The sequence below is a fragment of the Dendropsophus ebraccatus genome, chromosome 15 (genome assembly GCF_027789765.1).
Source record: "Dendropsophus ebraccatus isolate aDenEbr1 chromosome 15, aDenEbr1.pat, whole genome shotgun sequence".
Classification (NCBI taxonomy): domain Eukaryota; kingdom Metazoa; phylum Chordata; class Amphibia; order Anura; family Hylidae; genus Dendropsophus; species Dendropsophus ebraccatus.
In genome coordinates this window covers 21,311,323-21,455,501 of record NC_091468.1, presented here as the reverse complement: position 1 = coordinate 21,455,501, position 144,179 = coordinate 21,311,323, and the positions used below count along the sequence as shown (strand labels likewise).

General features: G+C 42.7%; 2 protein-coding genes, 1 long non-coding RNA gene and 1 other non-coding gene across 5 annotated transcripts; all 4 read right to left on the bottom strand.

Annotated features, from left to right (window-relative positions):
* Nucleotides 1–41,069: 41,069 nt before the first annotated feature.
* On the bottom strand, nucleotides 41,070–84,044 carry LOC138774456 (calpain-8-like). 2 transcript variants are annotated; one of them, XM_069955344.1, is made up of 21 exons: nucleotides 83,709–84,044; nucleotides 75,695–75,764; nucleotides 71,206–71,324; nucleotides 69,250–69,383; nucleotides 68,075–68,243; nucleotides 67,422–67,505; nucleotides 62,272–62,357; nucleotides 60,466–60,540; nucleotides 60,190–60,350; nucleotides 58,277–58,452; nucleotides 58,096–58,107; nucleotides 55,529–55,734; nucleotides 54,360–54,396; nucleotides 53,599–53,664; nucleotides 53,105–53,162; nucleotides 52,954–53,018; nucleotides 51,157–51,225; nucleotides 50,371–50,449; nucleotides 49,780–49,896; nucleotides 42,131–42,189; nucleotides 41,070–41,971 (listed from the first exon to the last, which is right to left on the bottom strand). In XM_069955344.1, the coding sequence occupies exons 1-21, from the start codon at nucleotides 83,943–83,945 to the stop codon at nucleotides 41,948–41,950; spliced, it is 2,103 nt and encodes a 700-aa protein (XP_069811445.1). In that variant the 5' UTR covers nucleotides 83,946–84,044; the 3' UTR covers nucleotides 41,070–41,947. The 2 variants fall into 2 exon arrangements, with proteins under 2 accessions (XP_069811445.1, XP_069811446.1); XM_069955345.1 differs by lacking the exon at nucleotides 58,096–58,107.
* A 1,223-nt stretch (nucleotides 84,045–85,267) lies between these two features.
* LOC138774458 (uncharacterized) lies at nucleotides 85,268–86,432 on the bottom strand. Its single transcript, XR_011360320.1, has 2 exons — nucleotides 86,242–86,432; nucleotides 85,268–85,641 (listed from the first exon to the last, which is right to left on the bottom strand). It is a non-coding gene; the product is annotated as an uncharacterized lncRNA (long non-coding RNA).
* A 2,750-nt stretch (nucleotides 86,433–89,182) lies between these two features.
* Nucleotides 89,183–123,953, bottom strand: LOC138774443 (calpain-8-like). Its single transcript, XM_069955317.1, has 21 exons — nucleotides 123,717–123,953; nucleotides 110,141–110,210; nucleotides 108,430–108,548; nucleotides 107,250–107,383; nucleotides 106,840–107,008; nucleotides 105,440–105,523; nucleotides 104,795–104,880; nucleotides 101,720–101,794; nucleotides 101,099–101,259; nucleotides 100,635–100,810; nucleotides 100,089–100,100; nucleotides 98,370–98,581; nucleotides 96,840–96,876; nucleotides 95,586–95,651; nucleotides 94,715–94,772; nucleotides 94,534–94,598; nucleotides 93,591–93,659; nucleotides 92,761–92,839; nucleotides 92,298–92,414; nucleotides 89,779–89,837; nucleotides 89,183–89,402 (listed from the first exon to the last, which is right to left on the bottom strand). Exons 1-21 carry the CDS (start codon nucleotides 123,951–123,953, stop codon nucleotides 89,379–89,381), a joined length of 2,109 nt encoding a protein of 702 aa, XP_069811418.1. The 3' UTR covers nucleotides 89,183–89,378.
* A 17,786-nt stretch (nucleotides 123,954–141,739) lies between these two features.
* Nucleotides 141,740–141,821, bottom strand: TRNAS-GCU (transfer RNA serine (anticodon GCU)). The gene has a single exon. It is a non-coding gene; the product is annotated as a tRNA-Ser (tRNA).
* Between the last annotated feature and the right edge of the window lie 2,358 nt (nucleotides 141,822–144,179).

Here is a 144,179-nt window from a genome sequence, read left to right as displayed (position 1 = left end):
AGTGCGAAGTGCATAAGGTGCAAAGTGTAATGGTGAACATGCAAAAAAATATATGTATTTATGATAAAATAAAATGAAATAAATAAAAAGGTGATAGTGCTAAAACTAGGAAAGTTGAAGACACACCATGCCCCATAGAGATCAATATATATATATATATATATATACAAATATAATATATAAAAAAGAAACACGTGCTCGCATAAAATGTTGGTCTAGCAGCGTCAAAAGAAGTTACTAGTATCCCCGCCACGCAGCCACAGATAAAAAATTGAATTGAATTACCCTAGATATATGGCCCTCTTTTTCTATCTCGGATTGGACGATGCAATTGTCCCATGAAAGCCGTATACAGTACAACATCCGTCTATATCATGAGCTTGTTCCTCCGTGAATAAATCTACATCAAGCGTAGAAGAGCCCTAACCAGTGTTCTTTTCTTCATATCGAGATAAACTTTGCTGTGAAACTATAAAATTTGCCCCCCCACGTACTCCTGTGGAGATAGGTTTTGTTTTTTTGATAGCATGTGAAGGTTTTCGACCATTTTTGTATATATATTTCTTGTATATTTTTTGTAATCTGAAAGAAATAATGTCCATCTGTTCAGGTCCATTGTGAAATCCCTGGGGGTTTGTCCTAATTTTCTTCATTCCAATTTGCGTTTCTTGCAGGAATATTTTTTATCTGTGGCTGCGTGGCGGGGATACTAGTAACTTCTTTTGACGCTGCTAGACCAACATTTTATGCGAGCACGTGTTTCTTTTTTATATATTATATTTGTATATATATATATATATATATATTGATCTCTATGGGGCATGGTGTGTCTTCAACTTTCCTAGTTTTAGCACTATCACCTTTTTATTTATTTCATTTTATTTTATCATAAATACATATATTTTTTTGCATGTTCACCATTACACTTTGCACCTTATGCACTTCGCACTTTCTCACTTGTGCACCTTATTAGTTTATATTCATTTATATTGTGTTATATATATTTTGTACAAATATTTATTTATATATTTTTATTATGCTAATACATGGTTTGGGTTCCCTATATATATATTACATCATATTATATATGCTTACTGTTCTTAATGTGTATGGTCTAGTTTATTTTTGTGGGGTATTGCAATATGTGTTTATTTTAGTCTTATCTTGTGTATGGCCAGCGTAATTATCTCCAGTTTTATTATTTTTGTGACTGCCACGAGGTGGCGTGTTTTGTTTAGGTATTTTTTCCCTGACTGTGGTTTATAATGTTTGTTCCTGCTGCGCTCTTACTTAATTGGGAGGCGGGTTATGTATATAGTCCCAATACCGCCCCTCTACACCTTACTACGTTTTTTGCGGCATGTCACATGACACCACATGAGATTACGCGAGACTTGGTTACGTCACCATGGCTTGTCACATGACATTACATGCTGGTCGACACCACGTGACTCATTTCCAGAGCACGGCGTGGTTGTTGACTGGCTGTCGCTCTACCCGCCTTTTTGCGCAGCCGCAGTCTGCACTTCCGCACGCCGATTCCCGGACGGTCTGACAATCATGTCATGGGATACTCATTAGATCAGGTATATATGCCGGCTTATTCACACTAGTCACCCACTCCTGACGAAGCCGCCCGGAGCGGCGATACGCGTGGGGTTACCATCTTTCCTGCCACATAGGGACTTTCACACTCTCAGTTGGTATTATTTATTTTTCAAATTGTTTGTCATCTCTTTTTTGCTTATGCATCTATATATTTTTTTGTAGTCCTTTCATGGCTTATTGAGCTTATCTATGTAGCAGGTAGCAACCTCCCACATCATAGGAGGATGCCGTCTTTTGGTTTTTAATGTTTTTAATCTCTTTTTGTGTAGCCGGTACTAATAAAGCTTATTTATATTTTGTTATTGCAAGTGTGCGCCTTACTTTTTTACCCTATGCTTTCCCTCTCCCTTTTTCTTTGCATGTATCATTATTACATAGGGTAGTAGGCTGCACTCCACTTTATCAGACCATTATTGTGGTGCCCACCCCCCCCCTACTAGTCTCATGTGCCTATCTCTGTCAAGTGTCTGTCTGTGTGTGTACATAGCTCTGTCATGTGTCTGTGTGTGTACATAGCTCTGTCATGTGTCTGTGTGTGTACATAGCTCTGTCATGTGTCTGTGTGTGTACATAGCTCTGTCATGTGTCTGTGTGTGTACATAGCTCTGTCATGTGTCTGTGTGTGTACATAGCTGTGTCATGTGTCTGTGTGTGTACATAGCTCTGTCATGTGTCTGTGTGTGTACATAGCTCTGTCATGTGTCTGTGTGTGTACATAGCTCTGTCATGTGTCTGTGTGTGTACATAGCTCTGTCATGTGTCTGTGTGAGGGTTAGTACTATACATATATAAATGTAATCTGCATGTGTTTGTATCTGTGTAATTTGTGTATCTGCATATTTGTGTACTTGTGTTCTGTGCCCATCTATTTGTTGTGTATCTATGTTATGTGTCTAGTTGTGTGGTAGTACTATAGAGGCAAATATATATATGCATGTATTTGTATATGTATGAAGTGTATTTGTGCATCTATGTCATAAGTCGCATCCCCCCACACAGCTACCCACACATACACACACAGCACAGGTAGACACACACAGCACACATAGACACATAAATACGCACAGCATATGCAGACACACACATACATATACATAAGCCTCCACACCAAGGCTCTTCATACAAGGGCAGATACACTAAGGATTTTCTACAGCAGGCCTTGGTGAGGAGGCTTATGTGTGTGTCTGCATGTGCTGCGCGTATGTATGTGTGCTGTGTGGGGGGCTGGGGGTGGTAGTTTGGAGGGCTGGGGATGGTAGTTGTGTGGGGTGCTGGGGGTGGTAGTTGTTTGTGGGGCTGGGGGTGGTAGTTGTGCTTTATACTGGAGAAAAACGAGTTTTATTCCCCGGGCACGTAACAGGCAGAGGCGGGGAGGTAGTCATCTGGGCGGAGGCCAGTAACGGACCTCTCTGCCTGTCAATCCCTCGGAGCACGCTGACAGGCAGAGACTGGTGACTAGACACAGGCCGGAAGCCACCCAGCCTTTGGGGTGTGCGACCTGTGCGGTTGCACAGGGCGTATCACTCCTGGCCAGCTTGGGGGCGCTCTGGCAGACAGTCAACTGCACACTTAACTGATCTGGCAGACAGAGGTTCTGTCTGTCTGCCAGAGTGCCCCCCTAGCTGGCCGCCTGCCCTCCTTGCAAAGTGGTTGGTTTGGGGCACTCCAGAAGACAGACGGGCTAGGGACCTGGCAAAATTAATGCTCCGGGTAGGTCCCGGTAAGCTCCGCCCCCGCCGAAAAGCCCCGCCTCGGCGCCCACCGCAGGTGGTATGCTGACTCTTTCCTTCCCACAATGCAGCCTGCTCAACTGCGTGCCCGACAGGTCCCATCAGTGTGGTGGCCTGTGACCTCTGCCCAGCTGTGTGCGTCCTCCCTCCTCCTCAGCAATTCGTGCAGCCTTTTGGATCCTGTGCTCCTGCTGTAAGCCTGATGATTCTTCTCTCTCCTCTCCTCTGTCTAGCTCTTTATCCTCCCTTCCATCTACCTCTTTCCCTCCTATCTATCTATCTATCTATCTATAATAAATCAAGCATCATATCCTCATTTCTTTTTGCTGTGCTGCACCAATGTTTTTTCTACGTTTGATGAAATAAATGACTGAAGAATTTTTCACTGCATGAAGTGCTGCTGGAAATTGATTTATTATAGCTAAATTGTATCTTTGGTCAGATACTATCCGGCTGGCACTCGGACTCTACATCTATCTATCTATCTATCTATCTATCTATCTATCTATCTATCTATCTATCTTTTTATTTCTCTCTCTCTCTGTGCAGAGTCTGTATATACTGTGGCAATCTACTTCATGTACACTGCTGTGACCCTGGTGCTGTGTATACCTGCACTGCTACAGTATATACAGACACTGGCACCTCTCCTCTCCTTGCCTTCTAGGAGTTTTTTGTAAAATAAAAAATGTAAAAAGAGAATTGTCCATAATGTTATTTAAAAAACAGTGCACAACTACTACCCCTCATCATACCCGACAGCTGAAACAGTGCATAACTACCGCCAGCATCCATCATAGCTGAAACAGTGCATAACTACTGCCCCAGCATACCCCAACAGCTAAACAATGCATAACTACTACCCCCAGCATACCCCAACAGCTAAACTGTGCATAACTACTACCCCCAGAATACCCCAACAGCTAAACAGTGCATAACTACTGCCCCAGCATACCCATACAGCTAAACAGTGCATAACTAGCTGTTGGGGTATGCTGGGGGCAGTAGTTATGCACTGTTTAGCTGTACGGGTATGCTGGGGCAGTAGTTATGCACTGTTTAGCTGTACGGGTATGCTGGGGGTAGTAGTTATGCACTGTTTAGCTGTTGGGGTATGCTGGGGGCAGTAGTTATGCACTGTTTAGCTGTTGGGGTATGCTGGGGGCAGTAGTTATGCACTGTTTAGCTGTACGGGTATGCTGGGGCAGTAGTTATGCACTGTTTAGCTGTACGGGTATGCTGGGGGTAGTAGTTATGCACTGTTTAGCTGTTGACGTATGCTGGGGCAGTAGTTATGCACTGTTGAGCTGTTTGGGTATGCTGGGGGCAGTAAACAGTGCATAACTACTGCCCCAGCATACGTCAACAGCTAAACAGTGCATAACTACTGCCCCCAGCATATATCAACAGCTAAACAGTGCATAACTACTGTTCCCAGCATACGTTAAAAGCTAAACAGTGCATAACTACTAACCTCAGTATATGTCAACAGTTAAACAGTGCATAACTACTGCCTCCAGCCTACCCCAACACTTAAACAGTGCATAACTACTACCCCAGCATACTCCAACAACTAAACAGTGCATAACTACTACCCCCAGCATACCCCAACAGCTAAACAGTGCATAACTACTGCCCCCAGCATACCCCAACAGCTAAACAGTGCATAACTACTACCCCCAGCATAACCCAACAGATAAACAGTGCATAGCTACTGCCCCCTGCACGCTCAACAGTGTAATCGCCAAATAGGCCAAGTCCAAATTTGCTGTTTTTTTTAGTGAAGTCACATCCCAGAAGAAAGTGATGAAAAGGTTACATATATAACAGTTGGGGGGGTAGATTATAGATAGATAGATGTTACTTCTATCGGGGGTCGGGTGGTTTGGGGGGCTGGGGTTTAGGGGTGGAGCTCGTTGAAGTAGGATTTAGTATATCGTATCTAAATACTACAGCCTCTCATCTCGTTTGTGGTTTTATTGTGGGGGTTGTCTGGTGGGATGGGAGGCTGTAAGTTTTAGTCTATGTCACCATTAGGGGGTATCAACAGACGCGGGGGGGCGCCAAAAGAAAGTTTTGCACAGGGCGCCATTTACCCTAAGGCCGGCCCTGGCCACCCAGATGACTACCTCCCTGTCTCTACCTGTCACGCACCAAGGAAATAAAACTCGTTTTTCTCTGGTATAGATCTTCTGCAGCAGCCATGGCCGGTACGTGCCACAGCTGCTGCAGGAGATTTATTCAGCGCTCCTGGGAACCATATCATCCCAATTGGGCGGATTGGTTCCCTTTAAGTGTCCTTTCCACTTTGCTGATAGACTGCAGATTTTCTGCATTCTGACCTGCTGCAGAAAATCCTTAGTGTATCTGCCCTTCTATGAATAGACCCTTGGTGTGGAGGTTTATGTGTGTGTATGTTTGTGTCTGCATGTGCTGTGCGTGTTCTGTGTGTGTATGTGTGGGTAGTTTGACCTCCTGCTTGCAATTGCGGCTGCCGCCCCCTGACTTGCAGAGATGGGGCTTCTAGTGATTACGGACAAGAAGTGGCGTGGGGGTGGGTCACAGTTATTTCTTATAGGTAGTCGGGGGTGGCGTTCCAAGTGCTGCCACATAGAAGTTGTACCTGGATTTAAACACAAACCCGACTCACCTTATGATCATGTGGTGCCTTACACCTGTCGCAAAAGCTTCTTCTCTAGGTTAAGTGGTGATGAAGGTGTTTATTAGTTTCACCACTAGATGTCAGTGTTATATATGCTCTTAAGTATTGCACAGCTGTAGCTAACAAAGGGTTACAGTTTTTTTTATGTATATTGCACTTCTACAGTCCAATGGAAATACTCTTTCTTTCGGACCTATCCTTTTTCTTCTTTTTCTTGGCACACATTCCTTTTCACCACTCACAGGGTCTTTTACACATCCCTGTAGGAAGTAGTCACTGGGTGGGCGGAAGTGTAGCGTCAGTCTTATTCAGATCCTCTGGGGAGGAGGACATACAGAGCAGACGTCCCTGCTGTAGCCAAGCCAGGGCAGGGCCTGGCTCTGCCAGGACCCCTGTCTGGGACAAGTTCAGTGTGTGCAGTTGAGTGTGTTTGTGAGGTGGTGAAACACATGTGTATGAGGCAACCAGAGCCAGTTCATTTAGTCTATCTCTTATATCCACTATGCAGTGCTAGACACTACAAGAGGGAGAAAAGTCTGGGATAAACCGAGCCCACGCCGAGAACAACTCTACAAACTGCAGGGCAGTATACTGATACACAGAGGAACTAGCCTGCATAGAACAAAGATACCAGAAGGTCTACATATTCTATCTCGCAGTGCAAGTAACCTGAGAAGTCTAGGACACTTAGCTTAACCCAGGTAACCACGACTGGGGCTTGTATCACCCTAGTAGGACGAGTACCTCGACACTGTGGGGCAGAAGGTGGTCAGACATCAGTTTAAACATGGTACAAGTATCTTTCACTCTCAAGTATTTCTCTAAAGTTACGGCAGAGCACAGTACTACATTGAGTTGGGACTCCCTTGACAAACCCCTCTATGCTGCTACACTCTACTCTAAGCTCTCCAAGTACCGCTACAACTACCTCTACTATATCCTGCTTTTCCAAGTATCTCTGCAGCACAAACTAAGTAAACCACTCACATCTGTACAAAGATTATCTATTGCTGCCAAAGTGTTTTGTATTGATCAGAAACTGCACAGTAAAGCTGTTTTATTTTTATCACTGGGACTTAGTCATCTCTTACGCTGTACCAGCACCTACACACCTTCGCTACACACCTTGGGTAATTTTTCCCCTTTTTGTGGGTGGCGGTACCGATAGTCCCGATGGGTCAATTGCCACTCAGAACTACCTTGACAAGAGCCCAAGGGAGCCATCACAGCCCGGCAGGTCACTGACCATTTGGGGAATGGTACTGTCAGAAACTTACCTCACCGGGATCCAGCGGCATCTGCTTCTAGCTCGGCTCCGGCGGCCGGCGTACACTCAGCTGAGCGGCCCCTACTCAGGCTGAGTGACAGATCGCTCTGCCACTCAGCCTGCAGTGCCGCAGCTGTTCCGTGGCTGGATTCGGGAGGCCGGACCAATCAGCCTTTGGTCCAGGCTCCTGATCCAGTATAAGTAACAGTCAGAGCCAGCTACTAATTGCTGGCTATTAGGTTAATCCTTGGTTCCAGCTCCCCCATGTCTTTTCCTGCAAACCCCCGTCCTAATCCCTTCTGATTGCTTGACTCGTTATTCTGACCCCCTCCTGACCTGTGACTATCCGTTTGCCTACTGATTCTGTACTGCGTTGCCCTTGTGGTTTGACCTGGCGTTGTTCACTACTCTTATTGTGTTTCGTCTGTCCGTGTTGTTTCGTGTACCACATACTCAGTGTAGGGAACATCTTTGTGGTTGTCCACGGCTGCCTAGGGTCAACTGAGGCAGGTAGGCAGGGCCAGGGGGTGGGTTCAGTTAGGGCCCACTGTCTGGTTGTGTTGTTACCTCTCTGGATCCTGACAGTGGGGGAAAAAAGTATTTAGTCAGTCACCAATAGTGCAAGTTCTCCCACTTAAAAAGATGAGAGGCGTCTGTAATTTACATCATATGTAGACCTCAACTATGAGAGACAAAATGAGAAAACAAATCCCGAAAATCACATTGTCTGATTTTGTAAGAATTTATTTGCAAATTATGGTGGAAAATAAGTATTTGGTCACCTACAAACAATCAAGATTTCTGGCTCTCACAGACCTGTAACTTCTTCTTTAAGAGTCTCCTCTTTCCTCCACTCATTACCTGTAGTAATGGCACCTGTTTAAACTTGTTATCAGTATAAAAAGACACCTGTGCACACCCTCAAACAGTCAGACTCCAAACTCCACTATGGTGAAGACCAAAGAGCTGTCAAAGGACACCAGAAACAAAATTGTAGCCCTGCACCAGGCTGGGAAGACTAAATCTGCAATAGGCAACCAGCTTGGAGTGAAGAAATCAACTGTGGGAGCAATAATAAGAAAATGGAAGACATACAAGATCACTGATAACCTGCCTCGATCTGGGGCTCCACACAAAATCTCACCCTGTGGGGTCAAAATGATCACAAGAACGGTGAGCAAAAATCCCAGAACCACGCGGGGGGACCTAGTGAATGAACTGCAGAGAGCTGGGACCAATGTAACAAAGCCTACCATCAGTAACACACTACGCCGCCAGGGACTTAGATCTTGCAGTGCCAGACGTGTCCCACTTCTTAAGCCAGTACATGTGCGGGCCCATCTGAAGTTTGCTAGAGAGCATTTGGATGATCCAGAAGAGTATTGGGAGAATGTCCTATGGTCTGATGAAACCAAAGTGGAAATGTTTGGTAGAAACACAACTTGTCGTGTTTGGAGGAAAAAGAATACTGAGATGCATCCATCAAACACCATACCTACTGTAAAGCATGGGGGTGGAAACATCATGCTTTGGGGCTGTTTCTCTGCAAAGGGGCCAGAACGACTGATCCGGGTACATGAAAGAATGAATGGGGCCATGTATCGTGAGATTTTGAGTGCAAACCTCCTTCCATCAGCAAGGGCATTGAAGATGAAACGTGGCTGGGTCTTTCAATATGACAATGATCCAAAGCACACCGCCAGGGCAACGAAGGAGTGGCTTCGTAAGAAGCATTTCAAGGTCCTGGAGTGGCCTAGCCAGTCTCCAGATCTCAACCCTATAGAAAACCTTTGAAGGGAGTTGAAAGTCCGTGTTGCCAAGCGACAGCCCCAAAACATCACTGCTCTAGAGGAGATCTGCATGGAGGAATGGGCCAACATACCAACAACTGTGCCAACCTTGTGAAAACTTACAGAAAACGTTTGACCTCTGTCATTGCCAGCAAAGGATATACAGTATAACAAAGTATTGAGATTAAATTTTGTTACTGACCAAATACTTAGTTTCCACCATAATTTGCAAATAAATTCTTACAAAATCAGACAATGTGATTTTCTGGATTTGTTTTCTCATTTTATCTCCCATAGTTGAGGTCTACAAATGGTGACAATTACAGACGCCTCTCATCTTTTTAAGTGGTGGAACTTGCACTATTGGTGACTGACTAAATACTTTTTTCCCCACTGTACATACTGGCCTTACTAAAAACAGGTGCCAACATCACACCTGTGTGCTGGACTAGCACTAGCGTCACAACATTACCATCACTGGCCAAGTAGTACCATCAAATAACACCAACCGAACCACCACAATCACAGATGCTACAAATAGTATCAAGGTTTATTACACCACCAACACAGAAAAACTGCCACACTTTTGATCACAGTGGACAGTTCTTTGCAGCAGGCTAGAATGTTGTTGAGCTCTGCCAGTTCCTTGGGGTACCCCTCGAGTGCCTGTGCCTTCCTGAACACGAGTATGTTGACTAGCTGATGCTGTACCCCTCCACCTTTTGCCTCTGGAAAGGGTCATGTGGCATGCGGTATGATCCCATACTTTTGTTGTAGGCTAACCCTCTATTGCTCTCCTGACTGCTTTGTGGCTTAGAAACCAGTGGGAGGAGCGCTAGGCTTGACAGAAGCTCTCTTGCTGATGGTCCTTGAAAGCAGACTTGCGACCGAGACATGACAGGACAAAGGTCAGAGGAAACGTCCTGCCCTTGGCATGAATTGGTGATGGTCCTACTATGTGAGGGCCCTTCTGATGGGTGCTGGCTCCAGGATTGACTGCTGACTGTCGTGGAGCTGGATCTTTGAAGGACCTTTTCCATTAGTCTGTCTAGTATTCGCCTGACCACTGGGTCTTACTGGGACCTGGAACCTTCATCCAAGCCTGTTGGGATCACCACTACCATGACCCCTAAGTCGTTCCTGAAGGCTGTTAATGATAATGGCCAATCTGGCCAAAATGGCTGAACTGTTACTAGACTGCAGCTCACGCTGGGTCACTCTATATCTACATTAAAATAACAAAAATAAATAAATTAATTAAATTAAATTATATTGGTTCCCCTTAACCTAACGGGATACAAAGGGTGCCACACAAGGGGAGGTGAAACTTGAAGGGGGATTTATACTAAACTACAGATTCATACCATATGGTACTGGTATATCTCAGTAACATGATAGTGCTTATGTCTTCTCCCAACCTAGTGCTCTATGGGACACACGAGACATGAAATTTATTGCAATAATACATCACTACAATACAAAGGGCTGCCCAAGATTACAAAAACATGGCTGCTTTCTTCTAAGAATAATTTAATACCAGCCATAACCCATGTGGAAGAAATCTGCACAAAATATGTTTAGTATTTTAAAGCAATAGACATGGCGGAGGGAATTTTTTCAGGGTTTTGCATTTTTATAGTAAACTTAATTTTACTCCATGTTGGATTTACCCCATGGTCTGTAGCTTACCGGGCTCTTCACACCAGCGCAGCTACTACTTGTGGTCTATCCTATTTGGATTTCTTTTTTTTCTGATTCTTTTCTGATTAATTCCATGGGTTTTTTAAAATTATTTTTGCATTTTTCTAACTTACCTTGTGTTCTTCCACCCTATGCATATTTCTAACTTACCTTACATCTATTATTGTAGTGTTTTATCATTATGACCTATTTGCATAGCTGTGTTATACATTCCTGTTTCTGTTGCAATGCGTCTTGGTGTTTTCATCTCATTTTGAGTTCATTCTACAGTTTGAAAGATACCAAGATCATCTTCTCCTCTCTCTCCTGGTGAAATATACAAAAACGCATCTTTGAACACACATTACTACACAGCTACTGAGGAAAGAGCCAGGAGCCCTGAAACACATCTATTTGTTTTTATTATGTGCACAGCAACGATGCAAGTGACTGTTGCTATATATTCCCAAACCACCTGTGGTATAACATATTCCTTCATCCACTCACTGAAGCATGGTATACTTACCAGTGAGCGGAATTACCCATTTATCAGCATGAATGTGAGCTAAAGCTGGCCATGCTCTGCGAGTGGTGAGCTGAGCCATCCCTAACCCAGCGCCCTAAACACACTCTCGGCCAGCGCTTTCTAGCCCTGTATTTTCAGGACATATCTTGTCAACCCTGCTGAAGTATGCCACATCATCACATGCCTATCACATGCAGGACACCTCCCAATATGAGGCAATATGGTTTGATCAAATTATATACCAACATCCTGGCGTTGGTTTTTAAATGTAGCCGAGAGGCATTAGTGTCAGCCATAGGTGTGAGGTGCAGCAGCTCCTTTCTCTCCATGTCCGTATTTTACTTTTCATCCCTTTCTGAGTTGCTAGCACTCCTCCTGGTAAGACCCATGTGACCCCAAATAGCAGGAGGCACCTGTGCACACATGGTAAGTACCTCCTAGTTTTCCCATTCTACCTTAGGTGCAGTGTTCAGTAGTAAGACCTTGTTCACACTTGTGTTGCTTAGTGGCCGCTTTCTCCGCTGGTGGCGCCTGCTGGGTTTGGGGGGGGGGGGGCTCTTGGGGTTTAGTCCTGTGACAGTGGGGTTGCAGGGCCATTCTGTGGCCCCTCTTCCCTGCTTGCGCTCGCTTTGCGGGGTTAGCGGTCACTGACCAACACAGTGTTGATTTAGTGTATGGACTTATGTGAACCAGGTGACCTGCACGTGGTACATGAGGCAATATGGTTTGATCAAATTATATACCAACATCCTGACATTGGTTTTTAACGTTTCAAAAGATTTTATTTAGAAATTTTTCAAATAATTTTTACAGGCTGGCGTTGGTTTTTAAATGTAGCCGAGAGGCATTAGTGTTAGCCATAGGTGTGAGGTGCAACAGCTTCTTTCTCTCCATGTCTGTAAACACGTCCCAATATACCCGTCCAGTGATCTACATCATTCTATTGCAATCCATCACAACATACCGACGGGATCAGCGACCGGTGAGAGATGTATTACACCACTGGCTTATCTGTTTATATGCTGCAAGTTATATCTTTATACCACCATGGACATATCCCTAGCAGGAAACCTCTTATGGACACAGCTATGCATATATCAGATCCTTTTATTACACATACGTCTTTAACCCTGTATGTCATTTTATATATTACATTGTTTACATATTTTATCACATATTCCTTCCACAAGGGCCGTGTGGTATTACACTACTGTTGAGGATGTGTTTATTATTTGTTTATTAAATTGTAAATAAAACTTATTTTAAGTTTATTATATTATATGCCTTTGCGGATTGGTTTCATCTTTATTTTTCTGCTGCATTTAAAAAAAAAAAAAAAAAAAGTAAATTGCAAACATGCTTTATATCACATCCCCTGTTGATTTAGAGTTTGGTTATAATTGATTATAATTATAACGACAAGTACACTTTAACCTCGAGCCAAAGAGCCGTACTTTCCATTATAATCCCTTTAATCGTACAGGTGACACCAATGTCTATATAAGGGAATACACATAGGTCTCTTGGTGATAAAGAAATATTTATTATGACATTGGTTGTTACAACAAGTACCAAGATTGTGAGAATCAAAGGTAGGATTACACAGATTACATTGGATAAGAATGATACTGGAGGAACAGTGGATGAAGTGTATAGAACATTCTCTAATAGGTGAAGCATATAGGGCATAGGGTCCTCCAGAGATACCACCTGGTATAGTAGAAGGAGCCTGAGAGAGTGACATTGGGAGACCTGAAATTATAAAAGGATACATGTCACATAATGGAATGTCATGCAGAACTTTATTTAGAGTAGTTAAAGTCACATTTGTCAGGTTTATGGTTATTATAAAAAAAAAAAAAAGATGGAGATGTAAGAAGAGAAGTTCTCCTGGTAAAGCATATAGGTGTAATATGTACTATGCTACATTCTTCTCTGTATATTGGACTTTACTATATTGGACTGTACTGTAGGCTTTGTAATTCTCTCCTGAAATGTATGACTGTTGTACACTTTCTGAAATGCCACTTTATGTTATTGTCATCTACTGTGAAATCAATTGTCATTAATAATAATAATAATAATAATAATAATAAAAATACTAATAAAAAAATTAATTTAGCAAAATAACAATTTAGGGAAAGAATGGAATGAGGTTCTAATGTTCTGTCTAATTCATAACAAGGCTCAGAGGCACCCCAGGGATTTTGAAGTGTGTAGATGCCCACAGTTTTATTCTTCATAAGGCTCAGAGCACCCCATAGGGACAGAAAGAAGAGGAGATCAGTGCTTGGCTATCTATACTGGTTTTCCACTCAGAAAAAGTGAGAACAAAATCCAGGGAAAAATCCAGCAGCCAATTTACCTCCAAAGGAATCATTAGTAGGTCAGCCAAGGCTCTCCTAGAACACAGAAAACAGTGAGAATGATCAACCAGAGGAATATTCTAATACTTTTCTTCTTTAAATTAGACACCTGCCTGGACATGTGCCCTATTGGACATACAGTTGCATTTTCTCCATAACTAACCAATCGTATATATGTCACAGTTGTAGACAAACACAATGGCACAATTATCACAACTCAATTATCATTCAATGTATGCCAGATTGAAAGATATGGAGTTGAAAAGTGTCTTTTGCGCAAAGCATGGCCCAACAAATTTACTATAATTTTTAGTAAGGGGCAAACATTCTATTGATTTTTAGGGCTACTGCATAGATACACTAGATTCATTGAAAGGCCGACTCCTCTTGATAGATTTGATTTATAATTAATAAAAAAAAATCCCCAGGAATGTAAAGTACATTACGCACATTACTACATAAAACACCAACAACCAACAGCATTATAGGGAAAAATACAAACAATCTTTATTATTGCATGGAATAAGAATTGGTTAAAAATGGTGGCAGGGGCGGTGCTAGCGTGATGACGTAGCATGTGATCGCGTGGGGCAGTGTCTGATCGCGAACTGGGGTAGAGTCGGGGAGAGGAAGTGAATGGTGTGCTGGACTGGACCATATGGTAGCTGGGCATTGTGCTGCTAAGAGCCTCTGTGTGTGTGTTCCCCTGCTGGTGGTCCTCAGAGGTAGCGGAGCGAGAATGAAGGAAGTGAACCAGTGGCGGGTGTCAGAGGAGCTGAGGAAGCCAGACGAACATTAGGAGTGGAGTCAGTTGTGCTGGCATGGCGGAAGGACATGGACGTCCGATTGGACACTGTGGCCAGATGGTGCAGGAATGGAGGCGCATTCGGCTGGATAGTGTGGAGTGTGGATTGTGCAGAAGTGAACCAGACAAAGTTTGTGACTGCTTCTGGGACTACAATTGGCAGCTGGCGGGTGAGACCGATCTGATGCTGTGGTAATTTTTCAGTTAAGATTGCTTTATGAACTGTGGCTGTCATAAGGAATGGTATCTGGGACCAAGCTGATGCAGTGACTTTGGGCCGTGAGATAAAGATTAAACTGCTTATTTTGGTGGAACTGTCTAATGCTGCGTTTACACGAAGCGATAATTCGTACGATTAACGATTTCGAAGTAACAATTTTTTTTATTACGATCAGCGTTTAGACGGATTGATCGCTTAAGCCTATCTCGCACATAGGTTAAATCGGTGAACGACTGTTTACACGGAACGATCTGCGAATTTTTTGCGAATGACGATTGAAGAACATGTTGTAAGATCAAAATGAACGATTTCTCGCTCGTCATTTGATCGTTCGCTGCATTTACACGTACGATTATCGTTCGACTTCGATCGTTATCTTGCAAATTCGAACGATAATAGTTTTGTGTAAAAGCAGCATATGAAAGAACATTTATAATTTGCATACTGCTCTCAATATTGCTCTGTGGGATTTGATGAAGTAATTAATAGAAGGTGCTATCTGGGGTCATATTAGGGAGACAGCAAAGACCAAAACTAGGTGTAATCTAACGGATAGGGGAAGATCATTTATCCTTGTGTGAAACCTGTAACATCATAGGTAGGGCTGTATGACATTAACTGTGTATTAGCTGAGACATTGACTGTGTATTAGCGGTTACCTGGGTTTGTTGGAGCTGTTGCCATACTTGATAGGCAGTGTAGATTAGAATTGGTGTAACCTAATTGATAACAGAAGGTCATCTACCCTTCTGAGCAGTCTATCTCATCATAGGTGGGATTGTACGATATTAATGGTGTACTTGCTGGATACTGTGAATAGGAGATAGCAGTTTTGATAGAAGCTAGCCTCACAAAACGTTAAGTGTTTTTTTTTTGTGGGACTACTATCCCGCACAAAACTACTATTGTGTGTGATTACTATTTACCCATAATAAGACATAAAAAATAACCTCAATCAAGCAAAGGCATTGACTCTGCCACCAGTAGCAAGGAAGAAAGCAGATAAGACAGAAAAAATAGATAAGTATTTGAGCCCCGTGTGGCAAGATAAGTAGAGATGAGCGAACCGGCCGAGGTTCGGGTTCATATGAACCTGAACTCTCGGCTTCTGACTGCCGCTGTCTGCCCGCTCCGTGGAGAGGGTGGATACAGCCTGATGACCACCTGGAAAACTGGGATACAGCCTATGGCTATGGCTGTATCCCAGTTTTCCAGGTGGTCCTCAGGCTGTATCCAACCTCTCCACAGAGCGGGCAGACAGCGGGAATCGGTAGCAGAGAGTTCAGGTTCATAGAAACCCGAACCTTGGCCGGTTCGCTCATCTCTAAAAAGAAGGGAGCCGCAGTTAGGTTGAGCGAAGGTAGGAGTAGGAGAGTAAAAGATAGTTAGCCGGCTTTGGATACGTCAGTGAATCGAGATCTTCAGATTGGTCAGAATAATGAGCCAACGCTTTATGAGATATTGAAGGCAATTAATAGGTCTAACGATACACTACATGGCTTTACAGGTAGGGGAGATAAAATTGGATATATCTATCATACGCTGTGATCTGAAAAAGATAAGTGAAAAGTTTAAAGCTGCAGAGCAGAGGATAGAGACATTAGAAAATAAAATGGAGCAATTGACCTCTGAAGTCTCGGATATGAAGAATGTAAATTCTGTTTTTTTAGCCAAGGTGAATGACCTTGAGAATAGGAGTAGACTTGCTAATTTGAGAATTGTTTAGGTTCGGAAGGTCAAGACTGTACTAACTTTATTCAGAGCTGTGAAACCTGGAAAGTCCGGGGGAAAGTCCCAGACCTATACTAGCTAATATTCATTGTGCGAGAGACAAGGTCCTAATCCTTTGTAAAATGAGAGAACTCGAGAAATGACCGGCTCAAAAATATTTATTTACTCTGACTACTCAGCCGCCACGCAAAAAAAAAGAGAATTTTTTTTATTATAAATATAAAATTTGCAATGTATCCAGCTAAGATGAAGGTGATATACTAACAGCAAATGCAATTTTTTGAGCAACTGAAGATGTGGTGGCTTGGTTGGAAGCCAAAGGGATGTAAATAGAATAAGCGAATGTCGGCTGTTGGTTTCTTTTCTCCCCAGGGCGTGGTCGGCTTGCGGTCACACATTGTATAGTGGTATTTGAGGATGACTCAGCTGCCAGGTGGGGGTGGGGGAGGGGGGTTCTCTGCTGGTGGGGGATGGGGAGGAAGGGGTTGGTATGGTTTTGGATTTTTTTGTGTGTGCTCTAGTAGCTTCTTATATATAAATGGTGAGAATTGTGTTTTGGCATGCCAGAGGGATTAATGAGAAAATAAAAAGGTATGCAGTTTTGAGAGAACTCTTGAGGTACCTTCCGGCTATAATTTGTATTACCGAGACACATTTGGTTGCAGATAGGATACACATCTTGTATCGCCACTGGGTGACACATCAGTATCACGCCGTATATTCAACATACTGTATGCACGAGGTGGTAGCATTTTGGTCCATAATTCAATTAATTTACAACCCATACAGGTTGAAAGAGACTCGGAAGGTAGATACATCTTTTTGGCCTCTATGTTGGAAACAATATCGGTACTCCTTGCGTTTGTATATATCCCTCCCCCTTTTTTTCTATGGAAGTCTGTGTTAAAATTTACGGTTTCGCATTAAAATATAAGGATTTATGATGGGGGACTTCAACGCCGTACCTCATGAGGTGTTAGATCGAATGAGTGTAAAAGGAAAAGAAACTCGTAGGGGTACTGGTTCACCTTTATATAAATTAATGGAGAAGTTTGGATGGATTGATGCATGGCGGCTATTATACCCAGTAAAGGAGGAATTTACATGTTTTAATGCATCATGGAGTATTTTCTAGGTTCCAAAGATATTAGATTGGAACCACGTAGCCTCTCAGATCATGTTCCAATTAGAGTGGACATTTCGGAAATGAGGTAAGTGGGCAGAACCTTATGTACAGATGTAACCCCCACTGGTTATAATTGATTAATATTCCGATGATCAAGGAGGCAATGAGAGTATTTTTTAGATAAATGTGGATAGTTGGGTTATATAGGACACCTCTAAAGCATATCTGAGGGGGTTATTGATTAGCCAGGTGATTGAGGTGAGTAAAAAACTCAAGAAGAACTGTTGAAAAAGGAAGTAGTGACATCAGAAAAGAATTTTATAGAAACCGAGACACTAGAGGCTAAAAGTAAATGGAAGGGGGCGGTGTATAAATTAGATCAGTGATTGCTTGATAAAGCTTTTAACCAGCTTAAGTTTAGTAGAACGTACCAATATTCTCAAGGAGGGAAACCAGGGAAAGTATTAACCAACTTGATTAAAGGGAAGGACCTGAAAAAAGTAGTAATAGGTTAAGAATCGAGAGGGGTTAGTAGTTAGGGATTCTAAGAATATTATGGATGTGTTTGTAAAGTTCTTTAGAGAACTATTGGAGACTAAATGGCAAAATTCACCAGAATTGGATGAATACTTGTCAGCAATGAGACTGCCTAGGCTTTTGGAGGAGCAAAAACAGTGGCTGGATCTCTCTATAGAGATAGAGGAGCTATGTAGTACACTTAAGAGTATGGTGGTAGAGAAAACACCAGGACCTGACGGCCTTCCAATGGAAGTCTATAGAGTGAGTGATCAGTCTATTATGACTCCGTTTCAGGAGGTTTTGTGTTACGCATATGTGAATGGTTGCCTTCCTGACTCACTATATGAGGCTGATATTATATTGATTCCTAAAGCTGACAAGGACTTATTGAAACCAGAATCGTATAGGCCCATATCATTAATTAATGAAGATATAAAACTTTTATCTAAGCTTTTAGCAAATAGACTGGTAAAGGTGTTTTCCACTCCAATTGGGAAAGATCAATGTGGTTTTGTGCCTGGAAGAGCTACCCATGATAACATCAGAAGGGTATATACAAATATACAGTTGGGTAGGGAGGAATGGGACCACTCTGTGCTGTCTTTGGACGCAGCAAAAGTGGTTAATTTGTCTGCTTACTTTGAACTTGGTAGAGGAACACGCCAGGGTTGTCCGCTCCCCCCCCCCCCCCCCCCCCCCCCCACACCCTCCTTGCTCTTTGTTCTAGCTATAGAACCATTGGCTAGAAGTATTAACAATAAAAATTATTGAGGGGTTTGGAGCCGGGAGGAGAGAGGACAAAATAGCTGTGTATGCAGACAATATGCTACTTTTTTTAGGGAATATGAAGACAGCTTTAGAGGTAGTAGTGAAAGAAGTGGGGAGGTTTGGCTGGTTTTCGGGTGTAAATATAAATTGGGGAAAATTGGTGTTGATGTTGTTAGATTCTACCAACATGCCAAAAAGCCAGTCGGAACTTAGGGTATTGGGCCCAGAAGGTCCCTTAAATATCTGGATATGGATTACCACAGATCTAAGAAAATATGATAGCTTAAACCTGTCTCCAAGATTAAAAAGGATGAACCAGCAGATGGGAGTTTGAAATAAACTTATACTAAGTAGGGCAAAAATAAGAGTCAGTGGAGCATTGGTTTCGAGTCTCAAAACACGGGAACAGCAAGATATCCCTAGTCTGTTGCCACGGCGTGCCTCCATGATGGGGAGAGCACCACACCACTCTGATAGGTAGCCCCTTATCTCCCACTTGGTTGTGAGTATTGGAATATAAATAGGGAAACAACAGGGTGGCCCCTTTTGTGTCATAGACTAAATCAAGGTACGAGTATTGCGACATGACAAGGGCTTGCCAAGGCAGGCATCAATCCACAGACAGCTGTTTCGGGGTATTTGCCCCTCATCAGTGTGGAGCAGGATTCTGGCTAGTTGGGGCAATGACAAATCAAGCAACAAAACACAGTAATCACTGAACTCTTGTTGAGTAGACAAAGTTGGTCTGATTAAAATGATATGGTTGCCCCAATTAAATTATGTGTTGGCAGGATCCTCAGTATGGATTAGTAAAAAGATCTTTGGGAAAATAGATGGATTAATGAACAAACTAATTTGGAACAGGAAAAGAGTGCAGTTGAAATTGAGGACCCTTACACTCTCAGAGGAGGATGGTGGATTGTCTTTTCCAGATTTTTTTAGATATTTTTTGGAAGTGAATTTGGCATGGATGGGGAATTGGAGAGAGAAAAAATATATGATAAATTGGATAAAAGAGCAGAAAGGTGGTGCTTACGATATCTACGAGCTACTCGAAGCTAAGGTTAAAACAAAATATCCCAAGTATTCAACATATAGAATGTTGACTAGAGTTTGGGCAGCATCAAGAGATATGGACAACATAGCTGGGGTCTTTTCATTTACACAATTGTGGCGAAATAGTCAGTTTTTTCGGAGAAAGCTAAAATTCCTGGCCCACAATATTGGATTAGCAGAGGTTTTAAATATGTGCACCAATTATTTGCGGGCGGGGTGTTAAAAACCTATGTAGAATTGTGTAATAGTTTGAATACATCTGTACGTCACTTAAGTTTTTTTTTGTTGAAAAGTGCAATATCAAATATGGAGCGAAGGGTAGATTTGAACATAAAATGTTAAAAAGGTGTCAATCACATTGTGCAGTTGCCTACGAAGGTAAAAGGAAGAATTACTAAAATGTACAAAGTGTTGGGTGACATACGTGCAAGTAAAGTTAGGATTATTTCCAAACTATTGAAGTGGGGGAAAATAATAGGGGACAAAGATAACTATTTTTGGATGAAAGTCTATGGGAATGCAAATAAGTATATCACTGATAAAAAGCATAAAATTTCACAATTTCTTTGTACGCACAGATTGTATTATTCAGTGGCAGATATTAATAAATGGCGTAAGAGGAATCGCGGAGGGTGTAATAGATGTGGATTTGAAGATGCATCCCGAGATCATCACTGGTGGTCATGCGAAAGTGTGATGAAATTTTGGAGGGAAGTTTTTGTAATTATGACCTGTTTGTTTGAAATGGTAATAGAAGATGAATATGTATGTGCACTGTTAGAGGTAATGGAAGATCAACACTTGACGGTAATCACGAGAATGGTGATTTATGAATTGTTTTTGGCAGCCAGATTGACTATTTTACGGAATTGGATTTCGCCTAAAGCCCCGATGATTAGGGAGTGGAAGGAAGTGGGAAGTACTATGCTGGCTCATGAACTCTGGCATAATAAATATATGAAGAAAAATAAGGAGGGGAAGTTAAAAGAGATCATTGAGAAATGGGAAGGATATTGGAGTACAAATATTAGTTAAGGTTAGTGTTTTTTTTTTATTTTCTTCTTATCAGCAGAGAGGGGTTAGGGGGATGGACAGAAAATATTCTGCTCCCAGAAGAAGATGAGGTAGGAGAGATTAACATTAAAATAGATCTTATTTGGTGGATAAGCTTAGTTGACTAATATAAGATAACTAAAAAACATTTTCCTTATGTAACCCATGGAGTACTCTTGGGGCACCTGAAGTAGTGTTTTTGTTGGGGTTATTAGGGGATAGGGAGGCAGTGGTCTTGTTGGCTCTCTGTGGCCCCGCAGTTGGGATCAGGGTGGGGTGGCGCAGGAGCGGACAGATACGACTATCATAAAGTTGTAGTATAGTTGTGTGTTTTTTTTTCTCCTCCTTCTCCGGCAGATCTCTTGCGATCAGTAAGCTAAAATAATGGGTTGAATGATGACGATGTTTCTTGTGGGGGGGGTCCCATGGTTCATGATATATAGGCGATGGGGAACCTTGGAAGAGACAAAAGGGGTCCAGGAGCTCTAGCTGGCTGGAGCCCTGAAAACCTGGTATGTGTGAGGCTTTGTTACTGGGTATCTTGCGCACCCCGGAAAGGGTTGGGCATTGTGTGGGCAATGTTAATGTGAGGGTTCCTGATAAACTATGCCGATGATGGAAATCTAAATGTATTGTAATTTAAGAAAAGGATGCTTGTTTGTTTAGGCAGTCACCATACCACTCACCCGACTCACGTTTCGCGTTATTGCTTTATCCTTGATAAAGCAAGAACGTGAAACGTGCGTTGGGTGAGTGGTTTGGCGGTCGCTGTACTAAGGACAAGGTTTATGGGCTTTGTATAATTATGATATCTGATATATGCTATATACACTATTGTGCATAATAATTGTTTAATATATGCCCAATGCCCAGTGCTGCGTCGTTGTGAATTAGTAATAACATACACCCTTTTACATCTGCATTGTGGGATATTCTGTAACCTGATTTACAACCACCAATTCTTTGGGGGATCTGTATTATGTGTGAGCTCCTACATTATGTATTTTTAAAGTGTTTTTTGTAAAAGATTTTCTCAATATGTATCCTAATAAAAGAATAAATATATATTTCTTAATATTTGGTCCAGCATTTTTTGGTGGGTATTCCCCCTTTTCTTTTGGTTTGGTATAAAAGTTATTGTAGACTTCCGGTTCCGGCATGTCCTGAGATGGCGGCACCTTAAGTGAGCTCCGGCACCCTCCCCGCACTGATACCTGCACACAGCGACATCGCTGAATCTCGTCTCTGTCTCCTGTCACAACCAGGAAGGCAGGGAAGTCCATAAAAACAGCGGGGAAACATCATAAATCCCATCCTTTCATCCTCCCTCACATTCCAGTCACGGGAGTTAAATCAAAGATGGCGCGGACTCGTGGCTCAGCTGCAGAGCCTGTCACAGAGGAGACACACTCCTCACACATGTTAACCCCTGAAGCCTCAGGAGGGGATTCATTAATACCTGGCCTCAATATTTCTTGTAAAACCCTAGCCATTGAAGTTGCCAGGATTTTAGCTCCAGATATTAAAGCCTCCTTGGATGCTACTATAGCTTCTTCCCTGTCAGTCATACAAGGAGACATTGTCAAACATACCACACAAATTTCTGAACTTGAAGAGAGAGTTAACCTCTTGGAGGAAGAATTGCACCTCACAAAATCAAAACTCCAGCAAAATATACGTATTACATCTTCATTACAAACCAAAACTGATGACCTTGAGAATCGCTCAAGACGCAGCAATTTACGTATAATAGGTCTGCCTGAATCTATTCCAGCTGCACAATTACATGCTATTTGTTCACTAGAAATTCCACAAGCCCTGGGTATACAAGGTCCTGTTACTGTGGAAAGAGCTCACCGAATTGGTCCTCCGTCTACAAAACAAGATGCTAATTACAAAGAACCAAAACCCAGACAAGTGATTGTTAAATACCTGAACTATAATGATAAAAACAATATATTACAAAGCTTCAAAAAGTCTACCATTGACACAGCAATACGAGGACACAAAATCCTTATGTTTAACGACTACTCCGCAGCAGTGGTTCAAAAACGTAAAGCCTTTGCACATATTTATTCTGCCCTGGTGAAAAACCAAATACGTTTTGCACTCCTTTTCCCAGCCATACTTAAAATCTTTAAATCTGATGGCTCTACCTGCATATATCACTCTACTGACGAAGCTATGACCTCCCTTAAAGATGTCAAAGGCCTTACACCACTTCCACAACATAAAAACAAAAGACGTCGTCTTGACAGCCCCACTGAGACCAGCTCTGAACGGCGCTGATCCCGGCTGACATGTGCAGCCGGGCAGTGCCTCTGTTAGCCGGCGCGGATCCCGTTGCCGCGCCGGCTAATTAAGCACTTCAATGCAGCTGTCAAACCTGACAGCTGCGTTGAAGTGCTTTATGCACACTATCCCTGGTGTCTAGTGGGTCGGATCTCCCCCCTGCGATGCGATCGCGGGGGGGAGATCCGTTCTTCTGCCCGTGCCGGGCCTCAGCGTCGGAATGACGCTGATCCCGGCTCGGCAATAGATTGCTATGGCCTGCAGCAGGCCATAGTAATCTATGACCGATCTCATGGATCTTTGCTGTGTATATACACAGCATTGATCTCTATGAGAGATCAGTGCTGTCTATATACAAGCCCCCCATGTAAAAAAAAAAGTAAAAAAGTGTTTATTAATAAAAAATCCCCTCCCCTAATAAAAGTCCAAATCACCCCCCTTTTCCCATTTTATAAATATAAATTAATAAATAAACAAATAAATAAACATATTTAGTATCGCCGCACACGTAATCGCCCGAACTATTAATTAATCACATTCCTGATCTCGCACGGTAAACGGAGTCAGCGCAAAAAAATTCCAAAGTGCAAAATTGCGCATTTTTGGTCGCATCAAATCCAGAAAAAATGTAATAAAAAGTGATCAAAAAGTCATATATGCGCAATCAAGGTACCGATAGAAAGAACGCATCATGGCGCAAAAAATGACACCTCACACAGCCCCATAGACCAAAGGATAAAAGCGCTATAAGCCTGGGAATGGAGCGATTTTAAGGAATGTATATTTGTTAACAACGGTTTGAATTTTTTACAGGTCATCCGATACAATATAAGTTATACATGTTATATATCATAGTAATCGTAACGACTTGAGGAATATGCATAACAAGTCAGTTTTACCATGGGACGAACGGCGTAAATGCAAAACTCCCCGAAATCAAAACAAATTAGTTTTTTTTTCAATTTGACAGCGCAAATGATTTTTTTCCGGTTTCGCAGCATATGTTATGGAAAAACAATGCCTGTCATTGCAAAGTACAATTGGTTTCGCCAAAAATAAGCGCTCATATACGTCTCTAGGTGAAAAAATGCAAGCGCTGTTGACTTTTAAACTTAAAATGGAATAAGCAAAAGCGCAAAAACGAAAATTGGCTTTGACCTTAAGGGGTTAAAGATAGCACATGGTATTGCATGGCCGCCCAAAAAGGGACCCTGGGAGCACTCTGACTGTCTAAATCTTTACTTTTCTCTACTTTATAGATTTACTTTCCATATTCTGCTGATAGTACTTATAAATGCTGAAATTACAACATACTTGAGGTGACAATGTTTTGTTGTTGTTTTACTGTTGCTTTTTAGTAATACTTTCTTGTATAAGATTTATTCATACATTTTCCATATTCTGTAAAATGGTTATTTTTACATGTCAAATGCTGTAAACATACTGTCCTATGGAGCCTGCGTGCGACTCTTTCTGTCATCTTTATCAATAATGAATACTACCCTGTATGCTTCTTAACTTTAAATACCATCAATAAAACATCTTAAAAAAAAAAAAAAAAAAAAAAGAGTGGAGTGTGAGCACTGATTATGCACGGCGCACACTCAGGCCACTAATGAAAATTTTTATTTTTAACACAGTAAGAGTGGACTGCAAACACTGATTATGTAAGCGCACAATCAATTCACTGATCACAGTAAATTGGTATAACTCAATAGGAGTTTACATTGCCCAGTGAGTAAATAATATGGACTGTGTCTTCACTGGTCCCAGTGAATTCCTCTAGCCAACCAGTTACTTGGTAAACTAGACCCTTGGTTGACAGCTCCAACAAACAATCACTCACAATCAGCCCTCCTATCCTTTCCTCTCTGTCCCTATATCGCTCTGTTAGTCTCTCCCTGCTCTGCTCTAACTGCCTGCTGCCATCCTGCTCTCCCCTCCACACACAGCCGACTGACTGACATCACAGAGGGGCCTGCAGCTGATTGGAAAGGCGCTAGGGATTATGGGTAACCCTTTTCTCCCACCCAGTGATGCTCCAGACAGCATGTGCGAATTCTCTTAACAAATGGGTGAAAATTCGTTTTACATAAAGCGAATTGAAGGCCCCATTCGCAGCGAATATTGCTTCACTGGATTTGCCTCACTCATCTCTAATGGCAATCATACTAAGGGTCCATTACTACAATACAAAGGGTTGTACAAGATTAGAAAATAATGGCTGCATTCTTTCTATACGAGTTACAACCTATGGATTTGGAAGAAGGAATCATTTTTTTCTGCACATTATTACAAAAAATAAAAGAATCCTGTCAAATTACATGAATTCTGTGTGGATTACTAATAAATTGTGGTCTGACGCGCCCCAGAGAAGTGAGGAGAGCCATGCAGGGGCAGCCTCTGGCCACAGTACAGGACCGTACTCTAAGGCTCTGGTGGAAGACAGCTTGGGAGAGGACAAGTTTGTCCCAGATCCACAAATGACATCCTTGGTGTCATCATCGGAGGATGAAGCTGGTTCTCTGCCACCGACCCAGCGTTAGGTCCCATCCAAAAATTCAGGCTCAGGAGGGAAAGGGGTTAGGTGTAACCTAGGGTTAGGTGTAGAACATCAGCCAACACGCAACAATTACCACAAGGCAGCACCGTCAGTCAAAAAGAGGCTAACAGGCTGCCTACGCGGAGGAACCGTCCACTGATATTAGAGGTGCGCCAATTCTTCCATCTTTGAGGCCAAAAAGACCATTCCATCATCTGTAATAACTGTAACTACAAAGTGAGTCAGGGTTTTGATCCAAACCCAGGTACCACTTCTCTGTATCAGAGTGGACGAACCGGAACCCGCAGGGCACGTGGCAGTTTCCATTATAGTTAAGTCCCCAATAAATATTCCCCCACCTTAAGTAATCTTAGTTTTTTTTAACATACTGTAGTTACCCAGTATGGGCCCCTAAGTCTTTATTGCACCTGAGTAAGGTAACTCCCTTGGGTTTACACAAGTGGGATGAGGTATCCACTGCACTTAGTGTGTTTCCCACTAGGTGTCACTACTGTGTTTGTATGTATCTTATTCTATGCAAAGCTAAAGTCTTCCAAGGGTTAACTATTGTGTCACATGTTGTCTTTTGCCCACTCACGAGTGCAGGTGCTTTCCCTCCTTTCTCTAGCCTACCTTCTACTTTCTTTCACTCTGCACACATACAGCACACCAATCACAGGCAGGGTTAGACCCCTGTAGTTAGGACTTAGTTCCCGATGGGAGGAGTCAGTTCAGTTGAAGTGTGGATTCAGTGTGAGAGGAAGCACAACAGACATGTCTCTGCAGGAGCCAAGCCAGGGCCTGGCTTTGGCCAGGTGCTTTTACGGGGAGGCAACTAAGCAACCACCATTCTTTCTGATTAGCAAAAGAAGCACTATGCAGAGCTAGAACACTACAGGGATATAATCCATTCCAGGAACCTCTCTAAATGTGCAGGGGGAGTCAAAGGAACTGACCCCAGTGGAACAAAGTAACAGAAAGTCTACGTATTCCACTGCGCAGTGCAGGACAACTGGGAAGTCTCGTGAGTCAGCTTAGCCCAGATAACAAGACCTGGGGCTCGTACTACCCACCTAGGATGCGTAGCTCGCAACTAGCAGAAGGCGATAAGACTATAGGTCATCCGTGAGTACGAGTATTCTCTATATTTCTTCTATACACCTCTACTGTTCTGACAGAGTACACTTCTACATTGGACAAGGTCCCTCCAGCAACCCCTCTCCTCTATCCTCTCTACTGAAAAGCTCTCTTCTTCAAAGAACCCTGTCTCTATCTCAACCATGAGTTCCTGAGTCTCTTACAAGATTGTATCTTTTGTATTGCATTGGACTGTTTCACTACCGCAAGTACTTTCCTTGTATTGCACCACATTCACCAAGTAAACTGTTCTATTTTACTAAAGTATTCCTATTCCTATTCCTTCCACACCTACACACCTATAAACTTGGGTAAATCACCTTTTGATTGCTGTTGAGGCTCCAGACCGTCCGGGGTGGGTCATACACCACTCCAGGCTACCATGTCAAGTGCCCAATTAACCCTAGACCCACTTAGCTACCATACCACCATACCAGCTGAACTGACAGGGAGACCACCAAACCAAACAGTCCCCGAGCCTCACCTGTTGCATATCAATACATCTATCCATCTAGCTAGCTATCTATCTAAAGATAGCTACCAATTATTAACTATTCTAATTAAAAAAAACTATATTCATTAAATTCTCACAGCTTTAGCGGTATGCAAAAGCATAGACTGCCCAGCCTTGGTGACATCATCACGGAATACTTTTCTGTGTATGCTCCATTCACACATGGTAAATACAAAGCCTTATGTGCTTACGACACACAGGGTGGAATAAAATCGTCTGCTACGCACCCTGTGTTGGGGATGTATTTTTTAAAAACGCACTTGGGGTGCAGCTGTGCACCCCGTGATGGTTTATTTTTTGATAATGCACTTGGGTTGCAACTATGCACCCTCTGGCAGGGGGTCTATTTTTTGGAAACGCATTCGGGAGCGCACTTAACCTTGAAGCACTGGAATGTCAGGTCATGGCCTGAAAAGGACAAAGCAAGGTCTCCCTTTTTCCGTCCCCCTGTTCTAAAAATCCATCTATATCATAAAAATGAATGTCTGTCCGTCTGTCCTCTATAGACTTTCGCCTGAAACGTTTGACCCCAAATATGGCAGGCAGATACATTGGGTGTCTGGGAAGGTTAGAGCAAAGGTCCCGTACTTGCCAGATATACAGGAGGGGAGGGGAATGGGGAAAAGCGTTCCATAGAAATGAATGGGAGAATCTCCACACTGCACACACATGTAAGATAATTAGTGCTGTAGCTCCCGAGCAGTAATGACAGTTGGAAGTTAATAATTGGTGGCTATCTATCTATAGATAGCTAAATAGACACATAGATAGATAGACAGACAGTGACAGAGAGAGAAATAAATGCTTCTATGTTGAGATGAATGCATGTATGTTGCCCATGGTAAAGCCGTTGCCACTCAGGCATGTATGACATGTGTTGTCTGATTTGGCTTGTGTGGCGTCCCCTCTGGGGCTACTCAGCAAGGACCAAGGGTATATATATGAACCAGACACATGCAGGGTGCACAGCTGCACGACAAGTGCGCTTCCAAACACTACACCCCCCCACAGGGTGCACAGCTGCACCCCAAGCGCGTTTCCAAAAATGACCCCCCCCCCCCCCCAGGGTGCGTAGCAGACTTTTCATACCACCCTGCGTGTTGTAAGCACCTTGGCCGGTGAGTGCACATATAAGGCTTTACATTTACCATGTGTGAATGGAGCAAAAGTTGTTAACATCTAGCATACAGAGAAAAGTGTTCCATGATGATGTCATCAAGGCTGTGATGTCACATATAACTGTCACATATAAATGCAAATGGGTGCCGTTCAAACCATTTAATTTGGATTTTTAGGGGGGCAATCTATGCTCCTGCAGACCGCTGAAGCTGTGAGAATTTACTGTAGTCTTTTTTTTTTTTTTAAGTTTGTTAATAATTGGTGGCTATCTATCTATAGATAGCTAAATAGACACATAGATAGACAGACAGTGACAGAGAGAGAAATAAATGCATGTATGTCGTCCATGGTAAAGCCGCTCGCGCTGCCTTTCAGGGGGCCGCTCTCTTATCGCCTTTTGGCAAAGACCAACGGTATATATATGAAACAGACACACGCAGGGTGCACAGCTGCACCCCAAGTGCGTTTCCAAAATTTAGCAAGGAAAATGCAGGTAGATGCTGTAAAACAATTTAATTTGCATGTTTGGGGGGGGGGGGCAATCTTTGCTCCTGCATACCGCTAAAGCTGTGAGAATTTCCTATAGTTTTTTAGAATAGTTAATATTTGGTAGCTTTTTATAGATAGTTAGATAGACACATAGTGAGGTATAACTGGAGCTGCGCTCTGGATGTCAAGAATCTTGTTGTTGGGTGCCAGCAATGTGCACAGGGGAACCAGCCGTGCAAACAATATAGTCCAGGTAAATCACTGCGGCACTCCAAATGCAATCAAACAAGTTGGTTTATTTTTCCCACAGGTGCAACGTTTCACTCTACACTTACATATATGTGTTTACAGCAAGCTTATATACACGTGCATTATCAATTCATTGGTTAATTGTTGTCATGTGACACTCAGGTGCATGCAAATCACTACAAAGCAAAACATACAAAATTAAAGTGACAAGACCCAAATCGGGATTAGAAATTAGTATTAAAATATTACATAGTGATCCATATTGGTGTTAAAAACACAACATGATACATAAGTCCATGGGTCCTGTCACTTTAATTTTGTATGTTTTGCTTTGTAGTGATTTGCATGCACCTAAGTGTCACATGACAACAATTAACCAATAAATTGATAATGCACGTGTATATAAGCTTGCTGTGAACACATATATGTACCGTGCTTGAGAAAGCTCTAAGTGTAGAGTGAAACGTTGCACCTGTGGGAAAAATAATGATTGCATTCGGAGTGCCGCAGTGATTTACCTTGACTAGATAGACACATAGATAGATAGATAGACAGTGACAGAGAGAGAGATAAATGCTTCTATGTTGTCCATGGTAAAGCCGCCGCCAAAACTGAGACATGTATGCCATGTGTTGTCTGATTTGGCTTGTGTGGCGTCCCCTCAGAGGCCGCTTCCTTATCGCTTTTTGGCTACGATGAAGTGTATATACATGAAACAAGTTGATGTTTTCATCTGTACCATTCTGGGGGACATGTGACACCCTGATCTTTTTATAGTGCTTGAAAAGCACTATATTGTAATCCGTATTCTTATTCTTCTTCTTCCGTTTCTTCTTCCAGCCATTTTTCTGCGCGTAATACAGCCCGAACTGCTTTGCGAACACACTCCATTCAAACTGCGTTTCGAAGCCCTCGGCGGTGTGAGGTGTGCTATCTATTTTTCGTTTCGATCGAATTTGTCGCTTTTAAGAAATTTACGTTAAACGACCCCAAATTTCCCATAGAAAATAATGGCCCATTGCAAATAATGGCCACACTCTAACCGCTAACAGCCAATCACAGCACATATGCAAATAGCTGAAAAATAGCAGCCAATAGGAACTCTAAGGTCTCGTCATGCAATGTATCACACGATCCACAGTCACATGTTAACTATTGGCCAATAGAAGATGTAATATATGGAAGGTCCTTAATGATTTTGTCTCACTGACATGAGTAAGATTGTCATGGTAACCGAGCAATGATCTTTACCATTATAAGTACCCAGATCGCTCTTAAAGGGACCCAGGTCGCCCTTAAAGGAACGCAAGTCGCTCTTAAAGGGACCCAAGTCGCTCTTAAAGGGACGGGAGCCATGTCGTTCTTAAAGGGACCCAAGTCGCTCTTAAAAGGACGGGACCCAAGTCACTCTTAAAGGGTCCCATGTAGCTCTTAAAGGGAACCTGTCACCCCCCGTGCCGGGGTGACAGGCTCCCGACCCCCCGTTAGAGCCCCATATACTTACCTAATCCCGCCGGGTCCCGCTTCTGGAGGTGGTCGGGTGACGGAGATCTCAGCCGCTGCAGCCCGGCGTGCGCGCTGAGAGATGAGTCCAATACCCATAGAGAATGACAGGAGAGTCCAGCGCTCCGTCATTCTCTATGAGCGTTGGACTCATCTCTCAGCGCGCGCGCCAGACTGCAGCGGCTGAGATCTCCGTCACCCGACCACCTCCAGAAGCGGGACCCGGCGGGATTAGGTAAGTATATGGGGCTCTAACGGGGGGTCGGGAGCCTGTCACCCCGGCACGGGGGGTGACAGGTTCCCTTTAAAGGGATCCAAGTCGCTCTTAAACTGACGGGACCCAAGTTGCTCTTAAACGAACGGGACGCATGTTGCTCTTAAAGGGACCCAAGTCACTCCAAAAGGTATGGGACCCATGTCGCTCTTAAAGAGACACATGTCGCTAGAGCGACCTGGGTCCTTTTAATAGCGACCCGGGTCCCTTTAAGAGCGAACTGGGTCCCTTTAAGAGCAAAATATGTCCCTTTAAGAGCGAAATATGTCAATTTAAGAGCGACCTGGGTCCCTTTAAGAGCGAAATGGGTCCTTTTAAGAGCAAAATATATCCCTTTAAGCGTGAAATTGGTCCCTTTAAGAGCGACCTGGGTCCCTTTAAGAGCGACCTGGGTCCCTTTAAGAGCGAAATATCTCCCTTTAAGAGCTAAATGGGTCCCTTTAAGAGCGACCTGGGTCCCTTTAAGCGTGAAATTGGTCCCTTTAAGAGTGAAATTGGTCCCTTTAAGAGCGAAATATGTCCCTTTAAGAGCAAAATGGGTCCCTTTAAGAGCGACCTGGGTCCCTTTAAGAGCAAAATATGTCCCTTTAAGAGCGAAATATGTCCCTTTAAGAGCAAAATGGGTCCCTTTAAGAGCAAAATGGGTCCCTTTAAGAGCGACCTGGGTCCCTTTAAGAGCGAAATTGGTCCCTTTAAGAGCGACCTGTGTCCCTTTAAGAGCTAAATGGGTCCCTTTAAGCATGAAATTGGTCTCTTTAAGAGTGAAATTGGTCCCTTTAAGAGCGACCTGGGTTCCTTTAAGAGTGACCTTGGTCCCTTTAAGAGCGACCTGGGTCCCTTTAAGAGCGAAATATGTCCCTTTAAGAGCGACCTGGGTCCCTTTAAGAGCGACCTGGGTCCCTTTAAGAGCGACCTGGGTCCCTTTAAGAGCGACCTGGGTCCCTTTAAGAGCAAAATGGGTCCCTTTAAGAGCAAAATGGGTCCCTTTAAGAGCGACCTGGGTCCCTTTAAGAGCGACCTGGGTCCCTTTAAGAGCGACCTGGGTCCCTTTAAGAGCAAAATGGGTCCCTTTAAGAGCAAAATGGGTCCCTTTAGGAGCGACCTGGGTCCCTTTAGGAGCGACCTGGGTCCCTTTAAGAGCGACCTGGGTCCCTTTAAGAGCGACCTGGGTCCCTTTAAGAGCGACCTGGGTCCCTTTAAGAGCGACCTGGGTCCCTTTAAGAGCGAAGGGACCCAGGTCGCTCTTAAAGCGACCCCGGTCGCTCCTAAAGGGACCCATGTTACTCTTAAAGGGACGGGAGCCAAGTTGCTCTTAAAGGGATGCGACCCAAGTCTCTTAAAGAGACAGCACCCAGGATTAAAGTTTCTCTTAAAAGGAAGTCACTGGTAAAGGGGCGCTCTGAAAGTCACTTGTAAAGGGGCGCTCTGAAAGTCACTGGTAAAGGGGCGCTCTGAAAGTCACTGGTAAAGGGGCGCTCTGAAAGTCGCTGGTAAAGGGGCGCTCTGAAAGTCACTGGTAAAGGGGCGCTCTGAAAGTCACTGGTAAAGGGGCGCTCTGAAAGTCACTGGTAAAGGGGCGCTCTGAAAGTCACTGGTAAAGGGGCGCTCTGAAAGTCACTGGTAAAGGGGCGCTCTGGAAGTCACTGGTAAAGGGGCGCTCTGGAAGTCACTGGTAAAGGGGCGCTCTGGAAGTCACTGGTAAAGGGGAGCTCTGGAAGTCACTGGTAAAGGGGCGCTCTGGAAGTCACTGGTAAAGGGGCGCTCTGGAAGTCACTGGTAAAGGGGCGCTCTGGAAGTCACTGGTAAAGGGGCGCTCTTTTCAAGCACTATGTATTTCCCTGGAAATGCAAATCTAGTTATATTTAATTTTTTATGAGGTGGTATGTATAAAAAACACAATTTAGCAGCAATTTTTCAGTTTTTTTTGTACGCCATTTACTATACATTACATATGACATGTTATCTTTATTCGTCAGGTCGGTACGATTACAGTGATATCCATTTTATATAGCTTTTGTTATAGTTTATGACATTTATACTATAAGGGTACAAACACACACAGCAGATACGCAGCAGATACGCAGCAGATTTGATACTGTGTTCAGTTATTTAGATCTAATCTGCTGCGTATCTGCTGCATATCGCAGCAGTAAATACGCAGCGTATAAGCCGTGTGTGTTTGTACCCTAAAAACGTTTTGTGCCTTGCATATTGTAAGAGCAGTAATATTTTTATTTTTCGCCAATGGAGTGGTACACCTTTTGGGTACATGTGTAATTTTGATGGCTTTTTTCTATATTTTTCAGGGAGCAAAAAAATTACCAAAAATTTCATTTTGGTTAGTTTTTTTTATTTAGTTATTTCACAGTGTTAATCGACCAGGATAATTAATGAAATAGATAAATAGACGGGGTCATAACTGACACGGCGATACCAAATATATCTATCTTATTTATAGGACCTCATTTATAAAGGGGGGATGGGGAATGTGAATATTTATTTATTTATATTTATTTAATTTATTTATTTATTTAACTTATTATTTATGTATTTATGTGTGTGTTTTTAAACTTTTACTTTTTATGGTACAAATACAATACATTGCCTCAAACGGCTCTAGGCAGCTGCGGACAACCACGAAGGCGGTTATTGCTCTGGTATAGGTGTAACACAGAACGAGACAGTCTAACAAACACAAAGGGAGAGTCAACAAGCCAAAGTCAAAACCAAACAGGCAACACAGTACAAAATCAGGGAAAATCGTATAGTCAAAGGTCAGGCGGGAGGTCAGGTAACAGGTCGAGCAAGCAGAGGAATTAGGAACGGGGATCACAGGAATAGATAGGGAGAGCTCGGATCAGGGTATGAACCTTAATAGCCAGCGCTGAGAGACTGGCTCAGCTATTTTTTATGAGGATTAGGAGCCCGATCCGGATCCCCATTGGACTGGGGCTCTGATCCTCCAGGTTCCGGACAGGCAGAGGAACAAGTCAGTCAAAAGACTTCCTCAGCTGCAGTAATAAAGTCTTGCAGAGCTCTGAGTAACTCCTGCATTGCCGGATGCTGAGAAGCAATCAGGTGTGTCACACAATAGCAAAAACCAGGCCCAGTTCACACTAGGCTACTGCACATTCCTGACAGGCTGGCTATAAACAACATTGTGTTATATACAGCCTGGTTAAATGCAACATTGGCAGTGTTATATACAGTCTCGTTATATACAACATTGGCAGTGTTATATACACAGCCTGGTTATATACAACATTGGCAGTGTTATACAGAGCCTGGTTATATGCAACATTGGCAGTGTTATACTGAGCCTTGTTGTTTACAATATTGGCTGTGTTATTGCCAAGTGCAGAAAACATGCTGTATACCTGTAGTGTATTTTTCCGGGGCCCTGTATACCTTTAGTGTAGAGTTGGGGGTCCTGTATATCTGTACAGTATAGTTCGGGGTCCTGTATACCTGTAGTGTAGAGTTGATGAAGGTCCTGTATACCTGTACTGTATAGTTGGTGGAGGTACTGTATACCTGTACTGTATAATTGGTGGAGGTCCTGTATACCTGTAGTGTAGAGTTTGGGGTCCTGTATACCTGTAATGTATAGTTCGGGGTCTTGTATACCCATGATGTAGAATTGGTGGAGGTCCTATATACCTGCACTGTATAGTTTGGGGTCCTGTTTATTTGTAGTTCATAGTTTGGGGATCCTGTATGCCTGTACTGTATAGTTCGGGGGGTCCAGTATACACCTGTGGTGTATAGTTTGGGGGTTCTGTATACCTGCCGTTTATCGTTGGTGGAGGTCATGTATACCTGTACTGTATAGTTGGGGGTCCTGTATACCTGCAGTGTATAATTAGGGGTCCTGTATACCTGTAGTGTTTAGTTGGGGGGTCCTGTATACCTGTAGTGTACAGATTTGGGGTCCTGTATACCTGTAGTGTATAATTGGGGTGGGGGGGTGTCTACCAATTATTTCTATGTATCTGTTTTGAAGCAGCTGGCCCTCGCAACCAATCAGATTCCAGCTCCCTTCTTTAAAAAAAAAAAAAAAAACTACAAGAAATTCTCACAACTTCAGTGGTATGCAGGAGCATAGACTGCCCCCCTAAAAATCCCACCCACCTGTATTTCCCTTGCTGCCTACCTGCCTATCTACCTACCTACCGGGTTGGCTGCCTGGCTGTAACTACAGTCTCTGCCTGCCTGGAAATTATATGTGACATCACAGCCTTGATGACATCATCACAGAATATTTCTCTGTGTCTGCTAGATGTAAACAACTTTTGCTCCATTCACACATGGTAAATGTAAAGCCTTATATGTGCACTCACCGGCCAAGGTGCTTACAACACGCAGGGTGGTATGAAACGTCTGCTACGCACCCTGTGGGGGTGTATTTTTTGGAAACGCACTTGGGGTGCAGCTGTGCACCCTGTGTGTGTCTGTTTCATATATATACCCTTGGTCTTGGTCGAAAGGCGATAAGTGAGCGGCCCCGGAGGGGACGCCACTCAAGCCAAATCAGACAACACATGGCATACATGCCTGAGTGGCGGTGGTGGCGGCTTTACCACGGACAACATATATGCATTTATTTCTGGTTCAATACTTTTTAATAGATTTTCTCCAACATTTTTTATACAAGATTAAATTCGTATCAAATTAGTTTAAAAAACAAAGCACAATAGTGCCAAGATAACAAAATATCTTAAATAAAATAAATATCCATGAATACAAATATTCATAATAACACAAGAAAAGACAAGAACTTTAGGTGTATATGTTCTCTAAAGGGTATATGAATGTCAGCCATTCAGGGAAATGCATAACATTCGGGTAGGATTATATAGTGACGTGTGGCCAAGGGGCTCAAAGCTCCAGCAATTATCCCAATAGTCAAAGGAGACCTGGGAATCTGACACTCTATATATTTGTCAAAATTGACTGTTAGAAGGAAACACATAAAGGAGACTTATACCAGGGTTCTCAAATATTTTTGAAGCGGGCAAAGGAATTGGATCCTAGGGCTATTACTTTCTCATATATGAAAGTATTATTAATAGCTGCAATTACTTCCTGTTTTGTTGGAAGATTATCAGATTTCCAGTACCTTGTTAGAATGATTTTTTTTTCCCCAAAATCTTTTTATTGGATACAAATACAATACAACACAAGGCATGTTAGCAGTTCACATCATCAGTTCAAGTGGAGACACAGGTATGATACAAGGCAAACCCTTGTGAGGATAGTACACAGCATCTGAGAAAACAAGTCTCACCCCCCAGATGAGGCACTTATAGCTAGCTCCACGTATTTATATCAGAAACCTTCTCAGTGAATGGGTAGGAGGTAAAAAATAAGTGTTGTATAGAAAAGGCTTTTGTGTCACCCCATATCTAAACCCCCACCCTAACTACTACTCACTCAGCTCCCCCATGTAAAAGGTTCGCCCTATCCTCATTGCAGGAAGGACATGCTCTTAGGTAGTGGGCTGGAGCATCTGCATATGACAAATCAAAGGCATAAGTCGCCCTGTGGATAATCCTAAAATACATCTCCCGCCATTGTTCATTCACCATCGTTTTACGCACTCCTTCCCATCCTTTTATAATGCCCATGGGGAGATCCTCATCATCTAATTCCCTGGCCCATTTTTTGAACACCTCATCTTTTTCCTTTCTTAGCATCTGCTTTCTCAGTGTAGGGTACAGAGAGGAAATGGAGGCTGCCGTATGCTTGGTACTCATAATATCATTCAATATCTGTTCTGGCAGTAGTTCTTTATTTGAGCAAACAGCAGGAAATGTTGCGTTTGTAACTCAAAATGGGCACAAAAAGGTTTCCTAGTATTTGAAGTGGCCATTGCCGGTTTGTACTAGATCCCCACCACTGTGATATCTTTCGCCCTCTACCGAGAAAGCAGAGGTAAGACTTGGTTATTGCACAGGGGCATATATTTTGATAAGCAATATGGAAGTCCATATAGTTTCCGCACTGTTTTCCAGGCTTGTATTGTGTCTTGAAGGAGTACAGGAGTACAGAGTAGTTTTAACATGGGTGGGCAATTCAGAAAAACTATGGTGAAGGAGGCCCCCCAGATTATTGTCTCTGGCTAGTGCCTGCTCCAGGGGTAAGTTAGAGTAAAATCCAGTCTCATACAACCAGTCTCTGGCATGTCTTAATAAAGCAACAAGATTGTACCCACGCAGTAATGGCAATTGTTAGGACGATTTTGAAAAGAATAAATAGTTTGCATGCTAGTATTTTTTATACCAATGAACAAAAGCACTAATTGGGGGTTACATTAATTTAATGAAGGGAATATCGTAAAGTATAGGTTTTTGCATTCTTGCCAGTATGGGTGAGTTTGGGGACATTTCCACAATATGTGAAACAAAGAACGAGTGTTCCCGCAATTCCTGCAACACAGATTGGGTACATTACAGAGAGGCTAGGCGATCAGGGGTGTAATACCACCTTAGTATAGACTTGAGTGGCGATTCTATATGTGCACTGCATGAGAAAGCTTTATGTATTGCTTTAAAAGAATTTGACCAATCTGAGAGAGAAAACTGCTCCCTTTCCCATATCTTAATGGGGTTTGTCTTAGTACATTGATAATATTAATCCATAGCTTCATAAAACGGTTTTAGTCCCTTCTTTTTACCTGTTAATAATCTAAGGGCATTAAGGTTAATATTCAGATCTAAAGGTGATAGATCATTGATAATGTGTCTTATCTGGAGGTATACATGGAATTCACTAGAAGGGAGTGAAAATTCATCTTTCAGAGCTTGAAATGTCATTAAAATACCATTTTCTCGGATCTGTTCTATTTTATGTATCCCCTTTGACAACCAATTAAATATGTCTAAGTCAGGTGCCAAACATTTTATGAAAGATAAAGATAGAATATCTAATGAGGGATGTGACGTAAATTCACTTGATTTGTGAAAACTTATCCATGCTTGGGTAGGCGCTGTTATTATGGGATTGTGTGTTGGGATGGAATTAGAGATGAGCGAACCAAGTTCGGGTTCGAGTCGATCCGAACCCGAAGGTTCGGCATTTGATTAGCGGGGGCTTGGATAAACTTGGATAAAGCTCTAAGGTTGTCTGGAAAACATGGATACAGCCAATGACTATATCCATGATTTCCACATAGCCTTACGGCTTTATCCAACTTCAGCAGCCACCGCTAATCAAATGCCCAAAGTTCGGGTTCGGATCGACTCGAGCATGCTCCAGGTTCGCTCATCTCTAGATGGAATATATTTTCCAAAATGGGGCTATTAGGGTGTCCTTTAAGGACCAGGGTGAGCAATGATGGGTTTCTATTTGCGCCCAGGGTAAGTCTAATGTTGAGTCCCACCATCCTTTCCAGAAGGAGATCAATGTAGTAACATAATAATTTTTCAGATTGGGAATACACATACCTCCATAACGTACCTATGCTTTGACAAAATATTGAAGGCAACACGGGGCTTCTTGTATTGCCAGATGAACCGAGACATCACAGATTGGAGTTTTGTTAAAGAACTTATTGGGAAGTTGTATTGGTAGTGTGCGAAATAGATTTAATATTTTTGGTAGGTAGAACATCTTAAAAGTTGCTACCCTACCCATCCATGATAACTCAAATTTAGATGTGTTTCTACATTCCTTATCAAGGGTTGCAAGGAATGGAACATAGTTCTGGGTGTAGATAGATTTGATGGGATAGGATGTGATAGATAGAAGTTAATTCCTAGGTAGTTGACAGAAAATTTCTGCCAATCAAATGGAAATGATTCACAGAGGTTGTCTATAACATAATCAGGGAGGTTCATAGGCAACATTTGGGACTTTTTAAAATTTTTTATTAAAGTTGTATTGCCCCCCCAAAAGTTATACAAATCACCAATATACACTTATTATGGGAAATGCTTATAAAGTGTTTTTTTTTCCTGCACTTACTACTGCATCAAGGCTTCACTTCCTGGATAACATGGTGATGTCACTTCCTGGATAACATGGTGATGTCACTTCCTGGATAAAATGGTGATGTCACGACCCGACTCCCAGAGCTGTGAGGGCTGTGGCTGCTGGAGAGGATGATGGCTGAGGGACACAGGACACTGGAGGGACACTGAGCATCCCTCTGCCATCATCCTCTCCAGCAGCCACAGCTCGCACAGCTCTGGGAGTCGGGTCGTGACATCACCATCTTATCCAGGAAGTGACATCACCATTTTTATCCAGGAAGTGAAGCCTTGATGCAGAAGTAAGTGCAGGGGAAAAAAAGGGAAAGATTCAGATTGGGATCCGTTTGAAAAGACTATCGCGGAGGGGGAGGAGTAAAGAGCAGCTATGGCCGATAATAATTTTCCTTCAAATGGTAGGTAATGTTCTAATGAACTATAATGTATCCTCAAATGAGCCTATCCATGTATATGTATATAGCTGTATGTATATAGCTGCATTATCCAGCCCAACTGAGTGAGAATAAAGGCCCTATTTCACAAGCCGACCGTGAGGAGCAAATGAGCATTGTTAGCGCTCGTTTGCTCCTCGTTTCCCGCTTTCTGCCACCGTTATTACATGCAGAGGCAGTGAGCGGGTGAGTGCGAGAGGGGCCGCAAGGGAGCTGCCCTGGTGATCACTAGATCGTCCGGGAAGCCCACAGAGGATAGTGTTGGTCTGCTGCTGCCGCTCCCGTTCCACGGAGCGACGGCAGCAGATCGCTGGTATATCAGCTGTTTGTTTTTCAACATGAATGATGTCAGCTGATTGTTGCCTTCTATATGGCCGATAATCGTTCCATGGAAAAGGGCCTTAAGGCTGTTGGTGCTGAATGTGAGAATAAGGCTGTGTTCACACACTCACGCAGTTTGGTTGCATATAACCAGAGACAGAATCAGCCTCAGCCATCAGCTGCACATCTGCCGGGGAAGCTGGTAACCACTGGGGAAATAAGTCATTACACAGAGTCACTTGACATCAATAGGCTCTCCATGTAATGCATATAAGAGTTGGGTCCTGCAGAGTAAAAGACGCTCTTTGTCGTCTGATTAATAGGTGATGGCCATGAATGTTGACCGCTTAGCATATTTCCAGAACAAAACCACTTTGAGCATATTAAAAAGTTCTATGAAGTGTAAATAGATAAAATATAGTCATACACATTTTCTATAGCTTTTTTTTTCTATTCCTTTTCCTATGTTATAGCTGCATAAGGAGATTTCCTATCCTAGTGTCCCATAAGGATTAATGTCCATACACAGGTATACAGAGCTTAGAGGGAGGTTTCCTGCTCAGAACCCACCTGTATTGTCCAGAGAGATAATCCGCTCCTACTCTGGAGAACTCAAATGGGTGATATGTAATACCATGTTAGGCTGGGTTATTACATTCACAGTTATGTTTCATTGATTTGTTTAAATAATTAGAGCCTAATTGATTATTTGGGCTGCAATTTAACCTAAATTGACTGTCTGAGGAATGTGATCAGCATTACCAGGCTTCATCATGTGATCAGCATTTCAATTCTTCATCATGTGATCAGCATTACCAGGCTTCACCATGTGATCAGCATTACCAGGCATCATCATATGATAAGCAATACCAGGCTTCACCATGTGATCAACATTATCAGGCTTTATAATCCAATCAGCATTACCAGGCTTTATCATGTGATCAGCATTACCAGGCTTCATCATGTGATCAGCATTACCAGGCTTCATCATTTGATCAGTATTACCAGGCTTCATCATGTGATCAATATTACCAGGCTTTATCATATGATCAGCATTGTCGGGCTTCATTATGGGATCAGCATTTCCAGGCTTCATCATGTGATCGTCATGAAATCTGCATTCTTGGGCTTTATCATGTGATCAGCAAGACAGGGCTTTTTTATGTGATCAACATTACCAGGATTCATCAGATTGTTTATAACAAGAAAAACCCCTATGATGAACCCTGGTAATGCAAAAACTGTAAGAGAATATAAAAAAGTAACGACCCCCATAATTACACACAGGACACAATAAAGGTGAAGTAAAACTATGTTTAATTTACCTACTGATTAAAAGTCACATGCATTTTATAACTGTCTTGACAAGTTCATTTGTTATATTGCATTGTATAGAGATTGGATATGGCTCCAGTGGATGTGAGAGTGTGAATAGCCTCATTATTACCCCCACACCTCAAAAGAGTACAGTGCCCTGCCCTAGTAAATAAACCCCATGGATGGACCCCACGTAATTCATTACTTTACTAGCACAATGAGCCTTGCTCTGTAGAGCTTACAATCTAATTCTATACGATATGTATATAGGAGGCACACATACAGCTCAATTGGTACAGGTAGAAATACAGTAATATGTTTTAAAAAAAGACCACCTCTTAGAGAAGACCCTCCTCTTATCCCACCATATATTATGCTTCTCTGCTGGCACCAGTGGCTGTGTGGGGAACTGCAGGGCCGCTCAAGCTCTGAGCCTGACACAGTTACATATCACTTGGGGAAGCTATGTGTTTGTAGTGCTGCAGCTGCTGCACAGTATAGCAGAGTGATCAGAGGAAAGTGCTCATTTCAATACACTGTGCCAGGGCTGCATTTTTTTTTTTAAATGAGCATTATATCATTTATAAGTCCAAAATTCTGTGCAGAATAATTACATATATATTTTTAGTAATATGGAGTTTTAGGACATATGAAGCTTTAGTACTAAGATCTGACCTCATAGAAATAGCATCAATACAACAAATAAACTTATCCAGAACAATCCTATAAAATATCTCCTAATCATATAACCCAGGGATGGGGAACCTTCGGCCTTCCAGCTGTTGCAAAACTACAATTCCCATCATGCCTGGACAGCCGAAGCTAAAGCCATGGAGAGCTAGTCTTTGGGGGTTTCCTCTTCTAGGTCAGGGTAGCACACAGCCACTGAAAAGAACAAAATAATACAAATCAGTACAACATCATTTATATTATAAGAAGAAAAAGTTTTCCCAAAAATACAATTTAATAACAACAAAAAGTGTTTTTTTTTTTTTTTAAATCCTGGATGACCCCTTTAATTTAGAAAATAAATCATGGATTTACCTCTGGTAGCTTGAGATCAATTCTCCCGCTGTTGTCCTTGTCCAATATGTTAAACATCTCTGTAAGAAGAAACGGAACATAAACAAATTCAGGTGACTATTTCTTAATCATAATTATCATCCACCTTCAATACAACCACACCAAGCGCACTTGGAAGCGCACTGCAATGTCCTGTGTTTTACCTCCTGGATGGTGCAAGGCATGTCTATAGGCTCCTGGGGCATATAAACAATACTAAGTATGAAGTCATCTATTAACCCCTTCGGGACCAGGCTAATTTTCGTTTTTGCGTTTTACTTTTTTCCTCCTTGTGCTTAAAAGGCCATAGCACTTGCATTTTTACACCTAGAAACCCACATGAGCCCTTATTTTTTGCATCACTAATTGTACTTTGCAATGACAGGCTGAATTTTTTCATAAAGTACACTACGAAACCAGAAAAAAATTCAAAGTCAGGTGAAATTGAAAAAAAAACCACATTTCTTTTATTTGGGGGGAATGTGTTTATACGCCATTCGCCCTGGGGTAAAACTGACTTGTTATGCATGTTCCTCAAGTCGTTACGATTAAAACGATATATGACATGTATAACTTATATTGTATCTGATGGCCTGTAAAAAATTCAAACCATTGTTAACAAATATATGTTCCTTAAAACCGCTCCATTCCCAGGCCTATAGCGCTTTTATCCTTTGGTCTATGGGGCTGTGTCAGGTGTCATTTTTTGCGCCATGATGTGTTCTTTCTATCGGTACCTTGATTGCGCATATACGACTTTTTGATCGCTTTCTATTAAATTTTTTCTGGATTTGATGCGACCAAAAATGCGCAATTTTGCACTTTGGGATTTTTTTGCACTGACGCCGTTTACCGTGCGAGATCAGGAATGTGATTAACTAATAGTTCGGACGATTACGCACGCGGCGATAGCAAACATGTTTATTTATTTATTTATATTTGTTTACTTTTATTTATAACCTGGGAAAAGGGGGGTGATTCAGACTTTTATTAGGGGAGGGGGCTTTTTACTTATAACAATACTTTTTTTTTTTTTTTTACACTTATACTAGAAGCCCCCCTGGGGTTAGAGTTATTCCCCCTGGGGGACTTCTAGTATATGCACTCAGATCTCTCATTGAGATCTTTGCTGTATAGATATACAGCAAAGATCAATGAGATCGGCACTCGTTCCGGAGGAGATCGACAACGTCCCGGAGGAGCGATCTCCGCCACTAGACACCAGGGAAGTGCTGCAGCCGGTAATCGGATGCAGCTGTCATGTTTGACAGCTGCATCTGATTACTGTATTAGCGGGCACAGCGATCGGACCGTGCTCGCTAATACCGGCGGTCCCGGGCTACAAGCGGCACCCGGGACCGCCGCGGTTCAGAGCGGGGTCGCTGCTCGGCCCCGTTCTGAACGCCCGCACCCGCGCAAGGACGTACAGTTACGTCCTCGTGCGGGAAAGGGTTAAAGGGGTAATTCCAGATTAGAAAACCACTCTAGTCCTCAGTAGAGATGAGCGAGTAGTGAAATATTCGACTTTCGAGAATTCGAATCGAATAGGCACCGATACTCAACTATTCGAACGAGTATTCGATCCCATTATAGTCTATGGGGAAAAAATTTGCGGCACTTGGAAATCAAAATTCAACCACTTAGAGGTCACCAAGTCCCCCATGAAACCTCCCTAAACGATGCAAACACCTCCGAATGACACTGGGACATTAGAGGGAGCATGCCTGGGTGCACCCAACACCCCAAAATCGCAGTATATTGCCACTCTCTGCAGTTGAGATGGAAAAATATTTGCAAACGCTTCTTTACAAACATTTATGGCAATGTTTACACATTTCGTTCGTATTTCTTGCACAGTGTTACATACATAATTCCAATGTGCGTCCGCAGAGCGTCATGTTATTCGCGCGTATCACGCGTAATGCTGTACGAACGTTACTGGAACAGTATGTATCACGTGCCTTTTACTGGGCTACTGAAACAATATGTATCACGTGCCTTTTACTGGGCTACTGAAACAGTATATATGAAGTGCCCTTAGTGGGCTACTGGAACAATATGTATAACGTGCCCTTAGTGGTGTTAAACAGGGACACTATAAGTCACTTGTACACACAGGGTACTGGAATGAATACACCTGCTGATGCTGATGCTGCTGTTATATCATCAGAGATGACTTTTTCGCTGGATCTTATCCCTGAAAAGGACTTCTGGGTTCTGTAGTAATCCTGCCTAACCAAAACGCTACTAAATCCTATCTCTCCCTGCTCGAAGATCTCTCCCTGTCTAGGTTGAAAGCTCATCTGCGGTCGAGAGGTGGGAACCAAGTATTTAAAATTCGAGGTCATGTGGTTCAGCTATCCAATGAGGGTAGACGCTGTTTTCGCGCTGCGAGCGTATTCCCAGGGTCCCTTACGGCCTCCCTGCATGGTGATTGGATTTTAAAAAAAGCGCCAACCGCGATGGGAGGGCTTTTGAATGTTTGCGGCGTATTCGCCTCACTACTCTATTGAATTCAAATCTTTCCAATACCGCAATATTCGATCGAATACCTACTCGATCGAATCGATTGGCTCATCTCTAGTCCTCAGTATGTGTGTTGTATGACAGCTCAGTTCCATTGAAATGGATCTTAGGTCAGATGTGGCGCTGCGAGAACTGTGAAAGAAAGCAGCTGTTTTTGTTTTTTTTAAAATCCTAAACAAATTTTGTTTGAGTGGAAAGGGGTATTTAACTCAAACAAAATTTTACATATATTGCTGCCCATGGTGAGACTAACAATTCCTTCCATACTTGTTATTATCTATTCAGTCTCCTTCCCCCACTTCTGCTGCTTTCTGCTGACACAAAGAACTCTGTGTGAGCTTTTCTCTCCGTCTCCATCCCCTCCCTTCGGAGACACCTGATTTAACCCCTTAGTGACCGCCGTGCTGCCTTATCACGGCGGACACTAATGGGCTTAATTCCGATGCGTACGCCTTTTAACGGCGTACGCATCGGAATAAATTGCCACCCAGCGGCGGCAGCAGTGCGGGGGATCAGCGGTCAGTGTGACAGCTGACCCCCTCCTGTAACTGCCCGGAGTGGAGGATTCTCTGCTCCGGACAGTTTAACCCGTTAAATGCCGCTGTCGAAGCATGACAGCAGCATCTAACAGGTTCGGTGTGTACCGGACGGCGCCGCAGGTCCACTTACGTGACCGGAGGTCCCGCGGCGCCGTCCGGTCCCCCGACGTCTCCATGGTAACTCCGGGGGCCTAATGAAGGCCCCCGGGCTTACCATGGATAAGCCATCCTGCTGACAGGGGTGGCTGTGCTACTGCATGTCAGCAGGATGGTCACATGATACAATACACTGTACTGCAGAAGCAGTACAGTGTATTGTATAATGTGATCAAAGTCTTACACTAGTGTACAGTACTGTACACTAGTGTAAAAAAGTTAAAAAGAAGTGCACCAAACACAATCCCCCCCAGTCCCCCCCCCATAATAAAAATGCATTACATTCCCCATACACTATAATACTATTAAACATTACATAAAAGTGATCAAAAACACAAATCATATACATATTTGGTATCGCAACGTCCGTAACGACCCAATCTATAAAACAATATCAATAATTATATCGCATGACACACGCTGTAAAAAAATAAATAAAAAAACAGTACCAGAATAGCTGTATTTTATCAATCCACTTTAAAAAATATGTCATAAAAGAGATCAAAAAGTCATATACATATAAAACTTGGTATCAATAGAAACTACAGATCTTCCCGCATAAAATACGCCCAAAACCAGCTCTGTCGTGCAAAAGATAAGAACGCTATGGATCTTGCAATGTGGCGACAGTTTTTGTGGGTTTTGGCTAGGAAGATAGTTTCTATTGCGCCAAAGTGGTAATAGTTAAAAAAAAACTATACAAATGTGGTATCGCCGTAACCGTAGTGACCCAGAGAATACATGTATTATGTTATTAGTGACCGCTGATACGGATTTTTACGGCGATCACTAATGGGCTCTATTCTGCTGCCATCAGCTGTTTATGGCGATGGTGCAGAATAGTGCAGCGGCGCCGGTAATGCCCGCAGCCCCCTCCTCTCAGCTACCGGAGGTCGCTGAGAAGTTGGGGCAGAGTGTGGGCTCAGTCCCGGCCAGTCCCCACACCGACGATCGCCGTTATTACCAGTACAACGGCGACCACCGGTAACGGGCACTGCATGCTTTCATCTCCTCTCACCGTTAATCCACAGTGAGAGGAGATGAATGTCCCCCCCCCCGGGAATAACCTTAGTGTTCACAGTGATTAATTCCTTAGGGTACAAACACACTTGCCGCATCGGCGTATTTGCAGCGAGACTCGTTGAGGATCCCGGCCCTGTGTAGTCAATGGCAGACAAACTCGCAGCAGGGATGTACATCCCTGCTGCGAGTTTGTCCAAAGGCTGACCCGTTAACCCCCCGACCGCCAGAGACTATACATCACCTGGTCCCGACTCTACATCATCTGGTCCTTCGCTGATTCCCGACACGTCCCGCTCAGCCAATCAGTGCGCTGCCCCACCGCAGCACTGATTGGCTGAACGGCCGTGATGACGTGGTGAATCCCGTAGCCGGGATCAGGTGACGTATAGTCTCCGGCGGCCAGGGAGTTAACGGGGCGAGCTGTGGACAAACTCGCAGCAGGGATGTACATCCCTGCTGTGATTTTGTCTGCCATTGAGTACACATGGCCGGGATCCTTAGCGAGTCTCGCTGCGAATACGCAGCCAGAAACTCGCTGCGGATACAGCAAGTGTGTTTGTACCCTCAAAAAAAGATCAAACTCTCATTCTCTCCACTACCAGAGGTGGCGGAGAGCATGGGGCAATGATCAGGGACTAGCCGATGTGGTCCTGGTAAAAGTGATCAGCGGTATATACTATATACCACTGATCACTTGTTCCAAATGCTGCCGGCACTTTTTGTCCCCTGTCACCAAAAATCATTGGTGACGGGATAAAAAGTCAAGTGCCCCAGATTACCTGTAACCACTCCGCATTACCTGTAACCACCCCAGATTACCTGTAACCACCCCGCATTACCTGTAACCATCCCGCATTACCTGTAACCACCTCGCATTACCTGTAACCACCCCAGATTATTCATAACTACCCCAGATTACCTGTAACCACCCCGCATTACCTGTAACCATCCCGCATTACCTGTAACCACCCCGCATTACCTGTAACCATCCCGCATTACCTGTAACCACCTCGCATTACCTGTAACCACCCCGGATTACCTGTAACCACCTCGCATTACCTGTAACCACCCCGCATTACCTGTAACCATCCCGGATTACCTGTAACCACCCCAGATTATTCATAACCACTCCAGTTTACCTGTAACCGCTCAGATTACCCGTAACCATCCCAGATAGCCAGTAAACACCCCCAGATTGCCTGTAACCACCCCAGATTGCCACAGGCTACCCATACCCACTACAGATTGCCCGTAACCACCCCAGATTGCCCGTAACCACCCCAGATTGCCCATACCCACCCCAGATTGCCTGTCACTCCTCCCCCAGATTGACCATCACCACCCCAGTTTGCCTGTGACCCTCCCCCCCCCCCCCCCAGATTGCCTGTCACCAACTCAGATAGCCAGTAAACACCCCCAGATTGTCCGTTACCACCCCATATAGGCAGTAAACACCCCCAGATTGTCCGGTACCACCCCATATAGCCAGTAAACACCCCTAGATAGTCGGTAAACACCCCCAGATTGTCCGTTACCACCCCAGATAGCCAGTAAACACCCCCAGATAGCCAGTAAACACCCCCAGATTGCCCGCAACCACCCCAGATTGCCCCTAACCACCCCAGATTGCCACAGACTGCTCGTACCACCCCAGATTGCCCGTCACCACCCCAGATAGCAAGTAAACACTCCCAGGTTGCCCGTCACTACCCCAGATTACCTGTAATCTCATTTTTTTAAAAAATTTTTAGCAACTGTGCTATTCTAATAACCGATACTAGCTGCGGTTTTGCACCAGAAAAATGACGCTCCTTCCCTTCTGAGCCCGGCTGCGTACCCATACAGTGGTTTATGCCCACACATGAGGTACCGTTGTACTCAGAAGAACCTGCTTTACAAATTTTGCGGTGCATTTTCTCTCCTGTTTCTCGTGAAATTGAGAAATTTCAAACTAAACAAACATATTATTGAAAAAATTCATTTTTTTTTTTCATTTTTACTTTCTAATTTTGAATCCTTTCCTCTAATACCTGTGGGGTCAATATGCTCACTGCACGCCAAGATGACTTCTTTGAGGGGTGCACTTTCCAAAATGGGGTGACTTTTGGGGAGTTTCTCTTCTGCGGAAACTACAGGGGCTCTGCAAACGCACCTAGCGCTCAGAAACTTCTACAGCAAAATCTGCACTGAAAATGCTAATTGGTGCTCCCTTGCTTCTGAGGCCTGCTGTGTGCCCATACAGTGGTTTATGCCCACATATGGGGTACCTTTCTACTCGGAAGAACCTGCGTTACAGATTTTGGGGTGCGTTTTCTCTCCCTTTCCTTGTGAAATTGAGAAATTTCAAACTAAACATACATATTATTGGAAAAATTCTAGTTTTTCATTTTTACTGTCTAATTTTGAATACTTTCCTCTAATACCTGTGGGGTCAAAATGCTCACTGCACCCCAAGACGTATTCTTTGAGGGGTTATCTTTCCAAAATGGGGTGAGTTATGGGGGGGTTTCACTCTGCTGGCACTACAGGGGCACTACAAACACACCTGGCGCCTGAAAACTTGTACAGCAAAATCTGCACTGAAAATGCTAATTGTCGCTCCTTCCCTTCTGAGCCCTCCTGTGTGCCCATACAGTGGTTTATACCCACATATGGGGTACCATTGTACTCAGGAGGACCTGCTTTACAAATTTAGCTTTTTCTCTCCTGTTGCTTGTGAAAATGAGATACTTTAATCTGAACGAACATATTATTTGAAAATTTCTATTTTCCATTTTTTTCCAGCCTAATTGTGAATACTTTCCTCCAGCCCCTGTAGGGTTAAAATGCTCATTATACCCCTAGATTAATTCCTTAGGGTGTGTAGTTTCCAAAATGGGGTCACTTATGGGGGTTTCAAGTATACAAGCCTCATGAAATTTCATGAAAAATTGCTGATACATTTCTAAGCCCCGTAACACCCAAGAAAAGTAAAATATATTTACGAAATTGTGCCAGAATAAAGAGGACATATTGGTAATGTGACCTAGTAACTAAATTATGTGATACTACCTATCTGCAACTTTGTAATGCCGGAGGGACAATCACCGCGAGTTCATTAGCAACCTGGCCTTTCAATAACTCTCCCAGGATTACAAAGAAGCAACAAAGTTACAGATACAGCCGGCTAGGGACTTCTTTTGGAAGTGAGGGGGAGACGGAGAGAACTCACACACAGATTTTTGTGTTTTCAGCAGAAAGCAGCAGCTCAGAACTGGGGGAAGGATACTGAATAGAAAATAACAATTACGGAAGGAATTGTGCCATCATGGGCAGCAACATATGAAAAGTTATGTTTGAGTCCAATACCCCTTTAAGCATGAGCAGCAGAAACAGAAATATGCTTACTGAATAAGGTCTCCAGACGTATCATGCATGAAATGAAAGAATCAAAGTTGATAGTCAGGTCAGTGTCAGAATAGCGCTTGGCAATGCTCTGCTGGATGGCGTTGTTCAGGGTGAAGCCTATTAAGTTAAAAGTAAAGTTATTAAGGCATCCTAAACATTCATACTTTGTAGTTATAGGAAAACCAAAATTATGTTTTTAGCCTTTTTACCCATAAAAATTGTGGTAGTAAATAAAGTAACTGAATCCCTGAGGAAACAGACAGCGATATCATTCATGTACTTAGCGGCTGCCTGAGAAACCAGGCACACACCTAATAACACTGAATACTCATAGGGGCTGACTCCTCAGAGCTGTCCCTCAGCTGTTGGCCAGGGGAGTCTACATTGGCTGTGCTTGCAGTGGCCCCTACAGGAGAGAAATGGAATTACATTGTGGCTGAGTCCACCACAGCTGCAGCTTGTCACCGGCTCCTCGTTCTGACTCATATACAAGATTCTAAATGGAGGAAATTGTAACTGGTACTAGTAGTCTAGTACTAAGACACCAAATTAAAAATATATTGTGTAATAAGAAGGGCAAAAAAAAATTACCTGCATCCTGCAAGGCCGCTCTCATTTCATGGGCGTCCATGGTTCCTGATTTATCCGTATCGGCTTTGATAAAGATTTCCTATTAGATGTAGAGAATTAAAATTAGCTATATCCTAATATTGCTCACCAAAATTTTCCAGAAATGCCTATTTTAGGACACATTTGCATAAGCCCCACCCCTTTGAGGGGGCTTTTTGGAGTGACATCATACAAATCTGACAATTCCTTTACTAGACTAAAGCCTGTCCAGCATGAGCATGTAATTGTGAGCCTGACCTCAGAATCCTCTGGAAACTAGAACTGGAAGCTCCTAAGGGCCAAATCTAGGGTTATTAAACTAAATGATTGGCCACTTCCTCCAAAGTCATACTTTTTGAGGTCTTGACCAGAGAACGATGCTTAAAGAAGCACTCCCAGTGTTTTTTTTTTTTTTTTTGCTCATATAATACACAATCACCATGGTCATTCCTGTATTGTCATCTGTATACAGTCAGGGAAGCTGAACTGCCATCAGATGCATTATATCTGTGTGACAGGAGCTGTATAATCATCATCAGTAGCTGTAATGGGAGCTACAGCTAGTGTGGAACAGTCCATACAGCTTTATCACACAGGAGGTTCTGCTGGTTAGGATGGTGACCTCATTGAGGGCACAGAAACACATGTAATTTACATGGGGCCATTGTAATCTCACATGACCCAAATGAAGGAAAGGACTCAGGGAATCCTCAGATAGAACAGGACAACTAGATGAATTATATATTTCAGTTAATGAATTAGCCATACCATGTATTTTTGTATCTTCATCCACAAAGTTTTGAATTCTATAAGACTCAGTGTCCCGGTTCCGTTAACCTGGTCAGATTTTAGTTAAGAATATAACTTATTATTTTAATAGAATTTATCAAAATGATATCTACGATACATAGCTGTAACCGACCAGCAACTAACGTGGCTCTATTCATAACATAGAGGCTGGGGTACAGATACGGAAATCGGCAGGGGGTTCAGTGGTCGGATCCCCCGCAATCTCTTACTTGTCCACTATGCTGTGGATAGGAGACAAGTTATTTTCCCTGGACAACCTCTTATAATGACAACATCATTATAAATAATTCCGGCTGTAGGTAACATTAAACAATGGCCATTCACATGGAATGGCCGTTCTTTATACAGTTTATACAGTGTGTGAACATAGCCGCAAACTACTTCTCTTGAATGTACACAGCCCTCATGCATGCCTATGTGACTCTATGGATACAGACTACAAACAAGCCTGATGTAGTCTCACAGGTTCCTCTTTCACTGTCTATGGGTGCGTGCACACTACGGAATTCCCGCATATAACCCACCATTGACATGTCACTTCTTTCGGCGGAATGCGGAATCCGCCCGTGCATAGAATAGTGTCTATGGCACAGAGGGAGATGCGCGCCGCCGTGTGCGGGTACAAGCGACGGAATCCACCGCGGGTCATGCCTGGTAATTCCGTAGTGTGCACGCACCCAGTAGTTTACTAAGAATATGGGCACTGGAGCTCATACACGACTGCAGGTCCAGACTACACAGGGTTTGTAGTCTGTAACCGTGAAACCGCAAGTTGTATTTTATCTTTATCATAACTTTTTCTTAAACTTCAGAAACCATAGTCCCAGCATGCTATGCTATGACTTAGGCCTCATTCACACGTTCCGTGAAGTTGTCCATGATCACGGATCCGTTATAGCCCGTTCCTTTCTATTAGGCTATTCACACGTTCTGTTTTCTAACGGCTCCGCAATCTGTTCCATGAATGAATAGGACATGTCTTAACTCAGATGAGATCATGGAACCGATTTCCCCCATAGAAGTCTATGAGATCCGTGTTTTTCACACATTGCATGGATCTGGCATTCATGTACATCCATGCTATCCGTGAAAAACATGAATGTGATGTAATCAGTGTAATTTAAAAAGCTTTAAACTGATCCTTGAAAAACACGGACACGGATGCAAAACGGATGCAATCACAGATGGTAAATAGCGGACTTCATGCATGGTTCTTGGGAATAAGGCCTAAGATCGTATGATAGAAACGTGTCAGCTGTTTTATAAATGGAGTCTGTAAGGCTGGGTTCACAATGGGTTTTTGATCTCTTTTTAACAGATCTGTTTAATGGAAAAAAACATTACACTTTTGTGCATCCATTTTAAATAGTTTTTTTTTTCATTGAATTCCATTATAAAAAAAAAAAGTATCCTTTTTTTTAGCGTACACAACAACGTGGTCGACCATGTTACACTATTAAAAAACGGATATGTTTTGATCCGCTTTTTGATCCTTTTTTTTTATAATGGAAACACAGGCCAAAACAGATGCACACAATGGCATGCATATTTCCATCCATTTTTTCCATTACAGGAATACGTTAAATGGAAAGCAAAAACCCAGTGTGAACCCAGCCTTATACCTCTGGATCTAGTGAACACTGCACCGCCGTACAACAGGTGGGGTGGACTCTGTTCAGATACAGTGAGCTAAAATCTTCTACAGTACTTCTACCATCCCAGCATGCTCTGCTTCTGCTGTCATTTAAAGGATACGTCCATTAGGGAGACCATTTCTCTGCATGTGGACAGGCTAAAGCCGTTCGATTTCAAGTCTGTTCCTAAAAAGAATAAATCATATGCATTAAAAAAAAATCCCCTTACATAAACCTTGCCCCTTCCACCTTCTGATGAAATCTTGACTTACTCTTTGCCAGAAGTGAGTTCAGGATAGTCTGAATATCCGTCACTGTGACTTCATCTTTCTGTGATAGAAAATTATTATTAGAAAATTCTTCATTAGAAAAGGGCCAGTGAGATTAAAATTGTCCAACTATAATAGTGCATTATCACTACGAGGGGAGTGGCTGATCTATAGTCCTAGTCCTAGTTTCTAGAGGGTTTTACTACTAGAAGTAAAGTAATTATCATGTAGCTAAGAATTTGTTTGGATTTTCAGTCTCCTGGATTAAAAGCAATGATAGTCCCTTTGCTCCAAAAACAGCGCCACCCCTGTCTTCAGGTTGTGTGTGGCATTGCAACATTGCCTCATTCACTTCAATAGAACTGAACTGCAAAGCGGCCACACCAAAGCTATAAGATAGGGGATAGCCCCTTTAAACATCCCATTTACAACTATAAGGACACTTGTACCGTAATGCTGATACATATATATTAATGGTATTATGGGAATTTTCTTACATCTCCTGCCAGTTTCTGAAAGATGTTCTTGAAGTCGCTGGTGATATCCTTGTCGGTGACCTCAGGCTGAGAATGGAACAGAAATGTATTGTTATATGCGGTCTTAGGCTATGTTCACACAACGTCAAAAATGGAGAAAAAACGCCCGATTTTGATATTTAAAAAAACGCCCATTTTTGCAGCAATTTAACTGACTGCAATGCCATTGCATTGTAGTCAATGGGAAGACGGACGTCCAATGCCCACAATGCATTGAAAAACGGACGTTTTTGCCGCGGGCGTCAAAATAATGAACATGAACATTATTTTCGGACGTTTTTTGCAAATGGCGGACGTTTTTTATTAGTTGTTTACACACAGTTCTTCTTTTGTCATCGTTCTTTCTCCGTTTTTACTATTAAATTCAATGGATTTTTCAATTAAGCCACAACCAAAGGGCAATTAGTAACCCCAAACTAAAATAATGTGCAAACACTAAAAATGTCTGTTATTTTAGAATCAAAATAACGGACGTCATTTTAAACGGAGCTGAAAAAAACGTGTGAACATAGCCTAATACTTCAATGGGAAAAAGCTGTTCACATATTGCTTAAGTCACAGACATACAGGGACTGTATAGTATCACGTAGAGTCCATATAACCAATCCATAGGTGACTTCCATATGGCACCATATTGTTTCCTTTGAAGCATTGCAGAGCTTCATTCCTGGCCTTGCCTGCTGCTAAGTCCTGATATAGTTTATATAAATTTCATATCTCACCTCATACGGATCCGCTTTTGCAACATCACCAACTTCCCTGAAAAATAAAACAAAATTATCAAATACCCATCAATACCAAATAATAGTTCTTAAAAGGAATCTGTCAGATGTAATTTACATTCTAAACTGCTGACTAGTAATAAGTATGAACATTCAGGTTCTGCATTTGACTCCCGGCGGCCGGAGAAGTTGGATACAGCCCTAGGAAGTCCTGGAACACATGGATACAGACATAGGCCACAGGCTGTACAGTTGTTTTCCTGGCAGCTTTAGGGCTGCATCCACCTTCTCCAGCCACCAGAATTCCAATTTGCTGAATGCTGGCAAGTCCTCTCATTACTACTGCTGACACCATCAGACTTTAGGGCAAGGAGACACCTGGCACCTTTCATATATTCGTCGGTGTTCCCAGGATGTGGAAAAATCCTGTAACTCCCCCCCCCTTTTATTCCTTTTCCTGTTTGATTGAAAGTCAGCTGGAAGCTGAGCCCTGTTTCCAAATTTCATTAAAATGCATACACATTGTATACAGGTGAGAGATTTGGAAACAGGGCTCGGCTTCCAACTGATTGCCAATTGGACAGGAATAGGGATGGAAGGGGGAGTGAGGAAGTGTTACAGCCCTCAGGAATTCAGGAGTTTGGGAACGCCTCTTTGACTCTTTGGCGTCAAAGGATAGAAGCTTTGAGGACTGTAATACTTCCTCCCTCCCCCTTCCATCCCTATTCCTGCCTGATTAGGAGTCAGCTGGAAGCCGAGCCCTGTTTCCAAATCTCCAAATACATACATAAAATTCCAAAATACAAATGCATACACACTGTACACAAGTGTGAGATTTGGAAACAGGGCTCGGCTTCTAACTGAATGCCAATCAAGCACGAATACGGATGGCATAAAGAGTGAGGAGGCATAAAAGCCCTCAGCACTTCAGGAGTTTGGGAACACTTTAACACTTTGGAATCAAAGAATAGAAGCTTTTTCTATGTTCTAGAAGCGCAGATATGGTGGTTTTCTCCAAAAACATACATGTAGCACTACATCCGTACAGTTGTGTGTGTATTGCAGCTCAGCCCTATCACAATGAAGCCTAGATGTAATACTACACACAACCCCTGGATAGACGTAGTGCTGTTTCCTACATCCAGGACATGCGCGGCCTCCATACATACTTAGATTTGGCGGCTTTCTCTGAGAAGATTCGCAGACAGAAGTCCCCGGCTTTAAATGGTTCAAAGGTGGACGGTACAATCAGATAGTCTCCGACCGGCAACTTCATCCGTTTAGACACCTCTCGTGTATTGATGAAAGTGTCAGAGCGACCGGCGGATGGAGTCCTCTGGAAAAACTCTTTATTGACATGCACCTCTGTTTGATCCTGTAATTATGAAAGAAAGAGAAAAAGTGTGGTCTTTACTGAGCCAGAACTCTTATCCGCTGATCCTCTTTAAACTCTCTCTGCAATACTTTCTGTATACATCAAAGTGCTCTGAGCTCCCCCTAGTGGTTGGTGGTTGAAGTCAGAATTTAAAAGGTTAAAGCTGTGTGAGTAGAAGCTGTAGATTTGGAGCACAGACCTTTAGAAAGATATATTAAAGGATGAATCTGCAAATATTTTAGAACTTTAAAGCAAAAGTTTGTTCAAAGGTAGAGGTTCACTTTAAAGAAACTTTCCCCCATGACCAGGACATGGCCTTAATATCTGACATTTGATCTTACCTGTGGGACTCCTACAAAGGGTACAAAGGTCTGTACAAACTTTGTAATGTGTGTTATTTAAGTGAATAGCCTCCTTCCCCATGTTCCCCCCACCCCAGAAGTGTGGTGCATTATACTCACGCAATCAGTGTTGACCTCGGCCGCCATTTTGGGTCAAACACGTCATCTTCAGGAGGCCAGCCGGACCGCTCCAGCCCTCCCTCATGCCTGCTCCCCTCTGGCGCGTCATCAGCTGCTTAGCCGCGATTGGCTAAGCATAGTTATGCTCCGCCAATCGCGGCTGATGACGCGCTCAAGATGGCGGCTGGGGTCGACACTGATTGCGTGTGTATAATCCACTACACTTCCAAGGTGGGGGGGCCATTCACTTAAATAACACACATTACAAAGTTGTATAACTTTGTAATGTGTGTTATTTAGTGAATAAATGTTGAACACCGCACTACCCCTTTAAAGTCTATAGAATTACAACCTGTAGAAACCCTTGCCCTTGTGAGACCCTCCGATCAGACACATTTTGGGGCTTATCCTTAGGTGCAGAATTAGCACTCTAGCAGAAAAGGAAAAAAGGACAAGGCCCCATAGCAGGTGCATGGTCTGCCACTATGGGAGCTATGCCACTGCATATACATAGAGGGCACTCTTAGGGCTGTTATAAATGGCCCAGTATTCCAGATAATCGGGCAACGATCTGTTAGATCTTTGTTCGCTTACTGAGTATATTACACTGCTTGATAAACGTGAATGCAATACCAGACTGTGCCTGAGGAGAAGAGTGGCACTGTTGAACGAAAAAGGTAAATCATTTTCCTAATCTCATAAAACCATTGTAATAGAGTCACTTAGTTTAAATCAACCACAATGAACTAAGTGTATTAAAAAAGTTGGCCAGATTATAAAACCCCATTTCATACACCCTATAAAGGAATACAAAGTTTATAAAGTGGGTCCTCTGTCTAGGATCATCATCTTTCGTCTATTCTGCAATACACTGAGAATCCATACATTTTAATGTCATGTTCACACAACGTTGTTGTTGCCTGATGTTCTACAATGGCCGTGATTAAAGGGGTACTCCAGCGGGGGGGGGGGCATTTTTTTCCTGGGACCAGGGAGGAGGTGGCTGAGGGAAACGACGTCCACTCACCTCCCCGGTACCAGCGTCGGGTCCCGCATCGCGGCGCTCTGGTCCCCGGTTCCCAGCCACTTTCTGGTGTCTGACGCGGGTCGAGACGATACGTCTCAGGTCCGCTCAGCCAGTCAATGACAGAGGCGGGATCTGAGCGGACTTGAAACGGATCCCACCTCCATCACTGACTGGCTGAGCGGACCTGAGACGTCGCGTCAGACACCAGGAAGCGTCCGGGGACCGGAGCGCCGCAATGCGGGACCCGCCGCTGAAATCGGGGCGGTGTGTGGACGTCGTTTCCCTTAGCCACCTCCTTCCCGGCCCCAGGAAAAAAATGCCCCCCCGCTGGAGCTCCCCTTTAATACAAAACTTACGTGCACTGCAGTCAGAGTATACACTTCGTCCGCAATCGCTAGTGGCTTTACAAATACTGACATGTCAGTTTTGTGCGGCTGCTATTCATTGATTAGCGGCAGCACAAACCTAACAGGTCATGCACTTTCCATTGTCGGCTATGGTGAATTGGGACGCATCCCAGTTCAGCACAAAGGAAGATCATCCTGCCAGTACTGCAGGACCAGCCGGGATGATCTTCACTGACACCAGTCATTCTGTTTCACGCTGCGTGGACATGGACTTAACCTGTGGAGGTGCCGCAGAGAAGCTTACCAGTTACTGTGAGTTTTTCTACAGATTACAGCTGATCACTGGGGAGATTCTGAGATCAGCTTATTGTTATGGACCTCTCTAATGACTGTAAGTGACAATGTTAATAAACCACATACCAAATCCTATATTGCCTATTCATTAAAACATAGCAGTACAATAAAAAACAATAGTGTCACCAGCCAGTTATTCAGAATGAACCTGATATAACGGAAATCACTGTACCTCTTTGGGAACCTGCAAAACAGAAATACACTTCTTTAGAATATTTATATCATATTTGTTACGTTGTTTATAAAATGTATAGTATATAGTGTAGTTTGGCAATTGGAGCAGTCTACAACCCCCAGAGGAAATCCCAGGTGAGTGTATTTAGGCATAAGTATGCCATATAACCCCGGCTTACCCGGTACAAGGTAAACCCGATGGTCAGCAAGTCCTCGCCCAATTTTTTCTGTCTTCTCCGATTTTTCTGCATTAGGCCCACAATGACTGTACAGGAGGGATCATTGGAGGATCCATCATGGTCATGATCTGGTTCTTCCAGCTTAATCTGAAACTGAGGGTTTGTCCAAAAAGTCGCTGTATATAGAGAAAGAGTGAGGGTCAAAATAAGATCACTTTAAGCTATATTATTCAAGGGAAGAAAATATTTTGGTTGGTTTTATGCATATGGTTCATCAATGGTATTATTCATCAATAACAAGATTATCAACTATCCTGTACTGATCCCGAGTTACATCCTGTGTTATACTCCAGAGCTGCACTCACTATTCTGCTGGTGAGGTCACTGTGTACATACATTACTTATCCTGTACTGATACTGAGTTACATCCTGTATTATACTTCAGACCTGCACTCACTATTCTGCTGGTGGGGTCTATGTGCAGAATTGTAAATAAAGCTGTGAATGCATTAGACAAAGCCAGAGCCGCGACACATGGTCGGGTGTGCCGCGGGGAAAGTTCCTCAAACTATGGTGCCCCTGCAGATCGCCCCACTTCTGCTGTCTGCCTCACCTACTGGCCGCCTGTAGCGCCCGGACGTGCTCCTCCTATCCAATCAGCGAAGACCGGGAGCGTGGTGCGCTGCGGCAGGTCGTGATGCAGGCATCCAATCAACGCGTGCGCTACGGCCCGCCGCAGCGCACCACACTCCCACGATCCGCTGATTGGAGGAGCACGTCTGGGCCCTGCGGGCGGCCAGTAGGTGAGGCGGACAGCAGCGGCGGCCATCTCAGAGGAGGTGAGGAGGAAGGGGGGGAGAGAAACCTGGGGATGGGGGAGAGAAACCTGGGGATGGGGGAGAGAAACATGGGGATGGGGGAGAGAAGCATGGGGGAGAGAAACCTGGGGATGGGGGAGAGAAACCTGGGGATGGGGGAGAGAAACATGGGGATGGGGGAGAAACAGGGGAGAGAAGCAGGGGGGAGAGAAACATGGGGATGGGGGAGAGAAACAGCGGAGAGAAGTATGGTGGAGAGAAGCACAGGAGAGAAGCATGGGGGAGAGAAGCACAGGAGAGAAGCAGGGGGAGAAGTATGGTGGAGAGAAGCACAGGAGAGAAGCATGGGGGAGAGAAGCACAGGAGAGAAGCATGGGGGAGAGAAGCAGGGGGGAGAAGTATGGTGGAGAGAAGCACAGGAGAGAAGAAGGGGGGAGAAGTATGGTGGAGAGAAGCACAGGAGAGAATTAGGGGGGAGAAGTATGGTGGAGAGAAGCACAGGAGAGAAGCATGGGGGAGAGAAGCACAGGAGAGAAGCAGGGGGAGAAGTATGGTGGAGAGAAGCACAGGAGAGAAGCATGGGGTAGAGAAGCCCAGGAGAGAAGCATGGGGGAGAGAAGCAGGGGGGAGAAGTATGGTGGAGAGAAGCACAGGAGAGAAGAAGGGGGGAGAAGTATGGTGGAGAGAAGCACAGGAGAGAATTAGGGGGGAGAAGTATGGTGGAGAGAAGCACAGGAGAGAAGCAGGGGGAGAATTATGGTGGAGAGAAGCACAGGAGAGAAGCAGGGGGGAGAAGTATGGTGGAGAGAAGCACAGGAGAGAAGTAGGGGGGAGAAGTATGGTGGAGAGAAGCACAGGAGAGAAGTATGGTGGAGAGAAGCACAGGAGAGAAGCACAGGGGGGAGAAGAAAACAGGCCCAGGTTTCACACTGAGTGAGTATAAATACATTTAGAATCTATATCATTAACTATATGTATAATATGTACTGTTTTAGTGTCATTTTGGTTGGTGGTGTGCCCCGGGATTTCTTAAGTATAAAAAGTGTGCCGCGGCTCAAAAAAGGTTGAAAATCACTGATATAATGTATCTGTTACCTGGGTAATTCTGACATCCTCCAGCTGTAGAGCCCCGGACCCAGCTGCCATTGAATAGCGTTACATTCCACTTATGCTGATCTTTACTTGTCAGGGTGTCAGGTGTCAGGTTGCAGATATCAAGTCGAGAATATTCCCTTACCCAATCGGTATAGGCCATCCTGCAACCATAATAATACAGTCACTCACAGACATACAGGATATCCCATCCAGCAAGCAGGATCCTTAATGTGTCATCTCTGCTTGCTGTCAGTGAATCCATATCAATTTTCTTACCAGAATTCTCCATCATTGGCTTTCTTGTCCAGAGCTTCTCTTACTTTTGGATCAATGTAATTCCACTCTGAGGAACTAGACCAGAGCGGAAAGAACAGAAAAGCATGGATCAAAAACTGATCTACCCCAAACTGGCATCAATAAAAAGGATAACTCATTCCACAAAAAACTAACGCCCATACAGCTCTATAGGCAGAGAAATAAAAAGTTATTAGTCAGAACATAGTGATATATAGGAACAGAAGAAGAACAAAACAAGCACTTTATAAATTAAAGGAGTATTCCTCTCAAACATAACTTTTGATATGTTTCTGCCCATGGTGAGACTAACAATTTCTTCTATACTTATTATTATCATCTATTCTGTCTTCTTCTCCTAGTTCTGAGCTGCTGCTTTCTGCTGATGACACAAAAAACTGTGTGTGAGGCTTTCCTCTCGGTCTCCCCTTCCTCCTTCCTCCCTTCTGAGATAGCTGATCACAAGTCCCAAACAAGTCCCTATCTGCAACTTTGTAGCCACTCAATGTAACATGTAACAATGCGAGGAGGCTTAATCACAATTAGTTCACCAGCACCACAGTGAGTTCACTTGACCTCTGATAACCCTCACAGCATTACAAAGAAGCTACAAAGTTGCAGATAAGGCCAGTCAGGGACCTGTTTATATCAGCCGTCTTGGAAGGGAGGGAGAGGAGGAGAAGACAAAAAGAACGGTTCACGAATTTTTTTGTGCCTTCAGCAGAAAGAAGCAGCTCAGAACTGGGGGAAGGAGACTGAATAGATAATAGCAAGTATGGAATAAATTGTTAGTCTCACCATGGGCAGCAACTTATGAAAAGTTATGTTTGTGCGGAATACCCCTTTATGTATCATTTTCATTTTATCATTTTGTAGAATAAAAATGTCAGTTTCACCCCAGAGTAAAATAAATAAAAACAAATGGCAGAAACTGCTGGGTTGTTGATTTTTTTTTAAATTATTTTATTCCATCCCAGAAATATTTTTGTGTCTCGCAATACGGAATATGATAAAAAACTAAACTATTGTCCCACAAAAAACAAGCCTCCATGTGGCTAATTAATCATTTACATCCTGCTGTCACAACTAACAGTGGCATTTAAATGGCTTTAAAATACGATCCATGGTGGTCTAGTGGCCGCACCTCAGTGATGTAATGATGCTGATCCCAGCTCGGCACTCGATTACTTTGGGCTTCATCAGTGCTTACTAATTCAGCACTAGATTCATGGATCAATGTATATACCTACTGCATTGATCCCTATTCAGTGCATTATTCATAAATGCCCCCCTGGGGGGACTAAAAGTTAATGTGGTAAAAAATATATATATTTTTAATAATGAAAACCCTACTCCGATAATAACAGTTTAAATCACGTCCCTTTTCCCGTTTTATAAATAAAATAAATAAATAATTGCCGATCTATTAAAATATTACATTCCTCCAAATTTTATTATTACATTGCAGATTTATGGTTACATCTCATCCAGAAAAATTTGAATAAAATTAGATTAAAAGTTGCATATTCTCAAGCAAGATACTGATACAAAGTACAAATCATGGAGCAAAAAATTGCATTGAGTATTGCCTGAGTTAAGATATTTATGAAGGGTTGAAAGATAAAGCTAAACAGTCGCTCAGCCAGCAGCTAGGTCATGTGTCACTATAACACTATAATCTTTGATGTAACTGTAATACCTACTTTGGACCACCAGAGGGCAGTCACACCTTACAGTATTACCCATTAACATGCTAAGCTATGAACTATATGTGATTTCAGTATTTACTCATCACTCCAGGGTCCAGTCCATTCCACTTCTCCCCAGGGGTTCCTCACTCTGATCAGCTGCACTGTCTTTCCTTTGTAGAGCACCTAGGAAGAAATAGGAAAAGCTTGGTAAATATTATATACAAGTATCCCCTAAATCCATAGACGTATAACTAGAGGATAGCTTACAGTGCCTATAGGTCTATAATATGCCAGTTGATTTCACTATGTATATAGAAACACTGTTGTCATACTGGGTCTATGCATGTGACAGCGACTACTTTATTGTCCTAATAAAATTCTCTTTAGTCTATACTGATGAGGGGCAAGAACCCCAAATAAGCTGCCAAAATAGGTCCATTTGGAGGAGACTCTAGTAATGGTTTAAGGCTATTCCCTGGGTTGGACATTGACTTATAAGGGAGCTACCTATAGGTGGCGCTACAGGGACAATTTATTTCCTATTGGAGGAGAGCTAATTTGCATAATTGTTTGCCAAGTCTCCCTTGTCTATCTTGGCAGTCGCCTCAAGGAGACAAATTACGTTCTCAGATTCTAATAAAGCGTAAACCTAAATTATCTATATCATAAAAATCAAAGTCTGTCTGTCTGTCCTTCTGTCTGTCTGTCTATCCTCTTAAGACTTCCAAACGCCTGAACCGTTTGACCCCAAATTTGGCACACAGATACATTGGGTGCCCGGGAAGGTTATTGCGAAGGTCCCGTCCTCGCCAGATGTACAGGAGGGGAGGGGAAGGGGAAGAGAGGCACCCCATAGAGATGAATGGGAAAATCTCCTCACTGCAATTACAGGTGATATAATTAGCTGCAGCAGACACGGCAGTTGGAGCCTTAGCAACCAATAGGATTACTGCTTTCATTTTCACAGGGAGCAATGGTTGCTAGGGAAGCTGCCTCACAACATCCACAGTAATAACTGGTAGACCCCCTACTCCATCTATACAGTACATGTATATACAGGACCCCCTACTCCATCTATACAGTACATGTATATACAGGGCCCCCTACTCCATCTATACAGTACATGTATATACAGGACCCCCTACTCCATATATACAGTACATGTATATACAGGGCCCCCTACTCCATCTATACAGTACATGTATATACAGGACCCCCTACTCTATCTATACAGTACATGTATATACAGGGCCCCCTACTCCATCTATACAGTACATGTATATACAGGGCCCCCTACTCCATCTATACAGTACATATATATACAGGACCCCCTACTCCATCTATACAGTACATGTATATACAGGACCCCCTACTCCATCTATACAGTACATGTATATACAGGACCCCCTACTCCATCTATACAGTACATGTATATACAGGACCCCCTACTCCATCTATACAGTACATGTATATACAGGGCCCCCTACTCCATCTATACAGTACATGTATATACAGGATCCCCTACTCCATCTATACAGTACATGTATATACAGTACCCCCTACTCCATCTATACAGTACATGTATATACAGGACCCCCTACTCCATCTATACAGTACATGTATATACAGGGCCCCCTGCTCCATCTATACAGTACATGTATATACAGGACCCCCTACTCCATCTATACAGTACATGTATATACAGGACCCCCTACTCCATCTATACAGTACATGTATATACAGGACCCCTACTCCATCTATACAGTACATGTATATACAGGACCCCCTACTCTATCTATCCAGTACATGTATATACAGGGCCCCCTACTCCATCTATACAGTACATGTATATACAGGACCCCCTACTCCATCTATACAGTACATGTATATACAGGGCCCCCTGCTCCATCTATACAGTACATGTATATACAGGACCCCCTACTCCATCTATACAGTACATGTATATACAGGACCCCCTACTCCATCTATACAGTACATGTATATACAGGACCCCTACTCCATCTATACAGTACATGTATATACAGGACCCCCTACTCTATCTATCCAGTACATGTATATACAGGACCCCCTACTCCATCTATACAGTACATGTATATACAGGACCCCCTACTCCATCTATACAGTACATGTATATACAGGACCCCCTACTCTATCTATCCAGTACATGTATATACAGGACCCCCTACTCCATCTATACAGTACATGTATATACAGGACCCCCTACTCCATCTATACAGTACATGTATATACAGGGCCCCCTACTCCATCTATACAGTACATGTATATACAGGATCCCCTACTCCATCTATACAGTACATGTATATACAGTACCCCCTACTCCATCTATACAGTACATGTATATACAGGACCCCCTACTCCATCTATACAGTACATGTATATACAGGGCCCCCTGCTCCATCTATACAGTACATGTATATACAGGACCCCCTACTCCATCTATACAGTACATGTATATACAGGACCCCCTACTCCATCTATACAGTACATGTATATACAGGACCCCTACTCCATCTATACAGTACATGTATATACAGGACCCCCTACTCTATCTATCCAGTACATGTATATACAGGGCCCCCTACTCCATCTATACAGTACATATATACAGGACCCCCTACTCCATCTATACAGTACATGTATATACAGGACCCCCTACTCCATCTATACAGTACATGTATATACAGGGCCCCCTACTCCATCTATACAGTACATGTATATACAGGACCCCCTACTCCATCTATACAGTACATATATACAGGACCCCCTACTCCATCTATACAGTACATGTATATACAGGGCCCCCTACTCCATCTATACAGTACATATATATACAGGACCCCCTACTCCATCTATACAGTACATGTATATACAGGGCCCCCTACTCCATCTATACAGTACATGTATATACAGGGCCCCCTACTCCATCTATACAGTACATGTATATACAGGACCCCCTACTCCATCTATACAGTACATGTATATACAGGACCCCCTACTCCATCTATACAGTACATGTATATACAGGACCCCCTACTCTATCTATCCAGTACATGTATATACAGGGCCCCCTACTCCATCTATACAGTACATGTATATACAGGGCCCCCTACTCCATCTATACAGTACATGTATATACAGGACCCCCTACTCCATCTATACAGTACATATATATACAGGACCCCCTACTCCATTTATACAGTACATGTATATACAGGACCCCCTACTCCATCTATACAGTACATGTATATACAGGGCACAACAGATATACCAAACTGTGACTGGGTAACACTGCTACACCAGACCTGACCAATACCGCCATACTGTGCTGGATAACACTGTCATACCAGACCTGACCAATACCGCCATACTGTGACTGGATAACACTGCCAGACCTGACCAATACCGCCATACTGTGACTGGATAACACCGCCACACCAGACCTGACCAATACCGCCATACTGTGACTGGATAACACTGCCACACCAGACCTGACCAATACCGCCATACTGTGACTGGATAACACTGCCACACCAGACCTGACCAATACCGCCATACTGTGACTGGATAACACTGCCACACCAGACCTGACCAATACCGCCATACTGTGACTGGATAACACTGTCATATAAGACCTGACCAATACCGCCATACTGTGACTGGATAACACTGCCATACCAGACCTGACCAATACCGCCATACTGTGCTGGATAACACTGTCATACCAGACCTGACCAATACCGCCATACTGTGACTGGATAACACTGCCATACCAGACCTGACCAATACCGGCAAACTGTGACTGGGTAACACCGCCACACCAGTCCTGACCAATACCACCATACTGTGACTGGATAACACCATCATATCAGACCTGACCGATACTGCCATACTGTGACTGGATAACACTGCTATACCAGACCTGACCAATACCACCATACCGTGACTGGATAACACCGCCACACCAGACCTGACCAATACCGCCATACTGTGACTGGATAACACCCCCATACCAGACATGACCAATACCGACACTCTGTGACTGAATAACACTGCCATACGGGTAAATACAACCCTGCAGGTATACAGGACACTACAGGTATACAGGACCCCAAAACTATACACTACAAGTGCACGGGACCTCCACAAAACTATATACTACAGGTATACAGGACCCCAAACTTTACACTACAGGTATACAGGACCCCAAAACTATATACTACAGGTATACAGGACCTCCACCAACTATATACTTCAGGTATACAGGACCTCCACCAACTATATACTACAGGTATACAGGACCCCAAACTATACACTACAGGTATACAGGACCCCAAAACTATACACTACAGGTATACAGGAACTCCACCAACTATATACTACAGGTATATAGGACCCCAAACTATACACTACAGGTATACAGGACCTCAAAACCATACACTACAGGTATACAGGACCTACACCAACTCTATAATACAGGTATACAGCACCTTCACCAACTCTATACTACAAGTATACAGGACCCCAAATATACTATAGGTATACAGGAACTCCACCAGCTATATACTACAGGTATATCGGACCCCAAACTATACACTACAGGTATACAGGACCTCCACCAACTCTATACTATAGTTATACAGGACCCTCAAACTATTTACTACAGGTATACAGGACCCCCGAACTATATACTACAGGTATACAAGACCTCCACCAATTATACACTACAGGTATCCAGGACCCTCAAACTATAAACTACAGGTATACAAGACCTCCACCAACTATACATTACAGGTATACAGCACCAACTATATACTACAGGTATACAGGACCCCCGAACTATACAGTATAGGTATACAGGACCTTCACTAAATGTACACTGCAGGTATACAGGACCTCCCTCAACTATACACTATAGGTATACAGCCCCCCCAACTATGCACTACAGATATGCGAGACCCCTAAAAACTATAAATTGTGGGTATACAGAACCCCTCCAACTATGCACTACAGGTATACACTAATTCCACTGATTAACTCAGATGAAACAATACCTTTAGCTTGGCCTCCTGGGCACCTTAGAACAAATCTAATTAACACACTGACACTTTATACCCGGGCAGCGCCGGGTACATTTTCTAGTTGTCCATATAAGATAATGGAATGAAGACAGATAGAGAATTTTTCTATGGCACATGTTCACTTTACCTCCTCCGCTCCGGTGACTGAATAAGCATGTCCCTTCACCAGCTTCCGGCTTGTGATGTCTTCGGTTTCGTACGCGTTTGTAATCTATTGAGAAGAAAATGTTGTAAATGTGAAGAAAAAGATTTTGCTTGTAATCTTAGATTATAACTGCAGTTTATCCTTTAACCACCAGAGGGAGTATGAACAGCACTTACATACTGTATTATATGGCTGCAGTTTAGAGTGGTGCCACACAATGGGGACTATGGGGGAGATTTATCAAACATGGCTCAGTTGCCCCTAGCAACCAATCAGATTCCACCTTTCATTTTCCAAAGAGTCTGTGAGGAATGAAAGGTGGAATCTGATTGGTTGCTAGGGGCGACTGAGCCAGTTTCACTTTACACCATGTTTGATAAATCTCCCCTTATATGTTTTAATACCTATATACCCTATCCCACCAGGACCCCAGAACTATCACCCCTCTTTATTAGAGATATAGTAAAGAGTAAAGTGCAGAAGGTGATCCTATAGCCTGCCACTTTTACTGGGGGCCTTTGGTTTGCACTATATACAGGAGCCATAAAGCTTTGACTTGCACAGGCCTCAGTTACTGGAAATCTCCCTGTCCATAGGAAGATCTATACATAATAATCTATACAGTAACATCTTACATCAATTGAGCATCCGAGCAATGACTCCGCCTTCAGAGCTTTCTGTATGATCTGGTAGAGATCGGCCGGGGCCTTCTTCAGTTCATACTCCTCAGAGATTCCCCCAGTGAAGTCTTCAAAACCCTCAATGGGGCTTCCTCCCGTCAGAGCTTCATATGATCCACTCAGCCTGTCAGCACAAAACATTGATGGGATCAATATTAATAATATTTGATAATCCTGTCTTATGGTCTTCTTGCCGTCATTTATCTATAGAATGTAGTACCTACAATTCACCACTAGTCATCTCTTGTGTTAAAATATGCAATTCTGACTGCGTGCTGCCACCACTAGGGGGAGCTAACTGTATATAAAAGAGCACAGATGATTAAACACACTAATAATGTGTTAAATAACTTCTAGCTATAATTTTATCATTAAAGGGGTTCCAGACGTGCACCAAACTGGTGCCAAAAAATGTCCAAGATTTGTAATTTACTTCTTTTAAGAAAAGCTTAAAGGGGTTATCCAGCGCTACACAAAAATGGCCACTTTCTTCCAGAGACAGCCCCTCTCTTGTCTCCAGTTTGGGTGGGGCTTTGTAACTCTATTACATTGAAGTGAATGGAGCTTAATTGCAAACCACACCTGAACTGGAGACAATAGTCATGCTGTCTCTAGAAGAAAGTGGTCATGTTTTTGTAGCACTGGATAACCCCTTTAAATGTTCCACTATTTATCAGCTGCTGTATGTCCTGCAGGAAGGGGTGTATTTTCTCCAGTCTGACACAGTGCTGTCTGCTGCCACCTCTGTCCATGTCAGGGACTGACCAGAGCAGTAGCAAATCCCCATAGAAAACCTCTCCTGCTCTCCAGTATGAAAAGAATACATATCTTCCTGCAGGACATACAGCAGCTGATAAGTACTGGAAGACCTAAGATTTTTAATAGAGGTAAATTACAAAGGTCTTGCACTTTCTGCCACCAGTTAATTTCAAAGAAAAAAAATTTGGGGGTGAACTACCCCTTGTAGTAAAGTAAATTAGACTACAAAGAAAGAAAAGGAGCCAAGAACTTAAAGACACATCATGAAATAAACCCGTTACATGGTGTTCACTATACAATTAAGGACATTAAGATAGAATGTCTAATGGTGGTCTATGGCGGTGGTATAATCCTAAGAGCCTGGCACTTACTTGGCATAGGCTTTCTCCAGCAGAGCACTCCAGAACTCATCACCCTCCTCTGAATGGACAAACAACAGGCGTCCATCTTTAGTGGGCAGCCGATCATCCACAACCACATCCACCCACTCACCGAACTGCCAGAACTGGAATTAGGAATGAAATTACAGTAAAATGAAAAGATACATACTTTAAAAATCATGTCTTAGGCACCATTCAAATTTGGAGCTGTATTCATAATTCTGCTAGTTTCAGGACAGTTTTCTGGCTGCTGCTGAAATTCTTTTCTGCCCCCTGCTGGCTCATTGTGTATACAACACATGCTCAGCTTCCAGCATTAGAGCTCAGATAAGTTTTAACCCTTTTTGGCAACCACACGTCTAATTTATTATTATTATTATTATTATTATTATTATTATTATTATTATTATTATCATCACCTTCCAATAGCAAAAGCTTTTCATTTTACCATCAACATAGTTAATCAATCTTGTTTTTTGTTGGACGAGTTTTTGTTGGACAAGTCTTTTATTAATAGGATGAATGAATGAATGAATGAATATATATATATATATATGTCCTGATATACTGTAAAAAAAATGATGGAGTGAAACTGAATAAAACCTCTGATATTAGTTTTTGGATTACAATGTTACAGCATTCACTATTCCGTATAGATGTCGTTAGTGTTATTTTTACGGTCAGTATGATGATTCTGTATTTATATAGCTTTGTTATGTTTTAATACTTTAAAAATGAAAAAAAAAATCCTTATTTAAAAAATTGCTGTGTTTCGCCATAATTTTTTTAAAATATATACCCAGTGATAGAATTGTGTAAGGGCTTGTTTTTTGTGGGGGAAGGTATAGTTTTAATTTGTACCATCTGGGGTTCTTTATGTGTGATAAACAGCTTGATATGTTAATACTGCTACAGATGTGCCAATACCAAGTATGTTTTCTTGTTGTTGAGTTCATTTGTGTTTTATGATAAATGAGGAAATGTGGTGGTTTTTTTTATATATATATATATTTTTGGTTCATTTAAAGTAATAAAGTTATCCTCCTAGGAGACAATCACTAGATTGCCTCTACAACTGATATTATAGGGGAACACATTTTTTTATCTTTTAATATATGGCTTTAATTTTTAATATTAACCCCTTCCCATCAGTAATCTGTATATATACGTTCCTACTGCACATACTCCGTTCAGTAGGAATGTATATATATACGTTCCTGACACTGACAGGGGCTTCCTGATGTGAGTGGTACCGTTGCAGTGAGAAGGGGCCAGAGGTGATGAGAGGCAGCTGCGATCCCGCAGCTGACTCATTAGCCCATCATACACCGTGATCTACAGCGATCGCGGCATTTAAGATGCTCAGCGACAGATCAAGCATTTGTGTTATCGGTCCCGATCGCATGTGACGACAGGAGGGGGTAAGCTCCTTACCTCCCTACTGTTGGATCGGCGGTCTATGTATAGAGCCTGCTCTGAGGCAGGCTCTATACATAGATCGCCGATAAGACTGATCTATGCTATGCTATGGCATAGCATAGATCAGTATATGCGATCTAATGATTGCATATTTTACAGTAAATGAAAGTGTGGGGGGAAAAAAATGTAATAAAAACGTTTTTAAAAGTATTAAAAAAAACCCTTATAACCCCCCACACACCCAATAAATAAATAAATGTCCAATATAAAAATTAAAATATTAAAGAAAGTAATAATAAATAAATATATTACATATCGTAGTATGCAGAATTGTCCGATCTATTAAAATATAACATTATTGTTCCCGCACGCATCGTTTGTAGAATACACTAAACTTCATCTGTATTGCAATATATTGTGGTTTAACAGCTTTCAGTTGTCCAGGCATGATGGGAATTGTAGTTTTTCCACAGCTGGAAGGCCGCATTTGTATAATTTATTAACATGGACTACACAGAACCCTGTTACCTGAAAGTGAAAGATCCCGGCATAATCCTTCTCAAAACTTTGGTTCTCTGGAACAACGCGAGCCAAGATTTCAGGATCCAGTGTGAGAGATTGAATGGCAGCCAGGAGCCAGCAGTCCCCTGTATAATGTGAACATTGTGTTATCTGTGTGGACATCTGCAGCACAATGTCAGGCGGGTGCAGAAAAGCTGACAAGAGTTTAGAGAAACATAAGCAGAATCTTCCCCAAAGGTGAGACTGAGACTCAATAAACCTCTTCTCAAAAGAGGCATCTATCTGACGGATCCTAGCAATGCCCTGTAGACCATAGAGGATGCCCCTGAAGTCGAGTGGACACAGACAAGGGAAGAGCCCCCCATCATAGAGCCTCCCTATTATGTAATAATGCACCAGTATTTGTGTTTTATGTATAGTACTACAATGGGGTATGTAGAGGGGTCAGGGGGTAGTACTGAAAGGGTACTACGGAATATCCGGAGACTTCAAGTGGATTCAGCCGGGCAGCCTCCGTAGTGTACACATACCCTAACTGGGGTAAATGCACCAGGTCCTTCTTCACAGGGACTACAACATCTGCTCAAATTCGCTCCCTCTTTAGTATAATGGTTGGTACCATTGGTATAAATTCTCAAAATAAATGAACCTTGGTCATCCACCAGAACAGGCTATCTTCGATGCATTCTTGCTGACAGTTTTGATTTGCATAGGGTTGGGGTCTATACAAACTCTGCCTAAAATTGGGTGTTACTTAAGTATTATCTCTGACGCAGAGAAATTCTGGGATTATAAGGGGGTTGATCTTAAAGGGGTAATCTAGAGGATTTTTTTTCCAATCTACCTTTGCTTCTTGCTCCCCTGCCACCAACACTGTCATCATTTTAGTCCCTACTGAGCAAGCTTTCTTGTGTCAGTGTCAGCACAAGGACCTAGGTACTAAGCCAATCAGCAGCTGAGGCGGGGCACTGCTGCATCCAGTGATTGGTTGAGCAGGTCCTTGTGCCAACACTGATACATGCATGCACACCAAGTGTAGTATCTGCTCTTATGTGAGCAGAGAACCACACAGATGGAATAGGGGTTGAGGGGTGGGCTGTAGGACAGGCAGCCTTTCCAAGATACCATGAACATCTGGATCTAGGCCATGGGTTTCAGGGGGTGGGGGAAGGTGAGAGTCGAGGTGCAGAAGTTGTGACCCCAGGCCTGAACTCACTGGGCATTGTCAACCCACTGAGAGATGGCACAGAGCATGCACTTCATATTCACACCCCTTTGAGCACACAACTTTTTTTTGGCTTTTGGGTATGTGTACACTACGGAGAGTTATTAGACATTTTTATAGATCCGGCCAGATGTCCGGGCTGTTCTACAGAGCACACATCTAATTTATTTATCTCTTTTTGTCACTGTGTGTTCACTTTCCACGTTTGTATGTCACGAGGATTCTTGGAGTTGCGGTCGCCCTTTTGGGGACTCCCTGGAGGTCTAGGGGAAGCATGTGTTCTCGGTTCTCCTTTGGGAGAAACCACCTTTCTGAGCACTTGAGCTGACGCCTAGGTGTGATCCAGAGGCAGTTCTGGTCTTCTTTCGGCTTTGGCTGAGAGAAGACATTTGTCCTAGAACTTTGCAGGAGCCTTCTGGCCCGGAAGTGAAGAAAAATTACTGTGTTGGGGGCCCATCCTTTTAAGAGTGGGCTTGCTATAGACCACATCATTGTGTACTTTTTTGTGTGGCACGCTACACTTTTTTAGCGCACTTGGGTGAGAGAGCACGCACTTCAACTCGGGGACCAATGGGGACCAACACCATGACAATGGCTGCAGCAGAGAACTGTGGAAAGTGAGTACAGTATAGGATTTTTTTTTCTATAGTTATAAATATTCTGGAACACTTCCAGATTTCCTTTTTGTTGGCAGGTATGGCAAAGAACATCCCAGGTACAGGGTTCACAATGGTGAAAAGCACTTCTAAAAATTTCCTGATCAAACCCATAAGAAGACACCAGTATGCAGCACATGGTAGGTGGGGGGGTCTGTAATCTGAGCCCATTAATGACTCCCCATATACAGATATTTGCCCTGTGTATAGTGTCCATTGTAATGTTAAACATGGCCGTAAATGTAAAATTAGGTAAAAATCCTGACAGCATAGGAAGCCTCTCATAATATTGGTATAATATTCAACTAGCCACATCTATAGTCGGTGCACAGTCTATACGTTGTCTGTGTCACTGATCATCAGGTAAGAATTACACGGCAGCTAATCTCGCACATACACCTTTATTAAACAAGACCAGATCCTCCACCTTGCTTCACCAGTGTTTGGTTTGTGACTAACTTGGCCCTTGTCCCTTTTCACCAAAGCTGCTAAATAAGGTAGAAAAGTGGAAACAGAGTTAATGTACAATATATATATATATATATATATATATATATATATATATATATATATATGTACTGTATATATAACTCGTAACTGAGGCTCCACGGACCCCTTTTTTGCATATTAAAATTTTGTAGGGGACAGTCAGTGGAGACTTTTTTCACTGTTCGAGTTCAGTGATTGTTGTGTTTTGTTGGTCTATTTATCATTGCCCCAATACCCAGAATCCTGCTCTACACTGACGAGGGGCAAATACCCCGAAACTGCAGTCTGTGGATTGATGCCTAGCCTTGGTAACCCTTGTCTTATGTCGTTATACTCGCCACAGAGTTAGACTTTGACTTACAGGGGCCACCCTGGTGTTTCCCTATTTAGGTCCCAAAGCTCGTAACAGAGTGAGGACCTGAGGGACTACGTATCAGGGTGGTTTGGTGCTCTCCCCACTAGGAGGCACCCCTTGGCAATGGGCTTCCTTCTCTGGAGAGAGGGATATCTGGCTATTCCCGTGTTTTGAGACTCGTAACTGAGGCTCCACGGACCCCTTTTTTGCATATATATATATATATATATATATATATATATATATATATTAGAGGAAAATCCACAGCACTCCTTAATAGACTTCAAAAAAGGTGCGGTTTATTCAAAAGACTCTTGCAGCATACAAACGCAACGTTTCAGCGGCTAGCTGCTGCTATTTTCAATATATATCTATATATATATGCTACTTGGATGTAGCTATAGTACTGAGAGCATAAGGCGCCTAAGGGCCCCCTATGGCTTATCCAGACTGGGGTGGTGCTGTTTTTGTGAGAAAGTAGCTGTGCTTTTTTTTTTTTTTTTAATCCTAGATAATCCCTTTAAGGAAATTTTACATTAATGAGCACTTGAAGCACTGCACATTCCCCATGTAAAAGGGACAGCAATCAGCCAAGGAATGAGAAAATGGTCGTTCATTGGCTTTTTGCATCATTATCATGAACAATTAAGCAGTCGTTCATGTGGTCCAATTGTAGCCAAAGACTGTGTAAGGTCCCCGGTCACAAGGATCAGCACTCTTAAGGCCGTATTACATGGCCCAAGAAGCTGGGGAAGCGAGCGACGACCTGTCAGCATATCCTAAAAAAAGGGGAAGGTTATAAAAATACCTGCATTTGACCCCAAAATATTCTCAATGCAAATTACAGAATCACCCCACACAGCTCCATAGATGGAAAAATAAAAGTTAAAGGGTTAAAGGGAACCTGTCACCCCCTGTGCCGGGGTGACAGGCTCCTGACCCCCGTTAGAGCCCCCTATACTCACCTAATCCCGCCGGGTCCCGCTTCTGGAGGTGGTCGGGTGACGGAGATCTCAGCCGCTGCAGCCCGGCGCGCGCGCTGAGAGATGAGTCCAACACCCATAGAGAATGACAGGAGAGTCCAGTGCTCCGTCATTCTCTATGGGTGTTGGACTCATCTCTCAGCGCGCGCGCCGGGCTGCAGCAGCTAAGATCTCCGTCACCCGACCACCTCCAGAAGCGGGACCCGGCGGGATTAGGTGAGTATAAGGGGCTCTAACGGGGGACGGGAGCCTGTCACCCCGGCACGGGGGGTGACAGGTTCCCTTTAAGAATATGTATAGTTTTTATATTTTATATATAGTTTTTTTTAGCTGTTAAACATAACAAAAATAGTATAAACTGTACTCATAATGACTAGCAGAATAAAATTAGGTTGTCAGGAAAAACAAAAATGTTGTCATTAAAAATCACTTCAGTTGGAAGAGGTTGTTGCTTGTAAACAGTTTATTGGGGTTTTCTCATTTCTTCTGATCGTAAATCTACTGGTGGGAATAAGGGATAGTCAATGTTATTCCCAGTAAAGGTTCTGCAGGGGTGGAGCCTGACACAGCTCATTGGTCATCTTTGACTCTCTGTCATGCTCCGCCCCCTAGGGTCCTGCTGTTTAGCTGGGTACAGGGAGGGACTGATAATAATCTCTAGAAAGCCGAGCCACATATTTTAGTGAGAAGAATGATAAATACTTGAAACTATTTTCCTAGGAAGCTATTTAGATTAGAGAAACGTGTACAAATATAAAAGTATGAAATACGTCTATTATCTACTTACCAAGGGCCCCTTGACGGATATCATTACGTGTGGCGCCATCTACAATGAAGTGGGGTTGCTTGCATATTTCCTATAAATTATAAAGTAAATGATCTCTTAGTATAAGGAAGTAATAATCACTGTATATTATAAAGCACAACAAAAGTATTTGAATGAGAAAACTACTTATATTTGTATGATCTGGGGCAAATTTCTAAGGTCTATGAGCAGATGTTGCAGAGGTTCATTCTCTTCATATGGAGTTTCCAAAGACTGTCCAGCGTTGTGCCAGGCTATCTTCAGATGTAATATTATATATCTGGGACAGGGAACCTTCGGCCCTCCAGCAGTTTCGAAACTACAACCCTCATCATGCCTGGACCTATTTATATAGATGTCAGCTTAGGTATTTCAGCTAATCCCTACATACACATGCACACTCACATTACATGTATTCTAAATGGGATCTTCAGTATAATTTTTTGGACTCCAGTAAACTGCCCAAAAAAATAGCAAAAAAAGTCCAAAAAACTTTATATATTACATTTACATATAATCAATTTGCCACAAGTCATACACTTCATTTTTTGCCTTTTTACTCTCCTCCAATTTAATATTCTTCATTCTACTTTACCACCCACCCCCATTGTTTGATTAAACAATAAATTTGCACTTGAAAAATTTATTCTAAATTTCAAAATTTTTACATAAAAGTTATTTATTTTGCCAGTTGATACTTGGTATAAACTCCACTGATCTCTCTGATCTGAACAGTTATCTGTTGTGTGGATGAAAACACAGCTCTATGTCAGGGAGAGATAAATGGAAGGACAGATAATAAGGAGACAAGATACAGAGAGGAGAGATAAGATAATGGCCATGGCTATAGTGTGTACACAGCGGGGGAGGAGGGAGAAGCAGACTCAAGGGGTTTTCTTGTATTAGCTGAGATCCTTTAAGGGAAAGTCATGTAATGTGATGTCACAACCAGCAGTCACATGACCTTACTATTGTACACAGAGGCATTAGACACCGCACCATGTGACCGCTAAAGGTGACATCACACGGGAAAACACTCCACCTGCCCCAGTGTGTTTACATATAGCTGCAGGTGCAGTGCAATCCCAGTGCAACTGTTTTTTCTACTATTTAAAGGGAAACTATCAGCAGGTTCGTGCCTCGTCTTCTGACAGTCTTTGTGGGTCCATTTTGGAGAACTTTAATGCAAGGTAAGGCTGGGTTCACACTACGTATATTTCAGTCAGTATTGTGGTCCTCATATTGCAACCAAAAACAGGAGTGGATTAAAAACACAGAAAGGATCTGTCCACACAATGTTGAAATTGAGTGGATGGCCGCCATATAATGGCAAATATTTGCTGTTATTTTAAAACAACGGCCGTTGTATTGAAATAATGACAGTTATTTACTGTTATATGGCGGCCATCCACTCAATTTCACCATTGTGTGAACAGATCCTTTCTGTGTTTTTAATCCACTCCCGGGTTTTGGTTGCAATATGAGGACCACAATACTGACTGAAATTGACGTAGTGTGAACCCAGCCTTAGTAAATATGTAAATGAGATGATTAGGAGCACTAAGGGCCTTCCTTGGCCCCTCGGTGCACCGTTTGGCCTGCCCTCCAACTCCTTCAGTCATGCTTACTTATGCACATTCAATAATGCATACACAGTCCGCTCCTAGGTAGGCGTGACCAAAGGAGGCAGTGGGCGGGCCAGAAGGTGCACTGAGAGGCTGAGGAACGCCCCCAGGGCTCCTAATGGGCTCATTTACATATTTCACTTGGATTAAAGTTCTCCAAAATGGCGGGACCTACAAACAAAGGCTCTGAAAAGATGAGGTGGGCGGCTGCAGGGAAATATCATGTTTGCATAAACCTGCTGTTAGTTTCTCTTTAGTGATTATTATAATTATTAAATATTATTATTTTAATATTATAATTATATTATAATATATATTTATTTTTTGAGAAAATTATATTATATATTTTTTAACAGTTTACCTTGTTTTACATGCTTTAATCCATCTAGGTGCTGCTATAATACCTTGCACAAATAGTTCTGTATTGCAGTGTATTTCTGACATATACACATATACATATATACACAGCAGACATATAAGTCACCTTTAGGTCCCAGCTGTAATCTTGTACAAGACTCATACTTATAGGCTATGTTCACACATCTTTTTTTTTCTTTTTGTCATCTCACAGCCGTTATTTGCAAAGCCCAACATTTTGGCGCCAAAGCACAGCCATCAATTATAACCGTAATTTGCATTAAATGGTGCCATTTTGGAGCCAAAATGACAGCCATCCAAAAAAACGACCGCCAAACGGCTAGAAACAGACGTTGTGTGAACATAGCCATATTCTGCCACTGAGCTGCAGTGTAAATCATGGTGGAGTGATATAACTGGTTCTTACTTCCTGTACAGTCTAGACTATGCTACATTATTAGTCACTCATCATGGACTAATGGGGAGGGGCAAATTATACAGCTGCCACTGAATAACCATGTTTGATTTCTCCAGTGGTGGCGCTGCAGTGGAATTGAATACCTCTTATAGGGTTCCCCCTTAGAATGCAGCTAGTTACTGAGGGTCCCAGGAGCAGTATTCTATATAAACAACTCAAAAGTCAACTTCGGGTGGAGGTTATATAGGGTTCTCCCAACTCTCCCCCCGACAGAGGATGGCTTGAACATGTTGGATTCTGATTGCCTGATCCTTTTGTTGCTGCCAGAGGAGTCTGGCAGCGGTTTATTCCTTCTCCCTCTATTAAGAAGATATTAAGGGATCAGGAGAGAAACATTCTGGCCACAGCTATGGAGACTGCATTGCCATCATAGATCTTTTGTGGAGACGCTATTGGTTTTATTAGAGCTTTATGGTGCCCAATGTAATTACGGATGAGCGAACCAGCTGAGGTACGAGTTCGTATGAACCTGACCTCTCGGCCTCTGATTCCCGCTGTCTGCCCGCTCCGTGGAAAAGGATGGACACAACCTTGAGGACCTCCTGGAAAACTGGGAGACGGCCATAGCCATAGGCTGTATCCCAGTTTTCTAGGCGGTCCTCAGGCTTGTATCCACCCTTTCCACGGAGCGGGCAGACAGCGGGAATCAGAGGCCGAGAGGTCAGGTTCATACGAACTCGAACCTCAGCTGGTTCGCTCATCCTAAATGTAATCAGGGTGTTTTTAAAGCAAAGAAGTTATGGATTCCTCCTTCAGTTCCAAAGGACTAAGAACTTTCCTCAGCTGTATTGTGTGCCGCCACCAAGAAGTATTCCTTATCAGTATACCAACCACACCCTGAAAACACCCGATAATTCAGCATCATGCTGATCTCTATTATCTGTATAGTATTCCCAGCAATATATCATAATAATATCATTATATTATTGAGCAGCTGTATCTTGCTACATGCTTTACACTGCAGCTGTATCCTGTTCCACTCTTTACACTACAGCTGTATCCTGCTCTATGCTTTACACTGCAGCTGTATCCTGCTCTATGCTTTACACTGCAGCTGTATCCTGCTCTGTGCTTTACACTGCAGCTGTATTCTGCTCTATGCTTTACACTGCAGCTGTATCCTGCTCTATGCTTTACACTGCAGCTGTATCCTGCTCTATGCTTTAGACTACAGCTGTATCCTGCTCTATGCTTTACACTGCAGCTGTATCCTGCTCTATGCTTTACACTACAGCTGTATCCTGCCCCATTTTTTACACTGCAGCTGTATCCTGCTCTATGCTTTACACTGCAGCTGTATCCTGCTCTATGCTTTACACTGCAGCTGTATCCTGCTCTATGCTTTACACTGCAGCTGTATCCTGCTCTATGCTTTACACTGCAGCTGTATCCTGCTCTATGCTTTACACTACAGCTGTATCCTGCTCTGTGCTTTACACTGCAGCTGTATCCTGCTCTATGCTTTAGACTACAGCTGTATCCTGCTCTATGCTTTACATTAAAGCTGTATACTGCTCTATGCTTTACACTACAGCTGTATCCTGCTCTATGCTTTACACTAAAGCTGTATCCTGCTCTGTGCTTTACACTGCAGCTGTATCCTGCTCTATGCTTTACACTGCAGCTATATCCTGCTCTATGCTTTACACTACAGCTGTATCCTGCTCTATGCTTTACACTAAAGCTGTATCCTGCTCTATGCTTTAGACTACAGCTGTATCCTGCTCTATGCTTTACACTGCAGCTATACCCTGCTCTATGCTTTACACTACAGCTATATCCTGCCCCATTTTTTACACTGCAGCTGTATCCTGCTCTATGCTTTACACTGCAGCTGTATCCTGCTCTATGCTTTATACTACAGCTGTATCCTGCTCAATGCTTTACACTGCAGCTATACCCTGCTCTGTGCTTTACACTGCTGTTATGCTCTTTTAGGCTTTTTGTTTATATTTGCTTTTTATTCAACATTTATTGAGTTGTACAAAATTACAGGGATGAACAAGAAAATATGAACGCAGACTCCAACAGAGGGGAAGAAGAAGGAGCAGAACAAACTTGTGAGGAAAACCTATAGACTTAAAGGAACACTCCAGCAAAACATCTGTTTACCCTCTTAGCATATGCTTGGTGAGGGTAAACAGCTGCCTTGCTCCCCCTCTTACCAGGCACTGCATTTCCCCTATAGGATACAACTTGTGGTCCCCGCTGCTGGGTGGATGTACCATAGGTCACTTTCCGAATGTAGCTATCAGGCTCACTGAGCATCTCATTGTGTTACAATGGGAAAGTTGCTGCTAGTCCACACAGCAAGTGCAGAGGGTACAGGAGCCAGCAACATGTTAGACAAAAAGTAATGGGTGGAGCAGGGCAGCCATTTACCCTGACCAGGCCTATGTGGGAGGGTAATATAACATGTCACTGCAATGTCGCCTTAAGGCTTCATTCACACATACACATTGTTCGCAGCTGCATGTTTTTAGCTTTACTATTGCTTGTTTTTGAGCTTTCACCTTGTAAAGCCAAAACAAACAGCATAAAAAACATGGTATATGTGAATATACCCTAAGTGCAATCCCCTGAAGTAATAGACGGATGCAAGACAGCCCAAGGCAGGCCAATGTATGGACACCAATTTTATACCCAGACGGTCCAGAGAGGAAATGGATAGTGAAGAGGAGGAGAGGCCCACAGAGCATAGAGGAAAGGGATAGTGAAGAGGAGGAGAGGCCCACAGAGCATAGAGGAAAGGGATAGAGAAGAGGAGAGGACGTTACAGCGTAGAGGAAAGGGATAGAGAAAAGGAGGAGAGGACGTCAGAGCGTAGAGAAAAGGGATAGAAAAGAGGAGGAGAGGACGTCAGAGCGTAGAGGAAAGGGATAGAGAAGAGGAGGAGAGGACGTCAGAGCGTAGAAGAAAGGTACAGAGAAGAGGAGGAGAGGTCGTCAGAGCGTAGAGGAAAGGGATAGAGAAGAGGAGGAGAGGAGGTCAGAGTGTAGAGGAAAAGAATAGACAAGAGGAGGAGAGGACGTCAGAGCGTAGAGGAAAGGGATAGAAAAGAGGAGAGGAGGTCAGAGCCTAGAAGAAAGGGATAAGGAAGTGGAGGAGAGGACGTCAGAGCTTAGAGTAAAGGGATAGAGAAGAGGAGGAAAGGACGGCAGAGCGTAAAGTAAAGGGATAGTGAAAAGGAGGAGAGTCCCGCAGAGCATAGAGGAAAGGGATAGAGAAGAGGAGGAGATTAAGTCAGAGCGTAGAGGAAAGGGATAGAAAAGAGGAGGAGAGGACGGCAGAGTGTAGAGGAAAGGGATAGAGAAGAGGAGGAGATTAAGTCAGAGCGTTGAGGAAAGGGATAGAAAAGAGGAGGAGAGGACCTCAGAGCGTAGAGGAAAAGGATAGAAAAGAGGAGGAGAGGACGGCAGAGCGTAGAGGAAAGGTATAGAAAAGAGAAGGAGAGGACGGCAGAGCGTTGAGGAAAGGGATAGAGAAGAGGAGGAGAGGACGTCAGAGCGTAGAGGAAAGGGATAGAAAAGAGGAGGAGAGGACATCAGAGCGTAGAGGAAAGGGATAGAAAAGAGGAGGAGAGGACGGCAGAGCGTAGAGGAAAGGTATAGAAAAGAGAAGGAGAGGACGGCAGAGCGTTGAGGAAAGGGATAGAAAAGAGGAGGAGAGGACGGCAGAGCGTAGAGGAAAGGGATAGAGAAGAGGAGGAGAGGACGTCAGAGCGTAGAGGAAAGGGATAGAGAAGAGGAGGAGAGGACGTCAGAGCGTAGAGGAAAGGGATAGAGAAGAGGAGGAGAGGACGTCAGAGCGTAGAGGAAAGGGATAGAGAAGAGGAGGAGAGGACGGCAGAGCGTAGAGGAAAGGGATAGAGAAGAGGAGGAGAGGACGTCAGAGCGTAGAGGAAAGGGATAGAGAAGAGGAGGAGAGGACGGCAGAGCGTAGAAGAAAGGGATAGAGAAGAGGAGGAGAGGACGGCAGAGCGTAGAGGAAAGGTATAGAAAAGAGAAGGAGAGGACGGCAGAGCGTTGAGGAAAGGGATAGAAAAGAGGAGGAGAGGACGGCAGAGCGTAGAGGAAAGGGATAGAGAAGAGGAGGAGAGGACGGCAGAGCGTAGAGGAAAGGGATAGAGAAGAGGAGGAGAGGACGGCAGAGCGTAGAGGAAAGGGATAGAGAAGAGGAGGAGAGGACGTCAGAGCGTAGAGGAAAGGGATAGAGAAGAGGAGGAGAGGACGGCAGAGCGTAGAGGAAAGGGATAGAGAAGAGGAGGAGAGGACGGCAGAGCGTAGAGGAAAGGGATAGAGAAGAGGAGGAGAGGACGGCAGAGCGTAGAGGAATGGGATAGAAAAGAGGAGGAGAAGACAGCAGAGCGTAGAGGAAAGGGATAGAAAAGAGGAGGAGAAGACAGCAGAGCGTAGAGGAAAGAAATAGAAAAGAGGAGGAGAAGACAGCAGAGCGTAGAGGAAAGGGATAGAGAAGCGGAGGGGAGGACAGCAGAGCGTAGAGGAAAGAGAATGTAGAAAAAATATTAAAATGGGCTTGTTCATGGTCAGCAATGGACTTGTACTTGTCAGAATGCTGATATTGGGCCCAGTAGAAAAAGATCCAGAAAATCCTATCCTGACCGTTATACAACAGTGCGGTTGGGTCTTCTATTCTATAGATGTTCTTTACCTTCCGAAGCTAAAGCTTAGACACTTTAGACCTCTGACGTCTTCACAGTGCTGTGATACAGGCTGTAATGGAACCAATGCATAAATATATATATATATATATTTCCGAACGCTGGTTTGGCGAATATTTGTATTCGTGTCAGGTCCCTCTCCGCCGCCTTTGTGTGCACCGCCTTTAACATTTTTGGAAAAATTTAATTGAAACCTAGGCCAGCTCGGAGTTGGCGTAGGTTTCACTTTTGTGCGCACGAAGGGGCTTCTGTGTGCATTTATGTAGCGGCATTGCGTCTCTACATAAACCCTCGGCATTGCAGGGTAATTTTTAATGGCGGACTTAATAAATGTCTCCCATAGAGTATATGATAATTCAGCCCAAGCTCATCATACAAATGCCCAGGAAGACATAGGAGAGGGGAAAAAAACACCATAATAAAAAAACATAATACTACTTACAGGCCAGGGTGGCATGAACCATGAACCTTTTCTTTTTCCCCATTTACCATAGAAATGGGGTCATGGGCCATAATATTACCAATGAAGGAACTATTCTCTAGAAGAACCACTTTTTATGTACTGTAGAGAATGAATAAAACATATCAATGACAAGCAGGTTGCACTATTGTGTACTGAATTTGGATAACTGTGGCTTGGTTTGCACTATTTTTATTACCATATCTTCGTATCATCATAATAATAACCTTCCCCTATTATTCAAGTACATTGTCAGTCACAATCATGATCCATCCGCCACTTACAACCATTACCAATAATTCATCTCTAGACTAGTTGGACGTTCTATATTTTGGAGTATCACCTGTTGGGAGTACATGATCTCCTATTATACAAATCATAGCTGTATTACTTACCGAGGGTCTCTTCCACACAATTCCTTTAGTTTTGGGGGAGTTTGGTGCCAAGTCTCTGTAGCCCAGGGCAGATGGACATGCCGGAAACTGGTCGTCTTTGAAGAGAGTCTTAGATGCCAGGCACTGTGCCCGCAGCTCTTCATAGTCCTGCTTTAGATATTTTATAGGGTTCTTGTTTGTACCCAGACCCTCAGCTACAGCCCGGTCTTTGGCAACTTTAGTTGCAACCCCTGACATGGTGCTTGGTCTCTTGAGTCTCAGTCTTGAGTGTCTTGCTGAATAGCAGACGGTCAGAGGTATAAATAAGAAGCTAGGTGGCTGTCAGCTCGACTCCTATGGTGCTGGGAGGAGACAAGTAAATCTGGGAGCTTAATCACAAGAGTGCAAATATGTGTACAAGGTTACAGGGCTCGAAAGGAAGTCACTATCACGAGAGCTGCAGGTATAAGACGGACACTACTAGAAAGCTCAGTAATGGTATACACAACGGACAGTAATCTACCCAGGCCAGGACCACCAAATTGTGCTGAATATACATTACAGAGTCTTATCTAATCACTATGACCCCATACCAAGACTGCTGGTATGTTGGACTGTTGGGGCTGCTCAGGATCCTCATCTCTTGGCCAGAGTGCATAGGGGTTACAGAGAGTGTCTCTTGCTCTGGAGGAGCTGACTTGCATTACACAGACAGCCCATTGATCTGAATGGCCAATTCACATGGCGATTTATTAGGTTACAAAAATTAAAGATAATTGCTGTGGTACAAAGCAGGGCAACACAATATGGTCCATTATAATTGTCAAAATAGCTTGGTTTAAATAGGTATCTTTACGTTTGGTCAGTTCTAATATACATCAGTTACAGTGATGGCCACTAGGGTTCTCTCTCCTTGCCAAAGTGCCCTACACTGGCCGTTGCTAATGGCATTCTGTCTCTAGCAACCACCAGACAAGACTGAATGCATGACATGGGTGGGCTTTGCTCTCACTGTCACTGTATGGCAGAGCAGCAGAGCACATGGCTCCCATTCTTCTGCTGCAGCAACCTGCCCAGGTAAATGTCTACAAAACCTGCCTGCTTGTATAGTGAACAAGGGGTCTGTTTGGCGCAGTTGTCCTTGGCAGGCTCATAATTTAATCCTCCTCTCTTTGTCAAACACTTGGATTCACAATACGGAGAAGGTCTTTAGAATTGAGACTGCCCAGGATTAAGGAAGGCTGGGGAAAGAAGGGCCATATTACACGACCCAACCCCGCAGTGTGATTGCTGATCTGCTGGATTGGCGCTCACTCACCAAGCCCATACATGGCTCGATAATCGTGCAGCAACAGCTGTATATATATCATTAGCGATAGAGCCCTTGCTTTTTATATGAAAAAAATTAAAGTTTTTACTTACCTATTTTCCCCCATTATAAACATTATTATAATTACACAGTCATCAGCCATTAGCCGCGCACCACTACACGTAGCAATGCGCAGCTGATGATTTTAAAGCAAGTTTGAATGATCATTGTCTTTATTACACTGATAAAGTGATAATCTGCTCAATCAGACTGATTTGTAATAGGGCCAGTTTATTGCTATTGTAGATATTCTATCTAGCATCCCCATCAGCTTCATCATTGATAGTGCCATCATGGATTTGTTGTTGTTAGTGCACATAGTTTGGCCTATTCGACTTCTTCAAATGTCCAGCACAGAACCAATCCTGATCCTATTGACTTCCGCCTGCTATTATTGTCCTGTCCGTCTCCATTCACAGTCTCTTTTTGGTTTTTGTTACTTGGCAGATTACTATCCGTTCCAGACGATAATTGTTTGGTGCAATAGCACACGTTAAAAAAACAAAAAACAGAATTTAATGAAGGGATCAAAACATTGAACTGCACTCAGGACAAAAAAAAAATGCATTGTGATGGCCATCAAACCTAAACAAAAAAAATTACAAAGTTATAATTAAAACCTATATATGGTACCATAATTTTTAACTCATTATTTCTACATATCAAGTAAAGTGTTTTTTATTTTTTCTCTCGGACCATCTATTGTTTACCAATTACTATTTTAATTACTATACTACATTATTTCCAACTATTCCCTGACTTGTCTTGAGGACCTATACCTTCTTTTATTTCTTATTTATACTTCAGTCTGTAGGGTACAGACACTCCATAGGTTAACCTCGGCAAGCCACTAGCAGTTGAACTCACACTTACCTCATCCTCTATAATTAAAACCTGTTGATGGGCCTAGGACCAAACCAAACGAAGGTGATCCATCCAGACCCACCAACTCTAAGACTGAGTATTAGTCATGTGACTGTCCAGTAGAGACCAAGAGAAGATCCAACAGCATCCACATGAATTCTTCAATGCTTTATTGTGCAGAACAGCTTACATGAAATACGACGTTTCGACCCCGTCCAGGGTCTTTATCAACTATACACAACCACAGTGCAGTGAACTAAGACCAGGACCGGTAAGAAGTGCATCAGTTAAGTCAGGTCTTTAAACATCATAGCAGATTACCTTATTATAAGATAGAAAGATATCGGCTCCATGTCTCAGATTCCCGGAGACCAATCACCATTTGGGAGACAAGGCTGGCTCAGGGCAGGCGGGCGTGTGACGTCAGGCGGGAATTCCATGCAAGGCTGAGGAAACCCGGAAGTGCGCCGGGAGCTCCGTGTGAAGCCTGGTGCACCCTGATGTGACGTCACTCGCTCCGTCACGATGTGGGCGGTGCAGTGTGTTGCCGGGGAAACCACCCAAGCTCAGGAGAAGGGCTCAGCTCTGTAGCTGTCAGCGCTGACTGTGCCTCGGTCATGACAGCGTGTATCCAGCGGAGAATAAGCATAGCTGTCCCATCGCCACCTAAGCAGAGTATCCTGTAAGGTGGAACCCCCTGCACAATAGTGAAGGCTAGCGTGGACTGAGGGATAGAGAATAGAAATAAACCAACTCTGGAGAGAGACTGACGGGCTGGTAGTCAACTGAGCCTACAGTGGGTGATGGTGTACCCCTGGTAACCAAGGTCACTCTCTGCAAATGGAGAAGGTATAGTCTAGCTGTACCCCAGCCACGGGGAATATCCCCACAAGGGCCGCAGATGATGGTCATATGTAGGATAAAACCCGGGAGCATCACATGCAAGGGAACTCACCCCGATCAAGGGAGGAGATGAGCCACAGTGTGTGGCCCCGGCTCGACCCGATCCGGGGGGTGATCAGACCCCAACTCGACCATGACTGGTGGACAAGAGGGATCAGTCACAATCGTGTCCCTGTAGGCACATACAAACACAGGGGAGGAAGACAGATACCCCAGAGGGGTCCAACCTCCAAGACCTGAGAAAACTACACAGACTGCTCCTGTATTGCAATTAAAGAAATTTATTGACCAACTATCATATATAGTAGAGGTTCAAGGGGCAACCATCAACAAGGCTCAGATTAGGGGGGCCAGAGCTGGTTCCAGTAGAGACCTTCTCACCCTTCTCACCACTGTAAATCATCCATACCACCATCCATAACCCCCGCTACCATCTGTATCCGACTTAAAGACATAGCATCATACAAACCGTTTATAAGATAGCAGCCCAGTGAACGAGCTGCTATAGCTCTATTTGGTTGGAAATTAAAAAATTGTAAGGAATTGTCTGTTTCAATTTTTACATTTATAGGTATACTGAGCAAAAACAATAAAAATATCTATAAAAAGCCGCAAATTTTCATGTGGTTTTCATGCCTAGTGGGCACTCTGGTCGATGATGGACTTTGCTATAGAGATCTGTGACCTTCATGTAAGCCACTGGATACCCAATAAAAAAAAAAAAGAAAACAATTATATAGGTTTTTCAAGGTGATTACAGTTATTTCAGGCCATCAATAGAAGATCCTAATTCAAATGAAAACTATGCTTGTATCTTTCAGACTATGACATAATCCTAGAGGCTAGCCCTGGGGATGTGAATATTAGACTTTCCCAGGACTGAAGCACCAGGACACCCATCTGAGGATGAGCTTGATCTTCTGTAGACAATGACCTGGGAGGGGACTGTACATACAAATTATTTGCTCATCCTGTTGTTAAAAGCTTTTGGGAGGGACTGTGCTATTGTGGGCAATCTACTGGAATTACGCTAGAACAAACTGTGGACTACAGGAGTCATGAGATACAAGGTCACCATAGACACGGATTACAGTCTTAAGGCCATGGTCCTATACTATCCCCAAGTAAACATCAATAAAAATAGAGGAAGAAAGATGGCAACTAGAGATGAACACTACTCAAGCATGCTTAAGTCTGATCGTTCTGCATTGGAATATCGGTGGATGAAGGAGTTGGATGCTGCCATAAGGCTGCTTGGAAAACATGGGCCAGAGGCTGTATCTATGCTTTCCCAGACTCCCTAGCGCTGCATCCAACTTCAACCAACAATTATCCTCGAGCATGCTGAAGTTGCCCTCATCTTTAACGCCAACCATTAATTTACAACCCCAAAATTTTTTGTGCTATATGGTTAAAGGGTTTATCCAGGATTTTAAAAAAACATGGCCACTTTCTTCCAGGAGCAGCTCAACTGTGGTTTAGGCATGGGGATTCTGCAGCTAAGTTCCATTGAAGTGAATAGAACTGACTTATACCACACACAGCCTGAGGACGGGGGTGGAGCTTTTTCTGCAAGGATGTAGCTATGTTTTTTTTTAAGGTGAACAAAATAGGAAACTGAAAAAAGTTTTGAGCTCAAAATGTTGGGATGAAGTCATAATAACCATAACAAAAGAAGTCATAATTATGAAAGAAAAATGCTATATTTTGACACTAAAATTATAGTGCTAAAAATAAACAAAAGTCAACAATTTGCATCACAAATACCAACCTAAAATAGGTCATTAAGATAACAAGGAAAAATTGGAATTTTGATTCCCACAACTGCCCCCTTCCTTTATCACAACCCTATTACTCTCACATTTTTTTCATTGACAGGGCTGTTGCCAACCATCCTTCTTTCTGGCCCAGAACTCTTGCACATGTGCTAGGAACAATAGATATTGCATAGCAAAGGTACTGTCAGCCAAATGAAAAGGAAAGACACAAGGCTGAGGGAGGTAGTGGTAGAGGTCATCAGGTAGAGGTCATCAGGGTCCAAATGGCATGTGTGAAGAGTCTCCTTGGGTGTGGCCATCGGGGCGAGGGGGGTATTTTAAATTTTATTGTTTAGAGGGCTAGTTGCTCTTTCCTCATTATTTTCTATTGTTTTTTTCAAAACCAGCCTTCCAGCCTTGTATGGTTATCGCCCCCCACTCCCACCCCCACCACTAAATCATCCACTACAATGTTAGCGCATAAATAGCATTGATTTTCACATTACTAAAACAGCAAATTAAAAAACAAATTAATCAAATAAAAATCAAAATGAGATCACAGTGAAATAGGTCCACAAGAAAAATATATTTAGCCCCCTGACTATTCATCATTGGCCTATGCAAACATTATTATCTGAAACCTTCCTATGGGCCTAACCCAACTACTACATAGCATTGAACTCACAGAACCCACATAAATACAACAAAGTAAAACCTCCACAATAACCCAGTGAAATGTCTCCTGTTCATGAAATGACAAAAAATAATGAGAGTCGTTGGCGTTGGTGTTTTCCTCTTCTAGACCAGCGTAGCACACAGCCACTGAAAAGAACAAAGTAATACAAATCAGTACAAAATAATTCATATTATAAGAAGACAAAGAAAGTTTTGTGTCCCCCATCCACTGGATGTATAATAACTGGGCCAAACCCTACAAATTATTACACCAGGTATGAAGCCCATTGAATAGAGTGGCCGCCATTAAAAGTCTATAGGATTGATGTACAGTTGAGCGATCTATCTGGCTTTCTCTATTAGTTCCATAGACTTTGAATTAAGTGGATGAATGAGCAGTGAGCGGTGGTGGTCCCAGCAGATAACATGGTACTGTAGGTGTGAACAGGTTCCTTTCATAGGCTGTTTGCACAGTTCTAACAGCTATAATAGGCTTATTGAGGAAAGGAAATCATGGATGTACCTCTGGTAAGGAGAATTCAATTCTTCCACTGTTGTCATTGTCCAATTGTTTAAACATTTCTATTAAGAATAAGAAAAAAGGATTTATTTTAGGTGAATAATCACACATCGCCCACCTCCAGGGCAAATGCTCAGCCAGTTTAACCCCTTAAGGACACAGCAACATATTTCATTTCGTTCTTTTTTTTTTTTTTTTTTTACTCACTTCCCTTTGACTTAGTTGTATGAAGGTTTGTGTGTTTTTTTGTTTGTTTGCTTTTTTTTTTTTTTTGCATTTTTTTCACTTGTATGATTTTGAGGTACATAGAATTTGATTTTGTGGAAAACAGGAAACTTTTACACAACTATCACTTTTACTATATAATTCAATTCAGTATTGTGTTTTGCAGTTATTCTGATTTGCGGCAGTCGGACCCCTCAGTCTCTTCCCTCCTGAAATTTATATAGCCCTTTAACATATATAAAGGTTTTCCTGTCCTCTCTTTCCCTTCTGTAACATATATATATATATTGATAGATAGATAGATAGATAGATAGATAGATAGATAGATAGATCCCATCATTTCATCCATTTCCCTTCTTCCTCCTGTAACATATATATAGATTTCCATCATTTCCTCCCTTTCCCTTATTCCTCCTGCAACATGTATAAAGGTTTCAATCTTGTCCCCCCTTTCTCTCCCTTCTTCCAGACTACACAGATTTAGATCCTTAAGTCTTTCCTGATATGTTTTATGCCTGACACCCTCCACCTTTTTTGTAGCCCGTCTTTGGACCCATTCTATCTTATCAATTTCTTTATGTAGGTGAGGTAGCACACCATTATATTTATAGCCCAGCATACCATTATATATATGAATATACAGCCCAGCATGCTATTATATATACAGGGTCTATGCAGGAAATTCACCATTACTGGGTCTATGCAGGAAAAAGATCACAAATGCAGTGAAGAAGAAGCAGCAGTAGTCATTGGAGGCCAGTGGTGGTCCAGCAGTAGTCAACATGGAGGCCAGGCATCAGCAACAGTAGTCAACATGGAGGCCAGGCATCAGCAACAGTAGTCAACATGGAGGCCAGGCAGGAGCAGCAGTAGCCAACATGGAGGACAGGCATCAGCAACAGTAGTCAACCTGTAGGCCAGGCAGGAGCAGCAGTAGCCAACATGGAGGCCAGGCAGGAGCAGCAGTAGCCAACATGGAGGTCAGGCAGGAGCAGCAGGAGCCAACATAAAGGCCAGGCAGGAGCAGCAATAGTCAACATGGAGGCCAGGCAGGAACAGCAGTAGCAACACGGAGGCCAGTACAGGAGCAGCAGTAGTCAACATGGAGGCAAGGGCAGGCACACCAGTTATTCAACCTGGATGCCAGTTAAGGCCCAGCAGTAGCCAACAAGGAGGCAAGGGCAGGCACAGCAGTAGTCAACATGGATGCCAGTTAAGACCCAGCAGTAACCAACATGGAGCCAAGGGCAGGAGCAACAGTAGTCAACATGGAGGCCAGGCAGGAGCAACAGTAGCCAACATGGAGGCCAGGTCAGAAGGGTCCAAGTATAGAAATTGTCTATATGTATAGCACTTTCTTAAAGACTTTTATACCTGCACCAGGTATTTTTGTCTCTCAGGATAAGACGGATGTGATATACACACTATCAGAAGTATTGGACTTGTATATCTGTAGAGCATGTTTTTGTTCCGTGCTCCCTTTGCTGTCCTATGCCTAATCTATCTATCTTTCGCCCTCTCTTTATTTGTCTCTCAATCACTAGATGTTTCTCCTCTCCGTTTTCCTAATCTTTCCTTTCCTTTTCTACAATATCTTCTCAGTAGTCTGTAGTACACAACAGCAGCAGCAGCAGCACCAGCAGCGTTTTGATAATCACGAGCTGTGTGCACTGCAGCCAGTAACAACCTCCTTCCTCTCTCTGTGCAGACTGCGTGGTGCGGTCATGTGACCGCTCCTCTTAAAGCAATACCGACATCACACAGGGGGTGGGCTAGTGCAAGATCCTGCCCGGAACACTTCCTGCTTTCTAGAATGGTGGCTGCCATTTTACAAAGCAAGAAAAAAAAATCGGAGCAGATTTTAAAAAATTTGAATCCGATCGGACTTGGATTTTTGGAAAAATCCAAACCGGATCCCATACCGGTTGAACCGATTTGCTCATCTCTAACCATAATATATACAGCCCAGCATGAAATTGGATTTTCCTACCACCTTTTTGCACTGATGACTTATTGTGAGGTGTCATAAGTCACTACCCCTAAATCCTTTTCTTCTGAAGTCTTCACTAACACAGAACTGCTGATATGATACTCAGATAGAGGATTCCTTCTCCCTAACTGCATTTTTTTTTTTCATTTGGAAGCATTTAAACAGCATTTTCCATAGTTTTGACCACTTATCTGGTAAAGCTAAATCATTTTCCACATTAGACACCTCCAGGAATATCAACCCTATTGTACATAAGACAGATATGACTCATGGTGTAGCCTTTATGAAGAAGTAGAAGTACACTTACTGAATAAGGTCTCCAGACGTATCATGCACGAAATGAAAGAGTTAAAGGTGATAGTTAGGTCAATGTCCGCATAGCGCTGGGCAATGCTCTGCTGGATTGTGTTGTTAAGAGAGAAGCCTGGGAAGATAAATGTAAGGTTATAAACGCTTCCTATAGATTGATATTATGTAGTTATAAGGATGTCATTCCCCCGATTCTATTCACTGCCGAATGGGCCACGTAGTTAACATCATTCTAGCAGAATCTGCCACTGGCTGCTCATTTTTCCTACAGTGGCCTCTACAGGAGAATTAAGGTATTACATTTGGGTCCACCACAGCTGCTGCATTTTGGTGGCTCCATACTTTGGCTCATATAGGAAGGTCCCAAATGGTCGACATGTAACCATTTATTAAGCATCATGTCAGTGAGCATCTTCTCTTCTCAAGATGGCAAATTACATTTTTAAAGCTGAGACAATCACCTGCATCCTGCAAGGCGGCCCTAATTTCATGGGCGTCCATAGTTCCCGATTTATCCTTATCAGCTTTGAGGAAGATTTCCTATAGGATGTAGAAAAGTAAAGCTGGTTAAAGTTCAAGAACACCCGCAGAACTTTCCAGAAACTCCATTACTGAACTTGTTTGCATAAACCCCACCCCTTTAAGGCTTACTTCGTTGGACTGATGGGAGGTATAATTAATGGAGAACTCTGCCCCAGAGACTTAAACATATACTTCTAATACATTGGTTTACTTTGTAATATAACTTTATTTTAAAAATTTATAGTTGTTTTTTTATTTTTTATTTAAATATCTATCTTTTTCTTGCAGCAGTAACGGGCAATATGGCCCCCTCTGCTGCCACCAATGTTTGTGCCGGGAACTGCAGGGCTGTCTAAGCCTTGCAGTTCCCGATCCCCTGCTCTGATCTATGCTTCTAGCGTAGTGATAGAGTGGTGATAGCAGTCACTGTTCAATCTAGAGAAGCTGCTGCACACAGTGATTGTATACAGAATATACAGGACAGGAAGAAACAGGACACTGCTCTATGGAACAGATAGAATAGATCAGGAGCCCTGCAGTTTCCAGTGGCCGTGTCACCCCTTACTGCTGCCAGTCACCGAATGTATATGTAAATAAAGAAATATAAAGCAATGTATTTGAAATGTATATTTTAGTCTCTGGAGTACCCATTTAAAGCATACTGTATGATGATGCAGATAACTGGAGGCATTTTGTGGGCAATTTTTGATTACAGTATACATTCATTGTATATAAAGCTTGGGAATCCAAACTAAAGAATTGGCTGTACCATGTATTTTTGTATCTTCATCCATAAAGTTTTGAATTCCATGAGATTTAGAGTCTGAGTTCCATCCATCTGGTCAGATTTTAGTTAAGAATATCATTTATAGTCTTATTTTTTTTTTACTATTTTCGGCAATTTCAGTAAAATGGGCAGAATTTTATCAAAGAGGCTTCGCACCCACATAGTGATATAGATTTTGCATTTCCCTCACTAAACTCTTAAAAGTGGGCGTGGCTTAGAATCCTGTGTAACATGTCACTTTTTCAACCCATTTACACCACTTTTTGGCACTTAAGGGTGGAGGAAATTATACCACAATGGAAGTCATGCATGATGCGCCACATTTTTAAGTGTCAAAAACAGCGCGACAAACTGAATAATGACTTCAGACAAACAACTTTTCAGTTCAGTTTCAATAATTAAAATTTTTTATGTCTATATTATAAAATAATCCTGAGATCTTGCAGTTTTTATTCTCAACACTGGAGCTAAAGCTATTCTGAGATTTCCTGTTGCGTCTGTGGTGATAAGAGGAGGCTGCTGTAAAGTGATCCGTACAGCGTTGCAGCATCATGTGACACCAGTAGATAGAGGAGACAATGGCAGTTCCCTGTACAATGACCTCTTCACAGGTCACAAAGCATGCTCACTAATGTTTAACGTTAATCTCAAGGGGACAGAGTCTACCTATTGTCGTCTACGTCCATGAGTCTTGCTGTAAATCATATCACTAAGTGCTGTTGAAAAAAGCTCAGGCAATATGGGAGCCTCCATGACAATGTACAAAAAGTGAAATAAAAAAAAATTACAGTCAGAAAATAGAAACAGATTGGAATAAAAGGTTTTAGTATCTGGCTCTAATGAGTAAAAGGAAATTTAGGTGACACATTCCCTTTAAAAGCTGTAGTCCCAGCAAGCTCTGCTTCTGCTCTCATTTAAAGGATACGTCCATGAGGGAGATCATTTCTTTGCATGTGGCCAGGCTAAAGCCATTTGTTTTTAAGTCTGTTCCTATAAAAAAAAAAAAAATAGTGATACGTGCACATTAAAAAAACACCCAGGAATATCCTCAAACTCCCAATAATGCAGTATATACACATCCACTCCTTAGTAAAAGTCTGACTTACTCTTTGACAGTAGCCTGTTCAGGATATTCTGAATATCCTTTGCCGTGACTTCTCCTTTCTGCAAGAGAAAAATAAAATATTCTGCATTAGAAAAAGATAATCACTTAAAGGGCCAGTAAGCCTAATATGACCATTAACATTATAAGGGGAGCTTAAAGTCTCTGTGCTTACTGGAGCACACAGTACTTATCGGCACTCTCTTGTAGACATATCTACCTCCCCTACCTGCCAGAGACTGCATGAACCGCTACGTTCTGCAAAGGAGTCAAAGATGGCCGGCCCTGAGCAACACTGAGGCATACAGAACCACAAAATGGCATCAATCAGCTTATCCTCAGCACTGACCATGCAGCAAGATGAGGAATCAGAGATGCTGTTCTCTCTTTAAGGGACTTCATGGCCTGCACAGGTACAGTACCCCCTCTGTCACCAATGCCTGCACTGGACTACAGGCTACTGCCTGCCTTGGTGCCTCACAAGCATAAACACAGCAATCCATGCAGCCAGAAATCCTGAGATTGCAACAACTGAGCAACAAGATTGACAATATAGAAAACAGAACGTGCTGAAATAATTTACCTATGGTGTGAAAACGTCAATTGATAACATTGTGGCTATGATGAGATAGTTACGGCCGGCTATCTTACTATCTTACATTGATCCGTTGTACAACATGTTATATGTTTTATGCATTAGCTTTTGTTGAAAAATTATTCTGATTTTTTTTTTTATAAAAAGATTGAGAGAAAAAAATTATAAGAGGAGCAGCTAATCTCAAGCCCAGATATGGTGGGAGGTAAAGACCAGGATTTGTATGGATTTCCTCTGCAATTAACCTCCAAATATATTCTATAATAATGGAGGTTCTTACATCTCCTGCCAGTTTCTGGAAGATGTTCTTGAAGTCATTGGTCACATCCTTGTCTGTCACTTGAGGCTAAGAGAAAAAGAAAAAACACTATTAGCAGTGTAACATTACATTACACTATACAATACATTACAATATTGTGCTTTGCAATAATAGACTTAATTTTTCCATAAAATGTGCTGCAAAACAGAAAAAAAAATATTTGCAGCATGAGGCCATGTTGACACAACGTATGATCTAAATTTCTGTTGAATAGTGCGCAACGGTGAATTGGGATGCGGGCGTACCCGTGTGCCTCCCCCCCCCCCGTCCCAATTCACCGTTGCACACTTTGGAGAGTGCAGACGCTATTCAATGAATAGTGGCCGCACAAAACTGATGTTAGTTTTTCGTGTCACTAGTTGCAATCCCGGCTGGAGCGTATACTATGTGTATACGCTCCGGCCGGGATTCTATTCATACACATACAACGTATCTTCTGCATAAAACACAGCCGGTGTTGCAAATTGCAACAACGGCCCTGATTTATGCAAAAATACGTTGTGTGAACATGGCCTGAAACTGAAAAAAAAAGAGCATCCTTTTTTTTTTTTTTTCTACACTCTTCGCCCTGTGATAAAACTGACATGTTATCCTCAAGTCAGTACAATTACAACAATAGGCAATTTATATAACTTTTTTTTTTTTATTAAAACCTAAGTGTATTTTAAATTGCTCTATTCTGATCCTTATGACACTTATTTATTGGTCTATGGGGCTATTTAATTTCGTAATTTTTTGCAACATAATCCGCATTTTCTATTGGTATTTTGCTAGCATATATGCAAATTTTTGATTGCTTTAAAATTGAAATTTTCTGGATGAGACCAAAAATCAGCAATTTTGCACTTTGCTAATTTTTTTTTACGCTTATGTTGTTTCCCACAGAAGATCAGGAATGTGAACATTTAATAGGTTAGGTGATTCCATGTGTTCTGACAGCAGCGCACAGGTATTGCTTTCAACAGCTATACCACCAAACAGGCCCTTAAAGCCACAGTCAAGTATGGCAGCACACGTCAGTCTGTATAATTAACCCAAGTACTCTGTATGTTATCATATGGCACCATACTGTCCTATAGAAGCAATGTGAATATCTATCTGGTGGAAAGTCCATGTAACGTCACCATCAGACTCCCCATATTATATTCCTAGATTAAGATAATGGAGTGTGCCGCAATATGGAATATTAGTGTAACATATACATAATCCTCTCACCTCGTAGGGATCGGCTTTCACAATGTCCCCAACTTCTCTGGTAGAATTAAAAAAAAGAAAACAAAGAAATAAAATTGTATCCAGTGCTCAAGTGTACAGAACATAAAGGGGGCTTCCCACCATAATAAAGCTGACTGCCAGGGCCCTACTACCCCCCCCCCCCCCCCCAGTGCTAGTTAAAGGGGTTTTCAATGACTTTTTCATTGCATATCCTTTAGATCATCAACATGAGGTGAGGATCCAACAACCAGCATCTCCACTGATCAGCTGATTGCCAGTATTGTGCACAGTAAAAAGAGTTGGGAGCAGGCAGCGCCATACATTGTGTAGTGGCCATGCTGGGTTACTGCAACTGGAGCTGGACTGCAATAAACCAGCATGACCATTATATAACCTATCTGCCTGTATAGGCTGATACAATGGTGCTGGGTGTTGGACTACCACCAACTAGACATTGATGGTCCACCCTGAGGACCCCTTTAAAGAAACACTCCTACAAAAAGCTGTGTCCAATCTACATGGTGTACATTTCAGTGCAGTTCATTTAGTTCCCGTGCCATTACTAAATTGTTATCCACTCCATTCCCGTCCTGCCCTGTACCATGTGACCAATGCTCAGACTTTCTGAAATTTACAGCGAGTTATGTGTGCAATGTAAGTCACTTCCTCTGCTCATCTTGGTAAGAGTATTGCTGGGATTCTCATTTAAGGGAATAGAAAAATGTGAAATCCACTTCACACATAACTTGCTGTAAGGCTAATATTACACGGAACGATAATGGGCTGAATCGGCCCTATCCAGCTGTTCAGTGTAATAAACACAACAATCATCGGCTGATTATAGATATATGTTCGGACCTATAATTGTCGGGCACCGACCACTCGTCACTATGTGTAATAGCGGTGTGCTGACGGCGGCTGACAATTTGAAAACTGCATACATTACCTAACTATGATCCAGGGCTCCTCTTGTGGTCCACTTCTCCCCGGGTCCCGCGCGCTCCAGCTCCAGAGCGGCCTGTCTTAGCTGACAGGCTGCTCAGCCAATCACTAGCCAGGACCGCTGCGGCCAGTGATTGAGCGGAGAAGCGGACTGCAAGAGGAGCCCTGGACCATGGTTAGGTAATGTATGCAGTTTAAGTAAGGGCTGCAAGGACATTGGTAACGATGTCCATGCAGCCCTTGTTAAACGATTATCAGGCCGTGTAATAGGCCCAGTAAACGAGCGCCGATCTAGCAAATCGGCGCTCGTTTACAGTTCTTATCGGGCCCCCATCGGCCTGTGTAATAACACTCTTAGTTTCAGAGTCAGGCCGCCAGTCACATGGTACATGGCAGGGGATATAATGTTGGGGGAGTGCTCTTTGTGCTCTTTGTCCTCTTGCCTACACATCAATGCTCCTGGTCACCTGTTGTGCAGGGATCAGCCAGTCTAACCATGCATCTATATGGGAACATTGGAAGAAATAGTTGTCATACATATGGCCAGCAGGATTAGAAATCCAGGACATGCGCAGTCTCTATACGTACAGAGATTTGGCAGCTTTCTCTGAGAAGATTCGCAGGCAGAAGTCCCCGGGTTTTAGTGGCTCGAAGGTGGACGGTACAATCACATAGTCTCCGACTGGTAACTTTATTCGTTTGGACACTTCCCGCATATTAATGTAAGTGTCAGAGCGACCAGCCGCTGTAGTCTTCTGGAAAAACTCTCTGTTGAGATGGATGTCTGTCTGATTCTGCAACTATAAAGGGAAGACAAAAAAGTTTTCAGTCTGTATCTTAATAGCGGTTGTTTCCTAATCCGGAATTCCTAACCTCCTGCTTCTCTTCAGAGTCACATGATATCATTCAGACCTGACTTTCTGCTGAATTTTATTTCTTGCGCTTATGTTATCCAGTGTACAGCCATATGCAATGAGCTCCACCTAGTGGTGACAGCTGGAAGTCACAATTCTATAATTTTATATCTATGGCTGTGTGAAGTAGACCTTGAGTTCCATGACATAAACTAAAGCTATGACCAAAGTATGTAGCGAGTTCACTTTAAAGTTACCTTAGACGATATGGTCTAAATTAGTGCTACCTCCTAAAAGAAGAATAAAGGTCTCTGGACACTAAATTTTAAATAGTTGTCAGCAGAACACTCATTCAGCTATTCAGTTATTATATCTCTCCCGATCCTCTCATAAACATGTACACTCAGCTCGGCTAAGCATGCACACGGTCTAATGGAACACTGCAACTAGATACCTCTAGAGCTGGCTTATCTGCATACCTGAACATTCTCTCCCACAATTCGGGGAGAACTGGGAGGCTTCCATACGACTGGATTCTAATGTCTATGGCCATCTAATTCAGGATTAGAAAAGCATGGCTACTTTCTTCCAAAAACCTCTTTAAGGTGACTAGTAGTGGCCACATGAGGAAATCAAATGAAGAAGTTGACCATACAGCTTACTATTAGCTAAAGCTTTGGCTGTCGAGGCATAATGCGAGTTGAAGTTTTGCAACAGCTGGAGAGCCAAGGTTCCCTACCCCTGATATAAGGGGTTCTCTGTTCCAGATCCAAGCAAGCTCCATAGTGTGCTGTGGTGGGTTCCGATGCGGGCGCGCACCGATGCGCCCACATCAGAACTCTGCGGGGCTTAAGATCATCCGGCCAGTATGATCTTATACGTTGTGTGAACATAGCCTTGAGCAGATCACTGCGGGTCCCAGAAAGGAAACACTATGCAATTAACTTATTTTCAAGACATGCTTCTAATAAGGCTAGGTTCACACTGCGTTTTTGCTATCCGTTTTTTATTTTTGCAAAAAAACGGATGAAAAAAACGGGTGCATTTGTGTGCATCCGTTTTGATCCGTTTTTCCATTGACTTCCAAAACGGATCCGTTTTTTTTGACGGACACAAAAACGTATCTGACACTACTTTTGTGTCCGTTAAAAAACGGATTCGTTTTTATCCGTTTTTCTTACAATGGAAGTCAATGGAAAAACGGATCAAAACAGATGCACACAAATGCATCCGTTTTCTTTCATCTCCTTTTCATCCGTTTTTTGCAAAAAAAACGGATTGCAAAAACGCAGTGTGAACCTAGCCTAAGTCTGGATTTTTGAAGTGGACAAACAACATACAGAACCCCACATTGCTTATTCATTAAAATAAAGTAAAGCAGTAAAACATGTGTCACCAGTAAGTTATCAGAAATGAACCATCATTAAGACCAATGTAATGGAAATCACTGTACCTCTTTGGGAACCTGCAAAACATAAATGCATTTTTTTTAGAATATTTATATCATAGTTTTTGACGTTGTTTATACGTGTAGTGTAAAGTGGACCTGTCACCAGCAGTACAATAAGGCTTCTTACCTTGAGTCAGGACATATAACTCTTATATCAATCCATCGCTCCAGGGCTGAGATATAAGCTTTATATATTTTGTGCAAATTAGTAGATAAAGCTGTCACCCCTGGACTGCAGAGGCCCAGAACAGGTAAAATAGTGAGTGTTCACATGCAGGCATAGTGGTGTTAGGAGAAAAAGCTCTGAATGTTGTCTATACAGTATTTCTAATGCCTATATCTCAGCGCTGGAGTGAAGGATTGATAGAAGAGTGACACTTCCCCAAATAGCCTCATAAAATCCATGCCAAGAATTCATAAAAAACCGATAACAATGCTGCTCCCTTATGTCCTGTTTAGTTAAATACAAGGAGCAGTCTACAACCCATCAGAAGAGATCTCAGCAGCCATAAGTGTTCCCATTCTTAGATATTTCATACATATATTTACCCGGTATAAGGCATAGCCAATACTCAGCAAGTCCTCGCCTAATTTTTTCTGTCTTCTCCGATTCTTTTGCATCAGGCCCACAATGACTGTACAAGAAGGATCACGTGAGGATCCACTATGGTCATGATCTGGTTCTTCCAGCTTGACCCGGAACTGGGGGTTTGTCCAATATGTCCCTGTATATAGAGAAAGAGTGAAGATTTATTCTTGTCATTTAATTCAGATAAATAAACTATTATTCCATTTAAATAAAAAAATATGTTTGACATGTAAATGGTATAATCCATCAATATCCAGTTTATTTACTAAATAATCTACATAACCATATACATCACGTTACTGATCCTGAATTACTTCCTATATTATACTCCAGAGCTGCACTCACTATTCTGCTGGTGGAGTCACTGTGTACATACATTACTTATCCTTATCCCCCTGACCATATCATATATTGTATCTGTTACCTGGATAATTCTGACATCCTCCAGCTGTAGAGCCGCGGACCCAGCTGCCACTGAATAGCGTTACATTCCACTTATGCTGATCATTACTTGTCAGGGTGTCAGGTGACAAGTTACAGATCTCGAGTCGAGAATATTCCCGTAGCCAATCGGTATAGGCCATCCTGCAACCATAATAATACAGTCACTCTCAGACATACAGGATATCCCATCCAGCAAGCAGGATCCTTAATGTGTCATCTCTGCTTGCTGTCAGTGAGTGGAACAAGTCTTGTATCCATCCTTTGGTTATAAACTTGTGTGGCACTTATACATCTCACAGATAGAGGGTCTGCAGCTAGTGTATCCAGTGTAGACAATCCTCTGTGAGCTCAGGATATTTGGTGCACACATCTCTTTATTCTGTCCTGATTGCTGCTACAACGTGTCTATATAAGTAAAATGGATCATCCCAGTGTACAGGATTGTAAGCACACAGAGCATTGCGTAGACTGGACGCAGATACTGAAATGCCATAATACTGTTCTGAGTCTATATCGTATGTGCTCCTACTTGGCCTCCAGTGCCCATAGGCCTGCACATTGTATTACCACTACAGGTCACAGTCCATATCAATGTTCTCACCAGAATTCTCCATCTTCAGCCTTGTTACCCAGAGTCTCCCTTACTTTAGAATCAATAGAATTCCACTCTGGGGCACTAGAATAAAGCAGAAAGAATTAGATACCCGTCACATTGTCATATGTCATCATATTAAAGCCTAAGGCTATGTTCACACAACATATAAACAACTGCAGTTATTTGGCACTCAACACAATGGCCGTTGTTTTGAGTATCAAACAATGGTCGTTGTTTTAAATGGAAATTCCATTGAAGTCATAGACAATGGCCGTAAATAATTGACATGACCATTATTGTCAGCATACCATTATATATACAGCCCAGCATACCATTTTATATACAGCCCAGCATACCATTATATATACAGCCCAGCATAGCATTATATATACAGCCCAGCATACCATTTTATATACAGCCCAGCATACCATTATATATACAGCCCAGCATAGCATTATATATACAGCCCAAGATACCATTTTATATACAGCCCAGCATACCATTATATATACAGCCCAGCATACCATTTTATATACAGCCCAGCATACCATTATATATACAGCCCAAGATACCATTATATATACAGCCCAGCATACCATTATATATACAGCCCAGCATACCATTTTATATACAGCCCAGCATACCATTATATATACAGCCCAGAATACCATTATATATACAGCCCAGCATACCATTTTATATATGGCCCAGCACACCATTATATATACAGCCCAGGATACCATTGTATATACAGCCCAGCATACCATTATATATATATATATATATATATATATATATATATACAGCCCAGCATACCAACATATATATATATATACAGCCCAGCATACGATTAGGTTTCCCTACCACTTGGTGGCACTGGTGATTAATTTTAAGGCTGTCAGAGATAACTGTCCCTAAATCCCTCTCTTCTGAAGTCTTTGCCAACACAGACCTTCCAATATGATACTTGGAAAGAGGACTCCTCCTCCCCAAGTGCATCATTTTACATTTAAAACATTAAACTGCAGTCTCTATTATTTTGAACACCTATTAAACATCTAAATCATTTTCCATATTATTGACACCTCCGGGAATATCAACCATATTGCCAGTGCCATATTTAAAGCTTGTGCTGCCACCAACACTATGGCAGGAGTATTTACATGAAAAATATTTGTATATTACTGTGTCCCTCAGCACTGCTGTCCTAGGCACAGGCCCATGAGTGCCTAATGGCGAATACAGCCTTGCCTATTGCACACTTTTGTGTCATCAGCAAACCTTAACCTACCAAACCTTCTCCTATATCACTATCCTAACCTACCAAACCTTCTCTTATATCACTATCCTTACCTACCAAACCTTCTCCTATGTCACTATCCTTACCTACCAAACCTTCTCCTATATCACTATCCTTACCTACCAAACCTTCTCCTATATCACTATCCTTACCTACCAAACCTTCTCTTATATCACTATCCTTACCTACCAAACCTCCTATGTCACTATCCTTACCTGCCAACCCTTCTCCTATGTCACTAACCTTACCTACCAAACCTTCTCTTATATCACTATCCTTACCTACCAAACCTCCTATGTCACTAACCTTACTTACCAAACCTTCTCCTATATCACTAACCTTACCTACCAAACCTTCTCCTATATCACTAACCTTACCTACCAACCCTTCTCCTATGTCACTAACCTTACCTACCAAACCTTCTCCTATGTCACTTTCTTTACCTACCAACCCTTCTCCTATATCACTATGCTTACCTACCAAACCTTCACCTATATCACTATCCTTACCTACCAACCCTTCTCCTATGTCACTATCCTTACCTACCAACCCTTCTCCTATATCACTAACCTTACCTACCAAACCTTCTCCTATGTCACTACCCCTACCTACCAACCCTTCTCCTATGTCACTATCCTTACCTACCAACCCTTCTCCTATGTCACTATCCTTACCTACCAAACCTTCTCCTATATCACTAACCTTACCTACCAAACCTTCTCCTATGTCACTGACCTTACCTACCAAACCTTCTCATATGTCACTGTCCTTACCTACCAAACCTTCTCCTATGTCACTTTTCTTACCTACCAACCCTTCTCCTATGTCACTATCCTTACCTACCAAACCTTCTCCTATGTCACTTTTCTTACCTACCAACCCTTCTCCTATGTCACTAACCTTACCTACCAAACCTTCTTTTATATCACTAACCTTACCTACCAAACCTTCTCCTATATCACTAACCTTACCTACCAACCCTTCTCCTATGTCACAGACCTTACCTACCAAACCTTCTCCTATATCACTAACCTTACCTACCAACCCTTCTCCTATGTCACTAACCTTACCTACCAAACCTTCTCCTATGTCACTTTCCTTACCTACCAACCCTTCTCCTATATCACTAACCTTACCTACCAAACCTTCTCCTATATCACTAACCTTACCTACCAAACCTTCTCCTATGTCACTATCCTTACCTACCAAACCTTCTCCTATGTCACTACCCCTACCTACCAAACCTTCTCCTATGTCACTATCCTTACCTACAAAACCTTCTCCTATATCACTATCCTTATATACCAAATCTTTTCCTAGGTCACTTACACACATAATAAAAAGAACAGGACCCAGAACAAACCTGTTACCATTACCAACAACCTTCTGATATCTATCCTTCAGCCAACCACAAACCTACTGAACTATCCAGGGATTAAGTCCAATTCTCACTAACTTCTCTATCAGTTCTTTATAGGGAACTGTATCCGAAGCTTTACTGACGTCCAGAGAGGCAATATCCTCCCCACAAGATGAGGGGCTTCAGAAGTATGTAATATACACCTATACGATTGACTGAATCAAGTGGGGAGATGAGAGATACAGCTGAGCAGGCACCCAGCTGACAGTATGTAATATATGTGACTTTTCTTTTTTTTTTTAAACAGTATCTATGATGTGTTGTACCTATACTGCACCACCAGATGGCAGTGTTACCATACATTATTTTCCTATAGTAAGCGCTGATAATGAGCTATAAACTACATATGAATTGTATTTACTTATCACTCCAGGGTCCAGTCCATTCCACTTCTCCCCAGGGGTTCCTCACTCTGATCAGCTGCACTGTCTGTCCTCGGTACATTACCTAAAGAGGTGTATGCATTACAATCAGGTGCTATAGGATACATCAGAATGCCTCCATGATATCACTATGTAATATGGTCCTTTAGGGACACCATGTGCTAAAGCCTGTGCTGGGCCTGTTCATGGAAGAACCACAAAACAGCTGTCTACATATGGGTCGTCTTCATGAAGGACAGTGGTGTTAAACCTGCTGTTGCAAAAGTACAACGTCCCCCATGCTTGGATAGCCAAAGCTTTATGTGTCCAGGCATGAGAGGGATTGTAGTTTTGCTTAGCTATATCTTACCTATAGGTGGCATAAGAGAGCCAAACTTTTTTCCTTTGGGAGGAGAGCTAATTTGCACACTCAGGGAGCTTCGTATGATCTATAAGATTTCCAATGTCAGCTTATTGGTCTCCCCAAGCAGAAGCATTAACCTCTCAGATCTTAATAGAATAGAACCTTTAAGGGTATTCCGATGTGGATAGGAGAGAACCAACTAACCCTTCACAATCAGCTATAAAACAAAAAAAATCAACAAACAAAAAAGATTATGGAGTATGGTCCACGGTTACTATACCTCTTCTGCTCCAGTCACTGAATAAGCATGTCCTTTCACCAGTTTCCGGCTTGTAATGCTTTCACTATCATAGGCACTTGTAATCTATTGAAAATAACATTGGAAAATTTCAAGAAAAAACAGTTGAAAAAATTAATTAAAATGTTTCCACTATGGCAGGCTGTACTAACAAATCTGTCACAGAGTCTACTGTCATGCCAACTACAATTGCTATTGCTATATGACAGCTATACATTTCAATGGCCAGCATGGGATGGATCTGATTAGGGTCATGGCTTGGGAAGAAGTCAAAGGAGTTATTCAGAATAAAAACACTTAGCTGCTCTCTTCCAGAAACAGCGCCACTCATGTTCTCAGTTTGCATGTGGAATTGAAGCTCAATTAGGATGGGTTCACACTGAGGAATTCTCGAGAATTGTCAGGCGGATTCCGCGGCAAAATGCGCACGGAATCTGCACGGAATCCCGCCCGTAAAAAGAATGAACATTGTGAATGTACATTGGCTTTAATGGGCTTTCCGCTTATTTGTTCACACAGCGGAATTTCCGCGCTGAAAATTCCGCCGCGGATCCGTTTTCCGCCTGAAGAATTGACATGTCAATTCTTTGGGCGGATTCCGCTAGAGGAATCATATAGAAGTCAATGGGGCTTTAATTCTGCTTGAATTCTGCTCAAATTCTGCTCAAATTCTGCTCAAATTCCGCTCATATTCTGCTCCTATTTTGCTCCTATTCTGCCAGAGCTGAATAGGGGTATGTGCACACTGAGGAAAAGGTGAGGAATTAGGTGAGGAATTGAAGAGGAATTTCAGCTTGAAATTCCTCCCGTAAAATATGTACAAAGCAAAGTCCCAATGTGTTCAATGGGTTTTCTGCTCTGTTGTTCACACTGCAGAATTTCGGAGCAGAATTTTCTGCTGTAGATCTGCTAGATGAATCCTATAGAAGTCAATTGAAGGCTTAAATTCTGCTTGAAAACTTTCTGCTTCAATTCCTCGAGAATTCCTCAGTGTGCATATACCCTCAGGGTACGTTCACACTGACCGGAACCGCAGCTGATTTTCCGCTGCGGATCCGCAGCGGATCTGCAGCAGATCTGCAGCAGATTTCATTTAAATAACTGAACACAGCATCAAATCTGCTACGGATCCTGCAGGTGTGAACGCACCCTCACACTGAAGTAAATGGAGATATAATACCAGTTATGACCTGAGGACAGGGGTGGTGCTGTTTAACCTAGTAAAAGGGCAAAGCACTGACTTACTGAGGTACTAAGCCTAAACAAGCTCTACCTCTATATACTTGTAAATATGTTGAAAACCATAAATAATAATAATAATAATAATAATAATAGATATAGATATCATTATTATTAATAAACAATCTGTAATTTCTTTTTACATCAATTGAGCATCCGAGCAATGATTCCGCTTTCAGAGCTTTCCTTATAATCTGGAAGAGATCGGCCGGCGCCTTCTTCAGTTCATATTGCTCAGAGATTCCTCCAGTGAAATCTTCAAATCCCTCAATCGTACTTCCTCCCGACAGAGCTTCATATGATCCATTCAACCTGACGGCACAAGATGTGGATGGCACCAGTGACATCATATTCTTTAGTCATAATCCTGTCCTTATTCTGTGATTTATTTATAGGGTGCAGTACCTTAAATTCACCACTAGGTGAATCCATGAGTTAAATAATGAATTCTGTAGCCACCTATGACCACCTGTAGCCATCACTGTTATCCAATGATAAAAATCAAGAGAGTTTGTCTACTGGTGGTAGATGGTGGCATGATCATGGCACTTACTTGGCATAGGCTTTCTCCAGCAGAGCACTCCAGAATTCATCACCCTCTGCTGAATGGACAAACACCAGCTCTCCATTTTTTGTGGGCAGCCGATCATCCACAACCACATCTACCCACTCACCGAACTGCCAGAACTGGAATTAGGAAGGACATTATGTAACTGTACCTTTTTTTTTTTTTATAATTTCTTATGTTGCTATCACACCCACAGCTGTATTTAGAATTCTGCTACTTTCAGTTGAGATCTGGCTGCTGCCCCCTGCTGGTTCAGGATCTATATAACACAAGATCAGCTTGCAGCATTGAAAATTACCACATATTCAAAAGAGAGATAAATAGAGATAGATCAAAGCTTGGATAAGTTATTAAAATGCATCATTGCCCTGGCCACGCCTCTGTGACTCTTCAGAGTAGCAATAACACATTTTTTTTAGGTGACTGCAGCCTTGGACAACTACAGTCTTACTTATCTTTTCTAGCTGACAGTCTCCCTTTAAGCTATTTATTTCTCTTTGGAATTTACACATTTACACATGCATAAAAAAAAAAGAAAAACAATGTAGGTCTATAAGAAAAACACTACAAAATTCCTAAAAAAATAAAAATAAAAAATGGCATATCTATATAAAAAAGGTAAAATAAATAAAGGCATAAAAGGTTTAGATTGAGTTTTATATGTATACATTTTATAGACATATAATTTACAGGAAATAATCTGGATGACGACAACAGCCGAATACATAGAGCTAAGAATCTTGTGGTTATGGCTAGCAGAGTTGTAAATACACCACTGAATATAAGAACAATAAGGGTATGTGCACACTACGGAATCCCGATGGAACATCCGCCACGGATTCTGTAGCTCGCACCCACTCGCGGACTCTGCTGCTCCCATAGACTCCATTCTATGGTTTGCCCGATTCCACTGTTTGTCTGAAAAATGAGCGGGTTCATTCTTTGGGCAGATGGCGGAATCTGGCAAACCATAGAATAGAGTCTATGAGAGCAGCGGAGATGCGTGTGGCCTCCAGAGTCTGCGAGCGGCGGTGAGCTGTGGAATCCGCGACGGGTGTCCCGTCGGGATTCAGTAGTGTGCACATACCCTACAGGAGTAGAAAGCTTCAAGTGTTGGTGTCACACAAGCTGCACTATTACCAGGAACTGAACATCACCCTGTTACCTGGAAGTGGAAGATACCAGCGTAATCCTTCTCAAAGCTCTGGTTGTCTGGAACAACTTGAGCCAAGATGTCTGGGTCCAATGTGAGAGATGCAATGGCAGCCAGGAGCCAGCAGTCCCCTATATAAAATAGAGATTGTGTTAGCTGTATTATGACTTGCAGTCACATGCACAATGCCAGGCAGGTGCAGAAAGCCGCTAACACTTTGGGGGGAAATTCCACTTTTTTTTATTTTTATACTATGTCCATATATGCTGAAACTTAGAATGGCCTCAGGTTACAATATTTTCAACATACTGTACAATGCTTCTTTCTAGACCAGACTCAAAATACAATGTCCTGTACTGCTGTGTGTGTCTAGTGTCTCCTCTCTACAGTATAGTGCAATACTACATGTCCTGTACTGCTGTGTGTGTCTAGTATCTTCTCTCTACAGTACAGTGTGATACTACATGTCCTGTACTGCTGTGTGTGTCTAGTATCTTCTCTCTACAGTACAGTGTGATACTACATGTCCTGTACTGCTGTGTGTGTCTAGTATCTTCTCTCTACAGTATAGTGTGATACTACATGTCCTGTACTGCTGTGTGTGTCTAGTGTCTCCTCTCTACAGTATAGTGCGATACTACATGTCCTGTACTGCTGTGTGTTTGGTATCTCCTCTCTACAGTATAGTGCAATACTACATGTCCTGTACTGCTGTGTGTGTCTAGTATCTTCTCTCTACAGTATAGTGTGATACTACATGTCCTGTACTGCTATGTGTGTCTAGTATCTCCTCTCTACAGTATAGTGTGATACTACATGTCCTGTACTGCTGTGCTTATCTAGTATCTTTTCTGTACAGTATAGTGTGATACTACATGTCCTCTACTGCTGTGTGTGTCTAGTGTCTCCTCTCTACAGTATAGTGCAATACTACATGTCCTGTACTGCTGTGTGTGTCTAGTATCTTCTCTCTACAGTACAGTGTGATACTACATGTCCTGTACTGCTGTGTGTGATACTACATGTCCTGTACTGCTGTGTGTGTCTAGTATCTCCTCTCTACAGTACAGTGTGATACTACATGTCCTGTACTGCTGTGTGTGTCTAGTATCTCCTCTCTACAGTATAGTGTGATACTACATGTCCTGTACTGCTGAGTGTCTAGTATCTCCTCTCTACTGTACAGTGTGATACTACATGTCCTGTACTGCTGTGTGTATCTAGTATCTCCTGTCTACAGTACAGTGTGATGCTACATGTCCTGTACTGCTGTGTGTGTGTCTAGTATCTTCTCTTTACGGTACAGTGTAATACTACATGTCCTGTACTGCTGTGTGTGTCTGGTATCTCCTCTCTACAGTACAGTGTAATACTACATGTCCTGTACTGCTGTGTGTGTCTGGTATCTCCTCTCTACAGTGCAGTGTGATACTACATGTCCTGTACTGCTGTGTGTGTCTAGTATCTCCTCTCTACAGTACAGTGTGATACTACATGTCCTGTACTGCTGTGTGTGTCTAGTATCTCCTGCCTACAGTGATCAAAAAGAGGGAGTATTACTTACTGGTGCCGAATGTTTTGGGGATAAATAAGCAGCAGAAGACAAATACAATATATTAATGTTCAGGAGCTGCCATGGGATTAGAACATATAGAAGAGATACTAAGACATCAGAATGTATGAAATATATCTACTTTATATAACACATTATGATCTTACTTACCGAGAGCTCCCTGGCGGATATCACCACGTGTGGCTCCATCTATAATAAAGTGGGGTTGCTTACATATTTCCTATAAATTATAAAGTAAATGATCTGTTAGTATAAGGATGTAATAATCACTGTATATTATAAACAGGAAGCCCCTTGCATCAGCAGGATCAGGGGGTCAGTAGCTAATAGCCATGGTAACCGCTTCCTTACTTCAAACACCATCTTCATCAGCCCAACTTCCTGTCTGTGGACATCCTGTGATAGACTTTCTGTTCCTGTTGTATACTCTAGCAGGGAATTTAGCCAACTCTATCTTCTTCCCACATACGGGTTATTGTCAAGAAGGTGTAGTGGGAGATTGAGTTAGCTGAAGTTCTAGCTAGGGTGTACACAAGAACTGGAGCGGACAGTTTGTATCTCCAGCAGAAGGAAAGCACAAAGGACTCCAAAGGAGGTAACATAACCTTATGTTCCTTTGTTACACAATGTTGGAAAAAACCCCTTAATATTCCACTATTTATGTTAAACATATTATTTAAGGATTTTTGGTGGGTTTTTTTTCAAATTCTCTATTTTACCATCTATATCAGACGTTTCAAAATGGCCCTCCAGAAGTTACAAAACTACAATTCCCATCACGTCTGCCCAGGCATGATGGAATTTGTAGTTTTGCAACAGCTGGAGGGCCTGAGTTTGACACCCCTGATCTATATTATAAAATAATTCTGAAATCTTGCTGTTTCCATTCTGGCCACTAGGCCTAATAATAAGCTGACACTGTTCTGTACATATCACTTTGCACCAGACTCCTCCTTATCATCACAGGCGGGATTACAATGAAAGGTGACAACTGAAAAGCCATTTACAATAGGTGATGGTCTCAGCCTACCCCCCCCCCCCCTTACTGCACAGTGACATTTGCAAGGTCACAGGGCATGCCAAGAAAGCTGTCCCATAAAAGTGATTAGGGTCCCCTCCAGTTTATGGTGTGTATGTCCATGGGGCTTGCGGTAAAGCATATCTCTAAATGCTGTTAAATGGAATCTGTCAGCCATATATCATTCTCAGAGCTCAATTTATTCTGGCACGATTACATTTTTATCTTGAGTGTGTTTGGGGGGAGGGTAGTTTTATTTATACCACTTTGGGGTAGATGAAACTTTTTGATCAAATCAGTTCTGCACTTGTTTGCGTTTTGTCTTTCATTTACAGCTAAGTTTGAAAATGTTATATTTTAATAGTATGAACATCCCTCCATCGCAGCTGTTTCATCTATAGCAGAAGGAGACTGTCAGCAGGACAATGCACCATCCACATGGGCCGTATAGTCATGAAGAAGATGACAGTGATTTTTTTCTTTCTTTTCCGGGGGTTCACAGGTCCCATTACCTCCGGAAGGAGGTAGAAAGAGGTTGTCAGGACCTCCACTAAATATACAGCACAAACGTCACAAACCGATCCTGTCCACAGGGGCCGATATTCCTGCAGAATAATTTATCACCATTGGGATCTATACTATTAAGGATCATTACAATTCTAAAAAGTTAAAGGATGCCTAGTACACTACTAGATGGGAGGTCTAATGAAGTGCCCATTCAGTATATATACATTTAGATACATACACATACATGTTATATACTGTATGTAGAATAGACACAGTAGGGGACAGGTATAACCTGCTCTCACTGTCTTCTGCATCTGTGACCTATAGTAGAGGGTGGGAACAGATTATACTTTCCATTGTTATCTTATTTCCTGTGAGAAGCTGTAGAGACTGGTATAACCTGCATCCAGGGGTCACTGCCTCCACAATGCGGGGGTGATAGATCTATTTGCACTGAGGTTTGTAGAATTTTCTCACCAAGGTATATTACAGATTGCTGTAATATGGTGGGTAGATTCTCTAGTCAAGAAGAAGAAATAGTAAGACAGACAGCCATGCATCATCAGTGTCTAGGGGCCCCATTACACCAACAGATTATCTGACAGATTTTTTAAGCCAAAGCCAGGAATGGATTTGAAAAGAGGAGAAATCTCAGTTTTTTCTTTATTACCTGTTCTCTGTTTATAGTCTGTTCCTGGCTTTGGCTCCAAAAAATCTGTCAGATAATCTGTTAGCGTAAAAGGGCCCTTAGGCTATGTTCACACCTAACATATCCCTCCATCTTTTGGTCAGTCTTTTTCCAACCAAAACCAGGAGTGGGTTGAAAACACAAGAAGCTAATCTTTCCAATATAATTTTGCCCTGTCAGTTCCACTACTGATTCTGATTGAAAAAATACTGACCAAAATACTGTGTGTGAACGGAGTCGATCGGCACTGGTTCCCTGGCTTGGCATTGTTCTTTTGCCATGCACTGGCCTGGCTCTATGCACTGGACGATATCCTCTCTGTGTAGCGGTTCCATTAGAATCCATGGAGCCGCGTCACAGAGGGAAGGGGCAATGGTCGCCCTGGGGGTTAACGGGCCTGTCCCCAGTGCTCCAAGCTGGTGCACTGCAAAAGAACGGCGCAGTGCGTGGGAACCAGGTGGCACTTCATAAAAAGAACTGTGACGACGCTGATCGACTTGTAAAAAAAAGCAATGGTATGTTCGCTGTAATAAGGATGAGGTTTAAAAAAAAGAAGGAAAAGTGTGCTTTGGAGGGAAATTTGAATGATCCAAGACGGCAGAAGAAAACTTGTTGGTAAAAATATGGTGGGTTTAATTCTTCACCAAAAGAGTTACAAATATCATATAAACAGGATATCAGTCATAAGAGAAATAAGGCAATAGTCTTACAAATGTCTTAGAATGTCTCTGTGGTTCAAGTCTCAGAGTCCCAAAAATGCTGGGGATGTAGTCTCTTTCCAATGGTGACTGAAGATTTGGCTGGAGAACAAAGAACTTCCTTGGGTGAATTCCTGAGGTGGGGGCTAATAAACCCCAGATGTGCGTGGAGGCTTCTCTTGAAAGATGGTATACCAAAAGAACCCCCCAACCAACTAACCTTCTAAGTCTATATACTCTCTTGACCGGGAAAATATATACACTTATGCCCAAATATGGTTACACCCAGTACAACTTATATCCCAAAAATGGTATACTGGCAAAGCTCCAAGTGGATTGGTCAAGCTGGACACGTAGCTATATCTCACTATGATCCATACATTACCCACGTGACCATTTAGACACGACCATATTAGGACTTCCAGTCATCCACCATTTTGGAGGTCAAGAAATTACTAGGTGAGAGTTCAGCCCTATACTCAATATGAGAGTGGAGAAGAGAATGAGACTGTAATACAGTGTAGATATATCTTGTATGATAATAATTTGATTCCACTAATGCCAAAGATAATATGATCCATTCAGCCATTAATAAAGTTAGATGTTATAGATGGGGTTACAGGTTATTAGTTTTTTACATTCGCTTTAAAGGGAAAATTTCATGGATGACCTGTTATTTCAATGTAGTTTTTATGTTAAAGGAAATCAGGTCAGGTCTGAACCAGGTAAAGAGCTGCAGAAATAGGCAGACAGGTTATAGGAAGATAAAACAAATTATGCCTTTATTTTTACTTATCGCCATTTGCAGAGTTATAAAATAGCATTTTTCTTTGCAAGCTGAAGTGCCACAGAATTGATGCTGAGCCACAGCATGCACACCTCTTGCTTCCCACAACCTCACTGTCTTAAAGGGGAACTCCGGATAAGAAAAACTTTTCTATTAAAAGTACATTAAAAGTTATATAGATGTGTCTATACAATGTATTACTGTATCTGTGCGGTTCTGCCACACTGGTAGCTGATAGAAATCCAGGAAGTGAAAAAAATGTCCCCTGCGTCAATTCACATTGTCTCCTGCTCCTCCTGCTATCCCCCCCCCCCCAGGAGACAAATCTTACATGTCTCTGTCTCACATTGTGTGTGTTTGCTGAGCACAGGCTGATGATGCAGACAGGGGGTGATGTCACAGGAGGCTTGGCTGAATAACCCAATCCCCTGACTGATTCACCATCTCTGACCAACCAGAAGCAGCTGCTGCACTAATTTTACTGATTGTAATGGGTGGGGGCTGTGATGGTCACATGAGGGAAAGCATTGCATTCTGAGAAATGCCAAACCAGGAAGAACAGAAACACAAAAAAACAGAGCAAACACCCCCCCTCCCATCCCCAACAAATGGATTTTTGGTAGTTTCAAAACTGGAATAGATAGGTAAGTAATGCGTTATGCTTCTGCAGAAGTTTCATTTTTTTAACCTCTACCTGGAGTTCCCCTTTAGCTGATTGATATACATAGCTGAGTCACCAGCCCTGTACATCAGTTGGTCAAGGAAGGGAGACATGGGGGAGGAGGTGTGCATGCTGTGGCTCAGCATCACCTCTGAGGCACTTCAGCTTGCAAGGGAAAAATGCTATTTTATAACTCTGCAAATGGCCATCAGCAAAGACAAAGGCAGTTTTCCATTTTACTTTCTACATTTTAAAATAATCTGGAAATCTTGCAGTTTACATTCTCACATCTGAGCCTAAAACTATGCTGACACTTCCTGTTCTGTCTATGATGATAAGGATGAGGGTGCTGGAAAGTGACCTGTATGGCATTACAGCGACAGGTGACACCAGTAGATATAAGGAAAACACTACAAATCGCTCATGGCTTAGCCTCCCCCTCCTTGTGCAATGACCTTTTCAAGAGTCACAGAGCATGCCTAGTAACATTTACCATATATATCAGTGGGAGTCCCTGTTCATGTCCCTGGGACTTGATGTAATGTTTATCACTAAATGCTATTAAAAAATAGCTCAGGCAAGATGGCCACCCCGATATTAATGTACAAAAAAATTGCTCTCAGACAGTATAAAAAGATTAGTAAAAAGACCATGGGAAAGATTTATCAAACATGGTGTAAAGTGAAACTGGCTCAGTTGCCCCTAGCAACCAATCAGATTCCACCTTTCATTTTCCAAAGAGTCTGTGAGGAATGAAAGGTGGAATCTGATTGGTTGCTAGGGGCAACTGAGCCAGTCTCACTTTACACCATGGTAAATCTCCCCCTATGTTTCAGTGAAAAACAAATCTAGGCATACATGCCGTTTAGGTAATAGAAATATAGAAATGTCTGACGTATAGTCGCTGAGAACTAAGAGCAGGTATATGGAAGCAAGGTTGCTTCCCGAAGTCCCAAAATATCAAAATAGGTTACAGTGACCTATATCTTATGTGGATTTTTCCCATGTGGGACAGGAGTGTGTGTTTGGTAACAATGTTATTTTTTGAGTTTTAGGTTATGTTATTACATAGTTTTGGGGTTTATTGTGGGGCATAAAATGTGTTTTATCTGCTTTTATATATGTTTATACAGTTCGTGAACCTTTTTTTTTTTTTTTAGAAATCAATATACGCAAGATAAAAATGGGAGAGTAATGGGGTCTAGTGTACCTCCACACTTTGGCTTTGTTCACATGGTGTATATTAGCAGTATTTGTAGCAAAAGCCAGGAGTGGACACAGAGAACAACCATATTGGAAAGAACTGTGTGTGAACCCAACCTTTCGAGGAAAGGTGTGCCAGAGTAGGCGTACAACACCTTGGTTTATTTTTAGCATTGGTCGGTGTAACGTATTTTGATGTAAAACAAGTGAGTGACAGACGCCTCAAGACACGGAATTGTATTGTAAATGTTATATGAACCAGTTCAGGCAGAATACTGAAAACCCATCCTGTAGTGTCTAACACGCGAAAGTCGTGGTCTGTTTGATATGTATAAGAGGAGACAGCGTGACAGGCGGTCTCGGTGAAGGGCAGGAGTCATCCTGAACCGGTGATCGCTCTGTTTCAATGTTGTTTAACCCTTTAAAAATGTTACCCAGAACAAAAAACAGAACTAGTGTCCTCTAAAAACAGCAGCACACCTGCCTTACAACCACACCTGGCTGTGTGTGGTATTACAACTTAGGTCTAGTCACAGAACTGAGCTGCAATACCACACACAACCTGAGGACAGGTGTGGTGCTGTTTTTATAATAATAATATTCAAAAGAGGAGCCCATGGAGCCTCATTGAAGAGTCTCAAAACACAGGACTAGCCAGATATCCCTCCGGGAAGGACCCAGCCAAGTGGCAGCTGCTGTTAGGAAACCACCAAATCCACCATATTAAGTAGCCCTATAAGTCAATGTAATGACAAGGGATAAACCAAGGCTAGGTAACCATCCACATACAGCTGTTTCGGGGTGTTGCCCCTCATCAGTGTGGAGCAGGATTCTGGCTAGGTGGGAGCAATGCCTAGTAGAGCCATAAGAGAAACAGATTGCTGAACTGGGAGACCAGCCAAACGACAACACTGCCGTCTGCTAGTGAAAACGCTCAACGCAGTGAAGTCCTAGGCGCAATGCCCCCTGGGAAACATGAACATGCAAAAGAGGAGCCCATGGAGCCTTATCGAAGAGTCTCAAAACACAGGACTACCTAGCCAGAATCCTGCTCCACACTGATAAGGGGCAACACCCCCGAAACAGCTGTATGTGGATGGTTACCTAGCCTTGGTTTATCCCTTGTCATTACATTGACTTATAGGGCCACTTAATATGGTGGATTTGGTGGTTTCCTAACAGGAGCCACTCCTAGGCTGGGTCCTTCCCGGAGGGATATCTGGCTAGTCCTGTGTTTTGAGACTCTTCAATGAGGCTCCACGGGCTCCTCTTTTGCATGTTCATGTTTCCCAGGGGGCAATGCGCCTAGGACTTCACTGCGTTGAGCGCTTTCACTAGCAGCCGGCAGTGTTGTCGTTTGGCTGGTCTCCCTGAGTTCAGCAATCTGTTTTTGTATTTCTGGATGAGTTGGGCTATTTTATTTACTTTTTTTTTGTTTGTTTGTTTATTCCTGTTTTGTCTTCATTTTTTATACCTGTATTTCAGTTTTTCTTTTTTTTTCTTTTCTTTGTAGTTGTTTTTTGGTACATTTTGCTTTTGCTGGTGTGAACAGGCTGACTCTTTACCATGTGGAGAATACATCTGCCTCTATCCTCATACGCAGAGTCCCTGCTGGGAGTGGGGAGTTCAGGCTATGTTTTATAGTCACACAATGCCAAAATTAAACATGACGGAATAAATATGAAGGAAAACACACAGTGGGGTTTCAAAACCCTAAATAAAACAGCCCTGTTACTATATTTCCCCTACTGTGTGTCAATGGGGAAAACCCTTTTACACGGGCAAGAAAGCTGCGGAAATCAGCTCCAAACTCGTCTGCTGCACCATCGCTTGAGGGGAGCAATCGTGCGGCCGGGCCGAACACTGCATTGTTTGTCTGGCCCATTCCATGCATCATTGTCAACCACCTGTTTACACAGCATACAGAGCAAAGAGATTAAAAAAAAAAAGGAGATAATTATTATATATACCACCCCGCAGTTGGGAGTGAAGATTATTGGATTAAAAGGGTTTTCCTGAATTACTGGGACTTTTCACTAATTACATAACTATAATCCTTTAAGTGTCACTGTCGTTTGTAAAAACTTTTGACATGTCATAGAGACATAGAGACAGTATAGAGACATGTCACAAGTTTTGATCGCTCCGGGACTGAGTGTTCAGACCCGGGACAAGAGAACACTCCCACTCTGTGTTAGAAAAAAAAAAGTCAGGCTCATAAAGTAAGTCTATGGAGGCCAACTCTTTCTTTTTCTAACACAGAGCGAAGAACGGGCATGCTGTAGCGGTCCTCTCCCCGCTCATTTTCCGATCAGTACTGGTCTGAACATGCCCGGACTGATCAAAACTTTTGACATGTCTTTATGATATATGAAAAGTTTTTACAAATGACAGGTACACATTAAGAGACAGTTATTGCCTCCGCTGATGTGTCATCCTATGTCACCTGACCACTGTACACATACACTACTAAAGCACTTCCTCTCAGATGCATTCTGGGTGGAGATGAGCGAATGGCTGATCTCAACGAAGCGAACCTCTTCGATTGATCTGTGCTCCACTCATCAAGCCGCCGGGCTGTCACCGCTGCTCCGCTCCCTGCTGCTCCACCTCTGGGGGAAAAGCTGGATTCAATCCTGGGAAACTGGGAGAAGTTTTTCCAGGATTGGATCCAGCTTTTCCTGGCAACCTGGGAGGAGTGACAGGGAGCGGAGCAGCGCTGAAAGGCTGAGGGATTGATGAGCAGAGCGCTGATCAAACAAAGTGCTTCACTTCGTTGAGATCAGCGATCCGCTCATCTCTACCCAGAATGCATCTGAGAGGAAGTGCTTTATTAGTGTATCTGTATGTGTATCTCTAATTGTGGGTTTTAACGACTAGTTAAATAGGGGTTTTTTTTGTTGTTGTTTTTTGCAAATACAGATTAATTATAAAAATAAATAGAAAAATTTAGCAAATAAAGTTTTAACAGTTTTGGCATTAAATAAAAAAAAAAAAAAGCAAAAAAAAAGCCTGAAATGCAAATGACTCTGTTATTTTTACACATAGGGGTGCGGCTTGTATAATTGCTGGGAGTTTAGTTAGTAATTTCATAGTTTTCGTAATGATTAATTTATATATTTCTATCATAATCGTTTTAAATTTTTTTATTTATTTGGGTTTTCCATAAACAAAATGCAGCCTTGGGGCCTGTTCACACTATGGAATTGAATCCTGCCCTCTATTTGTTTAAATGGGAGGGATCACGCAAAATCCTCTTGACCACCATAAAAACACTTATTGGCAGTCAACAAGAGGTTAAACACTGCACCATGTGACCTCACCTGCACCATGTGACCCCACCTGCACCATGTGACGCCACCTGCACCATTTGACCCCACCTGCACCATGTGACGCCACCTGCACCATGTGAAGCCACCTCCACCATGTGACTTCACCTCCACCCTGTGACTCCACCTGTACCATGTGACTCCACCTGAGCCCATTTGTTCACAAGTTGCAAAGATTTCATTAGCTGGTCGGTCATTGTTTTGGTTCTCTAGGGTAACATACTGTATTCAGAACCAGGGCTGGTTCTGAGCTCCCCCTACACCTTAGACCTTTGTCAGCCATACCTGCGGCTCACTATTAATGGTTATTAAGGTCGGGGCGTAATAGAAAATCAGCGCCCAACCTCTTTGTTCAGGGAGAGATGAGCTGTAGTGAGTGTTCATCCGCTGTGGCTTCCCCCTCCCTTCCTATAGAGAACACAGGAACGCTCAGCTGTGCCGAATGTTCCTATGTATGGGGAGGATGGGTGGCGGGTGGGAGAGATAACTGAGAGACAACCATACACATGAATGTTTGGCATTGCCGAGCAAACGTGTGTTCTTTATGGGGAGGGGTAAGCTGCAGTCGGACTGTTGTGGCAACAGCTTATCTCTGCTAGAACAAAGGGGTCGCAAGGTGCTTTTTCCTTTACCCCTGACTCCTATCTCCACTGACATCACCAGTCAGTGGGGTCTTGGGAGACCCCCATATACCTTATACTACATATAAAGTATAACGTGTATGAGTACAATGCAATGTTCCCTTAAATACATACAGTACCAAACACTCTTAAAGTCCATGGCCTACAAGCCCCACACTTCTTTCCTTTCTATGTAATGGGGGCAGACATTGGTGATACCCCTGGCATTGCCACTTTAATAGATATATACCATGAATATAGTTACCTATACATTGCAGTTACTGTATCCTGTTATACACTGGGGGCGGCAGAGGGGACACAGGTGGCTATTACAAGGCTATACCATACCTATAAAACTGTCTCATGAGCCACGCTTGAAATAACTGGCCATAAAATGACTATACTTAGAGCGGCCATACATCCCATGTCCATTTTAAGAATGTGAGTCTGGTATAAATAGATATTGGATTTATGAGGACATTTCCAACTTAAAGAGCTATGAAGAGAAATCCTATATGCTCGGGAGCGGCATCCCCTGATATGTATAGGATTGTGACTGCGGCTTTAAGTATGTTTGGGTTTCATCATAAAGACACTTAAAGGGAATCTCTGGGAATATAAATTAGGCAGTAATGTCTGTACATACAGATCTCCTGACCACAGCTGTAGGGGATGGGATGTGGGCGTTATTTGTTTTGTTCGTTTGCTTTTCTATATAGAGGTGGATGTGTACACAGGCCTTCATGCATGTAATGTATGTCTATAGACGTGTAAAGAAACACTGTCACCTTCTACCCATTGCCCCTCCTAACCCAGGTGTGAGTCACAATGAATCATCCTGTCTCCCACCATGGTTAGAGAAGCACAGAACACGTTTATCGACATCACCGATGGTGTCCAGTATAAGGGACAGTCCTGCCCCATCCCAACTGTGTAGGGTGTATAAGATAAGGGTATTGTGGGAAAATAAAGGGCTGGGGGCCAATTCAAGACCCTCATGTATTAGTCAGTCTGCAAAAGGCATCTTCTAGATTTAAGACAACCCTAAATTTGTAACTGAAATGTAATGTATATATGGCTTTCTGTTCTATGGACTGGTGCCTATGGATCTATGGATCAGTTTGTGGCCATACATTGGTTCGACCAACACAGTTTTCTCTTCCACCTTCCCCATACACATAAATGCTCGGCATAGCTGAATGGTCTGGAATGGTCCTATGGGGAAGGGAAAGTTGCAGCCATAACAAAAGGGTCAGGGGGTTAAAATCTTATAGGCTCTATTACACAAAACCATTACTTGGCCGATTACTGACCTGTCAGGCCGATAATCATGTAGTGTTAGGCTAATGGTGCGTTTACACGGAGAGATTTATCTGACAGATTTTGGAAGCCAAAGCCAGGAATGGATTTGAAAAGATGATAGATCCCAGTCTTTCCTTTATGACCTGATCCCTGTTTATAGCCTGTTCCTGACTTTTGGCTTCAAAGATCTGTCAGATAAATCTGTCTGTGTAAACGCAGCATAAGTTCACGCAACGTAAATTTTCAATAAATAACAGCTGTTCCAACACCAGACGCTATTTATTGAAAATTAAAATAACATGCATCTGCATTCCAAATCAAAAGAAATGAAGTTCATCCAACCAGTACTGCCATACCGGCTGGCATGAACTTTACTGGGAACAGCCGTTCAGTGACACGGTAGCAAAACAGCCACTGTCTTACACTGTGTAAGGCTACATACCATGTAAGAGACCGGCTGTTCCGTGACCCGGAGAGTCTCTGAAAAGATCATCCCGGCCGGTACTGCACTACCGTCCGGATGATCTTTTCGACCTCAGGGTTCTGATGCGGGCACATCCCTGCGCCCCGCATCAGAACTCCCCATAGTGTGCACTGACATCAGAACTCCCCATAGTGTGCACTGACATGGTTTTCTGCGACCGCTATTCACTGACATGTCAGTTGTTTGCAACGCCGCTAGGGATCCCGGCCAGAGCGTATATCATGTGTATATGCTCCGGCAGGGATCCCATAGACACAGAGGTAACATATATTATCGTAATAATCATGGCCGTTGTACAACAGCCGTGATTTTACGATAATATATTTTGTTTGAACCCAGCCTAATATCATATGTTGATAGGCGACAATCAGCCGACATGCAGAATGACGGCTAATCGTGGTCTTTCAACATGCTGAAAGATTATGATGTGTGCCGCTGACTTCAATAGTAGCCTCTCCCACTGCTCCCCTCTCTCTGTGCATGTAATTCGCATGTAGCACAGTGCAGCGAGCAAGGAATGAGGGAGAAGCGATCGCCTGATCTGACAGGTCACCACTCATTTCCCCTGGATATTGTGCTGTGTAATATCACCCTCCTCTCCACAAACATTATCTGTCGGTAGAATCAATTTGCAATTCCATTTTCTACTTGGAAAAATGTTCAGTTTTTGAGCCATGAACTGGTGGACACAAGGCACTTTGCAATTAATTTTGTTGCCATAAAATTATATAGTTCTCTTCATATCAGTGGAACTTAATATAAAAAATATGGCTGTTTTATGGCTCAAAAATGGACCAAAATATAGTGCGAGCATAGCCTAAGAATGACCTGAGTGCAGAAGAGCTCTGAAGGTTCAAGGAGAAGAAACCGCGTCTCTCCATGGGTAACAAACACTTAACGGAGAAGTCTGGTCTTAGGGTTTTCTTTTTGTAAAAGGCAGGGCACAGGGGAAAAACAGTAAACGGCACAAACTTACCTCTCACCATGTCCGCAATGCTCCATCTGACTGGCCTCGGGACCCAGGACAAAATGCCCATCCTGGCATAAGCCAGGTCATGACATCGGCAGCACAGGAGATCTTGGAGTCCGGTAGGGGTCTCGGGGCCAGTCAGATGGCGGATCGCGGGCACAGGGAAAGGTAAGTGAGTGCCGTTTGTTATTTTGATGTTTTCCCCCCATGCCCTGCCAGACTTCTCCTTTAAGAGTTTTATCCACCAAACAATGTAATGTTGCAACCCAAGCATGAAGAAGACCCTATTTACACGAGCAGAGGGGCTACCAACATAGGTGTGATGCGTTCAGCCAATGGGTAAGTGTTCACTCATTCATCAGCTGATCTCTGGACCTTCTACCCTCTAACTTGGAATGGAGGTTTGGGAAATAATAATTGTGCTGCGTAAAAGCATCTTTAGGGCTGAGGATTTATGTTGGTGACTACAGCTCTTTGCCTTTTTCTTTGTTTTATGCAAAAAGTTGACTAGAATTGACAACAATCTGCCCCTCCCAAAAAAAAATTTTCTCCCCTCCAAATTTAATAAAACTGTGATGCATGGTGTGTATCCCCACTAACAATGATTTGCCCAGAAGATCTACCTAACCCCTAATCATATATGTGTACCGATGGTGACACACCTCCCCTGGTATACGTACGCTACCTCATTTATTAGTGAAGCATCTACTACTTTCTACACTGCTGTATGTGTTTAGTTCAATACACGTTGTATTCTGTATTGTAAGACTTCTATATTGTCTTTTTTATTATTGTAAGACAATATGTAGCCTCCTTTTACCTCTGTTACACTTTTTGATGTCTTACATGGTGATTTTTTTGTACATCTCTAATAAAAGTTAGAGTTAAAAAAAAATGACAACAATCCCTCCGACCCCCCCGAAAGTCTATATTAAAGGACAACAACATACAGCAACATACCACATTGGAACTGATGCATTTCCATCCTGTTGGATCCGCTTCTGGCTTTGGCTGAAAAAACTGAACTAAACCCCCCAAGGGAAAAACTTTTTTATGCTTCTCTTTTTCTAAAACTGGAATAGATTCCAGAATAAAATGGAATTGATTCTCTATGGGTTTTGAGGAGTTGTTAGGCTAAAGTATGTTCACACATAGCATTTAATGTCTGTTTAATTAGCAGTAATTAGTGCTATTTTGCCGTAAATTGCGCGATTTGCAATACAATATCGATATTTTTGCTGCAATTCCATCAATATATATATTCCACCCGCAAAGTGATGTAAGGAAGATAATAAACATGTCTATCGTGTATCATATTGATCATGCTACGTGTATCAGTCTATAATTGCACATTTTTGACAGTATTGATAATACCATAACCCTCCTAACCCCCCATTGTGCCCATATAAATACTAAGCTGTTTAACACGACACCAGGATGACAATGGAGGCTTTCTTACCGAGGGTCTCTTCCACACAATTCCTACAGTTTTGGCAGAATTTGGTCCTAATTCATTGAAGCCCAGGGTAGACACACATGCAGGAAACTGGTCGTCTTTGAAGAGAGTCTTAGATGCCAGGCACTGCGCCCGCAGTTCTTCGTAGTCCTGATTTTGATACTTTATAGGGTTCCTGTTCGTACCCAGGCCCTCAGCTACAGCCCGGTCTTTGGCAACTTTAGCTGCAATCCCTGACATGGTGCCTGGTCTCAAGTGTTGGTCTACAGAATGTGACTTTACTGGTTAACAGGCGAGCAGAGGTATAAATAAGAGGCCAGGTGGCTGTCAGCTCGTCTTCTATGGTGCTGGGAGGAGACAAGCAAATCTATAAGCTCAATCACTATAGTGCAAATACATGTACAAGGGAACAGGGCTGGAAGGGAAGTCACTATGACCAGGTGCAACGCTGATATCACTAGAAGTAATAATGATATATATACAGAGGAGACAGTAATCTGCCCAGGCCAGGACCACCATATAATATACTAATATACAACCTGACCACTGTGATCCCAACCTCAGACTATGACAAATTCAGCCAAGAAGAACAATGTGTAATTATCAGAACATGTAAAGTAAAAAAAATATATATCACCCTATTAGAAAATTGAGTGAAAGGGGTATTCTAGCACTATGCCACTATGTCTGTTCAGTGTATTTTCTAGTGATAACATGTATTATGTAGACATCAGGGAAGGCTGCAGCACTAGTGACACAGACAGCTTCCCCCAGTGTAACGTCTATTCTAATTATAACATGTCATATATAGACATCAGGGGAGGCTGCAGTACTAGTGACACAGCCAGCTCTCCCCAATATAATGTCCAGTCTAATGATAACATGTATTTTATAGACGTCAGGGAAGACTTAGTATGTAGTGATATAAGTCTTTGTCTGACTGTGGCTTCCCCCATCCCCCTCTCAGCTGACCCTAGAGTTCATGTGTATAAGCAGTCTTTAATGTATGGCTACCTTTAGTCAAGCTTCCTGTGCAAAACCATTCCATTTTGCCTTTTGACTAAGGTTGGGTTACGACCATTAAAGTTTCGCTGGCCATGGCCATGTTCATACCATGATTAAAGGCGCTATCCATGCCAGAAGTATCTGGGAAGGGGTCATGTTTATGCCTTGATAATAAAGTACCGCAAGAAAACTGATCCTCTGTGCCAAGACTGGACTTTTTTGGATGTTTTACATAATTTATGCATGATACAAGTAATAATGACCCCTTAATTGTGAATCCGCCAAAGACAAAGACCACGGTGAGTCAACTCTACGTATATAGCTGCAGAATCTGTCTGTATATTCCTCTCTCTAATGCTGCGTTTACACGGACCGATTATCGCAATTTTCGCAATAACGATCGCATTTGAGCGATGATGGGTCCGTGTAAACACAGCGAATGAACAATCGTCGAGCGAGAAATCGTCCTGTTTGATCTTTCAACATGTTCTCAAATCGTCGCTGGTCGTTCGCTAAAAATTCGCAGATCGCTTAGTATAAACAGTCTTTCAAAGATTCACCCTATGTGGAAGATGGGCTTCAGCAATCTTAAAAACTATCAATAACGATTTTTCTTGCGAATTTTCTAATGATTTTTCTAACGATTAAACCAAATTGTTGCTTCAAAATCGTTAAACAATCGATTGGGAGAATTATCGCTTCGTGTAAGCACAGCATTAGTTTAGTCAGTGACAGTGATGTCCCCGTGAAAGCTGGTGCTCATAGGTTATACTTTAGAAGCCGTAGGTTAATCTCTATGAGGCTCGGCTTTCATATAACTAGAAATCTAAGGATTAGCTGTGAACCGACCATTATACAACCAGTGTTCCTGAAAAGAGTCTTCCATGACAGGGAGCGCCAGCTGAGCAGAGGCTTGTACAAATACACAGGACGCTCTACAATATAACAGCTGTAGCCTGTGCCTCCATACACAATCCATTCTGGCTGTTTGCATTTTTTGCATATTCTTGTACTTTTTCTGCTATGCCTTTGATGGGACCTATGACCTTCAATAAGAGACTAATAGCTTTGTGCATTATATTAAAAAAAAAATTACATTGAACGTAATAGCTGCTTCACTTAAGATGTCCATGACCTGTAGGATGACCTTAGAGAAAAAATACATAATACAAGGACCACTTCACTGTTCCACATTTTTGCTTTTTCTCTTCCCAGCTGGTACACGCGCTCCCGCCTCCTAGGGTGCCCACAATCCAGATCTTACAGATTTAAAGGGGAGCCAGCCCTTAATTGGTTGTTGCACCTAAAGAAATCCCCTATAAATGTTGTACCTGTCCTGAATCCCCCATCCCCATTGGAGCCTCTGCATTTGCTATCCTTAGCATTGCGGCCCCAACTTTCCTGTCTGTGCTTCCTGCCCGTGACTCCTGGTTCCTGTCCGTGAGTGTATCCTGCTGAGATCCTGTTTAGAGTCACTTGGGCACTTGTCACGGTAGCCTGGAGTGGTGTTGGACCCACCCCGGACAGTTGGCACCACCACACACAGAAAGAGACAATGGCCCAAGTGTACAGAGATGTGAAGGTGCGTTTAATAAAAAATACTTTACTGGATAGTAAAATAGTACACGTAATTCAACAGTACAAATCTTTACAGAGAACTTAAATGCTGACAGTTGAGGTAGAACCAGTGCTTGTAGTAGTAGGTGCTCTGCAGTACAGAGAGAGAGGGGAGGAGTGGAAAGTGCACACAAAGAGAATAAACTGAGTAAATACCAAATAGGTGCATCCACAAGTTATCAAAAAACTATGTAAATTTTATTCAACAATAATTCATCATGAATGAATAAAATTTACATGGGTGTAGCAGACTCCCAGGATTACCCAGTTGTCCTGCACTGCGCAGTAGGATACGTAGACCTTTCTCACAGTAGCTTTGTCCCACTGGGTCCATTCCTATTGTTTCACGTAACTGCCCTGCATGTTTTTGAGAGGTTCCTTGCGTGGGCTAGGTGTTCCCTATTTGGCTTCTCTCCCCTTTGTAGAACTTAGCACTGCATAGATGTCTTAGGGTTCAGTAGGAGAACTTTGTAACTGAGCAGATTCTCACACATCCTTCTGCTTGGACCTCCAGCCACTAACTCTCTGACGGGGGACCTGGCTAAAGCCAGGCCCTGGCTTAACTCCAGCAAAGACTTCTTTATTTGCTTCCTCTCACACTGAGAAATAACTCCGAACTGCACTAGTTTCTCCCACCAAAAACTAACTTCTCCCACAGGGCTGTGTTAACCCTCCTGTTAGTGGTGGTACTGAGTGTGTGTCATAGAGAGAGAGAGAGAGAGAGAGAGAGAGAGAGAGAGAGAGAGAGAGAGAGAGAGAGAGAAAAGATAGGATAGAGAAGAGAAGATAGAGAAGAACTTGCACCTGTGACTGGTCAACTCATAACATGTGACACTAAACAGTTAAGCCTTCTACTTCTTCAGCCGTGCATAGTATAAGACAAGAAAGTAGTGACACCTAGTGGGGATAACGCAACAGCACACCATCTGCCACTTGTGTGCACCTGAGATAGTGACTTACCAAGGTGCCATAGAGAGCACCTTGTGCTGGGACACCACACTTACAATCTGCAAAGACAACATTTAGATTTCTTTCTCATGGTAACTGGCCATAACCTAAAGAATATTATATGAGTTCATTATGTCATCAGCCAAGATGACATAACGACCAAAACCAGAACATAGGGATGGACTCGGGACTAGGGATGAGCAAACTTAAAGCAAGTTCATGCATGAACCCATGTATTAGTGCACACAATCCAATATACGAACAGTAATGCATTTATTCATTGTTCTGCAATAAAGTGTGTTGAAAGGCTGCTGAGCTGACTGGGATTGGTCAGGGCTGGTGGCTCAGAACATCAGTGAGATAGAGATAGAAATACCTCAACAAGTGTCCTAAAACAGTGGGAACATTTGTGCTGAGGAGCTGGTGGCTGTCAGAACATCATTGAGACGGGAAAATGGGGGCAAAGTCTTCTCTAGTGCGATGGACAGTTACATAGTTGGGCTCCCGGTATTCCATGCATATCTGAGATACTGTACTTCCAATAACAGGCACCAGAAATCTGTTGACAGATACAATACAGATAACAAATATCATACATATATAGATTCTGTAGACCCGACAGAGCAATATTATATTTTAAAGGAAACCAGTCACCCGGCATTCCGACGCAGAGCCTGCCTGACCCCCCGGTGGAGCCCCGGATACTTACCCTTTGCTGCAAGTCCCGCTCCTAGACCTGTTCCCCGGATGGAGATATCAGCGCCGGAAGGTGAGCATGAGCAATTACATGAGATGAGTGCAATGCCCATAGAGAATGACTGGACCCGGGACTCCACCGAGGGGTCGGGCGGGCTCTGCGTCGGAATGCCTGGTGACAGGTTCCCTTTAAGAGGGAGACATTTATATAATATAGTAAAGTGGCACTGTTAAAACTTTCAAAATCTAAATTAACAGTAGATGTGATGTAAAACAAACCAGTTTTCTACCAGGTATAAAACAAAAATGTGATATAAAACAAGTTTGCAATTTACATTCATTATCTCTTTTTCTTTTTTCTTTTTAGTCATCGTGCTTTATAACAAAGCTATACTTACTTGTATCCAGGTCCAGTCTCCTGAAGGCTGCTATATAACAGCTATACTTACTGTATCCAGGTCCAGTCTCCTGAAGGCAGCTATATAACAGCTATACTTACTGTATCCCGGTCTAGTTCCCTGAAGACATGCTATATAACAGCTATACTTACTGTATCCAGGTCCATTCTCCTGAAGACAGCTATATAACAGCTATACTTACTGTATTCAGGTCCAGTCTTCTGAAGGCAGCTACATAACAGCTATACTTACTTGTATCTAGGTCCAGTCTCCTGAAGGCATCTATATAACAGCTATAATTACTGTATCCAGGTCCAGTCTCCTGAAGCTTTTTAGTCTTGTGCTAGTTGTAAAAAAAAAAGAAAAACAAAGACTAAACACATGAAGTCCCAGCCAGTACAGAGACTCACAGCAGGACAGGACTGGTCTCCTGAAGGAAGCTATATAACAGCTATACTTACTTCTATCCCAGTCCTGTCTGATGAAGGCAGCTATATAACAGCTATACTTACTTGTATCCAGGTCCAGTCTCCTGAAGTAAGCTATATAACAACTATACTTACTTGTATCCAGGTCCAGTCTCCTGAAGGCAGCTATATAACAGCTATACTTACTGTATCCAGGTCCAGTCTCCTGAAGCTTTTTAGTCTTGTGCTAGTTGTAAAAAAAAATAAAGAAAAACAAATACTAAACACATGACGTCCCGGCCAGTACAGAGACTCACAGCATAATGGGTCTGTCAATCACATGGCTACCCTCTCTGTGAGCGCTCAGATAACCTGGGAAACTGAAATTCCTGTGTTGAGACCCTTTGGGAAAAAAAAAAGAAAAACAGAGGACGCAGGAAGTGCCCAGTTTTCTGTGATAATGAATGTAAATATTATAATGATAATGAATATTAATTATATTGAGAATGGAATTAACAGCAATGTTTCTATCTTTGCAGATGACACCAAGCTTTGTAGTACAGTACAGTCTATGGAGGATGTGCAGATGTTACAGGATGACTTAGACACACTGAGTGTTTGGGCGTCCACTTGGCAAATGAGGTTCAATGTAAATTAAATGTAAAGTTATGCACCTGGGTACTAATAACCCACATGCATCATATGTCCTGGGGGGAGTTACTCTGGGAGAGTCACTGATAGAGAAGGATCTGGGTGTACTTGTAGATAATAGACTACAGAACAGCACACAATGTCAGTCAGCTGCTTCTAAGGCCAGCAGGATATTGTCATGCATTAAAACAGGCATGGACTCTCGGGACAGGGATATAATATAACCGCTTTATAAAGCTTTGGTGCGCCCCCATCTGGAGTATGCCGTCCAGTTTTGGAACCCGATTCATAAAAAGGATGTTCTAGAGCTGGAGAGGGTACAAAGACGGGCAACTAAACTAATAAGGGGAATGGAGCATCTTAGCTATGAGGAGAGGTTAAAAGAATTACATTTGTTTAGTCTGGAGAAGAGACGTTTAAGGGGAGATATGATTAACTTATTTAAATATATAAATGGCCCCTACAAGAAATATGGGGAAAAGATGTTCCAGGTAAAACCCCCTCAAAGGACAAGAGGGCACTGCCTCCGCCTGGAGAAAAAAAGGTCCAATCTCCGGAGGCGACAAGTCTTCTTTACCATGAGAACTGTGAATCTGTGGAACAGTCACCACAGGATCTGGTCACAGCAACAACAGTAGAGGGCTTCAAAACCGGCCTAGACAAGTTCTTAGACCAAAATAATATAAATGCATATGTATAGAACCTATCACCCCTCCCCCTTCCCTGTATCCATCCCCTCCTTGGTTGAACTTGATGGACATGTGTCTTTTTTCAACCGTATTAACTATGTAAATTGCAAACTTGCTTTATATCACATCTACTGTTGGTTTAGATTTTGAAAGTTATAACAACAGTGATTTTAAGCCTTTAGTTATAACATAATGATAATATTAGTTATTAGCTTTAGGGAGGCGGACCACCCACCTCGGTGGACCCTTTGAAAACAAATTGCCAAAAATTTAATTCTTGATTTTTGTTGCCCTGGGGCAGAAATACCTAAATATACCCAAAGGGATTAAAACATAACTTTTATTTGGTCACTTGTTAAATAGTTTTTTATATGGTGAGTGTGTATTTACAGTGCTAATAAAATAGCAGCGCTGTATTGTAACTCGTCCTACTAGTGTGGCTGGGTCGGTCAATAACTGTAGGTATAGTAGCTCAGAACAAATCTGACTCGTGGATTACATGGGGTTAACTACTAGAGATGAGCGAATTTGCAGAAGTTCGGGTTCTTATGAACCTGAACTATCGGCTTCTGATTTTCACTGTCTGCAGCCTCCGTAAACAGGGTGGATACAGCGTAAGGGCCGCCTGGAAAACTGGGATACAGCCTATGCCAATGTCTGTATCCCAGTTTTCCAGGCGGTCCCTAAGGCTGTATTCACCCTGTTCACGGAGGCTGCAGACAGTGGAAATCAGAAGCCGATAGTTCAGGTTCATAAGAACCCGAACTTCGGCAAATTTGCTCATCTCTATTAACTACACCTCCACAGTATTGCCCGAAGTCTTGTAAATGTATATTCTCTAAAGTATCAGAAATAGATGACTGGTTAATCGTGGTGTTCATGCATAATTCATTAATGGTAGATAGCGGTTGCATATAGAGGTCACTTTCACTTTCTCGAATATATGACGTATCGGAACCTGCAATCATGGATGAACCGATCAGTAATAGCGGCTCCTTTATTGGTTAATGTATCTGACACTGTCAGGCAGCGGCTGTACGTAGTGAAAGATAGTAACACTGGATCACTCAATGAATGACCGTCTGGCTGGGTGATTTTCTAGCGGTACACTGGTAATGCATGACGGTTAGTCGACATTGCTGTTTGGATCTCTGCATAATCTATACCATGGGTCTCAAACTCAATTTACCCGGGGGCCGATGGAGGTAGAGTCTGGGTGAGGCTGGGCCGCATCAGGTTTTCCACAAAAAGGGGACTGGGGGGTGACACAGGGGACTGGGGGGAGCTGGGGGGTGACACAGGGGACTGGGGGGAGCTGGGCAGTGACACAGGGGACTGGGGGGAGGAGAGGGTGACACAGGGGACTGGGGGGAGCAGGGGGGGGGGTGACACAGGGGACTGGGGGAGCAGGGGGGTGACACAGGGGACTGGGGTGACAGAGGGGACTGGGGGTCTCTGAGAGGGGACTGGGGGTGACACAGGGGACTGGGGGGAGCAGGGGTGAAAGAGGGGAGCTGGGGGGTGACACAGGGGACTGGGGGGACCAGGGGGATGGCACAGGGGACTGGGGGGAGGAGAGGGTGACACAGGGGACTGGGGGGAGCAGGGGGGTGACACAGGGGACTGGGGGGAGCAGGGGGGTGACAAAGGGGACTGGGGGTGACAGAGGGGACTGGGGGTCTCTGAGAGGGGACTGGGGGTGACACAGGGGACTGGGGGGACCAGGGGGATGACAAAGGGGACTGGGGGGAGCAGGGGGTGACACAGGGGACTGGGGGGAAGCAGGGTTGACAGAGGGCAGCTGGGGGGTGACACAGGGGACTGGGGGGAGCAGGGGGGTGACACAGGGGACTGGGGGTGACAAAGGGGACTGGGGGTGACAAAGGGGACTGGGGGTCTCTGAGAGGGTACTGGGCGAGCAGGGGGTGACACAGGGGACTGGGGGGAGCAGGGGGTGACACAGGGGACTGGGAGTCTCTGAGAGGGGACTGGGGGGTGACACAGGGGACTGGGGGGGAGCTAGGGGTCACTGAGAGGGGACTGGGGGGAGCTGGGCACACACCCCTCCTCCTCCTCTCACTCCCGGCATCGGCGCTCTCCTCTCAGCCGCACATGCAGCTCCTCGATCTCTAGAGAAGGAGGCCGCGGGGACTGTAGGGTGAGGTGATCTCATCGCTGCAAGTCCTGGGGCTGTAAAGCAGGATCGGGGGTCTGCACTGCATCCCCCGATCCTGCTGAACAGCCCCAGGACTTGCAGCGATGCGATCATCTTGCAGTCCCCGCGGCCTCCTCCTCCAGAGACCGGGGAGCTGCATGTGCGGCAGGGACGCTAGGGGGCGGCGGCTCTGCTAGGCGGCTGTAGGCACCTGCACCACTCACCTGCCCCGTACCGCCACCACACACCTCCCCTCCCACCACCACCACCGCCGCCCACCTCTCCGTCGTCTTCGGGAGGCCGGCCGAACAGCTGCAGCCGTCCCTGACGCTGGCCCCCCTCTGCCGCGTCATCAGCTGCTCAGTCGCGATTGGCTGAGCATAAAGTTAAGCTTAGCCAATGGCGGCTGAGCAGCTGATGAGGGCCGCACTTACAGGAAAGCTACCATTGAGGTGGGGGCCGCAAACTAGTGTCCCGAGGGCCGCAGTTGGCCCGCGGGCCGCGAGTTTGAGACCCCTGATCTATACATTTCGGCTACACTGCTATATACTCTTGCTAGTTCGTAACTCAGCTACAAGGAATTAGTAAGTGAGAACAGACTATTTTCTAATACATGTTGCTATATTAAAACTGCCATGCCTCCCTGTGCTGACTAGTTTCGTCAGTCTTTGCTGACTTCCTCAAAGTTGGCAATGGCGGGTTGAGGTATAGCTCGGCTTTTTCTACCCGTGCTATTGTACGTCACCCGTAGTCTCTTCAGTTAGTAACCTATAGAATTTTTTCATTGAATCGAGGCTGGTTGTTAGGGGATAGTCAGTAATGATAAGTGGTTTGGGATATAGTTTGAATGATGTGAGTAGGCGCCATTTTCAAAGGACCGCCTCGGAGCCGTTTTTACTTATAGGGGGATGTACTGCGCATGTTTGTCCCCTTAGAGTAATTTCAGACTTTAGCTTGTCTACTGCGCGTGTCTCTGTGCTTAGCTTTTCTTGGGATGGTATCGTATGCGCATATCTGTAGACTTATGTTTGTTTGTTGGCAAGGGGGTTGATTTGCGCATGTTCTGGCAGGATGAGTGGTATTCAGAACTGCGCATGATTTAGAAGATAGATGGATTTATAGATGTATGTAAAATAGTAATTGCGCATGTCTTAGGGCTTATATTTTGGCCATCGGCGAGGAGGGTCCAGCGCCCCTGTTATAGGACTTCGAGGTGGGTAGGATGATGTCTTTTAGAATTGCGCAAGGTTGAGGAGATAGATGCATTTTACGATGTGTGTAAAAGAACCAATGCACATGCTCTTGGACTTATATTCTAAAACGTGGATGATGGAGTTACTTCGCGCATGGTTAGACCTATAGATAGCAGTAGGGGATTATGTTTTTCATCTGCGTTTATTACCCGATGTGTTTATAGCTCTTAGTAGTTATTGATCTTAACCCCTGAAACTTATAGAAGTAAGCCTTAGTAATTATAGTACTCATTGCATGTGTAATCCCAAGGAATTGATATTCTAGGGATCCAACAAATCCAATTGGGACCAAGAAGAGGAAACCTTGATTAAAAATTGTTACAAGCTGAAGTTAAGTGGATCTACAGGCTGCAGACCCTGTCACCTATAGGGTTAAACAAGGGATTCACTTACACACCATTCCTGTAATTCTTTCTAATTACCTTGAGCACAATGTATTTTACAGTTCTATCTTAGGTCCATCAGTAACCAACAGCATCTTACTACATGAGGCACAATTGTTATACCATTTATATCAGGACTACATCCTCAGTATCTGAAAAGAGTATACTTACCAAGTGATAGTGTGGTCCCTGCCATGGGAATAAGGGATCAGATCTATATTAAAAAGAATTATCAATTTCTTGATGTTCATGGGAAAACCAATCACTTACATACGCAATGAGTACTATAATTACTAAGACTTACTTCTATAGGTACCGGAGGCTAAGATCAATAACTACTACGCGCTATAAACACAGGTAATAAACGCAGATGAAAAACATAATTCCCCTACTCCTATCTATAGGTCTAAACAAGCGCGAAGTAACTCCATCATCCACGTTTTGGAATATAAGTCCAAGAACATGCACATTGGTTCTTTTACACACATCGTAAAATCCATCTATCTCCTCAACCATGCGGAATTCTAAAAGACATCATCCTACCCACCTCGAAGTCCTATAACAGGGGCACTGGAACCTCCTTGCCGACGGACAAAATATTACCCCTAAGACATGCGCAATGACTATTTTACATACATCTATCTTCTAAATCATGCGCAGTTCTGAATACCATTCATTCTGCCAGAACATGCGCGAATGCACGAATACTCACATCATTCAAACTATATCCCAAACCACTTATCATTACTGACTATCCCCTAACAACCATCAGCCTCAATTCAATGAAAAAATTCTATAGGTTACTAACTGAAGAGACTACGGGTGACGTACAATAGCACGGGTACAAAAAGCCGAGCTATACCTCAACCCGCCATTGCCAACTTTGAGGAAGTCAGCGACGACTGACGAAACTAGTCAGCACAGGGAGGCATGGCAGGTTTAATATAGCAACATGTATTAGAAAATAGTCTGTTCTCACTTGAATTATGCATAAACACCACGATTAACCAGTCATCTATTTCTGATACTTCAGAGAATATACATTTACAAGACTACGTGCAATACCGTGGAGGTGTAGTTAACCCCATGTAAGCCACTAGTCAGATTTGTTCTGAGCTACTATACCTACAGTTATTGACCGGCCCAGCTACACTAGTAGGACAAGTTACAATACAGCGCTGCTATTTTATTAGCACTGTGTATACACGCTCACCATATAAAAACTATTTAACAAGTGACCAAATAAAAGTTATGTTTTAATCCCTTTGGGTATATTTAGATATTTCTGCCCCAGGGCAACAAAAAACAGACAATACCCCCCACAAGGTGTCGGATCGCTATCCTAAAAATTGAATCCTTCACATCCTAGATGGCAGCAAATTATGAAAACACTCATCCTGCTTCTCTCAGTACAATGATGCTCCTCTAATAGTCTGTCACCTGGGTAAAATGAGTACTTCATAGAGGTATATCTAGCCATCACTGATCTCTCACCAGGAGGAACACTTCCCAAAAGTAGCCCCTGAGATCCCTCTCACAGGGAACATGTGCTAACCTGTATGTATATACTTTTTGTACACCATACAGCCATAAAGTGGCACCATAGTGACTGGACATCGGTTTTGTGCTTCTCCTTATACACATTTCCAGTATACATCATCATCTCTCTCTGTAAATAGCCTGTATCTCCATCCATAATCCTCACTGTCATCTATATCTCTCCTAAAGACATAGGATCATGGGAATCGGCCATAACATAACACAGCATTTACATCCCTCAGATCTGGTTCTCTGCACATACTACAAGTACAAAGTATAAAGCAAGTCTTCTATGTCATCACCTATAAATCATATCTCACAGGATAATTCACCGATAGTATCAGAGACACCCGAAATAGTGTCCGTCACTTCTCATCATGTACATAGCCAGCAGCTGCAGCTCAGGTTATTATGCTATGGCCGAACTTTTTGTTTGCACGATATCTATTGCTGCATTTACAAGGAGCGATAATTCGCCCGATCGTACGATTAACGATTTTGAAATAACAATTTGTTTTTGATAACGATCAGCGTTTAGATGGAACAAAATCGTATTGCGATCGTTTTGCGATTGCTTAAGCCTATCTCACACATAGGTTAAATCAGTGAAAGACTGTTTACACGAAACGATCTGCGAATTTTTTGCGAACGACGATTCGAGAAGATCCAAAATGAACAATTTTGTGCTTGTGGCTTGATTGTTTGCTATGTTTATACGGAACGATTATCGCTCAAATGCGATTGTTATCGTGCAAATCGTTCCGTGTAAACGCAGCAATAGATAGATAGGAGATAGATAGACATATAGATAGATAGATAGATAGATAGATAGATAGATAGATAGATAGGAGATAGATAGACATATAGATAGATAGATAGATAGATAGGAGATAGATAGATAGGAGATAGATAGATAGATAGATAGATAGATAGATAGATAGATAGATAGATAGATAGACATATAGATAGATAGATAGATAGATAGATAGATAGATAGATAGATAGATAGGAGATAGATTGGAGATAGATAGATAGATAGATAGATAGGAGATAGATAGATAGATAGATAGATAGATAGGAGATAGATAGACAGACAGACAGATATGCTGTGTTTACACAAAACAATTATCGTTCGAATTTGCACAATAACAATCGCATTTAAGCGATAATCGTTCTGTGTAAACATAGCTAATGATCATGCGTCGCGCGAGAAATCGTTAATTTAGATTTTTGAACATGTTCTCAAATCGTCGTTAGTACTTCGCTGAAAATTCGCAGATCGCTACGTGTAAACAGTCTTTCACCGATTTAACCTATGTGTGAGATAGGTGTAAGCGATTGCAAAACTATCGCAATACGATTTTTCCATTCGGTACAGTATATCGTTCCGTCTAAATGCTGATCGTGATCAAAAACAAATCGTTAATCGTACGATCGGGCAAATTATCGCTCTGTGTAAACGCAGCATATCTCCTATCTATCTATCTATCTCCTATCTATCTATCTATCTATCTATCAATCTATCTATCTATATCCTATCTATCTATCTCCTATCTATCTATCTATCTATCTATCTCTCTCTATCTCCTATCTATCTATCTATCTATCTATCTATCTATCTATCTCCTATCTATTTATCTATCTATCTATCTATCTATCTATCTATCTATTTATCTATCTATCTATCTATCTATCTATCTATCTATCTCCTATCTATCTATCTATCTATCTATCTATCTATCTATCTATCTATCTATCTCCTATCTATTTATCTATCTATCTATCTATCTATCTATCTATCTATTTATCTATCTATCTATCTATCTATCTATCTATCTATCTATCTATAAATAACTCTAATCTATTTATCTATCTCAAATCTATCCTGCTTATTCTGTTAAATCTATGATACAGTTGTATAGTAGAAGTGAGCGCAATAAATAATAATAATAATAATAATAATAATAATAATAATAATAATAATATTACAATCCCTGGAGCTTCTGTGGTCACTGGGCATTCTTACTAGCTATGTTTTCTTTATTAATATTTGGGGATTTATGTGGGGATGGGCTCAGCCTTCTGTATTCTATGACCTGGGAGGAGACTTACAAAATTATCTAATCATCCTGTTGTTAAAAGCTTTTGGGATATGCTATGTCATTATGGAAAATACTGGAATTACCCAAGTACCAACTGCTTTTAGCTTGAGAAGTCTAAGCCTACAGGAGACATAAGGTCAGCATAGACACAAGGGGGGACAATTACTAAGGAGTGTAATGTGTCTGACTCTTCTAATAGGGATCGGTGTAGATTTTGTTCCAATATCTTGTGACTGATTTATTAAATTCTAGCACTGCCATAGTGATTGCATCTAAGGAAAAAGTTGCAGAAAAGTTGTAAAATAGCAAAAATTGTGCAAGCATATTCGCCTGGTACTGACCAGACGTCGGCCTGCACCCGTTTATGCGACTTTTTAAAAAGTTGCAAATGATAAATTGGGCGCCAATCCCGGATTATGGGAACTTTTTGGTGAATACTCAAAACAGGCAGATTTAAAAAGTCGAATCTAAAAACTAATTGCTCATCAAATACTGGTTCATAAATAGAACTTATAATGGGTGAATAGACCAAAAATGGGTGAAAAATCCAATTATGCCCCTAAAAATAGGCGGAAAGCCCTTGATAAATTTCCCCCAAAGGGCCCTATTCCACCGGACGATTATCATTCACATAATCGTTAACGATTAACGATCTCAAACGACCGCTATTGCGAAAGACCTGAAAATGTTCATTCATTTCCATGGAACGATAATCGTTACTTATGATCGTATTTGCGATAGTTTTTTCTTCGCTATTTCTTTGCTATTGCGTTTGTATCTATTGCGAACGACCGAACTATGTCTTATTCAATGCGAACGATTTGCGAACATTTTGCGAACGAGCAACGATAAAAATAGGTCCAGGTCTTATAAAGCGATCAATGATTTCTCGTTCGGTCGTTAATCGTTAACTGCATTTCAACCGAACGATTATCGCTTAGATTCGAACGATTTAACGATAATCTGAATGATAATCGTCCGGTGGAATAGGGCCCTAAATCTAATCTTCAGCCCATCTCTTATACTATCCACAGGTAAACACAGATAAAAAAAAAAAGGTAAGCAAAAAACACAGAGACAGAAATTCATATTGTTCTGGGAAAAAAACAAGTGAACTCACCCCTCCTTATGTCCTGTAGTGCCCCTGCAAGGGCCCTCCCGTTCATAGCCGCTGGTGACCTCTCCTAGCTGTAGCGCCACCGTCACCGGCTGAGTGATTGCCCATTGCTATTCACCTTCCCAGTCACTGACTGGCTGAGCAGGCAGCTGGGGCTGTCTGACATTAGGTATTACGGTATTACGAGGCCAGTTGAAGCACGGAAGTGTGAAAGGGCCGTAGCCTCAGTGGGACACACTACGCGATTGCCATGCCTGTGTACCGATGACCGATGTCTGTTTTGAATAAACCGCACTTGTTTGGTGAGTGCATTTGCTCTTACTACGTTATCTGTCTGACATTAGGAACAGCGGGAGAAGAAGCTTGTGTTCAGAACTGCTGCACACACTCAGCTGAATGGTTATCTTCCTTACTTCGCTACCACAGCGTGTTTCATGATAGCTCAGATCTCTTCATCAGGGTCTTCAAAAACATTAAAGGGGTATTCTGGTGAAACAAAAGTTCTGTATGTCCTGCAGGAAGTGGTGTATTCCAGTCTGACACAGTGCTCTCTGTTGCCACCTCTGTCCATGTCAGGAACTGTCCTGAGCAGGAGAAGTTTTCTATGAGGATTTGCTGCTGCTCTGGACAGTTCTTGACATGGACAGAGGTGGCAGCAGAGAGCATTGTGTCAGACTGGAATACACCACTTCCTGCAGGACATAAAGGAATTGATAAATGTGGAAAGATTTCAGATTTTTAAACAAAAGTAATTCACAAATTTATATAATTTTATGTCACCAGCAGATTTGAAAACTATTATGTTCTCCGGAGTACCACTTTAACATCCAAAGCATGTGTCTATATATACAAGAACCATATATAAGGCCGTCGCACAGCCCGCCAACACAGTTTTGCTGGGAAAAATAATGAAAGTGTTATAGTCAATTCAAAATCATTTCAAAGTCTTGATGAGTCAAATAAAAAGGGTAGAAGAGCTAAGCTGAGCGCGGTCCTTCCATGTCATCTCCTCCCTGCAGAAGGCACATTCTATGCAGCAAGAAGAGAAACACTTAGCTGAGCTCTTCTTCCCACTCATTATAGTGATTGATGGAACACCCACACCCCAACCCCAAGTCTCTATGACATGTCAAAGGTTTGTTTAAAACAATGGTAACACTTTAACTTCATCAAGCATTTAGAAATCAGGGGGTACTAGTTCTCAAACATCAGGGTTGTTCGTATAAAAAGGCATTACATGTATACAAAATAGACCAAAGTAGTCATTATGCCAATTCATTAAAGATTTGTTCAGCAAAAAAAAAAAAAAAAAAAAAAAAAAATCAAATCTACTGATGCAAGTTATATAGATTTGTAATTTACTTCTATTAAAAAATCTTGTCTTCCAGTACTTATCAGCTGCTGTATGTCCTGCATGAAGTGGTGTATTCCATCCAGTCTGACGTAGTGCTCGCTGCTGCCATACAGCTCCTGATACCAGTGATGGAATAGAATGGTGTATAGCGCTCCTATGGGATAGAATGGTGTATAGAGCGCCTGATACTAGTGATGGAATAGAATGGTGTATAGAGCTCCTGATACCAGTGATGGAATACAATGGTGTATAGCGCTCCTATGCGATAGAATGGTGTATAGAGCTCCTGATACCAGTGATGGAATAGAATGGTGTATAGTGCTCCTATGGGATAGAATGGTGTATAGCGCTCCTGATACCAGTGATAGAATAGAATGGTGTATAGCGCTCCTATGCGATAGAATGGTGTATAGAGCTCCTGATACCAGTGATGGAATAGAATGGTGTATAGCGCTCCTATGGGATAGAATGGTGTATAGAGCTCCTGATACTAGTGATGGAATACAATGGTGTATAGCGCTCCTATGGGATAGAATGGTGTATAGAGCTCCTGATACCAGTGATGGAATAGAATGATGTATACATCCTGATACCAGTGATGTAATATAATTGTGTATAGAACTGATACTATACTTATGTTATACTGTATTCATTTCCAATAATAGGCACTGGGGGCTGGGCGATACTTCCCATATGTAGGGATGTACGAAAAAAGTTCATAATACGGTAGTGTTTGCTGTATGACTGCTGTGTGAATAAACACGTGATAAAAGACATGACTGTGTGCATCATTTTAGGTGTATATATGTATGCTGTACATGTTCCTGCTACAATCAGACACTTAATTCTGCATTGTTCTTTGACAAGACCACACCCATAATAGACTTTTTTTGTGCAAAATTGGGTGGTCGGCTCATAGAGGTTTTAACTGTATATAGAGGAAGTCAGGAGGAATAGCTGTCAACACAACACTCGGTAGAGGAATCTTAAAGGGGCTCTTTAGAATTAGAGAACCACAGCTACTTTGTTAAAAAAAAACAGCGCCACCCCTATCCTCAGGTTGTATGTAGTATTACAACTCTGCCCTATTCACTTCAATGGAAATAAGCTGCAATCTCACACCCAAACTGAGGACAGGAGTGGCGCTGTTTGTGGAAGAAAGCAGCTGTTTTTCTATCCTGGATAAAGGTTTGTGGCAGCTGTTGCTGGGTTCAGGAATGAGTCAGTAACTACGGAATTATATTAGTCTATTACTTAGAGTAATGGTTTTTGTCCATGATAGGTTTTTCACTGGATCATGAGGAAGGGATCTGGGGACATTATGGTGGGATATTCAGAGCTGTGTCTGTGATTTCAAAATGACCACCGTTATTTGTCCTCAAAATGATGGACGTTCCAAAAAGACGTTTTGTAGATGATACTTTTTGCAGGTTGTACTACTGCTATATGTGCAATATTAATGTTTCTTATTGTGTCATCTATAACATATGGATTACAGTATATACACATTTATCGTGCACTGATTTTCTCTGGCTTCCATGTTTTGTCTAAGCTTGGGTTTCTTTTCCGGCCTCCTTCTCTACTTTTGTTCTAGTTTCCATCCATATCTTGTTAACATTTGTAAAATTTCAAACATATACCATGTATACTACATGCTATATAATACAAAAGCATTCAATACTTTTTGTGTAGTGAATTTTTGGGAAAAGATGCGACGAGGATGGGATTCGAACCCACGCGTGCAGAGCACAATGGATTAGCAGTCCATCGCCTTAACCACTCGGCCACCTCGTCATCTGATACCCCTCCCCCTCATAGCCGGGATAGAGACATATAGCTCAGCTTAACATCACCTGTACATGTGCTTCATTATACTATCTATCTATCCCTTATTCTCTTTTCCATGATCTATATAAGCTGTAATAGCCATTCGTGTTATCTGTACCACAAGATGGCAGTATAACACAATAGTACATTCTATCTATCTATCTATCTATCTATCTATCTATCTATCTATCTCCTATCTCTCTATCTCTCTATCTATCTATCTATCTATCTATCTATCTATCTAGTAAGGCTACCCTTGATCATGGACATTTGCGGACATTCACTATAATGGAAGGTCATCACCATCTCACCTTACAATACTTTGCTTTGTATGTTTATTGTAATGTGTCTTTGTTATGTTGACAGTAATTGCACTGTAACTGCACAGTACTCTGGAAGGGGTTAATACAAAGCCAAGCTATGACAAAAGAAGTTTAGAATCTGGTAGTTTCCCATTGTCGCTGTGAGATTACTGTGCAGGCTGAATGTTGGATGGGAAAAAACAGACATGTTGACCTTTTCACTGTCTGGAATGTTGTTTATGTCTAAAAAGAAACTGCTGTGTTATCCCATAGACTTGTATGGAAACTCAATACAAGTCTATGGAAGACTAAAGTTAAAACATTGTACTCACTAAAAGGTTCTAGTCTTCTAAAAAAAAAAAAGTGTAAAAAGAAAATTAGTCAGTAGCCTGTTGTTCTGCAGATAGAGACTAGAGAGGTGAAGAGACTCTGCTAGACCGCACAGAAGACAAAGAAGATGCTGACTCTACAGACCTGGGTTCACGGCCCTTTGACCAGAGCACAAACCTTAAAGGGGTTGTCCAGCCAAAAATCTTTTTCTTTCAAATCAAGAAGTGTCAGAAAGTGTAACGCCTGGAGTAGTGGATCCACTGGACCGTCACCAGCGATGGCACTAACCTCACCAGGGAGCAGAGTCTAAGGGGCCGCTGGTGTTCACCAGAGCCCGCCGCAAGGCGGGATGGACTTGCTGCGGCAGGCGACCCCCAGGTCGCTACCCCTGGCTTGGTTGCTAGTGACGGCAGGCGAGGCGTGGCAGGAGCAGTAGGCAGGAGATAGTGCAGGCAGAGGATTGTAGACGTGCTCGCAGGTGGCGGACAGGACTCAGGAACAATGGGAAGGCAGCGGGCAAGGACTAGGGACAAGGACTGAAGACAGGAACAAGGGACAAGGACTAAGGTCAGGAACAACAGGGAGCTGGGCCAAACGCTATGGGAAGCATGTAGAGGCTCCAACACCTGGAAGGGGGCAGGGCTGGAACTTATAGGGGAGTGATTGACAACCAGACCAATTAGGAGCGCACTGCCCCTTTAAATCTGAGACAGCCGGCCCTAGGAGGCGGGGACGCGCGCGCCGGCCGGCACAGTGAGAGACAGGAGCGGAGGAGAGGTGAGGCGCCCCCAGGGGCCGAACTAGCAGCAGCGCCGGGTCCCTGCACAAGAGCAAAAGAGGAAAAAAGCTGAACACCATAATAGCGCACACCTCCAAAATAGAATATATAATCAAATTTTATTTATACATGATTTCAAATAACACCAAAAACAAACAAAGAAACACCATGGCAGACATGATTAAAAACAATTAAAAAACCATATAGGTATGTAAACAATCCAAGGAGTGAGAGGATATGATAGTCCTCTCACTAACTCAGGTTAACACCGGAACAAACTATCTTATCTCATGGTCAGACCAACATATATAAACACTTAATCTAATGTGCAATGAAATATATAAACTGGCATAACATAATTCATATAATATATTATTGCAACCGTGTAAAACAGAACCCAAATATCACAAATGATGAAAAAAAAATACTCTATTAATGTGCCAACTCTATCACAAAAATATAAAATACCAATGAAATGGAATAAAGTGCTATCCTATAAAGTGCTCATGTGCCAAAAAGGGAAAATTATCATGAGACGGCAGAAAAATAAGCACAGATGACGAAACAATTATAGTCTGATCACCCTATGACCATGAGAACCGATGTCCTGACTGACCCAACGCGTGTCGTCACCGCAGTGACTTCATCAGGGGTGGAGTCTGACATGCCAGGGTGCTCCTTTTATACTTATCACAATATATTAAATTCATAATACCATTTTTCTAAATTATAACTACCTGTGTAGTCAAGTGATCGGGAGCGTGTACCGAGAGTTTGCGGAGCAAAAATGGCGCCGTCGGCGTCCCTCCGCTCAACTGCGCATGATCGGAACATAATAGGTCACCTGACCACGCGTCCATGCGTTCCACTGTGCGTCATCATAGTTGTAAGGTCTGCGCATGCGCGGGACCTGAT

Excerpts from the sequence above, each read along its gene's own strand:
- LOC138774456 (XM_069955344.1), bottom strand. The coding sequence starts at position 83,945 with ATGTCAGGGGTTGCAACTAAAGTTGCCAAAGACCGGGCTGTAGCTGAG. Across the intron at positions 62,358-67,421 it reads CAGTCACCGGAGCGGAGGAG|GTGCTCTACAAAGGAAAGAC; the intron begins GTAAAGTGAACA and ends ATTTCTTCCTAG. Across the intron at positions 42,190-49,779 it reads ACGTCTGGAGACCTTATTCA|AGATGTTTAACATATTGGAC; the intron begins GTAAGCATATTT and ends TTCTTCTTACAG.
- LOC138774443 (XM_069955317.1), bottom strand. The coding sequence starts at position 123,953 with ATGTCAGGGATTGCAGCTAAAGTTGCCAAAGACCGGGCTGTAGCTGAG. Across the intron at positions 108,549-110,140 it reads TATCCGCCAGGGAGCTCTCG|GGGACTGCTGGCTCCTGGCT; the intron begins GTAAGTAAGATC and ends TATTTTATATAG. Across the intron at positions 89,403-89,778 it reads TTGAATTCTCCTTACCAGAG|TGGCTGTGTGCTACGCTGGT; the intron begins GTACATCCATGA and ends TGTTCTTTTCAG.